The sequence below is a fragment of the Pan troglodytes genome, chromosome 6 (genome assembly GCF_028858775.2).
Source record: "Pan troglodytes isolate AG18354 chromosome 6, NHGRI_mPanTro3-v2.0_pri, whole genome shotgun sequence".
Classification (NCBI taxonomy): Eukaryota; Metazoa; Chordata; class Mammalia; order Primates; family Hominidae; genus Pan; species Pan troglodytes.
The window spans coordinates 133,900,696-134,044,874 of NC_072404.2; the positions used below are offsets into that span (position 1 = coordinate 133,900,696).

At 35.2% G+C, this 144,179-nt stretch overlaps 1 long non-coding RNA gene across 1 annotated transcript; it reads left to right on the plus strand.

Moving 5' to 3' along the window:
• The first annotated feature begins 20,659 nt into the window (after nucleotides 1–20,659).
• Nucleotides 20,660–105,392, plus strand: LOC134810562 (uncharacterized). The gene is made up of 9 exons (XR_010158955.1): nucleotides 20,660–21,908; nucleotides 23,412–23,461; nucleotides 42,239–42,338; nucleotides 43,389–44,387; nucleotides 56,810–56,893; nucleotides 66,391–66,482; nucleotides 68,128–68,248; nucleotides 68,974–69,094; nucleotides 104,734–105,392. It is a non-coding gene; the product is annotated as an uncharacterized LOC134810562 (long non-coding RNA).
• Nucleotides 105,393–144,179: the final 38,787 nt, after the last annotated feature.

Below are 144,179 nucleotides of genomic sequence, written 5' to 3' on the forward strand. Positions count from 1 at the left end.
AGAAGAAAATAAGAAGGCAAAGGAAAAGGAGCAGGAGGGGGAAAAAAAACAGTGACAAAATAACTATGGAATTTACCATTGACTGCCTGAATACAAATTATATACTGATAACAATTAAATCTGTATTCATCACTCTGCAAAACATGCTCAGCTATTCCGGTCAGCAATGATAACTTTCCTCTTCTGAATTCTTCTAGGGTAGTGGTTCTCAAAGTGTAGTCCTTAGATTAGCACATTAACATCATCTGGGAAATTATTAAAAATGGAAAGTGTTGGGCTCTGCCTTAGACTTACTTCCAGATACTCTGGGGTGGGCGTCATAATCTGTGTTCTGTCAAGCATGCTCAAGTTTAAAGATCACTGCTGTAGGACAATGTACCTACAGATAAATGAAGCACATAATTATATGCTTGTTACTGTTTTAAATTTAAATTTTTTTAATACCTGAATTTTTATACATTAGTCTTATACCAATATCCAGATAAAAACATCCTGAAGGTAGGGATATTATATATATATATATTTATATATATTTTGTTGTTGTTGTTGTTGTTGTTGTTAAAAGACTTATTAAGATTTTTTTTTTTGCAGGAAACTTTGTTTCCTAAACAAATCAAATCCAAATATTTAATAATTGACTAAAAATAGAAGCACATTTACCCTAATGTACTAAATAAGTCATCTCTATTTTTTTACTAACAATAATGAGACAACCATATCCTCCTCATAATCTACACTTTTTCTTCAAAATAACTAATGTGGCTGTCCTGGATATTAACAATTTCCACAAGACAGCTACAATGTTCTAATAGTTTTCAGCCCCAAAGATGCTTTTTTTCCCTTGGCCTTTTTCAGGCAGGTAAAAAGTAATTTATCCTTTCAGTGCCTGAGCCCCTTTCACAATCTGACCAGATCTATCAAGGTAACTGACCTATGACCAGCCTTTTTGTCTGTTTCTCTTTATGATTTTGATAAATAGAATTTTTGCCATGTCTACAAGTTCTATAAAGCTTCATTTTCACAGTGGAAAGACATTCTAACATTCTATTTATATTCCTGGTCACAATTTTTCAATGTTCTTAACTCTGTTCATAAATTTGACTTGCCCACCAGATCTTCTTAAGCCTACAGTTTCTTTAGAATAGTAAAGATAAAAAAGGTATTAAAGTATGAATTTTATTTTCTAATTTATGTTCAAACACAAATTTTCAATGTCTCAATTTAAATATTTTATTGATATGATTCAGAAATCCCTTTCACTTGCAGGATATTGAGAAAGGTAACTTTATAACATCCCATTTTCCCTTTTTTACAGATTCCATTTAAACTGAACAGAACAAAGAGCTCTCTTCAAAAAATGCACTTGTGATTATATTCACTAACGTACAAATTCCTCTTACTTCGCCCACACTCACTAAGGCTAAGGCAGTCCAATCCAATAAAGTTATTACACTTCCTTTCCTGCTTCAGCCTAGCATCTTTTGGTTTTGTCTTAATGTCATCAGGGCCATGTAGAATGAAGGTTTATGTAATAACAAACTATGCTGTCAAGTATTTTTCCCCTGACAGTTTTGTCTGTTTGTTTGTTTTGTTTTTGTTTTTGTGAGATGAAGTTTCACTTTTGTTGCCCAGGCTGGAGTGCAATGGTACAATCTCAGCTCACTGTGACCTCCACCTCTCAGGTTCAAGAGATTCTCCTGCCTCAGCCTCCCAAGGAGCTGGGATTACCGGCGTCCACCATCAAGCCCAACTAATTTTTTGTATTTTTAGTAGAAACTAAAAATTTCACCACGTTGGCTAGGCTGGTCTCAAACTACTGACGTCAGCTGATCCACAAGCCTCGGCCTCCCAAAGTGCTGGGATTACAGGCTTGAGCCACCACGCCTGGCCCCTGAAAGTTTTTAATTTTAATTTAGAGTTTCCTTTTGGTTGTTTCTCCATCCATAATTTTCACTCTTGCTCTGATGTGATGTCACCTTTTACTTTGTTTTTGAAAAATTTCAGGTAGTTTTTATCTTCATTCCTTGACCTCAAGTATCAAGACTTTTAAAATATGATCTGTCAATTATATCTCTTTAGGAATCACCATGTTCTTTAATGCTGTCCTGTCCTTAGTTTAACATGCATTGCTTGAGATACCATTCAGGTACTTCCTGTTTCAACCTTGACAATAATGATACAAAAAGATAACAACTATTTTCACTGCGAACAACAATATACTTTGTTTTTATATCATTGCATGTTTTAGGTTCCCAAGAGGTTGCTTTGTCAGAATGTATCCCTTCATTGGAAATTAAAATTTACATTTTTTTTTAATGTTTTAAGAGACAGGGTCTTGCTCTGCCATCCAGGCTGAAGTGCAGTGGCACAATCATGGCTCATTGCAGCCTTGAACTCCTTGGCTCCAGTAATCCTTGGGAGCCTTGACCTCTCAAAGTGCCAGAATTCCAGGTGTGAGTCACCACGCCCAGCCTACCTTTAATAAATAAACTTTAATTTCTTATTTTACAATAATGTTAGGTTTTATATTTTCAGCCCATTGGAAACTACCCAGTGCTTTGAAAAATACTTATCATTTACTCAGAATATGTCTCTTAATAGAATATTAAAAAATACATTTCCTAAAAATCTCACATTTATTTTTTAGAAAATGTTCACCCTGTATCAAAACGGTTACAAAATACAAAGTACAGGGTTACCAGTGCTTAGTGGGACATTGTAACATCACATCTGTGTGTTGTACTTGTGTATGTGCCTGTGTGTTACTTTTTCTAAGCATGCATAGATTTTTTATAGGACTGTTAATATTTAGCATTTCTCACACTTATGAAGTTCTGTACAAGGATTATATCAGGATTGATCTTTTACTAGATTAGAGGAACTGTGTGTGTTTATTAAAAGTACTTTCTTCTCTCAGCAGTGGTGGGCCTTATACTATCAGCTTGTGTAACTCTGAATTCATGAAAATATTTCAAAGCATATTGCAGGACAAAGGTGATAATTCCAGGAATGGCTTTTGATTTAAAGTTTCAGAAAAACATCCCTTTTCTAACAGAAATATAGAGTGCTACTGCTAAGCAAAACAAAGCAGTATTCTTTACTGAGTTGCATCGACTTTAAATACTTCACAATTTACTTTAAAGAAACATTTATAAGATAATTGTAGATTCACATGCAACCTAAGAAATAATATAGATTCCATATACCCTTAAATTAGTTCTACAGTGGTATCATCAGTATTACATAATTATAATATAAAATAACAACCAGAAAATTAATATTGATACATATCTTCAACCTTATTTAGGTTTTTCAAGTTTTACATGCACTCAAGTGCGTGTGTGTGTATGTACATATTTAGTTATATACAAATTTATCATGTGTGGGTTTGTGACAACCAATACAGTCAAGATACAAATGATCCCATCACCAGAATCCCTCTTACTACCCTTTTATCACCACACCCACCTCCCTCCTGTCCACACCTCCATAAACACTGAAAATGACTAATTTGTCCTCTTTTCTAGAATTTTGTCATTTCAAAATTATTATATAATTGGAATCCTACATTATGTAATGTTTGGGACTGGCTTTTAATTTTACTCAGCATAACTCCCTTGAGATCCACCCATGTTGTATGTATTAATAGTGTTCCTTTTTTATTACTGAGTTGTATTCCATGGCATGGATGTACCACATTTTGTTTAACAAGTCACCTTTTGAAGGGCATTGGGTTGTTTCCAGTTTGGAGTTTATTACAAATAAAGCTGTGACAAACATTCGTGCACAGGATTTTGTGTAAAAAGTTTTCATTTTGCTGAAATAAATGGAGCTTTTTTTTCATTCCAGTAGTACAATTTCTGGGATATGTGGTAAGAGCATGTTTAGTACCATAAGAAGCTTTTAGAGTAGCTGTGCTATTTTATGTTCCCACCTGCAATGTATGAGTGATCCTCTGCATCCTCGCCAGGATTTGGTGTTTCTATTTTCTATTTCAGCTATTCTCATAAGTGTGTATATCTGATTTGCATTCTGTATGGCTAACGATGTTGAATACCTTTTTATGTACTTATTTCCCATCTTATATCCTCTGTGATGAAGCATATGATGCATCTTTTGCCCATTTTCTAATTGGATTGTTTGTTGTTGCATTTATTGTTGACTTTTGAGAGTTAAGCCTCCCACCAACTTATTCTACTTCTTTGATTGCTGGATGGAGGTAAAAGCTCAGCTCCCTTTTGGGTCTGAGTGACTCTTGGGGGTAGGCACAGAATACCATCCTGTTCCATCTGAAACTGCCTCATTACATCTATTTGTTTCCAGTTGGTGGAAAAGGCTCACCTTCTCATTGGGCCCCATTTTCAAGGGTGGGTTGTAGGAACTAGAGTACTGACTAGCCTTGCTTTGCATTACTCCATTCAATGGGTTTGCTGCTGGGTGTGTGGAAGATCAGCTTCCCACTGGGTCCTGCTTACACCAGGATGTGAAATGCTGACTAGCCCAAGGTAACTGTCACTACTTGATTCATTATCCTTGATGCTGGGTGAGGGTGGAGACTAATCTTCCCACTGGATCCTGCTGACACTGTCCTGATTGAGTAGTAATACCACTGTATGATTCCAGCAGTTGTGGGGAGATTAGCTCCCTGCTCAGCCTCTCTGATACAACTGGGCAGCTAGTTTTTGCTTCTGCAACAAGACATAGGTTTATGATGAGCTTCCTGTTCATCTCTGCTGAAACTAGGGAAAGGTGAGGGTGAGAAGGTGAAGGAAGACAGGAACTGGGAGTATCAATTTATTTTGGTGATGGCTAGAGTTGGGGGAGTTGAATACCTTTATATTTATTTATTTTCCATCTTGGGAATGGGCAAGAAGATTTTCCCTTGTTAGGTCACCCTTTTTCCTTAGCTAGAGGAAGCAGACTTTCTTAGGTGCTTCTTTTTTTAAATTATTTTTAAATCTGTGTCTGTTAGTGGTTCTAGGTTGGAGGCGTAGCAGCATTTTGACTGGGGTATATGGGAGGCAATATGGAAACCATCAAACTTGTTCTCACGTCATTCTGCAAGTCCTGGTGTCCTGAGGTAGGCTGACTTCTTCTTTCCACCATCCAGAGTCTTTCTGTCTTTGCTTGTTGTGTTTTGTCCAGGATTTTTTAATTGTAAGAAGGAGTAGCTGGGAGGAATGAGCCTATGCCATGTTGGCTGGAACTAAAAGTTCGTAGTAATTTACTTTTCACACATGGCAATTTTCAAGAAAATAATAAGTGGAAAGATTCCCATCTTATGCACAGGTGATATTTCATAAGGAAGTTAAAATTTTTCCTGTGATATTCTTGACAAAATATTCCTCTTGAAAAAATGTTGACTTTATTTCAACTTCTTTGTGTCTTAATTGAGCGTGTATGTCTCTTGCTCAAGATAATGTAATACGGTTCAATGTTCCATTCTGACAATTCTAATGTATATTGATGCTATAGATCTGGTTTAAGTTGGCTGTTTTTACCATTTATTAAGGAAGTTTCCACTCGTGGACACTAGTTTAGCTCCTCTTCCATTATACTTATAAATATGCATTGCATGAATATTTAAATGAGCGATGATATTATAAGCACTTTTTATTCAAAACTTACACAAAATAGTTTATCTTGTATGGAGCATCACTAAAGGTGTAAAAGTAAAGTACTGAGTGGAAATGTGACTGACATGGGTGAGGATGCTCATGGCTGGCAGAGTCCAATGAAAAAGAGCAAGATCTGGTAGAAAGAAAGTGTTTTTATTAACCAAAACTAGAAATGGGGAAGTGGCCGATTTCCTACCCAAAGCAACCACTTCGATTTCTGGTGGGAAGGCAAGAGTTTAAGAAGAGAAAATTTGATGAGGAAGGCACCAATAAATGTGCTGAGTACAATGTCTGTGTGTCTTTTTCCCGTGGCTATCTTGGGTCCCAGCCCACCTGGACTGCAGGCTGGCATTGTCTCAGATATGGCTGGGTTGTGACTTTGAAGTAGTCTCCAGAATTTTGCAGCTGGGTCCCCAGGATTGATCTGTCTGTCTCAAGATTAGCCCCTGGAATTTCTAAGAAGGCATGTAAATAGATACTAGAATACAATTAAATAAATGTGAAGGGAGTATACATGGTGAGAAAGGCAGGGATGTGCAGTCTCTTTTAAGGATAAGGGAAAAGACTTCTGCAGTTTCAAGGTTTTACTTGAAAATCAATAGAAAGGGAAAAAAAGGTTTAATAATGTATTTTGAAGTTAAGCTGCCTGATAACAGAACTGTAAGCTCTGAGGAATGTTTTAATTAATCCATTTAAATATTTTAGAGTATAAACTATCTGGAGTCCAATGTAGGTTATAAAGAATTTTAAATGTTCTTTTTCTTTCCTCATAAGTTCAAGCATTTCATTTTAAATAAATATATTGGCACCATGTGCTCTCTGTAATACTAAATGATGTACTAGGCACTGATGGATTCCAGATGGAGTAAGGACATGAAATTAAGTAAGTCACAGTTTTTAATCTCAGGGAATGAAGATTTCATTGTTAAATACAGCTATGTAAACAAAAATAAAATATAATCACAGTAGAATTTCATAGTAACTAAAACAAAAAACAACAACAACAAAAAACCCACTACTTAAAAATCTGATGGGAGTAAAATTAAAGGTGTCTCTGTGCTTAGCGAATTTATAAAGCTTGAGAGAGAAAATGGAGTTCACAAGGTAGAAAATAGGGAATGAGCATTCTTACCTGGGTGATATAAGAAAAATGGGCTAGGGAGGAGCCAAGATGGCCGAATAGGAACAGCTCCGGTCTACAGCTCCCAGCGTGAGCGACGCAGAAGACGGGTGATTTCTGCATTTCCATCTGAGGTACCGGGTTCATCTCACTAGGGAGTGCCAGACAGTGGGCGCAGGCCAGTGGGTGCGCGCACCGTGCGCGAGCTGAAGCAGGGCGAGGCATTGCCTCACCTGGGAAGCACAAGGGGTCAGGGAGTTCCCTTTCCGAGTCAAAGAAAGGGGTGACGGACGCACCTGGAAAATCGGGTCACTCCCACCCGAATATTGCGCTTTTCAGACCGGCTTAAAAAACGGCGCACCACGAGACTATACCCCGCACCTGGCTCGGAGGGTCCTACGCCCACGAAGTCTCGCTGATTGCTAGCACAGCAGTCTGAGATCAAACTGCAAGGCGGCAGCGAGCCTGGAGGAGGGGCGCCCGCCATTGCCCAGGCTTGCTTAGGTAAACAAAGCAGCCTGGAAGCTCGAACTGGGTGGAGCCCACCACAGCTCAAGGAGGCCTGCCTGCCTCTGTAGGCTCCACCTCTGGGGGCAGGGCACAGACAAACAAAAAGAGAGCAGTAACCTCTGCAGACTTAAATGTCCCTGTCTGACAGCTTTGAAGAGAGCAGTGGTTCTCCCAGCACGCAGCTGGAGATCTGAGAACGGGCAGACTGCCTCCTCAAGTGGGTCCCTGACCCCTGACCCCCGAGCAGCCTAACTGGGAGGCACCCCCCAGCAGGGGCACACTGACAGCTCACACGGCAGGGTATTCCAACAGACCTGCAGCTGAGGGTCCTGTCTGTTAGAAGGAAAACTAACAAACAGAAAGGACATCCACACCGAAAACCCATCTGTACATCACCATCATCAAAGACCAAAAGTAGATAAAACCACAAAGATGGGGAAAAAACAGAACAGAAAAACTGGAAACTCTAAAACGCAGAGCACCTCTCCTCCTCCAAAGGAACGCAGTTCCTCACCAGCAACGGAACAAAGCTGGATGGAGAATGATTTTGACGAGCTGAGAGAAGAAGGCTTCAGACGATCAAATTACTCTGAGCTACGGGAGGCTATTCAAACCAAAGGCAAAGAAGTTGAAAACGTTGAAAAAAATTTAGACGAATGTATAACTAGAATAACCAATACAGAGAAGTGCTTAAAGGAGCTGATGGAGCTGAAAACCAAGGCTCGAGAACTACGTGAAGAATGCAGAAGCCTCAGGAGCCGATGCAATCAACTGGAAGAAAGGGTATCAGCAATGGAAGATGAAATGAATGAAATGAAGCGAGAAGGGAAGTTTAGAGAAAAAAGAATAAAAAGAAATGAGCAAAGCCTCCAAGAAATATGGGACTATGTGAAAAGACCAAATCTACGTCTGATTGGTGTACCTGAAAGTGATGTGGAGAATGGAACCAAGTTGGAAAACACTTTGCAGGATATTATCCAGGAGAACTTCCCCAATCTAGCAAGGCAGGCCAACGTTCAGATTCAGGAAATACAGAGAACGCCACAAAGATACTCCTCGAGAAGAGCAACTCCAAGACACGTAATTGTCAGATTCACCAAAGTTGAAATGAAGGAAAAAATGTTAAGGGCAGCCAGAGAGAAAGGTCGGGTTACCCTCAAAGGGAAGCCCATCAGACTAACAGCGGATCTCTCGGCAGAAACCCTACAAGCCAGAAGAGAGTGGGGGCCAATATTCAACATTCTTAAAGAAAAGAATTTTCAACCCAGAATTTCATATCCAGCCAAACTAAGCTTCAAAAGTGAAGGAGAAATAAAATACTTTACAGACAAGCAAATGCTGACCGATTTTGTCACCACCAGGCCTGCCCTAAAAGAGCTCCTGAAGGAAGCGCTAAACATGGAAAGGAACAACCGGTACCAGCCGCTGCAAAATCATGCCAAAATGTAAAGACCATCGAGACTAGGAAGAAACTGCATCAACTAACGAGCAAAATCACCAGCTAACATCATAATGACAGGATCAAATTCACACATAACAATATTAACTTTAAATGTAAATGGACTAAATTCTCCAATTAAAAGACACAGACTGGCAAGTTGGATAAAGAGTCAAGACCCATCAGTGTGCTGTATTCAGGAAACCCATCTCACGTGCAGAGACACACATAGGCTCAAAATAAAAGGATGGAGGAAGATCTACCAAGCAAATGGAAAACAAAAAAAGGCAGGGGTTGCAATCCTAGTCTCTGATAAAACAGACTTTAAACCAACAAAGATCAAAAGAGACAAAGAAGGCCATTACATAATGGTAAAGGGATCAATTGAACAAGAGGAGCTAACTATCCTAAATATATATGCACCCAATACAGGAGCACCCAGATTCATAAAGCAAGTCCTGAGTGACCTACAAAGAGACTTAGACTCCCACACATTAATAATGGGAGACTTTAACACCCCACTGTCAACATTAGACAGATCAACGAGACAGAAAGTCAACAAGGATACCCAGGAATTGAACTCAGCTCTGCACCAAGCAGACCTAATAGACATCTACAGAACTCTCCACCCCAAATCAACAGAATATACATTTTTTTCAGCACCACACCACACCTATTCCAAAATTGACCACATACTTGGAAGTAAAGCTCTCCTCAGCAAATGTAAAAAAACAGAAATTATAACAAACTATCTCTCAGACCACAGTGCAATCAAACTAGAACTCAGGATTAAGAATCTCACTCAAAGCCGCTCAACTACATGGAAACTGAACAACCTGCTCCTGAATGACTACTGGGTACATAACGAAATGAAGGCAGAAATAAAGATGTTCTTTGAAACCAACGAGAACAAAGACACAACATACCAGAATCTCTGGGATGCATTCAAAGCAGTGTGTAGAGGGAAATTTATAGCACTAAATGCCCACAAGAGAAAGCAGGAAAGATCCAAAATTGACACCCTAACATCACAATTAAAAGAACTAGAAAAGCAAGAGCAAACACATTCAAAAGCTAGCAGAAGGCAAGAAATAACTAAAATCCAAGCAGAACTGAAGGAAATAGAGACACAAAAAACCCTTCAAAAAATCAATGAATCCAGGAGCTGGTTTTTTGAAAGGATCAACAAAATTGATAGACCGCTAGCAAGACTAATAAAGAAAAAAAGAGAGAAGAATCAAATAGACACAATAAAAAATGATAAAGGGGATATCACCACCGATCCCACAGAAATACAAACTACCATCAGAGAATACTACAAACACCTCTACGCAAATAAACTAGAAAATCTAGAAGAAATGGATACATTCCTCGACACATACACTCTCCCAAGACTAAACCAGGAAGAAGTTGAATCTCTGAATAGACCAATAACAGGAGCTGAAATTGTGGCAATAATCAATAGTTTACCAACCAAAAAGAGTCCAGGACCAGATGGATTCACAGCCGAATTCTACCAGAGGTACAAGGAGGAACTGGTGCCATTCCTTCTGAAACTATTCCAATCAATAGAAAAAGAGGGAATCCTCCCTAACTCATTTTATGAGGCCAGCATCATTCTGATACCAAAGCCGGGCAGAGACACAACCAAAAAAAGAGAATTTTAGACCAATATCCTTGATGAACATTGATGCAAAAATCCTCAATAAAATACTGGCAAACCGAATCCAGCAGCACATCAAAAAGCTTATCCACCATGATCAAGTGGGCTTCATCCCTGGGATGCAAGGCTGGTTCAAGATACGCAAATCAATAAATGTAATCCAGCATATAAACAGAGCCAAAGACAAAAACCACATGATTATCTCAATAGATGCAGAAAAAGCCTTTGACAAAGTTCAACAACCCTTCATGCTAAAAACTCTCAATAAATTAGGTATTGATGGGACGTATTTCAAAATAATAAGAGCTATCTATGACAAACCCACAGCCAATATCATACTGAATGGGCAAAAACTGGAAGCATTCCCTTTGAAAACTGGCACAAGACAGGGATGCCCTCTCTCACCGCTCCTATTCAACATAGTGTTGGAAGTTCTGGCCAGGGCAATCAGGCAGGAGAAGGAAATAAAGGGTATTCAATTAGGAAAAGAGGAAGTCAAATTGTCCCTGTTTGCAGATGACATGATTGTTTATCTAGAAAACCCCATCGTCCCAGCCCAAAATCTCCTTAAGCTGATAAGCAACTTCAGCAAAGTCTCAGGATACAAAATCAATGTACAAAAATCACAAGGATTCCTATACACCAACAACAGACAAGCAGAGAGCCAAATCATGAGTGAACTCCCATTCACAATTGCTTCAAAGAGAATAAAATACCTAGGAATCCAACTTACAAGGGATGTGAAGGACCTCTTCAAGGAGAACTACAAACCACTGCTCAAGGAAATAAAAGAGGATACAAACAAATGGAACAACATTCCATGCTCATGGGTAGGAAGAATCAATATCGTGAAAATGGCCATACTGCCCAAGGTAATTTACAGATTCAATGCCATCCCCATCAAGCTACCAATGACTTTCTTCACAGAATTGGAAAAAACTACCTTAAAGTTCATATGGACCCAAAAAAGAGCCCGCATCACCAAGTCAATCCTAAGCCAAAAGAACAAAGCTGGAGGCATCACGCTACCTGACTTCAAACTATACTACAAGGCTACAGTAACCAAAACAGCATGGTACTGGTACCAAAACAGAGATATAGATCAATGGAACAGAACAGAGCCCTCAGAAATAACGCCACTTACCTACAACTATATGATCTTTGACAAACCTGAGAAAAATAAGCAATGGGGAAAGGATTCCCTATTTAATAAATGGTGCTGGGAAAACTGGCTAGCCATATGTAGAAAGCTGAAACTGGATCCCTTCCTTACACCTTATACAAAAATCAATTCAAGATGGATTAAAGATTTAAATGTTAGACCTAAAACCATAAAAACCCTAGAAGAAAACCTAGGCACTACCATTCAGGACATAGGCGTGGGCAAGGACTTCATGTCCAAAACACCAAAAGCAATGGCAACAAAAGCCAAAATTGACAAATGGGATCTAATTAAACTAAGGAGCTTCTGCACAGCAAAAGAAACTAACATCAGAGTGAACAGGCAACCTACAACGTGGGAGAAAATTTTCACAACCTACTCATCTGACAAAGGGCTAATATCCAGAATCTACAATGAACTCAAACAAATTTACAAGAAAAAAACAAACAACCCCATCAAAAAGTGGGCAAAGGACATGAACAGACACTTCTCAAAAGAAGACATTTATGCAGCCAAAAAACACATGAAAAAATGCTCACCATCACTGGCCATCAGAGAAATGCAAATCAAAACCACTATGAGATATCATCTCACACCAGTTAGAATGGCAATCATTAAAAAGTCAGGAAACAACAGGTGCTGGAGAGGATGTGGAGAAATATGAACACTTTTACACTGTTGGTGGGACTGTAAACTAGTTCAACCATTGTGGAAGTCAGTGTGGCGATTCCTCAGGGATCTAGAACTAGAAATACCATTTGACCCAGCCATCCCATTACTGGGTATATACCCAAATGACTATAAATCATGCTGCTATAAAGACACATGCACACGTATGTTTATTGCGGCATTATTCACAATAGCAAAGACTTGGAACCAACCCAAATGTCCAACAATGATAGACTGGATTAAGAAAATGTGGCACATATACACCATGGAATATTATGCAGCCATAAAAAATGATGAGTTCATGTCCTTTGTAGGGACATGGATGCAACTGGAAACCATCATTCTCAGTAAACTATCGCAAGAACAAAAAACCAAACACCGCATATTCTCACTCATAGGTGGGAATTGAACAATGAGATCACATGGACACAGGAAGGGGAATATCACACTCTGGGGACTGTGGTGGGGAGGGGGGAGGGGGGAGGGATAGCATTGGGAGATATACCTAATGCTAGATGACGAGTTAGTGGGTGCAGCGCACCAGCATGGCACATGTATACATATGTAACTAACCTGCACAGTGTGCACATGTACCCTAAAACTTAAAGTATAATAAAAAATTAAGAAAAAAATAAATAAATAAATAAATAAAAAAGAAATAAATACACAAATTGAGATGGGTTGTAATTGTAAAATATACACTAGAATTCAAAGACAATGTAAGTAAAATATCTCAGTAATGTTTATATTGGGTACATCTTGAAATGATAATATTTTGGATATATTGAGTTAAATACAAAATGTAATTAAGATTTAGTCTGTTTCTTATTTTTAAAATGTGACAAGAGTACTTAAAATGATATGTGGCTCGAAAAAAAAAAAAAAAAGAAAGAAAAATGGGCTAAAGCATATGTGGCTGGACCAAACTTTTCCAGGGAAGTTGATGAAATTGGGCTGGAAATGTGGCTTGAACTAGGTCATTATGGCCTTATACACAGTTCTGAGTAAAGGAGAAATAAAGTCCTGTAAACCATCATTAAACAGTAAATGTTCACTGCCAAGTGATATCAGCACTAGAGATACCGGAAATTCATAGCCCTAATGAATAGCAGAATATATTTTCAAAATGATAGTTATTTCAAGACTTTTGAATCTTATCGAATATGTTATTCCTCAGACATTTTGGAGAAGGAGAGATACATACTTTGAATAAAAATCTCAGTGGCTAAGACAGTATAAAACCACTAATCTAATTAAGTAACAGTTCACAGAAGAAGACATCAAGCTTATACTCATACCACTAATTAGGAGGAAGCCCTGTTCTCCTGTTTCCTCATGGTAACTCATTAATAAAGAGCTAATCAAAGAAATGTCTCAGTGCAATTTTGAAATGATACAGACTAGTTGAGAGGGGTATTTTAGGGAAGTGAGAATAGAGAGAAGAATCAAGGGGTAATAGTAAATAAAACCATCCTTTAAAAACAAATTAAAAAATCAAAACCTGCTATAATGAATGTAGTTCCTAAAACTTTTTTTGGCATTATGAAACATGATTATATGCAGAAATATAAAATAAGACATTGCCTTAGATGAAGGTGAAAATCCTCCAAAACAATAAAATGTGGTTTTGTTTTTTAATAAATAAAAAATGAAAATATGGCTCTGTCTGGAAAGAGGTTTGTTTAAATTTTAGAATAACTTTAAATTATGGAAAAAATTTAAAGATAGTACAGGAAGTCCCCTAGCTCTTTCACATAGATTCTTTTAAGATTGACATCTCACATATCCATGGTACCTTTATCAAAATGAAAAATTAACTTTACCACAATGCTTTATACTACAAACTATTTTGATTTCCTGTTTTTCCACTAATGAGCTTTGTCCTGGATGTAATCTAGGAGACTATGTGGCTTCTGGTTATGGTGTCTCCTTAGTCTGCTCTGATCTGTAACAGTTTCTTGGTCCCTTGTTTTTTATAACCTTTCACTTTTTAAAAGTATTGGCCATGCATTTTGTAGGATGTCCCTCAATTTTTGGTTTGCTGATGTTTTCTGATTTTTAGACTGGGACAATGAGTTTGGATGAAGAACAGAACAGAGGTAAAGGGCCCTGTCATCACATCACATGAGAAAGTCCATGTTATCAACATGACATCACTGGTGGTGCTAGCCATGATCACTGGGTAAGGTGGTGTCCGCCAGGTTTCACCAGAATAAAGTTACCACTTTTCCCTTTCCTTACTTGGCTTGCTAGAAGAGAGTCACTAAGTCCAGTCTAAACCCAAAGGGGAGGGGATTACTCTTCACTTGCTCGAGAGAGGAGTATCAAAGGGTATGTGGTCACAAGTTGACACCACTAGAGTAATTAACAAATATATTGGAGAAAATAATTTATTTAGATCTACCTAACCATTATGTTTCTTTTTATAGTTTCATGGTTCAATGGAACTTTACTGAAGCAATTATTGCTGTGGTGTTCTAAGGATGAATTTTTATTTCACTCATTCCCTTTTACATTTATTTGAAATCCTTTCATAAGGAAGATTTGTTCCTTCTTTCACATTTACTTATTCTATCATTTATATCACCATAGACTCAATGTATTTATTTTATTCTTTGGGCTATAAACCAATACTATCATTATTTATTTTTTGCACATTGTTTTATCTTTGGTCAATGGAACCTACTTTAGGGTGGCTCCTGGTTCCTTTTGCAGCATTATGTATATATATACACACAGAATATACTACATGGATATCATATATATACTATATACTACGTGTGTGTGTGTGTGTGTGTGTGTGTGTGTGTGTGTGTGTGTGTGTCCTTGCTTTCTGACAATACAAGTTACTCCAGGCTTATCTTGGTATTTTTCCTGCACTGGCTCTAAAATTTATCCAGAGAGTTCTGGTTTCATTTATTAGAGAATGATACTTGGTAAGTATGGTTATAGTCCTAGTTGTGCTCATTGCTACCTGGGTGTTACTGCTTTTAGAACCTTTCAGCAGACAAAGCTAGGAAATATACATATGTATACTGACCCATGTATACACTATAACAATTTGTATTTACCTGTATATATTTTTGTATCTCTCTCTATATATATAGAAGATATATATGTAGAGGAAATACATCACACAGATATTTGGAGAAGACTATTTCAGGTAATGGAAGAACAGGTCCTGTGCTCTCAGATGAGAGCCTGTTTCACGTTTTCAAAGAACAGCAAGAAGATTGAGGTACATGGAGTTCAGTTAAAAAATAAATAAATAAACAGGAAGAGTGATAGGAGATAAATATTGAGAGATATAAAAAAGAGAAATCTCAGATCAGATCATTTATGTCCTAATAGCTTTTTAAAGTAATTTGGCTTTTACTGTGAGAGACACTCAAATACATTGGAGGCATTTCAACAGATGGGTGACATGATGTGAGTTATTTCTTTTAAATGAACCTCACCATCTGCCATGTTGAGAAGAGAGAGTAGGGGTACAGGAGGCTGTTACTAAGATTACTGCCTAGTAATCCACATAAGAAATGGTGGATCCTTGACTGGAAAGGCCAAGAATAACCAATGACTGAGGCAAAACTAGATAGAATGGATAGAGAACTAAAAAGTTTTGGAGTTGTCAATACAGAATAAGAACATGATGTGGAAGGATTTGAAGGGGAGAAATAAGAACAAAATAACATAAGGAATATAAACCCAGAAGTCAGCATGAAAACTCAATGCTTGCACATAGATAAGTTGTGAAAAGGAAGAACTGAGAGGCAAAAACTAGGGCAAATTTTGCTATATAGAAGACTAAAATTAGGTAGGAAAAACTTCAGCATGACTACCATTTCAGAAAACCTGCAAACTTTAATTAAAATTGATGGACATTCTTGCCCACTAACATGGCTGCAGTCAGACCCATCTGTCAGGGTGGTGTGACTGCCATCAGGAAGAATTATGCCAGATTCACGGGCCATGGGTGCCAATCCAAAATAGTTTTGAAGATTGGTTTGATGAGGTAGAAATATACCAGAAATAGTACAGCTGAACCTGAAACATTCCACAGTGAGTTTTGTCAAACTTTACAATTCTAAGAAAAATTTTAAACCATTTAGATTCTGAACTGTTAAAAATCTTCCAGGACCTGTAGGCATGGCTAAAAAATCTTAGCTGTTTCCACTAAAAAAAAAATTCATTTCAAGAAATACTAATTTTTCACATCATTATATAATGTGGAATACACAAATATTTCTATTTTATATTTCTTTTCTAATTTTTCTCTGTATAGTTTCTACATTATCCAAGCCTTCTGGCTTTCACCAGGTGGAAATAAGGAAGTCAAGAATCTCTGTCTCTTTCCTACCACGAAGTGTATTGTTTCCTATTAATTCAGAATCAATTAATATTTTGTTTATAGAATTCTCTAATGACAATTAAAAGCTAGTTGTAGGCATTATACAGTGTTTTTGGCCAATTTGATGGTTTAAGATAAGTGGGCTGGTTCTGGTTATATAATATATTATCATGTTATGTAAACCATATTTCTATCCCTATTACTTTTCTAGCATATTTGGAAAAAATGGAATGCCTCCTGTTCCTTCCTGAATTACCTACTTGGTAGCTGCATCCCCTGGCCTTATCTTCTGTTATTACACTTTTCTTGAGCCATTTTTCAAACCACTGCTGTTACCGCCAATGTTTTCCTGTTATGATGTTGCTGAAAATACTCAGAACTCAAAGCCAGAATTAATTCCCTTTTCTTAAATTCATGTTTTAATTCCCCTATGCATTGTGAACAGGAAGATATATATACACAGTAGTTTTTTACTGAAGATCTGAGATTAAATGGATGGCTAAAAGTGTAGGAGATAACACTTAAAACTGAATGTTAAGAGCTCACAGGGAGGGGAGGGAGAGCATTAGGACAAATACCTAATGCATGCGGTGCTTAAAACCTAGATGATGGGCTGATAGGTGCAGCAAACCACCATGGTACATGTATACTTATGTAACAAACCTGCACATTCTGCATGCACATGTATCCCGGAAACTTAAAGTAATTTTTTTTTTTTTTAAAAAAAAGGAGAAATGGGGGAAGAAAAATAGAGGAGAGAGAGAGAAGTTATCCATCTCTCCCCCAATGTGGTTATCATTTTGCACAGATTCCTGTGGGTATAACCCAGTTTCTAGTCTTGTCTTGCTTCTCTTTCTCCAAGTTGGCCTGCCTGTTTTCATCCAGCACTACTTGGGTGACCACTTAGGTCTTCCATCAGGGAAATCTACGAGATATGAGAGGCCCTCAGCAGAGAACTTACTATATTTGACCTTTCCAATTAGAAATTAATATCATGACAATGTCCAAGTTGGGCTTTTACTAGTCATGTCCAGCGGAACAGGCCAAGTTGTAATCTGACATCTCAGGTCTGTTATCCTTAATGATTTTTCCCATTGGAAATAAAAAGATGACTTCTTCATTGCTTCTGTAATACTATTTACTTTGGTGAGTTATTTTTGGAACATACACACACCCACACAACACAAAGGACTCAAGGAGAAATAAAAATTTCTTAGAGGCAATACAGTCTAAATTCATATTGAAGAGGCAAAGTTGCATGTTTTTTTTCTACATGCAAATACACTCCCCCCAAAATTTTATTTTACATTATTTTTTAGAGAAGTTTCCAGATAAATTTATTGCAAAGATATGCTGAATTATAGTACCATTGACTACTAGTGGCAACCTTTATTCACATAAAGATACAGCCCAAATTTGAAATTTAAGGTTTGTTTAACTTGGGCCAGGTCAAATTTGGGGTTAGAGTGTTTGGTCTCTCAATTATTTGTAAAAAGGTGAAATGGCAGAAATAGTTATAACCTCAAGTAATATGAAATTTGCAGTGTTTGTGTAGGGTGGGATGGAGATGCCTCTTGCATTATCAACTTTGTTTCAGAGTACTTAATATAGAAATATCTGGCTGACTATTCAAGGTAGTTCTACAAGGTGCATTTAGAGATACTTATCAGCTGTTACTTATATTCTTAGACAATGAACTTCATGTTCTGTCACATTTTTATCATCTAACTCGGTAAATTTCATCAGTGGAATATGAAATATATGCCCTTTTTTCATGAATACTTTCATGAGATAATTTATCAAAAAACAAGACATCACAGATTAATAGAAAAATTTTATCTAACAACATTTGACTATTTTACTGAATATTTTCCCACTCTTCTATTTATTTTAAGAAAAAAAGAAATTTTGAAGTCTTTTAGTGCAGTATTTCAGAAACAGTTAATATGTGTCTTTATGATGGCATTGCAATTATTTGGATAATACAGATGATTTTGTATTAATCTCATTAAAAACACATCAATTTGGGATTTTTCAAAGAATTGTGCTTAAGTATAGTACTATCCATATGTATGGTCATAGAAAATATATGTATTATTGTGTTGTGAATATATATTCACAGCATATGTATGCACATATCCAAATACGTGTATCTACACACACAAACACATAGGTGTATGGAAGCTTATCACACCCTATGTTTTTATGTTTTTCTCTCTGACTGCTTTCCCTTTCAATAATATTTCTTGACAGTATAGACACATTAGTTCATATTGATCTCATACTTTTAATTGCCACATAATATTTAATTGTATGAATATATGTTTGGTTAGCCTTTCCCTTATCAAAAACATTAGGTACTTGCACATTTCTCACTGTTCTATTTTCTTATGTCTCATTTTGTGCTGTTTCCCTAGAAATGAAATTGATGAATTAAATGAGCATATAATATTTAAAAAATATATTCCAGATTACCCTGAATGCTTGTTCTAAATTTAAAGCTCTATCAGTTGTTTCTCAGTATCTTCACTGATCTTTAGTATTATCAGACTTTTAGAGTTTTTTCAATCTATACGAAAATGATACCTGATGCATTGATTTTATTCCACCGAAGTAGTTATCTTTGGCTTCTTTTTGTTTATTAGACATTTATGTTTAATATTTTGTGAATTTGTTGGTCTTTGCTATATTTTCTGTTGGATCTTTTTGTCTTTTTTATTAATATGTATGAATTATGGATAGTTTGATATTTGTTTTATGATACAAATGTATTCTCTGATTTTGCTGGCTGTCTTAAATTTGGGTTATTTTATACAAGTGTTGACTATGGATGTATTCAAATGTATAAAATCATTCTTGACTTTGTTTTTTAGATCTTGTTTAAGAAAACCTCTACTATTCTGATGGTGTAATTTTTTTAATGAAAAGTCCCTCTTTATCTCACTGATTGTAAATAATTTTGCAAGCTAATAAGTGGTTGTTACAGAATTCTTACACAATCTAATGTGTTGTAAAAGACCATTATTAACACTTTCAAGAACATATACTCTGGTGGATAAGTGAAGACCTGTAAGACCAATTTAGAGGATACTGAAATGTGCAAATGAGAGATGATGATGGTTTTAATAAGCTGGTGATGGTATAAACATTGAAAATGATCTAGTCTTTGAAATATTTTAAAAGCAGATATGAAAATATTTACTGATAGATTTAATGTGAACTGTGGGAGAAATATTAAGTGTTAAGAATATAACCCAAAAACTTATTTTTTATGTTTACCTTTCCTATAATCCTGAAAGTCAGTTTCAGAAAAGGAAAATTGTCAGAGGAGCCAGGTGTGAGAAGGATAGAGTGTGGTAAAGGGAATATAGTCTAGACAAACTTAATTTTGAAAGTGTTTATTAGGCCTTTGAATGAAGATGTTGAATATACTGCTGGAAAACTGAGTATGTGGGCAAATTAGGGATGTGTGGTTCAAACACCTTAGAGATTCTATGGACGCAGATCTCAAGATTGTAGCATTCACTTATACTGGTGGTTCTATAAATTGGTATTTTTTAAAATATGTAATACTCAAGTGACAATGCTAATGATTTCGATGAAGCAATTCAAAAATTTATCATAACAAATTATTTAAAACAATTTAAAAAATAAGGTGCAGGCACACACCTTTCGCTTGTATTATTACCTATCTTATTAAGTCATGCACCAATAACATTAAGAGAAAGTAAATAAAGCTGGCCAAATGAAGAGTGTTATACAAGTTAATTGCCAGTGAGTGTTATACAAGTTATTGCCAATGAGTAATCAGCATATAGATAACCACCTGCTCAAATATAATCTATTGGCCAATCTCTCTTTATAGCACCAGCATCATCCCCTTTTTATTTTGATCATCTTATCAGCATACATGTGTGCTGTACTATCTCTCATACATACATATGTGTATATATGTGTATATATATATATACACACGTATGTGTATATATACGTATATACACATACATGTGTGTGTATATATATACATATATATATTTGGTTTTCTTTTTTTGAGATGGAGTCTCACTGTATCTCTCAGGCTGGAGTGCACTGGCACAATCTCAGCTCACTGTAGCCTCCGCCTCCTGGGTTCAAGTGATTATCTTGCCTCAGCCTCCCGAGTAGCTGGGATTACAGACACGCGCCACCCTGCCTGGCTAATTTTTCTATATTTAGTAGACACTGGGTTTTACCATGTTGGCCAGGATGGTGTTGATCTCCTGACCTAGTAATCCACCCACTTCAGCCTCCCAATGTGCTGAGATTACAGGCATGAGCCACCATGCCTGACCCTATCTTTCATATTTTAAAAATCTTTTTACCCCATATCATCCTTCAGCTACCATCCTATTTCTATGCTCTCCTTTATGGCAAACCTCTTTGAAAGAGCTCTTTGTTCCCGTTGTCTTTTCCCTTTCTCCCCGAGACAGCCCTTGGATGTAATCATGAGTCATGTGAAGTGACACTGCAGCAATACTGACAGTCCTTTAAATTGTGCATATAGATATTTACTTTTTCCATAAGATTCTTTATTCTTATCATCTTGATTAATGTTTTTATCTGCAGTGAATTTGTTAGCAAGTTAATGTACTCTTGTCAATAAAATGGAAGATCACATGAACTTTTCCCTCCCCATTAATTGTTTCCCATCATTACAGACGTTGGGTAAAATTAGAAGTATTTATACTATTTAAATAATGCCTAAACTATTATTTTTAAGTGTTACAGATAAACTGCTTATAGTCCACAACTGTTATGATTATCTTAATGAATGAATCATGGGCTCTGAAACATGGGAATAACTTATAATTGAGAAATAATATTGATCATACCACTGCACTCCAGCCTGGGTGACAGAGCAAGATTCCATCTCAAAAAAAATTATAATATTAATGTTCAAGGAGCTCAAATTCTATTGGCAGAATTCAGGATAGAAATCCTCACTAGAGATAAAAGTTTTTGAGTAATCATCATATGAATAGTCCATTGTTCAAAGATTGTTTGTTGACTTGTCTCTCCTTGTATATTGGTTGGAAATCAATCCCTTGCATACATCAGTCTCTCTCTGAGACTTTTCTAGTCCGTTGGGAAAAAATGTGAATTCCTCTATTAATAACACATTGTTTAAATGCAAACAGTTTTGATATTTCCTGATAAATGGAGGAACAAATAAAGAAACGGTAGGTTATAAAATTACTATTGTTATATTATCATCTATATATTAATAGTTTTTCTTTGTTTATATATGTGGACCTTTGAAATCATGTAACTCTTGTTTTCATATAGGTGTGCTGAAGCCCTATCCCCAAGATGACTATATTTGGAGACAGGATTTTTGGAGGTAATTAAGGTCCTAATAGTAGGGTCCTGGTTCTATAGAATTGGTAGCCTTATAAGAAGAAGAGAAAGAGCAATATTTCTCTCTCCATGTGCATGAACTGAGGAAAGGCCATGTGAGCCACACAGTGAGGAGAATGGCACTCTGCAAGCCAGAAAGTGAGCCCTCACCAGAATCCAGGCATCCTGGAACCCTGATCTTTAACTTCTAGCCATTGGAACCAACAGAAAATAAATTTCTGTTGTTTAAACCACATACTCGGCTGGGAGCAGTGGCTCACACTTGTAATCCCAGCACTTTGGGAGGATGAGGTGGGCAGATCACTTGAGGACAGGAGTTCGAGACCAGCCTGGTCAACAGGCGAATCCCATCTCTACTAAAAACACAAAAATTAGCCGAGTGTGGAGGTGCATACCTGTAGTCCTAGCTACTCGGGGGGCTGAGGCTGGAGAATCACTTGAGCCCGGGAGGCTGCAGTTGCAGTGAGCCAAGATCATGCCACGATACTCCAGCCTGGGTGACAGAGCGAGACTCTGTCTAGAAAACAAAACCAAACCAAACACCTACTCTATGGTATTTTCTATGTCAACATAAGACAAGGTTTGAAAATGGGACCTAACTTTATTTTTTTCCAAATTGATGAACCATCATATCAGTATTAATTATTGATTTGTTTGGCTCTTTTTTTTTCTTTTACAAAATTGCATCACATACTAAACAATATTTATTATACTGTTTTAACTTTAAAATGAGCTTGCTATTTAGGCAAGTTCTTTTTGGGGTTTTGATTGAATTTATTTATAATGATGTGAGAATAATTGAAATTTTTATAATATATAGATTCTTCCCATGTGTGGATCTTCTATATCTCTCTATCAGTTTACTAAACATCTTTCAAATATTTTGTTATATTTATTCCACAAAATAGATAACTTAGGGAGCTATTATGAATAGAATCTGTCTTTTTTTCTAGAATCTCACTCTGTCACTTGGGCGAGTCTTGCTCTGTCATCCAGGCTGGAGTGTAGTGGTGCAATCTTGGCTCACTGCAAGCTACACCTCCCAGGTTCAAGCAATTCTCCTGCCTCAGCCTCCCATGTAGCTGGGACTACAGGTGCATGCCACTATGCCCTGCTAATTTTTGTATTTTTAGTAGAGACGGGGTTTCACCATGTTAGCTAGGCTGGTCTCAAACTCCTGGCCTTAATTTATCTGCCTGCCTTGGCTGGCTCGGATTACAGGCCTGAGCCACAGTGCCCAGCCTTATAGTGATTTTAATTTAGTATATACTATGTATCCATATTTATCCTTGTTTCCTCTCCATCATTATGTTTCTATATAGAAAGAACCTGTTTTAACTTTGAATGTTCAGTATCAGGTATTAATATAATTATTTTAACTTTGATTTTATTGCATTTATCCTGGTATATTTTTATGTATTTTTAATATTTAATACTTTGTTCTTGTAAATAGCAAATACATGGGTTGTCTTCATTTTTTCATTAGGAATATTTCATCTTTTGGTTTAGAAATTCAAAGCATTCAAGTTTATTAAGGTAAATAATACATTTTTAACGTTACCTTCATTGTATTTTTTCTCAAGTGATGTGTTAAATTTAAATGATAAATTTGTCTTTCTAGAAATATGTTTTGTTCTGGGTTATTATGGAATTTCCCATTATAGTATCGTTCTTCAAATAAATTTATAACTATTACTCTTACTCAAATTTTAGTTATAATTATCCACCATAAACATTTCAAACTAATAACCCACCATGTATTTCTATGAAGTCTCCTTTCTTCTGTCTTTAATGTCTGGTCTCATTTTTCATTGAAATGTAGCATGTACCCAAATATTTTCATCTGCTAGGACATAAAGATTAAATACCCTCTGACTCCTTGAATGAAAATAATATATAGCGCAACTCACACGTTACCATTTTGGACCAAGGTAATGACTAGCCACATACAAAAAGTAAACAATACGAAATAAAACAAGCAGGAAATTACTAATCAATAGGCATAAAGTTTCTGTCAAGCAAGATAAATAAGCTCTAGATATCTGCTGTACAACATGGTATCTGTAGTCAACAATAATGTGATGTATACTTAAAAATTTGTTAAGAGGGTAGATCAGTATTTTTACTACAATTAAATTTAAAATATGAAATGAAATAAAACAATAAAAATTAACAGGAATATGCAAAGATAAAACAGCAATATCGATTTCCTTAAAAATTATGATTTTTGTATTGCGTTGTAACCTTGCTTGACTAATTTTTTTTGCCAGTTTTGATGGATCCATTGCATTCTCTTAAAATGTAGTAGAAGCTTATATTTTCCTAAGTTTTAAAATACATAAGGTTAGAAATGTTTTCTTTAAAAATTTTTAGAAACAAAGGAATGAAACTCTAAATTCAACTCTACTAACCAATTCATACCATCTTATTACACCCAAATTCTTTCTTTTCTATTTCACCTAAGCCTGAGAATTATTGACAGAGACTTCTTAGTAGTTCAAGTAACTTAACTAACCAAATCATTTAGAACACAAATTAATTATTTAAATGTACTGGAAATAACTTGGCTGTTTTCTTAGCATGATACACTGTTGTAACATGCCATATGGATCAGACTTCTTAACATTAGCTTGACATATAAACAGGGAAGATACTGTCTATATAAAGTAGACACAGTTTTTGATTTCGATATACAAAATGTCATCATATTTTAAATGTGTCCTTGTATTTACCATGACATGTTCATTTAATACTGTAAGATGCAACAGTATTTTGTATACTGTATCAGATTTTAAAAATGCTAGGAATTAAAGTATAGCAATGCTTTCTGTTTTTACAATTTTTATTTTATCAATTTTGAAAGATAACTTTTAGACTATGCATAATTTTAATGTCTATTATTATTGTTAATACATACAATGGAAGATAATAGCAATTGGTTATCCTTTGAATGCTGTTTAAATTTCGAGCTGGTAACATCTGTTATTCCCCCAAAATACTTTTCATGCCATTATGAGGGTTAGTTTTTAATACAAATTTTCTAAAGTAATCTATAAAAAAATGACAAAACCATTGTTGCTGGTTTTTAAACTGGCTTTGCAAGTCAGTGGAAGTATTCTACTTTGTACTGTTGCTTTGGGAATGTTAAATGGTCTGATGATTCCATCTCCCTATCAATATTGATAAAAATTTGGTTCCTAAAAGTTATTCTTCTCCAGAATTTCCTCCAGAGCACGGATATTTATTCTGAAAAAAAAAATGACAGTAAAGCTTTTATTATTTGTATATGAACAAGCAATGACAACTCATTCAAGATTGCCACTAGGCCAACTTATATTTTAAGTTGCAATCAATTTTGAGTCAGATTCAGATTTTAGATATGTGTGATGGTTGTGTGTCAATTTGGCTAGGATGTGGTGCCCAGTTGTTTGGTCAAACGCTAGTCTAGATTTTGCTGTAATGGTATTTTGTAGATATGACTAACATTTATAATCAGTTGACTTTAAGTTAAAAAGATTACCTCCATAATGGGAGTAGGCCTCCTCTAATTATTTGAAGAGTTTCAAAGCAAAAACTGAGGTTTCCCAGAGAAGACAGAATGCTGCTGCAAAACGGCAATGTAGAAATACTGCCCACATTTCCAGTCTGCTCACCAGCCCTATAGGTTTATGACTCAGGACTACAACATCAACTTTTTACCTGAATTTTCAGCCTGCCATATAGATTTCAAACTTGCCAGTTCCCATAATTGCATGATCTCATTCCCTAAAATAAATCTGGATGTGTGTGTGTGTGTATGTGTGTGTGTGTACGTGTGTGTGAGTGTTTATGTATGTGTGTGTGTAATTTCCATCCTGGTTGTTATTAAGTACAATATTGATTGCAAATTTATGACAGGATTTAGGTCCATGGAAAAAGCCTTATAAATTGCATTTTCATGTAATCACGATGATAGAATAACACTGCAAAAATTTATAAGATGGTAATTTCTGCAGCAAAACAACTTAAAGAACTTCACGTATCTTGCTAGTAGTTATACGTTCTAACCATGTGATAATTTTATTTTATAATTGGTATTTTGTTGGCTCTGGACACAATGAATTGCTGTAAGATTTTACCTGCAAAGTTTCAGTTTCTGGGAACGTCTCACATAGGTTCAATGTTAAATGTTAGATATTCTCTAACCTGAGCAGGCATTTGAGGTTGGAGTCTCTATTCTGTCACTACTGCTACTATCCACTGGGCCCAACAATGCATCTGCTAAGGCTGCTGTAGATGCTTCCAAGCTTGCAGACTTACAAGATGCTAATTTGCCATTCTGGTCTCTTGTTTCCTTAATGTGCTGAAGCCTTGAAGCCATTTTTGGTTTGTCAAGAAGTATACAAAATATTTCTTTTCCTCACTTGAGTTAACACTTTGATACCTGGAAAAACATGTAGTACTCCTTGTACCCTCTTTTCTCACAGTTTCTAGTAGAAATGTCCCATTTAGCTTAGCCAGCAGCTCACTCTTACCATAAGGCTCAGAGAAGAAAGGATACATCTGAGACAAGTGTCATCATGCTGTTTTCTGTTCTGCATTCTCCCCCCATTCCTTCTTTTTAAATGAAATTCTGGGTTTTAATATAAACACATTCAGGTTATCCTACTATCTGTATATAATATAGTTTTAGGGTATGTTAATTTCTGAAGTACATGTATTTTAAGAAAATATATTTAATAATTTCCAAATAAGTGCTTTTACTTTGAAGTATGTATGAAATACAGAAATTCATCATATATTATATAATGCTATTTGAAAGATATAAGATAACAACTTTATATAAATTAAAATCTGCTGATCATTGGAATTATCAAGAGGTAAAGAAGAAATTGGCAAGACTTTAAAAAATTTTTTGTTTGTCCAATGTAATCTAAAATGGCATAGATATTACAGAACTATCCACACTATAGTAGTCATGCAAAACTAGAATGTTATAAATGGACCACAAATATTGACATATTCCTGGAAAAAAATTCAAAAAACATCAGCTATAAGTGGAAGAGAACTAAAGCTAGAAAAATCACAGCTCAAGGCATTTACAGTAAGAGACTACTGGAACATTAGGACCATTCCAGAAATTCCTAAACATTGAAGCAGCAGATAAATGAAGCAGGAAATGCTTAGGATCACAAATAGAAGGTGGCATGGATATGGGAGTTCCTCTGCTGCCATGGCTCCTCCCACCTACCTTCTTGTTGAGCTGTGGGCAGTAATATTTTTACCAAACCAAATCATTGAGTGTGGGAACTGGGGCTTAAACACAGGCAATGTCTAGTGTAGAAACATATATTCACAAGTAATGGAAAGCCTCTATAAGCAGAAGACAAAATGCCTGCCGAGGACCCCAGGAATCTCTCATACGACCCCTTAACATGACCACTGTAGCCTAAAGTGCCAAATCTGGGAAATAAGATATTTCAAATCTTAATGATACACAGACAATCAAGAATCACAAAACTTTTGAGAAAGACAAGCAGCATGAAGAGAAGCAACTGACTCAACTAAGAAAACTAACATATAAGCAACAAAAAAAATTAAGCTGAGCGCTCTCTGAAAAGTTGAAGAAAATATGGCATCTATGAAAATAAATATCTAAAGAATTTTTAAAGTAACAATTTTATGATCATGGAAAATATCCCAATAAAATAACTGTGTAACTTGATTGCCCAATCTTCAGTGACTTGGAAAATTGGAACAGAAGATTCTCCCTGAAATTACTGCAAAATTATAAGACTAGTAAATACAAAAGAAATAGTTTAAAAATTGAGTATTTACCCTAAAATTCCAGTATTTATTTGACAGAATAACAGAAGGAAAAATAAGAATGAGTAAAGGGGAAGAAAAGCAAATAGAAAAAGAACTGCTAATATTTAAGAAATATAAACTTTCAGATGAAAATGCCCACTAAATAACAGGAAGAATGAACAACTATTTATATCTAGATGGATTTTAGTGAATTTTCAACACCAATAATAAAATTAAAATTATTAAAGATGACAACAAATTCCAAAGAGACCTACAAACCAAAATCAGAAATGCTTCTACCTTTTTTTATTTGTAAGATCCAATGCTTCTAGACAATAGAACAATGTTTAGAAAGGTTTAAAGGAAAAAAACAATTTGAATTTAGAATCTGTTGATAAAAAAACAAACTCTGTAAAATATTTAAAGAGGCTTATTTTAAGCCAAATATGAGTAACCATGACCTGGGGTATAATCTCAAGCAGTCCTGAGAACATGTGGCTGTGATGGTTGGGGTATGGTGTGGTTACGTATCTTAGAGAGAAAGAAGCTATAGGCAAAGACATAAATCAATACATGTAAAGTATAGATAGCCCAGAAAGGTGAGATACCTGGAAGCTGGAGGTGGGAGTGAGTTACAGGTCATAGGTGGATCCAAAGATTTTCTGATTGGCTATTTGGTTGAAAAGAGTTAAGCTTTGCCTAGAGTTGAAGTCAGCAGAAAGAAATGCTTGAGGAAGGAATAGTATTGAATCTGCATATTGCTTTGGACAGTGTGGCCATTTTAATGTTATTGATTCTTCTAGTCCATGAGCGTGGAATGTTTTTCTATTTATTTTTGTTATTTGTGATTTCTTTAAAGGACACATGCACCTGTCTGTTCATCACAGTGCTATTCACAATAGCCAAAACATGGAAACAACCTAAGTGCCCATCAACAGTGGATTGGATAAAGAACATGTGATACATATACACAAAATCATGTCTTTTACAGCAACATGGATACAGCTGGAGGCCTTAACTAATTGAATTAATGCAGAAACAGAAAACCCAGATACTTTTGGTGTCACTTATAGGTTAGAGCTAACATGCAGTACACATAAACATAAAGATGAGACAATAGGCATGAGGAGTACTACAGCAGAGAGAGAGGTATGGGACCAAGGGCTGAAGAACTACCTATTGGGTACTATGCTGAATACCAGGGAAACTGATTCAGTCATATCCAAAACCTCAGCACCATGCAATATACCTCTGTAAGAATCCTTCACATGTAACCCCTGATTCTAAAATAAAAGTTGAAAAAACAAATAAAAAGAAACACTTGAGTTAAGATAAGGGGAGTTGTAGAAGCCAAGGTTCTTGTTAAGAGGATGAAGCCTCCAAGTAGCAGGCTGCAGAGAGAGTAGTTGGTAAATCTCTCTCTTCCGACCTTAAAAAGATCCAGAAAAGACCTACAAAGGGAAGGAGATTCTCTAGAGAATGCAAAATTCCTCCACACAAGACAATCTTGCAAAGTCATATCAAAATATGTCAAATGAATATATTTTGGAGTAAAATACTTTGATTTCTCTCAGGAACCACTGTCTGTCTTGTGGTTCTATACCAGAATCAGGTTGGAATTAGTTATCTTATTGCTACAAAGAATCTGTTTTGTCCATCTTATGCACTCTATTTTAATGTTATTGCTGGTCAGTTGTGCCTAAACTCCAAAGGGAGGGGGTGTAAGGGCATGTCCAACCTCCCTTCCCATCATCACCTGAACTAGTTTTTCAGGTTTCTTTGGGATCCCCTTGGCCAAGGAAGTGGTCAGTTCAGATGGTTGGGAGGCTTAGAATTTTGTTTTTGGTTTATAAATCCTATTCAGAGCCACTCAGTGTGATAAAAAACAAAACTATTTTCAGATATGCATAGAATCAGAAAGGTTATTACATCTGATATTCTCCTAAGAATAACTTAGAAGATGCTTTAAATGAAATAAAAAATGAATTAAAGAAAAATAAAGATTGAGAATCAAGGGAGCAGAGCAAAGAAAGAATCACATAAATTAATTCCAAATGAATGTTAATAATTCTTATTAAAAATAATAAGGGAGGTAATTGTATAATTATGTCTTCTGATTTATTAACATGGTAAAAAACATTGACAATAGCTTTAATTATTAGTCTTTTTTCTTTTGAGTTTCTGTAATGTCAGTACTTAAGCATTGGATCTTCCACTGGTGTAGGGGAATTACAATTAAAAGCAAAATCTCTTCCCAACTCAGAAAAGCTTTCCACAATGGCGTAAGAGAAATAAAATAATGTTATTATTGAATTAGCATTGAATTAGAATGTGAGGTGCAGCACAGGTAATCTAAGAGGATTTCAGATATAATAAAATATCACCCTTTTATACAGATAAGCAGATAGAACCAATAACAGACATGTTTGCAAGAAAACAGCTAGTTTTGAAGTATGAGGACTGGACAGCACTATTGGCCATGCCCAGTTTATCCACTTGTCACCTGGTAATTTGCATGGCTGTCGGTGTTAATTTGCTTTATCCAAAATAAAAATAAAAGGCTCAAATCTTTATGACTAAAAGTAGTTATGCACCAAGGTGTCTGCACAAAATTTGGCTGTTGTTCTCCCCACAAAATGGAGTAGTGTCCTTTTTGATGATTATATGTCAAAGAGATGGCTTTCTGGTTTTTGAGAAATCCATGCATGGGTTGTAAAGGTGGTAATTTTTATTTGTCCAATTATTTATTTAGCAGTTTAAAATATTTACATCATTTCAAGGGGACAAAGAAAGAGCTGACACATTATTTAAAGTGAATGCTCTAAGACAAGGAAAGGGGGAAGGAGGAAGTCTCTTCTCTTATTTTCAATAGGGAAAATTAAGACTCTTATTTCTAATTTGTATTTGCCCTTATAGGGCATATTTTAGCTAGACTTCATAGGTTCTAATACACATTTGTTTTAGTATCATCACTTTCTTATTTTAATTTTTATGGATACATAATACTTATACATATTCATGGGATGCATGTGACGTTTTGAGAAAAGCATGCAATGTGTAATAATCAAGTCTGAATAATTGGGATATCTATTATCTCAAACATTTATTTTTTTATTTGTAAACATTCCAAATCTACCTATCAAGCAATTTTGAGATACAATAAATTATTATTAACTATAGTCATCCTACTGTGCTACCAAACACTACATCTTATTTCTTCTATCTGACTGTATTTTTGTGCCCATTAATTAACAACTCTTACTCTCCTTCTCCCCACTTCCCTTCCCACACTCTAATAACCGTGATTTTATTTACTGCCTTCATGAGATTAATTTTTTGTAGCTCCCATTTATATGTGAGAACGTGTGATATTTTTCTTTCTATGCCTGGCTTATTTCACTTAACCTAATGTCCTCTGGTTCAGTCTGTGTTATTACAAATGACAGGATTTTATTCTTATGGTGGAATAATATTCCATCATGTATCTATAACACGTTTTCCTTATCTATGCATCCCTTGATGGGCATTTCCCACAGCTAGCATCATACTGAATGGAGAAAATCTGAGTCTTTCCTCTAAAATCTGGAACAAGACAAGGATGCCCACTTTTACCACTTTTATTCAATGTCGTACTGGAAATATTATCCAGAGCAATAAGACATGAGAAAGAAATAAAAGACATCTAAATAAGAAAGAAAGAAGTCAAAATGTCCTTGTTTTCAGACAATGTGATCTTATATTTAGAAAAATCTAAAGATTAATGAACGATTGGCACTGATAAATGAATTAAGTAAAGCTACAGGATACAAAATCAACACACAAAACTTGGAAGAATTTCTATATGCAAACAGTGAACAATCTGAAAAAGAAATGAAGAAAGCAAAGCACTTACAAAAAATAAGATAAAATGCCAAGGAATAAATATAACCAAAGAAGCAATAGATCTCTTCAATGAAAACTATAAAACATTGATGAAAGAAATTGAAGAAGACATAAAAAATATGGAAAGAAACCCCATGTTCATAAATAGAAGAGCCAATATTGTTAAAATCTCCACACCACCCAAATTGATTTATAGATTCAATACAATTCCTATTAAAATACCAACAAAATTTCTCACAGAAATAGGAAAAATCTTAAAATTTATAAGAATCACAGAAGACTCAAAATAGCCAAAGTAACACTGAACAAAAAGTATAAAATTGGAAGCATTACATTACCTGATTTCAAATTATACTACAAACCCAAAATAGCATGATTCTGGCATAAAAACAGACATGTAGACGAATGGAATAGAATATAGAACCCAGAAATAAATCTACACATTTATAATCAACACATTTTCAACAAAGGTGCCAAGAACATACACTCAGGAAAGGGTAGTCTTCAACAAATTGTTCTGGAAAAACTGGATATCCGTATGCAGAAGAATGAAACTAGACCCCTATATTTAACCATATATAAATATAAAATAAAATGGATTAAAGACTTAAATATAAGACCTGAAACAATAAAACTACTGGAAGAAAACATTGATAAATGCTTCAGGACGTTGTTCTGGGCAAAGATTTCTTGACTAAGACCTCAAAAGCACAAGCGCCTGAATTAAAAATGGACAATTGGTATCACACCAAGCTAAAAAGCTTTTGCACAGCAAAGAAAACAATCAAGGTGAAGAGGCAATGTACAGGATGGAAGAAAATATCTGCAAAATATCTGGCAAGGGATTAATAACCAGAATACATAAATAACTCAAAAAACTGAATAGTAGAAAAATAAATAATCTGATTTTTAAATGAACAAAATAAACTGAATAGTCATTTCTCAAAAGAAGACATATACATGGGTAATTGGCATATGTAAAAAATGCTCAACATCATTAATCACAAGTGAAATCAAAATCAAAATTACCTTGAGATATTATCCTACCCTGGTTAAAAATGGCTTTTATCCTAAAGATAGGCAATAACAAATGCTGGGGAGAGTGTGGAGAAAAGAAAACCCGGGTACAATTTTGGTAGGGACGTAAATTAATACAGCCACCATGGAAAACAGTTAGGAGGTTTCTCAAAACACTAAAAACAGACCTACCATATGATCCAGGGATCCCACTTCTGGGTGAATATGTAAGCAAGAAATTTAGTATATCAGAGATATCTGCATTCTTGTGTTTATGGTTCATTGTTTTCTATATTCTTTCCATTTTTATTTTCCCTTCGAATTAAGCATTATTTCAGAAATAAGCTTGATTATTAAGTAATATTATAGCATATATAAATGAAGCTTAATCTGTTTACATTAATTTATATGTATATTTGCTCCTAAAATTATCTTTCTATATAGAATGGTTTTTGTTTTTAACATTTGTTTTCTTTTTTATAATTTATATATGTTCCAGACTTTCATTTTACATTTCTCCTTCTGTTAATTTAGGAAATGTATAGTATGTAGTATTTTTTAATGATTTATTGGCATTTACTTTATTTATCTTCAGTTCTAAATTTAAATTTAATGCAGGCCAGGATGGATATGTCATCCACAACTTTATTCACTGAGAAATGCTTTTTTAACAATTTTATTTTATTTTTTTAAATTGCCAAATCAAATTTTATATACTTATATACAACGTGATATTTTGAAAAATAGAACACACACATATATATATGTACACATTGTGGAATGGCTAAATTCAGCTAGTTAATGTATGCATTACTTCATATAGTTATCACTTTTTTGGTAGTAACAATATCTATTCTCTTACGAATTTTCAAGAATACAATATATTGTTATTAACCGTAGTCACAATGTTGTACAATAGATCTCTTGAACTTATTCCTGAAATTTTGTGTCCTTTGCCCAACATTTTCTAATCCTACCCCTCTACCCCACCACTCCAACCTCTGGTATAGTTACTTTTTTAACTCTCTACTTCTATGAATTTCACTTTTTTAGATTCCACATGTAAGTAAGATCATGCAATATTTGTCTTTCTGTGACTGGCTTGTTTTATTTATTTATTTATTTTTCCTTATTATTTATATTTTAGATTCAGGAGGTACACATGCAGGTTTGCTACATGGGCATATTGAGTGATACGAGATTTGGGCTTCTATAACCCCATCAATCAAGTAGTGAACATAGAATGCTATAGGTAGTTTTTCAACCCTTACTCTCTCCTTTCTTCTCCCTCTTCAGAATCTCCAGTGTTTACTGTTTCCATCTTTGTGTTCATGTGTACCCAACATTTATCTCCCACTTACAAGCGAGAACACATGGTATTTAGTTTTCTGTTTCTGTGCTAATTTTCTTAGGATAATGGCCTCCAGCTGAATCCATGTTGCTGCAAAGGACATTATTTCATTCTTTTTTATGGCTGCATAGTATTCCATGGTGTAAATGTAACTTTTTTTTTTTAATCCAAATCTACTGTTGATGGGCACCTAGGTTGATTCCATGTGTTTGCCACTGTGAATAGTGCTGTAATGAACATATGAGTGCAGGTGTCTTTTTGGTAGAACGATTTATTTTATTTTGGGTATATAGCCAGTAATGGAATTTCTGGGTGAAATTGTAATTCTATTTTTAGTTATTTGAGAAATCTCCAAACTACTTCCCACAGAAAAACATTCCCTTTTCTCTGCAACCTCACCAATATCTGTTATTTTTTAAAAGTATTAATAATAGCCATTTTGACGGGTGTGAAATGATATCTCATTATAGTTATGATTTACATTTCTCTGATGATTAGTGATTCTGAGCAGTTTTTCATATATGTTTGTTGGCTGGTTGTATGTTTTGCTTTGAGCAGTGTCTGTTCATGTTCTTTGCCGACTTTTAACTTCTTTGTTTTTCTTTATTTGATTTGTTTAAGTTCCTTATAGATTCTGGATATTAGCCCTTTGTCAGATGCATAGTTTGAAAATGTTTTCTCCCATTCTGTAGGTTCCCTGTTTACTCTGTTGATAGTTTCTTTCACTGTGCAGCTCTTTAGTTTAATTAGGTCCCAATTGTCAATTTTTGTCTTTGTTCCATTAGCTTTTAAGGACTTAAAAATTCTTTGCCAAGATTGATGTCCCAAACAGTATTTCCTAGGTTTTCCTCCAGGACTTTTACAGTTTGGCATCTTACATTTAAAAGTCTTTAATCCATCTTGAGTTAATTTTTATATATGGTGAGAGGTAAGGGCTCAGTTTCATTCTTTTGCATATGGCTAGCCAGTTTTCCCAGCGCTACTTATTAAGTAGGGTATTCTTTTCCCACTGTTTGTTTTTGTCAAATTTGTTGAAGATCTGTTGGTGGCAGATGTGTGGTTTTACTTCAGGGGTCTCTATTTTGTTACTTTGGTCTATGTATCTATTTTTGTATGACTAGCTTATTTTACTTAACATAGTATCCTCTACGTTAATCCATGTTGTCACAAATGACAGGATTTTCTTCTTTCTTGAAGCTCGGTAGTATCCTTTTGTGTATGTGTACCATATTTTCTTTATGCATTCATCCACTGATGGACAAAAGTCACAAGCAATATGACAAAATATTAATATTTTTTAATTATAGTTTTGGCATTGCACGTGTTCATAGTACATGAGTTACTATATTCTTGAAAGTTTAAAACTTCTACCACATTTAAAAAACAGTGGATGATGTAATAATGTAACTGGAGATATTTGGTTGTGATGGGCAGCGGAAAAAAATAAGTAGAGATTGAGGCGGGATGTGGAGTTAGAGGAAAAACACTATAGAATACTATTTCCTAGCGCATGTTTACATGACTATGGGAACACTCAATAAAAAGGAAGACAGTAATGACTGAGAAAGAGAGAAAGAAATGATGCAAATCTTAAAGAACCCAAAGAGCAAAGTCCTTGAGAGGGCAAGAGGGAAGAGATGATGTTAATATAGTAAGAACTCAGTAAATGTAGCTGAACGAATGAGTAAATGAACCAATAAATGACCTTCAGCATCCCTTTGGCTTCTTATATTTAATTACCTTTTCAACTCTCCAAAACAATTAAAAACTTGGATCACTTTCCTCATGTTTATAAGTTCCTTACATTATCTCTCTCTTTTCTTTTTAAGCAGAAAATATCCTCTACTACTTGTAAAAGACAGTAAAGACCATAAAGTTTATTTTCTGCCATTGGTATATATATTTTACTAAGCTCTCAGATTCCAGATGCTGTTTTAGGCAGTGCAGAAACTGCAGTAAGAAATGCAGACAAACAACTATACACTGTATTATTTGGTGATGAAAACTTATATCAAGAAAATCAGACAGGGTTAAGAGATAGGGAGTAATGAAACATTATTAAGAGTGTTTAAAAAAACATTCTTTAAAGGGTGACATTTGAACAATCTTGAATGAAATGACAGAGGGCATGCCATTTTTCTGGGACATTAAGTAATTTCTTCTTAAAAGCATGAAAGTCCATTTCAGTCTTTGTATGTCTGTGAAAGAATAAGGTTATTAGATCTCAGGGCTTTTACAAAATTTTTATTTTATTTTAGATCTGGTATATATGTGCAGGACATGCAGATTTAATTACATAAGTAAACATGTGCCATGGGGTGGTTTGCTGCACCTATCAACTCACCACCTATGTATTAAGCCCAGCATGCATTAGCTCTTTTCCCTAATGCTCTCCCCACCTTGTTTGCTGCACCTATCAACCTGTCACCTAGGTATTAAACCCAGCATGCATTAGCTATTTTCCCTAATGCTGTCACCACATTGTCCTCCCCCAACAGCCCCCAGTGAGTGTTGTTACCCTCCCTGTGTCCATGTGTTCTCATTGTTCAGCTCCCACTTATGAGTGAGAACATGTCATGTTTGATTTTCTGTTCCTGTGTTACTTTACTGAGGATAATGACTTCCAGCTTCATCCATGTCCCTGCAAAGGATATGGTCTCGTTCCTTTCTATAACTGCATAGTATTCCATGGTATTTATGTACCACATTTTCTTTATCTGTTTTATCATTGATGGGCATTTGGGTTGATTCCATGTTGTTGCTATTGTGAATAGTGCTGCAATAAAATAAAAACACATGCATGTATCTTTATAATAGAATGATTTATATTCCTTTGGGTATATACCCAATAATGGGATTTCTGGGTCAAATGGTATTTCTTGTTCCAGGTCCTTGAGGAATCGACACACTGTCTTCCACAACGATTGAACTAATTTGCATCCCCCCCAACAGTGTAAAAGTGTTCCTATTTCTTCACAGTCTCACCAGCATCTGTTGTTTCTTGACTTTTTAATAATTGCCATTCTGACTGGCATGAGATGGTATCTCATTGTGGTTTTAATTTGCATTTCTCTAATGATCAGTGATGTTGAACTTTTTTTCATATATTAGTTGGCCTCATAAATGTCTTCTTTTGAGAAGTGTCTGTTCATGTCCTTTGCTCACTTTTTGATAGGGTTTTTTTTTTTGTAAATGTGTTTTATGTTTCTTGTAGATTCTGGATGTTAGATCTTTGTCAGCTGGTTAGATTGCAACTGTTTTCTCTCATTCCGTTGATTGCCTCTTCACTCTGATGATAGTTTCTTTTGCTGTGCCAAAGATCTTTAGTTCAATTAGGTTAATTAGGTTCCATTTGTCAACTTTTGCTTTTGTTTCAATTGCTTTTGATGTTTTGGTCATGAAATCTTTTCCCTTGCCTATATTCTGAATGGTATTGCCTAGGTTTTCTTCTAGAGTTGTTATATTTTGAGGCTTTACATTTAAGTCTTTAATCCGTCTTGAGTTAATTTTTGTGTAAGATGTAAGGAAGGGGTCCAGTTTCACTTTTCTGCATATGGCTAACCAGTTTTCACAGAGCCATTTATTGAGTAGAGAATCCTTTTCCTATTATTTGTTTTTGTCAGGTTTGTCAAAGATCGGATGGTTGTAGATGTGTGGTATTATTTCTGAGGTCTCTTTTCTGTTTCATTGGTCTGTGTCTGTTTTGGTACCATTACCATGTTGTTTTGGTTACTGTAGCCTTGTAGTATAGTTTGAAGTTGGGTAGCATGATGCCTCAAGCTTTGTTATTTTTTGCTTAGGATTGTCTTGGCAATGCAGGCTCTTTTTTGGTTCCATATAAAATTTAAAGTAGGTCTTTTCTAATTCTGCAAAAAAAGTCACTGGTAGCTTGATAGGAATAGCTTTGAATGTATTAATTACTTTAGGCAGAATGGCCATTTTCACAATATTGATTCTTCATATCCATGAGCATGGAATGTTTTTCCATTTGTTTGTGTCCTCTCTTATTACTGTGAGCAGCAGTTTGTAGTTCTCCTTGAAGAGGTTCTTCACATCCCTTGTTAGCTGTATTCCTAGGTATTTTATTTTTTGTAGCAATTGTGAATGGGAGTTCTTAGAAACCTACAAAGTGGCTTAGATCCCCACACACTAATAGTGAGAGAATTTAACACCCCATTGTCAATATTAGACAGATCATCAAGACAGAAAATTAATACAGTTAATCAGGACTTGAGCTCAGCTCTGGATCAGGTGGACCTGATAGATATCTACAGAATTCTCCACCCCTAAACAACAGAATATACAGTCTTTACAGTGCCACATGACACTTACTCTAAAATTGATCACATAATTGGAAGTAAAACACTCCTCAGAAAATGCAAAAGAACTGAAATAATAACAAACAGTCTCTCAGACCACAGTGCAATCAAATTGGAACTCAAGATTAAGAAACTCACTCAAAGCCACATAAATACATGGAAATTGAAAAACCTGCACCTGATTGACACCTGGGTAAATAACGGAATTAAGACAGAAATCAAGAAGTTATATGAAACCAATGAGAACCAAGAGACAATGTACCAGAATCTCTGGAACAAAGCTAAAACAGTGTTAAGAGGGAAATTTATAGCACTAAATGCCCACATATGAAAGCTAGAAAGAGCTCAAACTGACACCCTAACATCACAACTGAAAGAACTAGAGAAGCAAGAACCAACAAATCCAGAGCTAGCAGAAGACAGAAATAACCAAGATCAGAGTGGAACTGAAAGAGATAGAGACACAAAAAAACCTTCAAAAAATAAATGAATCCAGGACCTGTTTTTTTCCCCCAAAAATTAATTAAATAGATAGACTGCTATCTAGACTAATAAAGAAGAAAAAAGAATCAAATAGGCACAATAAAAATGATAAAGGGGATATCACCACAGACACTGCAGAAACACAAACAACAATCAGAGAATACTATAAATATCTCTATGCAGCTCTTAGTAATAGCATGATAGTCTTAGCTTCTTCGATTGCAAAATTCTTTAAATTGAGAAATATGTGTTTTCAAATACATAATATGTTTACTAAGAGCTACAAGTACAATTATCTGCAGTTTGGCTCCGTAGACAAAGTGAAAAATTTTGAACGAAATACTACATATTTCTTTAGCGTTTTAACAATACAAATAAATTCAAATGACTCTTGGAAAAAAAATCTTTATGCAAATAATCTAGAAAACCTAGAAGAAATGGATAAATTCCTGGACACATACACCCTCCCAAGACTAAACCAGGAAGAAATTGAATCCCTGAATAGACCAATATCAAGTTCTGTAATTGAGGCAGTAATAAATAGCCTACCAACGAAAAAAAGCCCAGGACCAGATGAATTTACAGCCGAATTCTATCAGAGATACAAAGAGGAGCCAGTACCATTTCTTCTGAAACTATTCCAAACAATTGAAAAGTAGGGACTTTTCCCTACCTCATTTTATGAGGTCAACATTATCCTGATACTAAAACCTGGCAGAGATACAACAAAAAAAGAAAACTTATGGGTCAGTAGGTGCAGCAAACCACCATGGCACACATAGACCTATGTAACAAATTTGCACGTTCTGCGCATGTGTCCTTTTCTTTTTAATTAAGAAGAAATAAAGAAAAGAAAAGAATACTTCATGCCAATATCCCTGATGAACATTGATGTGAAAATCCTAAATAAAATACTGCAAACCAAATCCAGCAGCACATCAAAAAGCATATCCACCACAATCAAGTTAGCTTCATCCCTGGGATACAAGGCTGGTTCAACATATGCAAATCAATAAACATAATTCATCACATTACCTGTACTAATGACAAAAACCACATGATTATCTCAGTAGACACAGAGAAGGCCTTTGATAAAATTCAACATCCCTTCATGTTAAAAACTCTTGGTAAACCGGGTATTGATGGAACATATATCAAAACAATAAGAGCCATTTATGACAAACCCACAGCCAATATCATACTGAATGGGCAAAAGCTAGAAGCATTCCCTTTGAAAACCAGAACAGGACAAGGCTGCCGTCTCTCACCACTCCTGTTCAACATAGTAGTGGAAGTTCTGGCCAGGGCAATCAGGCAAGAGAAAGAAATAAAGGGCATTCAAATAGGAAGAGAGGAAGTAAAATTGTCTCTCTTCGCAGATGACATGATTGTATATCAAGGAAACCCCATCATCTGAGCCCAAAATCTGCTTAGGCTGATAAGCAACTTCAGCAAAGTCTCAGGATACTAGATCAATATACAAAAATCACAAGCATTCTTATACACCAACAATAGACAAGCAGAGAGCCAAATCATGAATGAGATCACAGTTATTTTTATCTTACAAACTGTACATGTTTTTTAGCCTTTCTTGTTCTCTGTATTGCAGATACAGTAGAAGGAAATAGTATACCTCTTTTATCTTTTTCAAGGCCTAAAATTGTATTCATTTTTCAATTTAAACACATTGCTGAAGTTGTTTCAAATAGATATTTATCTCTCATATTAAAGGTGCCCAACAAGCTAAGTCATTTTAGTCTGAAGTATTTATTTGGCTCAGGGAAGTGTTCTATTAAAATTTATTTGATTATCTCTTCTCTATTGGTCTTTATATATTAAAGACGTCTTGTCTCCTGATCAACAATAAAATTGGCACTTGGGGCGAGGACTCAATTTCATTTAAGATCCTCAGGGGACTTTTCTACCATGAATTCTCTCTTTTTCTCCTTTCTCCAGCCTCTCTACTTGCACTTTGTAATCATTATATACATGTGCTTACAATTTATACAATCATAAATAACCTTTTAATGGTATTTTTATCATTTGCATATAAAAGTCAATAGGGTCAACTCTTCTGTATTTCTTTATCCAATCAATACACCTCATTCTGACTTCTAAAATAGCTTTCTTAAGTTTATCAATAAGTTGCTAGTTACAAACCCCAAATATTTTTAATCATTTTATCATTTGATACCCAGAATATTTGCGAGTTTTGGGCTCTCCTTTTTTCTTGAAACTTTTTTTCTTTTACCTCCTGGGAAACCACTAACTTTTGCTTTGTTTCTCCTCCTTTTTTTGTGTTAGATTTGTTTAATTTCCTTTGCAGGGTTATCTTCCTTCACTTTACTCAAAGGTTGGTTTGCCCAGAGTTTCATTTTTGTTTCTTCTCTTTACTTTAAACTTTCCCTATGTAAATATATTTAATTCCATATTTTCAAGTGGAAAATGATTTCTAAATTTATAGCTAATGTAGGGTGACTCTGCTGAGTTTTACCAGCCTCTTAAAATAATTTTGTGTCTAGTTGAAAATAACAGGTAAAAATGGAAATGATTCTCTGCAGTCATTCCCTGCAACTAAACCTGCTTATCCCTTTTTTTCTAAATGTTGGTGACTGGTACTTTTTGGCACCTAGTTTTCTAGTAATCATCTAGGTTCATTCTAGATATTCCTATTTCAACAACCCCAAATCCAAATGATACTAAATTATCCTGAGTTTTACTCAATTAATAGTATTTAAACCCTTCCATTCTTAATCACATTTCTAATGCCCTGTAGCGTTCATGCGGTCAAATCACTGATGATCTGAACACTTCCTCAAAGGCCCCTTCTCGCAATGCTGGTACAAGGGGATTTTTAGGGAACAAATTCAGACTATAGATCCTTGATATATCTTACTCATTTTTTACAATAAAGTGTGGAAACATCTTTTCCAAGAAGGCGTGCCTGATATTCTAGCTGCTTCCATTTCACATAGTATGATTTGGGTTATCAATAATTACCTTGGGTTTCCGTGGTACCTTGGGGAAACCATTATCAGAGCTTTTGTGGCATGATATTCATTACTATTGATATTTTTTTCTTTGCATTTCTATCCATGTGTTTCCCTACTAGGTGCTGAACTGTTTAATGAGATGAAAGTGTCTTTTTAAAACAACTTATCTTGAAATAATTTTAGGCTTATAAAAGAATTACAAAAATAGTTCACCCAACTTATTCTCTTCACGTTAACCTGTCTCATAACACAACGTATTTATCAAAACAAATAAGATTTTATGAAGATTTCCCCAGTTGTTTCCCTAATGGCTTTCCACTTTGGCTCTCTTAATGGCAAATTAGCCCCTTATTTACTTATCAGATTGTAGCTTTTTCTGTCTGCTAAGACACATTTAAACTAACACACAGTCTTTCAAATATGCTTTCATATTTCCCCTTCAATGTTAATCTTCCTGTTCTGCGTTTCTTTCCTGATTTAGACAATTGTATTTCTGTAAAATATCTAATTTGGATTCCTTGATGGAGGACAAAATTGCCACATGTGACCAATCTACCATGGACAGCTAATACCCCAATTATGTAAGATATTACAAAATAAATATGAGGTTGGTTTGGTGGTAAAACAGATAAAAATGGGCTAAGAGCTAACTTGTTACATTTGAGTGAGTTATTAAGAAACGGGAATCTGACAGGATCTGGGAAGTGAGATTTTGTTTGTAAAGTTGACTGAAAAAAATTATAAATCACATTGGGAATCCATATGGATAAATCATCTATATATATAGCTCATATATATATCTATATCTATAATCTGCCCATCTGTCATGAATCTATTACTAATGCCCCCTTGAAGTTGAGGACATAGAGGAAAGATAACTGAATCTGTTATTCATTTTCATATATAACAGTGAGTAGCAATATAGAAAGCCTTTCTTATTCTATCCCTCATTTGGTAATTATTTTTCTACAAGCAGTATTTAAATCATAAAAGAACAGAGAATAGAAACAGAGCAAGAGAAGCTGCTTTACAAGTGAACCAAAGTACAACAATTTACTGCAAGGGTTGGCAAACTTTTCCTATAGAAGCATAGAAAGTAAATATTTTAGGCTTTGCGGGTTACGTGTGTTATCTGTTGCAATTTTTCAGCCTTGCCATTGTAACAGGAAAGCAGCCAGAAGTACCTAAACAGATGGGCATTACTGTGTTCAAATAAAACTTTATTTATAACAACAGGCAGAAGGTTAGATTTGGCCCAAGGTTGGTAGTTTTCTGACTCTTAATTTAGAAAGAACAGATTATATACAAGAAGAAATCATTTCCAAAGTGCACAATAATTTCAGGACAGCAGTCTGGATGCTAGAAGCACTTAAAGTCCAAGTGCTCTGTCACTTAATTCACTATTTGCCATACTTTCTTATAGAAATAAAAACAAACCAGTTATCAATAAGCCACAGACTTCCTGCAACAATTTAAGTGACACTGAGGGATCTTAAAAGCTATAAGGAATGTATTTGATATAATGATCTTACTCTTTCAAGGAATGACTTCATCTTGTCCATTTGTCAATGAGAATATAAAAATGACTAAAATTTGTCCCTATTTTTTCACGATTTATGTTTGTTATCCAGCACTTGACCAGGAAGAAAGGACCAAAGAGAGACAATGTTTTCTCTTATACACATTGTTTGCACATTGCTCGTTAACACCTCCAGGACAGAGCATCACCATGAAATTCTCTATTGAGCAGTAAAGACAGACAGAGAGAGAGAGAGAAGAAAAAAGAAACAACAGCCTGGAAGTAGCTTTTGTCTTTCACCACTATTCACTATTGAGATGGTAACTATAGTAAGTGGTAGGTGGTGGCACTAGAGCACTCTAATTTGTGTATGGGATTTGGGACGGAGGGGGAGAAAATATTATATAATAGGGATAAAATTGGCCCTAAAGTCTTTCTTCATCCTGTAATGCATTGAAGATAATAGTACTGTCATAACAAGTTGGTCTTAGATGCTTTGAACAAAATACATAACATGGAAGAAGTAAGTGAACTAGCACTACCTTTAGGGGAAATTCTGCAATTGCCTAAGTATAAAACCATTTCTAAACACTTCTCTGACATTTCTTCTAGTACCAAGACTTCAGCTTATAAAAATAACTAAAAACGTTTGAAATCACACAATCATGTAATTGATGGAATTAATTGTTGATAAACATGAATTATTTCTCAAAATGATGAATCTGGTCATTAACCAATCTTGTATGTTATATTCTGAAGTTCACTCTTCAGTTTTCTATATATAGAATAGTTGTGAAAATTGAGTGGGAGCCTTGGCCACAGAAATGAAAACTCTGAATTGGGTCAAACACTTCAGTGAATGTAACAATATAGACACAATTAGTAACAAAATTTATTTGAAGTGAATATGGGGAAGCCTCTGAAAGAAAAAAATGGTGATAGTTTTTAATAAATTAGTCAAATACTTTGAAATAGCCATAGTTGAATTGAACAACAAGTTTTTGTTTTGTTTTTTTTGTTTTGAGTTTTAATAGCTATAAAATGAGAGAGGGATTGTCATGCTGCCGTGAAATGGATATAAACAATTTTCAGCTGAGACTCTGACCAAAAAGTAAGTTTTCCGTCAACAAGAATTTAAAACAGTCTTTGATTTATGGCATCCAGCAGAGAATGCAATCACAGATAGCACAGCCAGGAAAAGAACATTCATTATTTTAGAGAGACAAAGAATTGTGGAATTATGCATCCATTTTCTCTAATAAACATTTTTATCACTTATAGGAGGAAGCTGCTCTCCCTAGTAATAGCAATGATGAGTACTTAAATTAAGGAGAGCTTTAAATTGGTTAAAACAAACACCTACCCTAAGAATAAAGAGTAAATAATAAAAGACTGAAAATAAAGACCACAGTCCATGGTAATCAGAAATGATCAATGAGCCACTTGGGACCTCCCAAAAGAGATCAGCAAATCTGAAATCCAAGTGGTGTTAGAATAAAGACCTTTCGATTGATCATATTTGATTAAAGCTTCCACCAGTTTCTTACAGAAACATAGAAAATATAAATCAGGAAAACAGAAAAGCTATCAAATAATTATCTTACAAAAAATGAGAAAACAAGAAATATCAACAATAACAAGAAACCTCGGCACACCGAAATAGTTTCACAGAAAAATCCTACCAAAGCTTCAAAGATTAAGTAGATCCAATGCTACATTCTAAATTACAGAAAATGAAGAAAAGCTTTTAAGTAAATTCTATGAAAACAGTATAAAGTTTATCATTAAATAAGATAAGGAAGGCACCAAAAAATCCACCCAATGCATAGATTAATCTGACTGTAAATTTAAAAAATTTCAGAAAAATTCAAAAGAAAATAACAGCAATCAGAATTCACTGTCCACATTAAGGAAAAAATGCATCTTGCTTAAATGGAAAGGATGAGAACAAAATCCCCTGCCAATTGTTCATAAAAATGATTGCTGAAATAGGAATTATTAGATACTTTCATATGTGCACATACACATATATAATTATTTAATGGCTAGAAAATGGTTTCACTTTATAATAAAGAGACATGACAACTAAATAACAAGATAGGATACTGAAGTTTTCAGTAAAACTTCAACGACTGTAACTGAGACAATTGGAAAAACTTTGAATAAGGCCTTTATAATAGATGGTAATTTTCTATCAATATTATGTTTGTTGGGTGTGAAAGTTATGTTGGTCTCAGGCTTATGTAGAAAAATAGCATTGTTCTAAGAAGTATATACTGAAATATTTAGGAATAAGTTGTCATAATGATCCAGAAAAAGAAAAAGTCTCTCTCTTTATCTACCAATCATTGATTGACCTAGGTGATGATATATGGGCATTAATTGTACTATTCTTCCAGTTTTTTCTGTATGAGTTACATGTTTCCAAAAAAGAGTCTTGGAAAATTGATATATTAATATTTATTTGAATTTTTGCGCATTTCTCTTTGAGATGGGGGTCTCTCTATGTTGTGTAGGCTGGTCTCGAACTCATGGCCTCAAGTGATTCTCCTGCCTTAGCATCCTGAATAAGCTGGGACTGCAGGCATGCATCACTACAATTGGATTTGTACATTTTAAAGCCATAAAAGCCAATATTCTAAGAAAATTTTAGAAATAACTCTGATAGATAAGCAGCCATAATAACTTTTCCGGGTTGCAGCATGTCTACTCATGCAAACGCTCATCTGTTTCTTAACTCACAGTCTCTAAGACAGCTCTAAGAAATGCTGCATCTTTGGACACTACTTAAAAATAACATTTCCATTCTGTTACACTGTTAAATATGGTAGTGAAACATGAGGTCTTTGTAGATATATTCTCTATAAAATATTTTTCAAGTGTTAACATTTGACACTTAAGGGAATGTACTACAAGTTTGGGAAAATAGTCACTTATAAATACCGCTATTTATTTGACATCTAATGTGTGACTAGTACCATCCTCATTAATGTGTGACTAGCACCATCCTCATTATTTTGCATGAATAGCCCATAAATCCAACAATAACCATATATATTTTCATTAAATTTTAAAATAAATTTGGTAGTAAATAACAGAGCCGGGATTCAACCAATATCTGTTTCTTTCAAAATGTTGTTCTTATCAATGCATACATACATATGAAGAAATTTGAAATTTTCCAACATATCACGACGTAGGGTTATAGAATATAACTTATAATCTAACAAATATACTATACTAATAGGGGATATAATTAAGTTAGGTTATTTCTACTCTATCTAACAAATTTTAATATTCCTTAGGAAAGAACCTGTCTTCTGAGGTTATGCCTGTTGGTAAAAAATCAGGACAGAAATGTTTGAATGAGAGGTTCAAGTAGTTTTATAAATGGTCTTCAGCACAGTTAATTTCCCCAAACTAAGATATCAAAATTGAATAGATTCCATTTTTTAATTTTTCAATTTTCTCTCTCTCTCTCTCTCTGGGTTTTTTTTTTCTTTTTTCCTTGAGACAGAGTCGCACTGTATCACCCAGGCTGGAGTGCAGTGATGTGATCTCACTGACTGCAACCTCTGCCTCCAGGGTTCAAAAGATTCTCTTGCCTCAGCCTCCGTAGTAGCTGGGATTATAGGCACCTGCCACCTGGCCTGGCTAATTTGTATTTTTAGTAGAGATGGGGTTTCACCATGTTGGCCAGGCTGGTCTCAAACTTTTGACCTCAAGTGATCCTCCTGCCTCAGCCTCCCAAAGTGCTTGGATTACAGGCATGAGCCACTGCGCCTGGCTTTTTCTTTTCAATTCTCATACTTTACTATCATCTTCCAGATTATCACCACCCTCTAAATATTCCAAATTAAGGTAGACAGGACAGAAAGTTTTACTGATTTTTGTTCATAAATAAAATTCACTAGACACCACAGTGAATTACATTGACAACACAAAAATATTCACAACTTCTACCCTTATTCTAATTAATATTTATTTAATCTACCACTTCAATAAGTAGGAATTTCAAAGAGTGAAATAACTCTTGTATCCTTTGCTGCCTCTCCCTCTCACACACACAACCTGGATTTCTAGGAAATATAAGCTTCAGTAAATAAATTTGGTAGTACACGACAGAGCCAGTATTAGTATTTAGATTGCATTTAGTATTTCAGATTGTTGTTAATTGTATCTTTACTGCTGTTTAAATATTTAGTATTAGTATTTTAGTATTGCCCCTTAGTATTTTAGATTGTTGTTAATTGTATCTTTACTGCTGTTTAATTTGCTGGGAAGAATGAGCTTTTAAAATATATAAATTAGGCTGGTCAGGTTTGTTTTACACTTATTTTATCCAGAGCTAAAGATCTTTTTGTTTTCCACCCTTGCCAACTAAAAGTAGAAAAGTGGTTTCTAAACAACAAAGAAATGGGGGTAATATAACATTCCAAAGAAAGTATCCTTAAAGAGCCTGTGGAGCATCTGAAAAATATCGATCCTAGAAAGCAAATGAAACAGCACATTGATCTTGGAAGAAAAAAAAGGTGGTGAGAACCATGAAAACAGCCGGAGAAAAGTCTTAGCAATAAAGAAGAGCACACCTTACTGACAGACTTGAAGGAAGACTGAAAATGTGAAGGTACAGGAAAATTTTAAGGTGAAATAGAAAGATCATCTTAAAAGTATAAGTCAAGGTCATTAGTGAATAATAATGCATGTGGGTTTTAAGAAAAACACTTCAGTGGGGGAAAGTGATAAACAACAGATTTTAGTTCCACCTAAGCCTCCTAATAGAGTGAATTTCAGAAATCACTAAATCCCAGGCACTCATCTTTTATATGTGTAAAAAAGAGCAGTGATAGCAACGTTCTGTTCCAGTCACAGGATTGCTAAAATGACCCATTGGGGAATTTGTGAAGCATGTCTTTGAATTCTTCTCCCAAAGGGATTCTGTCTTAGGCAATATTAGGTTTGGCATCCATTAAACCAAACAATTGCTAAGGTACAAATAGCCAGCATACTTCCTACAATATGCTGTATAAGAAAATTAGAGAATCATGGAAAATCCCAAAACTGCACTGAGAACAACAGAATATGGTAAACTTCTCTTAATAGAAAATAAAGAAAACTGAATTGAAATTCTCCTCCATATTTTGCATTTTATTCTGTATTTTATGGACTACTCCCTGACCACACACACACGCTTGTTATTTAATTCATTAGTCCATAACATAGTCCCAAATCTTTCATGTCATCCCACCTTCACCCTTACCACCAAACAATAACCTAGATTCAGTGAGAAAGTTCTCCTAATTTTACCCATTTATCTCTGAGATTTTCCATGTCCCAATCCACAAAGCTAATGTCTAGATCAAGCACTCACAATTTCTTGTCTGGACTAGTGTAATTATTCCCTACTTTTTTCCTCCAGCTAAATTCTATATCTCTAATCCATTTTCTGTATTACCAGAACAGTGTTCTTTGCAAACATCACAAACACTTGCTTAAAACCTTTCAGTAGCTCTCAGCTTTCTACAGGGTTGTCTCCAGAGAAAAGTTTTTATACTGTAGGAGTGACTGAATGATGTGTCAAAAATCAATTTACTTAAAAACAACATTTTTTGTGAAATAAAAGAAAATGGAATAGACCAAATGGAATAGAATACAAAAGACCTGGGTACTCATTACCCAGTAAGATGTAATATTTTTGTGAGATTTTAATTTTTATGTGTTTAAATTTGAGTAATATAAAATATTTTACTATGACTTGTGTTTAAGAAAAAGCTTCAAGAACACTTCTGTAGATCATATAGATCCCCTCATAATCTTGCTTTTCCTGTATCTATAGCTTAACACCTCAAAGTTTCAGCCATACTTTAGTTGAATAAATAATCCGCACTCTTTCACATCTTGGGACAATCTATATAATTGTCCCCTGCTGAAATGTTTCCCCTTTCACCTCCCTGTCAACTTGGGAAATGCCTACTCAGTTTTCAATATGCAACTCAAATATCATCTGCTTTGTGAACCTTTCAGGAACCCTCCTCCTCATGGTCCCCAGTGCCCCATCTCCAGCTGGCTGTTTTGAATTGGTCTAAAATATTAAGAGTTTGGTGATGCAAAACTATTAGGTTCTTTTCGTTTGATCTCTAACAGCATGAGATAAGAAACAGATAGATGCCTATTTTTTAATAACCTGAAACTAGACCACAAGCAATCTCTCCAAAAACCCTCGCTTTCTGTTTTTGGGGGAGTACTCTGAAAAAAAATTTTAGAAGATTACTTAAGACAAATGTTGCAATATTCATGTTGCATATATGGGGCATCCGGACTCCTCTGAACTGGTTTGTTTGGAATCAAGCCTGGAGAGCAATGCTTCGGTGTATAGAACATGTACAAGACTGGCTAGAGTCTTAAGTCTATTAATACATGTGAGAATGGTGTCTCTAAAAATCTTTTTTTCCAGACAATATATTTCCAGTATTATTAATTTCACTAGTGAACACCCCTTTCTAACAATCATTCACAAATAAGCCATTGTTTTACAAATGAAAACCAATTATAGTCACGCAAAATAGCAAAACCTCTGTTGTTAATCATGTTAAGGATAGCTGAGGCTTGTATTTCAGATGAAAATGTAGCTGCCTGCCCTGGACTATGAATTCTGGATTAGGACAATTCCTTAAATGGTAATTTAAACAATTTTTATCTGATATCACACTGTCAATAGCAGACATATTTTGAAGTAAATCACAAACATTGTTACACTAAAAATTATAATTAACACATCTTGGCTGTTGGAAGTCAAATTTAGTATGTTTTTATAATGAATTTACTTCACAGATACACAGGTAATGATGAGTATTAAAAATCCACAGTCCAACATTTTTGTATATTTAGGGGGAAGTCTGTTAATGAGAATATGGTTACAAGTGAAAAGAACATGGCTTAAAATTCATACACACAAAAAAGTTTATCCTTAATTTCCAAAGAATAATGTATATTTTACTGTTCCACTTATTGTAATTGGAGCAGAATGTGTAAATAGAATGCTTCTTTCTCCACTTCTGAAAATGTTTTCCACCCTATAAGTTTAAGAACACCAAAATGTCTATGAACTTCTCACTTCCATGTGCAGAATTAGAAAGGTTACAAGAAATTTATTCCTATTTCTTGGTAGATCCATAAGTCAGATGACAGTTGTAAAAAGAGGTCAAAGACAGTAAAATTAAGTGACTGATGAATACATTTCTTTACAGAAAGTTGTTACCCTAAACACAGTTCTCACTCCTTTTAGGAAAGGAAAGGGGGTGGTAGTCCACGGAAAATTCTGTTTAGGTGCCTAACTCATAATTGAGGTCAATAGACAGTGAACTACTGAATACTTCTAGAGGTAAAGGAAAAGTGAGTTGTTTCGGTGGTAGAGCCAGAGAGTGAAGGCTGCTGCACTGTGTTGAAGTGTGATTAAAAACAAAATCTCAGCCAGGTGTGGTGGCTCACACCTGTAATTCCAGCACCTTGGGAGGCTGAGGCAGGAGGATCATTAGAGGTCAGAAGTTAAAGACCAGCCTGGCCAACATGGTGAAACCTTGTCTCTACTAAAAACACAAAAATTAGCTGGGACTGGTGACAGGCACCTGTAATCCCAGCTACTCAGGAGGCTGAGGCAGGAGAAACGCTCAAACCCTGGAAGCAGAGGTTGCAGTGAGCCAAGATCTCGCCACTGCACTCCAGCCTGGGTGACAGAGGCAGACTCCATCTCAATAAATAAATAAATAAATAAATAATAAAAATCTCAACCCAGAAACCCTCTCTAAAACAACAAAAGAGAAATAAAATAGTTTTATTGTAAAATATACATTAAACCAGAATACAAAGCATATCACAGGTAATCCACTAAAAACAGTAAATCTCGAAGGAGCTTGCAGAGACAGAAAGAAATCTTACCTTTTTACATAGGCAAGCAGAAAGAATTCATTACATGTGTGTTTGAAAGACAAACAATAACCAGTCTTCAAGTAAGAGGACTTGACTGCATAGCAAACTCACTTGGTAATTAGGCTGACCATCTGTGGTAGCTAATACGCCTTATAAAAAAAACAAAAACAAAAACAAAAAAAAACAAAAACTTCTCATATATGTGACAGAAGACAGTTTTGCAATGTTGTGCTACATGGTCTACCAAGTTAGTAGGCTCCTATCCCACCACTGGGAGATAGGGCTCTATTTTCCTTGATTCCATTTTAAACAGGTGCCTCCCAGGTCCTAAAGAATGATATTCCTGGGTTATAAAGCTGGAATTAGGTTAATTTAACTTTTAAAAAGATTTATATATATATCTCAAGGGGACAGGGAAAGAATATGCAAGTACATATTTTTAAAAGAAAGTGCTCTGAAACAAAAAAAGTAGAGGAGTATGTCTTTCTATGCAAGGGGGAGTTATTATTTTTTTCTTCTTAGTTTACACCTTCTCCTTGCCATTCAAATTATCCTGCTTGCCTAAAGTCTGTCAGAACAAGGAATGGGTGAATATTTCCTGTTGACCAGATGTGACTGAGAGAGAAATCCATGTGGGGTATGTTCTATCCTATAGGGTCATGTTGGAGAGGATGAGGGAAGACCTCAGAAGAAAGGCTTGAAAGTATCTTGATGCCCAATGGCTACAGAAGGAGCTCTGAGAGGCACCCAAATCAGAGGTGCTTTCTTCCCACCTGAAGAAAGTTCGTCAGAGAAGGCCCACAGGAACATTTTACTGATAGAGAAAGTTAGCTTCTCCCACCTAGTGTGGCCATCCGGGAAAGCTACTTTAAATATATTCAAGCACCAAAAGTGTGAAACCAGCCAGCCGCATAAGACCTGACTTATCCTCTTATTTTTCCTTCCTCTCGAGGTTTTAACATGGCTAGGAACACATCAACTGCTGATCAATTGAGATGAGGCCTAAGGAAAAGAGTAGAGAACATGCCCTTCCTGACGGCCAACCCCAGGCTGAGCAAGGCCCAAAAAGATGGGGGTAGTTATTGCTGCTCATATTGATGGGAAATTCCTGCTAGCACAGATACTCTTCACTTTTATGTTTATTTTGATTTTCTTATTATAAATTTAACCCATATTCATTAAATAAAATATAAAAAGAAGAGAGAGAAAAAATGACAATAGAAATTACTGTGTATTCTCATAATAAATTATTTATCCTTTAAAATTAAATGTTGATTCCAGTATCCCTACAATTATATATTATCCTATTCTTTATTAAAAATACAGAATAATAGTTACGAGTATATACTTAGGGTCTTCCAAACTGAGCTCAGCTATTTAATAGGTGTATGACATTAAGTAACATACTGATTTTCTCTTTTTCTCAATTTTCTAACATATAAAACGAAGCTAGTACAACCTACATAATAAGGTTGTTGTGAAGATTAGTATGAGATTAAAAGTGAATAATTTATCACAGAACCTGATATATAATATTTGGTCTGAATTGAAAGCTGTTGTTATTCCCAGATTGCAAGAATTTTTCCACATACTTGAATACTTGAATATACACTATTCCACATAGTTGAATATGGACTATTAAAAAATGTGCTAACCACTCCACCACATCCTCAATTATAGATTTAGTATAAATTAGAAATTTTCTTTTTGTAAAAATTCTACTGTAATTTGTGTGCTTCTTAACATTATATATACATTTTCTGCTCATCTCTTATTCTCTTGGATTATTTACTGTAACTATGCCAAAGGATAATAAAAATTCTAAATTTTTTTTTAAAAAATAGTATTTTTATCTCTTTTTTCCCACATAGAATTTAATATAGGGCCTGCCCCATATTAGCTACTGATCAAAGATTTAAGAATATAATAAACTAACATATGCTCCTCAGCACATGCATCACTCTTAAAGATAGACCATATCTTAGATTACAAAACAAGTCCTAAAATTAAAAAAAATTGAAATCATGTGAAGTACCTTGTCAGATAACAATGGAATAAAACTAGAAATCAATAATAAGAAGAACTTTGGAAACTATACAAACACGTGGAAATTAAAGAATATACTACTGAATGACCAGTGGGTCAATGAAGAAATTAAGAAGGAAGTTTAAAAATTTATTGAAACAAATGAAAATGGAAATAAAAGATACAAAAACCTATAAGGTACAACAAAAACAGTAGTAAGAGGAGAGTTTATTGCAATAAGTGACTACATCCAAAAAGTAGAAAACTTCAAATTAACAACCTAACAATGTATCTTAAAGAACTAGAAAAGCAAGAGCAAACCAAACCCAAATTAATAGAAGAAAAAATAATAAAGATCATAGCAGAAATAAACTACTAAAAATACAAAAAGTCAAATGATAGTGTTTTGAAAAGATAAAGTCAACAAACCTTTAGCAAAACGAAGAAAAAAGGAAGTAGATTCAAATAAATAAAGGCAGAGATGAAAAAGTAGACATTATAACTGGCACTGCAGAAACTCAAAGGATCATTGGAGACTACTATGAGCAATTCTATGCCAATAAATTGGAAAACCTAGAAGAAATTGATAAATTCCTAGACACCTGCAACCTATCAAGATTGAACCATGAAGAAATAATAATAATAACAAGTAACAAGATGAAACCATAATAAAAAGTCTCCCAGCGAAGAAAAGCCCAGGACTTGATGGTTTCACTGATGAATTCTGACACACATTTAAAGAGCGCTAATACCAATCCTATCCAAAATGTTCCCCCAAAAAAGGAGAGAATTCTTCCAAAATCACCATATAAGGTCAGGACTGCCCTGATGCCAAAACCAGATAAACACACAACAGAAAAAGAAAACTACAGGCCTGTATCTCTGATGAACATTGACCCAAAAATCCTCAACAAAATAATAACAAACTGAATTCAGTAATATAAAGATTGTTTATCATGACCAAGAGGGATTCATCTCAAGGATGCAAAGATGGTTCAGCATTTGCAAATCAATCAACATGATATATCACATCAACAGAATAAAGGGTAACAATGATGTGATCATTTCAATTGATATTGAAAAAGCATTTGATAAAATTCAACATTCCTTCATGATGAAAACCCTCAAAAACCTGGGTATAAAAGGAACATACATCAACACAGTTAAGAGCCATATGTGACAGACCCACAGCCAGTATGACACTGAATGGGAAAAATCTCTAAGATCTGGAAAAAGACAAGGATGCCCACTTTTACCACTTTTATTCAACATAGTACTGGAAGTTCTAACTAAAGCAATTAAACAAGATAAAGAAATAAAATGCATTCAGATTGTAAAGGAAGAAGTCAAATTATCCTTGCTTGCAGATGGTATAATCTTATAGTTGGAAAAACCTAAAGACTCAACCAAGAAAACCTTTAGAACTGACTAACAAATTCAGTACAATTGCAGGATACAAAATCAACATTCAAAAGTTAGTAGCATTTGTATATGCCAACAGCAAACAATCTACAAAAGAAATCAAGAAAGTAACCCCATTTACAATAGCTACCAGTAAAATAAAATACCTGGGAATAAACATAACTAAATAAGTGAAAGATCTCTACGATGAAAACTATAACACATTGATGCAACAAAATAAATAAAGAAAAAATAATAAAAGATATTTCTTGTTCATAGATTGTAAGAATGAATATTGAAGTGTCCATAGGACCCAAAGCAATCTATAGATTCAATGCAATTCCTATCAAAATACCAATGACATTCTTCACAGAAATAGAAATAACACTCCTAAAATTTATATGGAACCACAAAAGACCTTGAAGGGCCAAAGCCTTCCTGAGCAAAAATAACAAAACAAGAGGGATCACATTACTTGACTTCAAATTATACTACAGAGTTATAATAAACCAAAACAACATAATACCAGTATAAAAAACAGACACATAGACTAGTTTAACAGAATAGGAAACCCAGAAGAAAACCTACACATCTACAGTGAACTCATTTTTGACAAAGGTGCCAAGAACATACATTGGAGAATAGACAATCTCTCAATTAATGGTGCGGGGAAAACTGAATATCCATCTGCAGAAGAATGAAACTAAGTCCATGTGTCTCACCGTATTCAAAAAGCAAATCAAAATGGATTAAAGACTTATATCTAAGACATGAAAATGTGAAACTACTAAGGGAACACGTAGGGGAAACTCTCCAGGACATTGGTCAGCGTAAAGATTTCTTGGGCAATATCCCAAAAGCAGAGGCAACCAAAGCTAAAATGAATGAATGAGATCACATTTAGCTAAAAAACTTCTGCACAGCAAAGGAAACAATCTACCAAGTGAAGAGCCAACTCACAAAATGGTGGAAAATATTTGCAAATTACCCATCTAATAAGGAATTAATAACCAGGTTATATAAGGAACTCATACAACTCTATAGGAAATAAATTGAATAATCCAATTAAAAATTGGGCAAAAGATCTAAATAGACATTTCTCAAAAGAAGACACACAAATGGCAAACAGGAATATGAAACGGTGCTCTACATTAGTGATCATCAGAGAAATGCAAATCAAAGCTATAATGCGATATCATCTCACCCCAATTAACATGGCTTTTATCCGAAAGACTATAATGAATACTGACAAGGATGTGGAGGAAAGGCAATCCTACTCTGTTGATGGGAACGTAAATTAGAGAAACATACAGAGATTCCTAAAAAACCAAAAACTATAAATACCACATGATCTGACAATTCTACTGCTAGATATATACCCAAAAGAAAGAAAAACACTATATTGAAGAGATACCTGCCCTCTCATATTTACCACACCACTGTTCACAATAGCCAAGATTTGAGGGCAACCTAAGTGTCCTTCAGCAAAAAAAAAATGAATAAAGAATACGTGGTCAGGGGTGGTGGCTCATGCCTGTAATCCCAGCACTTTGGGAGGCTGAGTTGGGCGGAGCATTTGAGGACAGGAGTTCAAGACCAGCCTGGCCAACATGGTGAAACCCTGTGTCTACTAAAATTACAAAAATTAGCCAGGTGTGGTGGTGCTCACCTGTAATCCCAGCTACTCGGGAGGCTGAGGCAGGAGAATCTTTTGAACCCAGAGGAATAATTTGCATTGAGTTGAAATTGTGCCACTGCACTCCAGCTGGCTCCAGCCTGGGCGACAGAGTGAGACTCTGTCTCAAATAAAAAAAAAAAATGTGGTATCTATACACAATGGTATACTTTTCAGCAATAAAGAAGAATGAATGAGAGTCTGTCATACGCAACAATATGAATATAACTGGAGGAGATTATGTTAAGTGAAATAAGCCAGACACAGAAAGATAAACTTTTCATGTTGTTACTCATTTGTGGGAGCTAAAAATTAAAACAATTGATCTCATGGAGACTCATGGAGATAGAGAGTAGAATGGTAGTTACCGGAGGCTGGGAAGTGTAGTGAGGTGGGGGGAATAGGAATGGTTAATGGGTACAGAAATACAGTTATATACAATGAATAAGATTTACTATTTGATAGCACAACAGGGTGATTACAACAATAATTTTGTTACATTTTAGAATTACTCAGGGAGTACAATTAGAACATTCGCAACACAAAGGGATCATGAATGCTTGAGGTGACGTATCCCCTGCTACCCTCGGGTGAGTATTACACATTACATGCCTATATAAAATATTTTATGTTCCCCATAATTATATACACCCACTACGTGCCCATAAGAATTACAAAGAAAAAAAATTAAACAAAAAAATTCTACAATATAAAACTAATACATGAATAAATGAATGGGTAAATGAATAAATAAATGAAATATGTATGTAATTAAAGATTGCCTTTCTGAAGATACTTCTGTATATAGTTTTCCATTCTTAGATAGCCAGATCAAAAATAAATAGTTCTACAGAATTTGGATAGGATTTCATTTTCTACAAAATTTGCTAAAATTATTTATTGGACATAATACTAAATCAATGTTTGTATGATCACAAATATAAAGTTCCCTTTAAGGAATCTTTAATTTAGCACATTTACACATTAACCTTACTGTAAAGCTTTCTGGAATTGGCTTGGTAATTCTATTTACAGACAGGAATAGAGATTTGGTTTTGTTTCATTACAGAATTAGCAGTTTTACTAATGACTGGGAAATTGTTCTTGCTGAAGACGAGGGCAAACATTTTAAAACAAGAATAATTGCTTAGTGCAGAAGTTCTCAAACTGCTTTGCACATTAACATCTCTTTGAGAATTTTAAAAAATTTCAAAACTCAGCTCCACTCCCTACCCCCATAGACCAATGAAATAATAATCTCCACCCCAAATCAATTAGGTCATAATCTCTGGGGATGAGACAGAGACATTCACATGTTTCACATTTATTTTTATTGAAGCATTCCAGCTAATGGTAGGCAAGTTTGGGAACTACCAATGGCTTGGTATATGACTACGTTTCTGGCTTATATTAGCAGTAAGAGCAGGCACTCTGCATTAATTTTAACATTCCACGAAGCACTGTTAAAACTTTATTTGAATGCGTACTAAATCTGCTGTGGAGAAAAATATATCTTTGGAAATCCCAATGTGCATATTTATTGTACTTTTACCATTGCCCTATCAAGTAGCAGAAGCATGTTTATCTGTCATAGGAATAACCACATCTGAATAGAAATTCATATAGCACATTTACAACCATTTAGCTCCATGTTATAATACTGTATAAATAAACCTCATGAATATAGTAAGTAGCCCAGCTTACAAGATTTCTTAATATATCAGAATACTTTTTTAAATTTGAAACTTTTAAATCTCTTAAGACTTCAAATTTTGTTTTTAATAAAGAAGAAATTAAGCTGAATTTTATCATCATTCTAGTAATCCTAGTGCATATCGGTTTCTCATCAAATCTTCAATTAAAAATATCCATCATCATTGTCAAAGGCTACAAAGTCTCAGGAGAAATAAGCATAATTTTTTTGGAGATAAATTGTACAGCATGCTGAATATAGCTAATAACTTAATACCCTACATTTCAGTATCACAAAGAAAGTATATTTCTAATGTTCTCATCACAAAAATGTTAAATATTTGGGGTGATGGATATGTTAATTAGCTTAACTTAATAGTTCTACACTGTATTCAAAATTCATAACTTTTTATGTTTGTTGGTCGCTTGTCTGTCTTTTGAGAAATCTCTGTTCATGTCCTTTGTCCACTTTTTAATGGGATTATTTGTTTTTTTCTTGTTGAATTGTTAAAGCTCATTGGAGATTGTGAATATTATGACTTTGTCGAATGCATGGTTTGGAAATATTTTCTTCCATTCTGTAGGGTGATGTTTACTCTGTTGATAGTTTCTTTTGCTATACAGAAGCTCTTTAGTTTCATTGGATCCCACTTGTTAATTTTTGTTTTTGTAGCAATTACTTTTGAGGACTTAGTTATAAATTCCTTTCCAAAGCCAGTCAGTGTCTAGAAGGATATTTACTAGGTTTTCTTCAAGGATTTTTTATAGTTTTAGGTCTTACATTTAAGACTTTAATCCATCTTGTGTTAATTTTTGTTTATGGTGATTGGTAGGGGTCCAGTTTAATTCTTCTGCATATAGATAGCCAGTTATCTCAAAGTTGTTTAATGAGTAGAGAGTCCTTCCTCCATTGCTTATTTTTGTTGACTTTGTTAAGTATCAGATCATTGTAGATGTAGATGTGTGGCTTGATTTCTGGGTTCTCTATTCTGTTCTCTTGTTCTGTGTGTCTGTTTTTGTACCAGTACCGTGCTGATTTGCTTACTGTAGCCTTGAAATAATAGAAGAAGAAATAATAAATGTTTGAGGTGATGTAGATCCCAATTACCCTGAGTTGACCATTACACACTGTATGCATGTATCAAAATATCACATGTAGCCAATATGCATAGCCATTACGTATCAATAAAAAATAAAAACCACATATTTAAAATACATACAAATAATCAATAGCTGGAGCTACAAGCCCATTAAGACTTGACTGACGTCTGCTCTTGAGGTTAGGAAGAGAGATATATAATAAAAAGCTATGTGTATTGAAAAAGCAAAGAAGGGAGAATGTACAATATGTTAAGATAGTGGAGATGAAAGAATAGAAAATTCTTAAGAGAAGTTAAAAAGATAGAGAAAACATCAGGATGAAGATAATATTTGAATTGAAACTTAAAGAATCTATGTAATTTCATTGGTATAGTTCATCTCCCAATTGTTGGAAACACATTCTCACCTCCTGCTGTTCAATCATACAGTTTTTCATGGAGCCTATGTACTGTAATAGCTCCTAAAAAGTCTGAACAAATTTAATTAAAATGCCATTTCAAGATAGAATATCTCCTGGAATTACTTATCTTTAACCATTCTATTTAGAATATTTTATAATGGAGGTATAATTAGCATACATGGAAAGCAAAGAAATAAATCCTCATTGTTAGTAACTTATGTTGAAATCAATAACTACAACATCATGTCATTAAAAAAAAATTAGGTCTAATTTAACTGGCTACTTGCCATTTTGTGACACATATCTATTTGGTACTCCTCCATGAAAGTTATATTTTCTGATTCTTTTAACATGCCACAATTGCATGTTTGTGTATTAATAATTAATTAAACTAAAAAATAATTTTGAGGTTTCCAAGCCAATAAATTTTTACATGTGTGAGCCTGTAATAACAACAATAGCTAATATTTACTGAGGGTTTACTCTCTAGGCCAGGCAGGATACTAAGGGATTTACATGCATGATCTCCTCGAACTTTTACATAAACCTAGGGAGCTAGTTATTATAATAATCTCCATTATATGTATTAACAAATGGAGGCCCAGAAGTATTGTCATTTCCAAGGTCACAGCCAATAAATAGAGACCTTAGTTTCAGCCCAGGCAGAAGTTCATTACCATGTCCTTAAGCATGACAACTTTCTTCTACCTCTTATTTTTAGCTATAGCACTGACACCCCCATTCAAACTGGAATTTTTATCTAATTTAAATTGGACATCTGTATTCTATACATTCATTTGCATACCACTGTTGCTTATTATGGAATTAGATTTGGAAGAATTTTATAGACTGTTTGTGAGAGACTATTTATTTATAATATCCTTCCATAGAATATGTATTATTTGGTTAAAGAAAAAGTGTATTCATCTATACATGGTATATATAGGATATTTATTTATATATGGCCTCCTCACATGAACCAAAAAGTGGAAACTTCATTTATTATAAGATCATTATTCAACTCAGTTAAGTACCCAAAATAATCATTTGCATGCACTAGAAATGTATAATGAATGTTGAAGTGATGAGTGCATGAATGAATGAATGAATGCTCTATCCTCTGTAAGTGTCAGTTAACAAAGCTAGTACATGCGTTATGAGACTGTGTGTGTGTGTTGATATTTTGACAATTACAGCAAGGGGTCAATTTGTTTATAACCCCTTCTGCAATGTAAAGAAGTAATTCCACTTTAAAGGAAATGGATGTGGGCATAGTTCATCTTTCTTTTTTTGGCATTCAGAGAATAAATTCCCCCCTGGCTAGGATGCTAGGATAAGAGCTGCCTCTAAAACAAGAAAATAACCATAATGTATACTAACATTAACATGAGTGAAAAAGTAAAAACAAAACAAACAAACAAACACAAGTCAGTTGAAGTAAGGTGCGGAGATGAGAAATTTCAGTGTCAAGTAGTGCTTCTCTCTACGGTGGTTAAAATGTTCCCAGTTTATGTGAAATGTATGATTGATTCTCTTTCACTTGGAAGAATTTTACTATACCCAAAGGGAGAACTGTAAGATTACTGCTATTACTAAAATCAAACATCAGGAATGAAAATCCTACCCTCTGGCAAAATACATGTTTTAATAATCAGCTAAATATCCGTATCAGTGTTGCTGCTGTAAGTTGTCATTGATAACAGAGCTATTTCGAATTTTAATGTCAACACCGCTCATGGCTTAGCATTACAAATTAGACAACCAAGGATCCCTGTATCCTGCATCATTAAAGACAAATTCAATTCCAGAAAGCAGATTGCCATTATTTTACTATTCTGAACATATTTTCATCAAGGCATGACATTATTGGGCATGGATTTTATACTTTTTTATCCTTCTTATATTCCCTTTAGAATAGAACATTTTGACAATGGCTACAAAGACTTATTGTGGTATATGTTTATAAATCATTAACAAAATTATTGTCACATTGGTGTGATGCTTCTACTAAGACATAAACTAGATTATTTATTTTTCTAGGTGCAAGAAAAATAAATAACTACAAAAATGAGATGAAGGAAGGAAGAATAAGAGTCTGTTGTTAGATCTAGAGAACTTGAAATGAGAGTGATCTATTAAAATATTTATTAGCAATCTCTCGAAGGCCACAATAAACATCTGCAAACCAATGTGCTTCACTGTTCTAGAGAAGCACAAGTTTAAGAAATGCCATATATATCATTCATCACCTGCTTGAATAAATACTTTTTTATTGTCTTCAGAAAAGCATCTGTCAGCTGCTATGTTACCAGAACAAGTCAAAGTCTATTAACATTTATTGATGCTAGTATTATGAAATGATGAAACTTTAAATTTTTGTGTGAAAACAGATGACTGGGGCAAAGACAAGGGATTCTCACCAAGAAATTATCCTAAACTGACTACATTATTTCAAATATGCTTTTCTGTTTGCTGAAGGTGTGAAATGAGCCATTGTGTGAAATGTGCAACCTTTACTCAAGACATTTCAGTAGCAAAGACACTAAAAATAAAAGCAGAAATGTGTATCCCTCTACTGGCATTGATAATGTTGAATATTTTCTGTACTTGAATGATGCAGTAAGAAGCTGGTCACCTAAATCTATTTGGGCTCTTTCTCCAATATGCTGATACTTAATTGAACCTGGCAAAATAAGTCATCCCAAATTCAAATGACCCTCTCCACATTGGAGGCACTCATAGATGGAATAGCAGCTTATGTTCATTTCTAGGATATAACTGGGCAAAACCATTCCAGTTAGACTTTGCTGTAAGAAAATAAAATGAACTGTATATAAAGAGAAAGCAGGATTTAACATAAAGTGAGTGTCCATAGTGCTATAGGATCTTCTTACAAGTATGTAAGTGAAAGAATCTGGGCCTTTAAGGTAGCACCAGAAAAGATTTTAATGTCCAGATTTTATGTCGCAGACTGAAATATGTCAGATGGTAGCAATGGGGCTTCTACTCATTGAATCAGCTAAAATGTCATCAGCATTTTAAATGACCAAAAGCAAGATACAAAATAAATAAAATTGTGTAAGTATAAAGATTTTATTGAGGAGAGACAAACACTACTCAAGTAATGCTCTAAAATTATTTTTTTTGAAAAAATAAGATTTTATTTAACATAATTTTTTTCTTTATTATTATTATACTTTAAGTTTTAGGGTACATGTGCACAATGTGCAGCTTAGTTACATATGTATACACGTGCCATTCTGGTGCGCTGCACCCATTAACTCGTCATTTAACATTAGGTATATCTCCTAATGCTATCCCTCCCCCCTCCCCCCACCCCACAACAGTCCCCAGAGTGTGATGTTCCCCTTCCTGTGTCCATGTGTTCTCATTGTTCAATTCCCACCTATGAGCGAGAACATGCCTCATCAAGAGGATGAGGCTAAAGCATTCAGGAGGGACCCACTCTGATGATTCAATCACCTCCCACCAGGCCTCATGTCCAACAATGAGAATCACATTTCAAGATGAGATTTGGAGGGGACAAACATCCAAACCATATCAGATATTGAGAAATATCCTTTGTGGAGAAAAGTAACTCCCAATGGAGAACCACTGATATAGGTCAATGAAAGAATTAAGCATCCTGAAAGAAACTCTTATATTTATGATGCATTCATTTTCAATCAATGATAGGCTTTTCAACAAATGGTGATGAAGTAATTGGATATCCATTGGCACAAAGCTGGATATAGCCTCTTACATGCTGTCATACATGAAATTAACCCAGAAAGAATCATAGTCTAAATGTAGGAGCTAAAACTAAAAAATATTTAGAAGAAACAATAGCAGAAAATTATTGTAACCTTGGATTAGGCAAAGATATTTTAGCATCATCTATAACAAAAAATATCAATAAATTGGACTTCATAAAATTTATAAACATTTGTACTTCAATAGTATACTTAAAAAATGAAAAGACCAGTTCCAGGGTGAGAGAAAATATTTTTAAATTATGCATCTTATAAGGGGATTTTATCCAGGATATTATATAAGGAATCTTTGCACCTCAATAATAAGATAAACAACCCAAATTAAAAATGGGCAAAGTATTTTTATAGAATTTTCACCAAAGAGATATAAGAATGACTAATGAGCACATGAAAAATGCTGAACATTAGTAAAAAGGGAAATATAAATTAAGACTCCTGTAAGATTCTATTTCACCCACTAAAATTGATATAATCAGTAAGACAAGTGTTGTTGAAGATATGGGGAAACAGGAAGTCTCATATTTTGCTGATAAAAATTTAAAATGTCCAGCTAGTTTGGAAAAAAATTTATTTATTTCATGAAAGTTAAATATAAGCTTATCATACAACAAGCAATTCTACTCTTAGGAATCTACCCGTAATTTCATGTATGAAATATTCTAAATATTCTAATAATTATACTATTATTATACATAATTTTATACATAATAATGTATATTAGAATATTTTCATACAAAGACATATACATGAATGTTGAAAAATAGCATTATTTATAATAGCCCCAAACTGGAAACAATTGAAACACCTAAAGAGATAAATAATATGTGATCTATCATACAATGGAGTACTACATAGCAATGACAAAAAGAATAAACTTCTGATACATGCTACAATATGAATGTAAAAACATTATGCTAGTGAAAGAAAGCAGAAACAGGAAACTACATATTTTTATAATTTCATTTATATGAAATGCCCAGAAAAGGCAAATCTATACAAAAAGAACAGATCAGAGGTTGCTTGGCACTTAGGATTGGAGCAGGAGTTGGCCACAGTTGGATACAATTCTGAAACTGGATTCTGGGAATGGTTGTATGACTGTTACTAAAATCATTAAACTGTACACTTAAAATGGTGATTCTTTCTGTTTGTTTGTTTGAGACAGGGTCTCACTCTCTCCCAGACTGGAGTGCAGTGTCACCATCATGGCTCACTGCAGCCTCTACCTCATGGGCTCAAGTTATCCTCCCACCTCATCCTCCTAAGTAGCTGGGACCATAGGTGTGAGCCACCATGCTTGGGTATTTTTAAAAATTTTTATAGAGTTAGGGTCTTACTGTGTTGCCCAGTCTGATCTTGAACTCCTAGGCTCAAGTGATCCTCTTGCCTCAGCCTCCCAAAGTTCTGGCATTATAGGCAGAACCTACTGAACATGGACAAAGTGGGTATATATTTTATTGTATGTAGTTAATGCCCAAAAAAGCTGTTTAAAAAGGTATATACTTCTAATCTTACATAATTTTTTACTCTAAGCTTGAAAGTCCCATATTAATCCAATTACCGTTAGGGTTTGTTCTCTTCCACCCCTAACTATTTCAGGAGCTTTGTTGCTTTTCTTCTCAGCTCCTGTCCATTATCTGCATGGAAGTAACCACTACACAAGATCTCAGGCAGAGGCAATCTGCTAGACATCTTTGATTTGTAAAATGATTATCGAGAGAATGAGAGTTGTAGTTCTCTCTCCCAAGTTTACTTAGAGGTTTCCTTCTTAGTTTAGTTGTACACTATTTCTTCAATTGATGAATACCATGAATTATTCCACTTACAGGGAAGACCCAAAACTCAATATATAAGACTTGATTTTTTCCCTCAGTTCAACCTCAAATCACTAACAAAACCATGAATTATAACAGGTATAACTCAGTTATAAATGAGAAGAGTCATTTCATCCCACAAGGATATAGATAGGTAAATAAACAATTATCATCAAGTAAGCAGGAGGAAATGTTCTGAAATTTCCGAGGAGGGAGCTGAACAAGATTTTTCTAATACTGGAGTTTGGGACTGGGTAATGAAAATCAAAAGGGAGTTCCCAGCCATTGGCTGGTGGAAAAGATTATTCTAAACAAAAGAGAGAATATGTATAAATGATTAGTGGAATTGCTTTTTTTTAAAAAAAAAAGATGTCCAATAAATATTTGTTATAATGAAATGCACTTGGTGAACTGAAGCATTTAATGAAGCTGGGATGTGAGGTATAATTGCAAGATTAATGGAAAATTCAAAATGATGTGTTGGAGTTAAGATACAAGAATTTTGAGAATCTTGTATATCTTATTAAGGAATGCAGACTTTAGTCAATGTTCAATTGACAATGTTTAATTTTTGTTTTATTTTAAACATAAGTGGCAATCAGTTTTGTATTATAAAAAGATCACTTTAGGGGTTCTAAGGAAATTTTGGCATGGGAGAAAAACATGGCAAACTAAAGAGTTAGAAGGCTGTTGTATAGAGTTCTGTAAAGACGCTCCATATTTTTATGACACAAATTAAACAACTAGAATTAATAAGGAGGAGTACAGACAATGGACATTATTTTTTAAAAGTATATTGCATTCAGAATGCATTATTTAAGAAATCAAAATTACCTATAATGTGTTTAAGATGTTTCCATAATATTCTAGCATGAATTTTTATAAAAGGAATGGCTATATTATAGTCGTAAAATTTTATACCCATTGCCAAATAGTTGATAATTCTTATTATTTATTTGACATTCAAAATATAAAATTAAACATGGATTTACATGCACACATATATGTATACAAACATGGAATAATAGATAAATCTGAAAAAAATAAGAGTAAAGAAATGCACAATTGTTGTATAACTACAGTTAATAATAATAATGTATATTAGAAAATTGCTTAAAAAGTACACATAAATATTCTCACCACAAAATGTAAGTATGTGAGGTGATGTACATGTTAGTATACATTAAATATTCTCACACAGGTTGACTTTACAAGATATAGAATTTGTGTATTACTGAAGATTACACTTATCATTTAGCAATTATTATTTCTTGACATGTTTTGACTATTGCCTATCTGTCTTCCAGGAGCTTACAAAATATTGCTTGAGGTTAGGAAGAAAGACATCCTTTGAAGATAAAAGGGCATCTCCATTTCCGAACTCACTCTCTAATTTCATGTAAGCCATGTTAACATTCAGTAATTGCTCAGGATGGACATTTCCTCTGGGTACATACATAGAAATAGAATTGATGAATCATATGGTAGTTCTATTTTTCATATTTTGAGAAATCTCTGTACTATTTTTCATGATGACTGCACCAATTTACATTCTCACCAATAGTGTACAAGGATTCCTTTTTTCTACACCTTTGCCAACACTTGTTGTTTCTTGTCTTTTTAAAATATTTATTCTAACATGTATAAGGTGATATCTCATTGTGGTTTTAATTTGCAATTCACTGATGATTAGTGATGTTGACCACATTTTTAAGTGTCTACTGGGCATTTTTTTGATGGCTTTGGGAAAAATATCTATTCAAATCCCATCTCTAAAATTGAGTAATTTATTTTTTTGCTGTTGAGTTGTATGAGTTTTTATATATTTTGAATATTAACACCTTATGAAGATGTGTGGTTTGCAAATGTCTTCTCCCATTCCATAAATTGCTTTTTCATTTTGTTGATTTTTTTTTGTACAGAAGCTTTTTAGTTTGTTGTAGTCTCTTGTGTTTATTTTTGCTTTTCTTGTGTGTGTTTTTGGTGTCTTATGCAAAGAAACATTGCCAAGAACAAGGTCAAACAGCTTTCCTTCTATGTTTTCTTCTAGAAGTTTTAGAGTTTCAGGCCTTATGATTAGGTCTTTAATTCACTTTGAGTCAAGTTTTGTGTATGGCGTAAATTAAGCATACAGTTTCATTCTTGTGTATGTGGATATTTACTTTTCTTAACACCATTCATTGAAAAGATTCTTATTTTCCCACTGTATATTCTTTGTGCCATTTTCAAAGATTAAGTGACTATATATGTGTGGGCTTGTTTCTGGGCTCTTTATCCTCTTGTATTGGCCTAGGTATCTGCTTCTATGTCAGTATCATACTGTTTTGGTTATTATAGATATGTAATATAATTTGAAATCAGGTAGCATTATGTCTCTAGCTTTGTTTTTTTAATTCAGAATTGCTTTGGCTATTTGGGGCATTTTGTGAGTCCATACAAATTTTTGTAATTTTTGTCTATTTTGGTGAAAAATACCATGGAATTTTGATAGGGATTGCATTGAATATGTAGAATGCTTTAGGCAGTATGGGCATTTTAACAGTATTAATTCTTATAATACATGAACATAGAATATCTTTTCATTTATTTGTGTGTCCAAGTTTTTAAATAGCAGCTTTATTTTCAATAGCTAAGCTAGGGAAACAACCTAAGTGGTCCATCAAAGTGTGCATAAGTAGATGAATGGATAAAGACAATGTAGTATATAATAAAATATTATTTAGGTATAAATAAGAAAGAAATCCTGCCATTTGTGACAACATGAGCAAAGCTGGAAGACATTATGCTAAATGAAATAAGCCAGATACAGAAAGACAATTACTGTATAATCTCACTTATATGTAGAATCCGAACTAGTCAACATCATAGAAGCAGAGAATAGAATGGTGGCTGCTAGGGGCTGAAGGAAGAAGGGAAAGTGGGGAAGTGTGAGTCAAAGGTTATAAACTTTCATATATTAGTCCATTCTCATACTGCTATAAAGAAATACCTGAAACTGGGCAATTTATAAAGAAAAGAGGTTTAATTATCTCACTGTTCTGCAGGCTGTACAGGAAGCATAATGCTGGCATCTGCTCGGCTTCTGGGGAGGCCTCAGGAAACTTTTAATCACTGCAGAAGGCGAAGGGGAAACAGGCAAGACTTACTTGGCAGGAGGAGAAAGGGGTGAGGTGGTGGCACACACTTTTTTTGTTGTTTAATTTTTTAAATTTTATTTTCCATAAGTTATTGGGGTACAGGTGGTATTTGGTTACATGAGTAAGTTCTTTAGTAGTGACTTCTGAGATTTTGGTGCTTAAAAAGAAAAAAAAACTGGTGTATATATATATATATATATATATATATATATGATAGAATAATACTCAGTCATAAAAAGGAATGAATTAATAGCATTTGCAGTGAACTGGATGAGATTGGAGACTATTATTCTAAGTGAAGTAACTCAGGCACACATTTTCAAACACCCAGATCTCCTGAGAACTCTATCATGAGAACAGCACTAGGAGGATTGTGCTAAGCCATTAGAAACCATCCACATGATCCAATCACCTCCCACCAAGTCCCATTCCAACACTGGGGACTACAATTCGACGTGAGATTTGGGTGGGGACACAGATCCAAACCATATCATTTCAGTTATAAAATGAATACATTCTGTGCATCTATGTACAGCATGATGACTACAGCTAATAATGTTGGATTGTATACTTGAAATTTGCTAAGAGTAAATCTTGAGCATTCTCACTACACACACACACAAAAGTAAACTATGTGAGGTGATAAATATGTTAATTAACTTCATTGTGGTAATCATTTCACAATGTGTATATGAAATCACCATGTTGTACCCCTTACATATATACAATTTTAATTTGTCAATTATTCCTCAGTAAAGCTGGAAAATGAAAGTAATTTTCCAAGGTGGCCAAAGACTGTTGCCTACCTCTGAATTTTTAGCATCTGACACTGCTTCTAAATTACATGATGGTTTGGACTACTGCTTCCTGCAAGGTAAGCTAACTTTAGACCTCCATCTGTAAGAGACCTTTCCTTCTTTTCATGTGACTTTGTTTAGAAAGTACCAGAACATTAATATGGTTGAAGGTGAGGGTAGGGATATCATATATGCCTAAACATCATTTCTTCTATTGATCACAGAATATTCAACTTCTCTTGCCTTATCTCATCTTTTAACCATTGTTACAGTTCTGCCTGTCATCTCCCTAACAAAGCCACAACACTCGTAAAAATATGATAAGACCAGAGAAGATTGGTGATTGAATACATCTATCTAGTCCATGTTTTTGGAAAATATCAGATTACATATCTCCTGACAACATGTTCCTTGAGGCAAGAGTGGATGTCATTTCCCCACCTTAGCAGGCCCAGGATCTGGCACATGCATGGCATATAGAAAGCCTTCCCTGAAAGAATAAATGGTGATCCATCATATCATTTATATATGAAAGTATGCCATTTATTTTATGCAAACTAAATCAGTTCTTTATACACAATTGCAATGTATTATTTTGGTGCTATCCCCACAAACATTTAAATGTAGCTTTGTAGTGCAATATATAGATAGAAAATAGGGACTAAAGGTCATCATTTCCTTTTGTTACCTGCCAATATTTTAGCTGAAGGCAAAGTTCTACAAATAAAAATGATTAATTTATAAGGTGAGTTAGTTTCTTAAAATCGGAAACAAAGTAGGCTTTTTTTCTGTAGAAGTGAAGTGCCCCAAAACATAAAATATTCCTTTTGATGTGGTGAGACTTTAATGATTTCCTTTGAATGAGATTTCTAAGTTTATGGCGGAATAGGTCATCAATAAGTTCTCTTACACACCTGAACTGTAGTGTAGTGTCATGAGTAGTTACTTTAGTAAAAGTTAACAACAAAGTATACTTTCTTTGTTTCTCACATCTCATTATGTGCTCTAAATTTCTCATTTTCATTTCAGCTTTCTTTCAGTTTCTTTTCTACTTTTTCCCCATATTTAAGTCTTAGTTTGTGTAAGAAATATGTATTAGACATGTTCTTGTCTGAGATGACATATGTCTTCATTCTGTTTGAAGTTCAAAGCAATGCTGGCTTCTGGATTTGGATTATGAGCAAATGAATTGTTCTTAGCTTCCAACAAAGATGTTCTGCAGCAGGGCTGCTCAGAACAAAACTGTGCTGACTGCATTGTGCCTTTGCTTTTTATTGACTATTTCATTATGTATGAGGACATGTTCCACCTTTGTTAACCAGTCTGCTTACTCTTGCTAAATATCACATTCTTAAAAGGCTGTTGGAATGGAAAACAACATAACACTCTGTTGAGATTTGTGACTGTCATCCTTCTAGTTAGAATTGCTCACAAATCGTGCAGCAGTAGCAGTGACGCATCCGTAATAGCTGTCAGCCAGGATGGTCATTAAGCACTGTCTGCAGTCGAGTCCTGTGCCAGATGGCACCTCAGGAACACGAGACAGAGCATTTGAGGCTGCCAAGATTCATTCTGTGCCCTTTTAACTTAGGGCTGGTGGAAAAATAAAATAAAGCAAAAATATTTCTGAGAGTAAAATTCCTACCAGTAGCTTTCTGGCCTTAGGCTTTTTTGTTTATATACAGAGACAAATCAGTCTTCATATTTAGAAATGAATATTTCCTATTAAGGTTATATCATATACAACATCGCTTAGTTTTCTAAAATATATTGCTCATTATGATACTGTACTTAAAATGGTGATTTTTTTCCTGTGTTTTGTGGCATGTTTAGCAGATCCTTCAGCCAACATTTCTGATAATTTTTCAAAATATTTTTTCTCTTTTCTTTTATATCTGAAAATTGTTTCATGCATGAATTTGCAAACTATTTTTTACTAGTATGCAATTAATGATTTCAGGCCATTTATTGTATATCCAATTCTCATGTTTTTGAAATTCCATATGGATTACACTAAATTGTCTGATATATGACAATTTTTTTGGTCTATTAATTGTGAGTCAAAGTATATGTTCTATTAATTCTGAGTCAAAGTATATGTTCTTTTTCACACTAGTGCCACACTGTTTTTATTCTTATTTTATTGAAATACATTTTAAATTAGGTAGTAACAACAATTCTTTCTTTTTCATAATAATAATTTTAGCTTTATCTACATATGAATTCCTACAAATAGAGTTTTGCATTATTTTGTCAAGTTCTTTAAGAACATATCCTGGTGTAATAGTGATAGACATTACAACAAATGTGCATGCTGATTTTGTGATAGTTGAAGAAAACAAAGAAATTTTTTAATTGGTAAATAATTATTTCACAATTTAGATTTTTGTCTCCCTGAAAACAAATTCTCTTTGTAAAGATGTAAATATATTTAATTTAATACGTGCAACAGGGCCAGGCGCGGTGGCTCATGCCTGTAATCCCAGCAATTTGGGAAGCTGAGGCGGGTGGATCACCTGATGTCAGGAGTTTGAGACCAGCCTGGCTAACATGGTGAAACCCAATCTTTACTAAAAATACAAAAAATTATCCGGGCATGGTGGTGTGTGCCTGTAATCCCAGCTACTCGGGAGGCTGAGGCAGGAGAATTACTTGAATCCAGGAGGCGGAGCTTGCAGTGAGCTGAGATCCTGCCATTGCACTCCAGCCTGGGCAACAAGAATGAAACTCCATCTCAAAAAAAAAATATATATATATATATATATATATGTATATATATGTGTATATATATGTATATATGTGTGTGTATATATGTATATATACGTGCAACAGTAGAATATATCTGTTGCCTAACAATTACACTAGCAAAAATATAGTAAAGGAAATCTAACCAAGAAGAGTTCACCTACTCCATGCTACTCTCAACCTTCCTTTTCTAATAAAAAGACATATACTATAAGATTAGGGCTGCAATGACTTTACAAAATAGCTCACTGAGTCTTTGAGAGGATGCTACTTCGGGCTTAAAGATATTTTAGGATTTTCTATAAGGAATTTCAGAAGGTGGTGGTGGTAGGGGGTTGGAATCATTGAGTAATAATTTGGTTGGGGAGCTGTGATGATTTGAAGGGATGCTTAACAAAAATGGTTTTGGAGGGAGTGAACACCTGAGGGCAAAGAAAATGGATTGCATGTGGATCTCAAAGGTGACTGTTTCCTGGTAAAGAGTCTAAATGCCTGGTAGCAATTCCTTTGAGACTCAAAAGGAATTTCAAGATAATAAATAGTTTTTGGACAAATTAATAAATTAATTAATTTCACTTATCCTCCAATTTCTTTCTAAAATTACTGCAGATCCTCTTCACCTAGATTTTCCATGGTGGTAATCATGGAGAGAGTGAAGGGATAGCATAGTAAGGTGAAGGGACAATGGTCTCATCTTACTTATTACTTTCAGGGTTATGGAGTCTTACTCAAAGTTTCAGGTAGTGATTAAATGTAGGGAAAAGGAACCCAGAAGGGAACTAGCAGAGTTCCCAGGCTTTTCATAGGGGTATTTTATGTTTTTTTGTTTTGTTTTATTTTGTTTTGTTTTAATCACACAGCAAATACTTTTAGACTTGTTATGTGCCAAGTACTCTGAGTGCTAGGGATAGAGCCAAAAGGAAAATTTACAACAGTAGATGACCTCATGGAATTAATATACTAGAAGAGAGAGAACTAAAAATAGTCAAAATCAAGAGAAAAATACATAATGCATCACCTGAAAATTGATATGGGAAGAAATAAAACAGCAGCAAGGAATAAGAAATGCTGATAAAGTAAGAGAACATGAGGTCAGAGAGGGAGCAGGGTGCCAGATCACGTAGCAAATAACTATGGGTTTTATTCTGAGTGAGTCGTAAATTCACTGGGAAGTTTCAGGAAGGAAGGTGTCATGATCTGAATTTTGTTTCTAAAATGATTCCTCTAACCGCTTGGTTAAAAATATGCAGTAGAGGGCAAGGGAGGAATCAGGAAATTGATTAGGAAGCAATTGCAGTAATCCAAGCAAGAGATGTTGAGGATGTCAGATCAGGCTGTATGCAGTGGAGGTGGTGAATAATCTCAGAATTTGAATGTTCTCAAAGCAGAGCAAACAGGCTTTAGTTAAATATCACATATGAAGGGTATACATGAAGCTATTTTTCTACAGCAATAGGATTTGAATTAACTGAGATAGCAGAAACCTAAAAAGCAACAGATTTGTTTGGACATAGTAGAATTCAGAACATTAGTTTTGCACAAATTATAGTTGAGCTGCCCATTAGGTAATTAAGTAGAGATTTTGTGCAGACAGTTTGGATATCTGAATCTGATTTAGTAGGAGAGATCTTGGATGGAAACATAAATCTGGGAGTTATTATATAGAAAGTATTTAAAGCCATGAAATGGGATGAAATCACCAAAGGAGTGACTGTAGATACAGGTAAGGGCTGAGGAATGAGCCAGTGATACTACAAATATGAGCTTTGAGGATGAAGTAGAATCCACAAAAAAAGCTGAGGAGGAACATCATTGGCTTAGGAGAAAGACCTACAGAGTGAGGCATCAAGGAAGCTAAGGGAAGGATCAGAATGGACAGTCTGTACCAAGTGGTGCTGATAGGCAAGTGAGATGAGGGCTGAGAATTTGCATCAGTAGTAGCAGCATGGAGTGCACTAACACCCTGGCTGAGAACATTGTTAGTAGCATGGTGAGTATCAGAGATAATGGGAGGAGAACATTGAAAATCATTGTTATATACAATGGTTTTAAAGGGTTTTGCTATGGGGTAGTACCTGGAGAGGAAAGTGGGGCTAAAAAGAATGTTATGGCTTTATTTGTTCTTTTTTGTTTGCTTTTTATGGTAGGAGAAATAACATATTTTTATGCCGATCTGATGGTCCCATGTAGAAGAAAAAGTTGAAGATGTGCAGAGTAGGGTGGAGGGGAATTGCCTGAGTCCTATGTAGGTTAGAAGAGATGAAACCTACTGCCAAAGTAGAATTTAGTAAACAATAGGAATTACAAGCTCATATATTTAAGCCACTATTTGAGCCCTGAAAAGGGAGAGAAGAAATTTAAATATATTAAATAGACTAGGATTTTATTTTGTAGCTTGGTTTTTAGTCATTGGAGACATTTTACTGCATTTCCTTTAATTCAGTGCAATTTTCATCAGATTTTATATCAGCACAATGCTCAATTCATAAGCTCAATTTACAATCTATCCAAATTTTTTGTTTGTTGTGGAGTTGTTCCATATCATGGCAATAGGTGGAAAATAGATTCTATGTGGAAGAGGAGAAACCTTCATTTATCAGTAAAGTAGAAAGTAGAATTATCCCCTGAGAAATAGTGAGACCATGTGAAAAATTGAGATCCAAATCTAAATAACTACTCTGTGCTCTAAGTACCTAGATGCTATAAAGATGTCGGCCCAGCTCTACCATATGGAGATTTCCTTCTCACTCTTTATATGTTCATATAGTTCTGGACAATTAGAGGTGCAAAATGAGAGTCTACCTGGCCACAGTCATAGTGATTAGACCAGAGGAAAACCTTCACCCAAGTTGAATCAATGTTGCTTTCTTGAGAATTAGAAAATTACACCCATTCCAGTATTGACTGATCTCTTAAATGACAAAAAACATGGAATAGCTGTGTTTTATGTTTACTGGACTGGCGAAAAATAAAAATGGCCCCCCAAAACATGGAATATTACAGAACTGTTTAGAAAAGCAAAAATGAAAATGTAGGGAGCACTGAGATTCCCATGGCTGCTCATTAGCATATTTAAGCACATTTCTCAATCCTGACCTAGTGTTCCACAAAATATTCCACATCCTCATGGGACTAAGAAGGGTGAAGATTACTGGAGCTAATGGGTCAACACGCTTATGTAGGGGGACACTGTACAATAACACTGACATGGGAGATGTCATGGGGTGTGTGGATAGGAAGTCAAGTTTCAATTATGCTCAAGTTTACAAAAGAACTTTCAGTCAAGAGGTTGAGAACATAAAGGGTTTTCAGAGAGCACAGCAAGGAGAGTCAAAAAACAGCTAACAGAGATTAATCAGAAAGGGGTAACAGCATAGGATTGGAGTTAGTTGCTGGATTAGACAGAGGGAATACAGGTTGGCATTTTGGGAACTGAATGATGTTAAGACTAGATGGACATGGAGTTACTAACTATACAGTGGAACTGTGATAATTTTGCACTACTCTAAGTATCTGACAAGACATTGTTATGATGTATAATATTGTCAAAACTTGTCTCCTTTGGTTGCCTAAAAAAAAGACCAGCCCTTTTAGCCTCATTCACACTCACTTTCTAATTTCTGAAGAAACTAGCCTTGAATGCAGGGACCAATCGATGTTTGTCTTGGTTTCAAAGGATGGAAGGGCTGAGCTCCAGGAATGAGTTGCTCTCCTGTAATGTCTGTGACTCTTCTCTAAGGATTTTATTAAGAAGTCAGACTAAATGCCTGAAAATGAGTGCAGCTTTATTTAATCCACATTCTGAAAATCTTTCACCTATAAACAGGTAGAAGGTAGAAGAAACTGCAACTGGTATCATTGCTTTTGCAAGTAAATTTACTATAAGGAATAATTCTTTTTTCCAATTTTAGAGCTCGGTATTAAATATTAGGATGAACCATGGGAATGAACAAAGGAGAAACAAAGTAGACTTTCTGTAAATTAAGTTTGCCCCGTAAATCATCCTCAGTAATTACACTAGGACAATCAATTTAGCATTTAATTAATTATTCAATATTTTAATTTAAGCTCAGGTTTTGGACAATATGGTTTTGGAACAAAGAGAACTTGGTTTAACTTTGAACTCTGCCCCCTAGGCTATGGTAAATTACAGGAGCCATAGAGACTCTCAATGTCATCATTTGTTAAAGAAGGTCATTTTCTATTTCACAGATTTTTTTTCCTGCAATTAATTATTCAGTACATATAATATACCTCACAAAAAAAGTCAGCCCAGAATAACCCTTGATTAAATACTTGGTCCCTGCCCTCATTTCTTAAGCAGCAGCCAGTGGCCATGGGCACCACGTAGCTACTTCATCGTGGGTGGGGCTGACTGCTGCCATGTTCATACTACTTAATAGTGGCCAATTAGTTTTAGAAACAACAAGTTCTTAAAGACCTGTTTATTTAAATTCTCTGTATTTATAAGGTTTGAGAAACAGATAATAATACTAAAAAAATTATTTTTTATCACAGTCAAAACTGTTTCCCAAAATTCAGTCATTGTTCTTCTGCATGAACATAATAGCAGGAGCATGCTATTATGTCTAGTCTTCTTAAAATATTCTGAAGCCTAGCATTTCTCTTTTGGTGGGCACAATTCAACCTGTTAATTATATACTTCTTGTTTTTGCCATTATTTAAAATACTTTTCTAACATGCTAGCATTCAAATATATCTCAGTTTTTTGAATTTGTTATGAAAAGAAAATAATTTGAGATTAGGGTCACAGATATTTATGAACAGGGAATTAAAAGGCATGACTAATATAATTGGCAAGAGATTTGCCTTACTTTTTCACAAGTGGAAAAAGCCATGGTTGCTTCTCTTAAATTAACTTAGTTCAATATTAAAATCAGGTAAAGTAACCAAGTCATGTTTCCCTCTCATTTTGCAATGCTCAGTGATGTTTTACAAAATTGAAAACTTTACCTTTTCATTCATTTGCTGTATGAATTAAACATTAACAAGATTCAAAGGAGCTTAAAGCCTAGGAAAAAGGTCAATATACTCTAGGGAAAACTGAAGGTTATTATTTTATGCTATTTTACTGCAGCACTGTAATTTACCACTCAAGCAATCCAGATGGAATATTGATACAGCTGGGTGAGACAAAGTCAACAGCAGGCCTACTTAATCTCTTAATAGGAACTTTCTCAATCCTAACCTTATTATTAGGATTTAGGCTTTTCCATAAAATTTTTGACAAAATATTCTTTAAGTTTTATATATTTTCTGAGCTTATTCCATTATTGAAAAAATCTGATCTATGCCTTATTCATTGATGAGATTTTTAACTAACCACAATTACCAATAACTAAGATTGTAACTTTATTTTTGCATTCATACATTACACTTAATTAACTGTTACATTTCTACAGCTAAGGTTTGAGAGATAAATATAAAATTACTAATCTTAGTAATGATGACTGAAATTGAGCTACCAAAACAGTAAAATAATTTGATTTCTATCTCAAAGAAAAATGTCTAGAGAAATCAATTAAGAAAAATTAACATTTAAAAAGTTCGTTATAAGGCTATTGACTTGTTTTATATTTGAATTTTAAAGCCAGTAGTATAAAGGATGACTCACAGGTTGGAAAATGGTTTGTGCCATTTTCAACTCGAATTGGCACCAAAACAAAGCTGCTAAAATTGTTAAAATTTGGGGTTATTACCTCTTAAAAATCTTTGTAAAATTGATTCATAGAAGAGATACCTTCCTTGTTAGAACTACTTGGAAGCGTTTTTGCTATTAGATATTATAATATGTATGGATAATTATAACCAGGTTATTATTACATTTTGGGCTGATTACAAAATATTAGTAGCTGGTACTTTTTCTCTAATATTATCATGATTCATTGAAGTGTCATTCATAATGTAAAAATACGTTAAATAACCTACTGGCAAACTAAATAATATGATGAAAACTTTATAGTAACGTAGTAGATATGTTTACCACATAGGCATTGACAAGAAAATAAGCCTAGTAGTAATAGGATGATATGTATAATGACTCCAACAGAGCGGCTTTTTGAGAAGACAGTTGTCAAGCGCATCCGTTGAAGAGAGTCCACCAACAGGCTTTGTGTGAGCAACAAGGCTGTTAATTTCACTTGGGTGCAAGTGGGCTGAGTCTGAAAAGAGAGTCAGCAAAGGGAGATAGGGGTGGGGGAGTTTTATAGGACTGGGGGAAGCAGTGGAAAGTTACAGTTAAAGGTGGTTATCTGTGGTTAGCAGAGGAGGGGGTCACAAGGTGCATGGTGGGGAGATCATAAGACTCATTGTTCAGAAGAAGAATGTCAGAAGGTCGATCTATCAGTTGGGGCAGGACAGGAACCAGTCATAATGGAATGTCGTAAGGTTGGTCAATCAGTTAAGACAGGAGCTGGCTGCTTCACTTCTTTTGTAGTTTTAGGTTGCCCCAGACTTCTTGGCTCCTGCAGGCCATCTGATCGTATAAGTTCAGGTCACAGGGGTTACAATGGCTGAGCTTCAGCTAAGAGGCCTGACAACAATCACATTGGGAAAATATCTTAAAATGTACCAAGGAGACATTTGGTTGAGAGACAATAGGATTTATTCCATAGGATGGTAGGACATTGTGATTAAAAGGAGAAAAAAGTCTATAATATGAAATAATACCAGGATTCCCAAAAGGGCACATATTATAGTTAATAGATTACAGTTTTCTGTGTTTCCAATGATATTACATTCAATGATGAAAAAAAAAAATGGACCTGAAATCCTTTTTGTACTTACCAAATTGTTGATTTTAAGAGTAATTAGTATCGAGGAACTCTGCTCAATCTCTTGAAACTGAAGCTAAAAAGTAATAATTTAATCAGATTGTATTTTAAACTTTCAACTAGTAATAAAGGCATTTCTGAGGAAGGCAATTATACAAACTAAAATTAAATACAATTATATAAGTCAAAACATGAGATATGTATCACAAACGCTACAGATTTTATTTCCAGTTAAATCAGATATGCTATACAAGCAATGTATGCTTGTGTACTAAATATTGCACTTTGAAATCAACTGACTTATATAGAAAACAACCTTATGATGTTTAGTAGTCATGATATTCAATAAAAAAAATTAAAGTTAGAAATGTAAATAAACCTGTATGCAGCATGGTCCTGTGTATGAGAAAGAAATCATCCAGGGTAGGTCAAATTCTGGAATGTCTTTCCGACCTCTAATGCCTGCCTGCACTGTTAGGCATTTTCCTGCATCAGTTTTTCCTTTAAATAAAAGCCCCATGTGAGTATACCCTTGTAAGTCTAGTGAATACTTTCAAACATTTGAAGTAAGGAAAACAATCTAGCTGCACACTGGAAGAACTGGGAAACTTAAATTTTAACTCATGCTAGATATCACAACCAAGATTCTGATTTAATTGTTTTGGGGTATGGCCTGGATTACAGGATGTTTAGAAGCTTCAGAGGTAATTCTAATATGGTGCTTATAGTTGGGAACCACTGAACTGAACAAAGATTAGTTATGTCCACAGGCGAATATTCAGGGTAATTAGTAAAGCATGGTATTTAGTATAGCTGGGACATCGACTCTTTCCTATTTCAGCCTCTTTGAAAAGCAGAAAACCCGGAATCTCTGGGTCAGATCAGGAGACATCTCTAAGCTGTGTTTTCTTTTGTTTGTTTTGTGTGATTGTTACAGAATACACCATCTGAGACAAATCTGGCTCTTGGATATTACCAGTGGATAAATAACTGTCAGTGCTATAGAACATAGTATTTGTAGAATTTGTTTCAGAGTTTTTGATCATGAACAATGTGTTTTTACATGGAAGAGGGAATCCACACTCTGGGAAGCTTCATCAATGAAGTGCACAGCATCTCAAGACTGTAGAAGTGGATGTTATTAAAGAGATGGCTTATACCATTTTCTCATTCTAATCAATACCCCCAGTAAAGGGTTTCTTGCATAAAAAGCCTAAGAATCAATTTTGCCAAATTAGGTTGGTCTCACAAGGAAATGGAAGGGACCGAAAATTAGACTCAGTCCTAAGTAAGAGTACAGCAGTCCATAGGGGTATTTCTTTTTATGTCTCCTCTAAAGTTTTTTTTCCTTTTTCACATAAATTTAAATACAAATGTGCAATTAGATTGTGAAACATTTCTAATTTTTATCTGTTGTACAGATATTTAGACCACAAATTATTTGGAACATATTTGCTAGTTTTTAAAATTTATAACTAACTGAAAACATAACTGTTTTCAATTATTTTTCATGTCATAAAATAATGGAAGATAGAGTTATCTGCTTTATATTCAGAGAAATTTCCACTTAATTATTTCTTTAAAAAATTATTTCACAGAGCATTGCTATTTTTCCCTTTGGTACGCTGCATTCTTTTATATTAAAACCATTGTTTTGTCTCCCTTTACTGTATTTAACAAGGATATAGTTAAGTAAGCCCAGTTTGGAAAAGTAGTTTTTAGAGAGAAATAAAGGCAATAAAACTGTACAGGCAATCATGTCTATTTCTTCTAGACTTTAATTATTTTTACCTTAAAACCTTATATTTTAATGGAGTAAGAAAGCAAAACCAAAAATGGTTTTAAATATAAAATTTTATCTTTGATTTCTGAGGTAGCAATATTCAATAAACAAATAGGTTTCATTGGGAGAAAAAATATACTTTTCAAGAATAGAAAATCTTATTTAATTTAATTTATTATTATTATTTACCATGCAGTGCTATCTAGGTTGAGACAAAACTTCACTATGAACAGCTCTAGCCTAATTTTCAAGGGTAAACATACGGGAGGAACATTTAGTAATATACTTACTTGTAAAAGAAAAGCCATATGCATTACATGGGTACATTTTGGTGTCTATAGCCTACAGCAAGCTCTTGGTCTAGATCCATAATGAACAATGAAGTCAGGAATTGATTTCTGCCACTGCCTCTTGGATGACATTTATAATTTGCTACTGCTTGTTGTTACATTACATCTCAGTTTTCTAATTAGACTTTACAATCCTTAAGAACATGAAATGTTGTTCACTTTTCACTTTCCATAAATACCTAGAGCACTGTCTAAGTCTGCCAATCTAATTATTCCTGTAGTCTGAAGCTGCCCTAAAGTAGTTGAAATCTAGCCAAAAGGTCACAGATGTTTAGTCTTGGAAAAGACCTTGAGAGACACTCCTGTTCATATGCCTGATTTGGCACACTGAATAATTTTTTTGTTTTCAGGCAGATGGCATCTGGACTTACATGTATTTCTACTCTAAAAAGCAACGAATGAATATTCCCTGTTTTCATCTGAAGACTCATAGGATTTCCTGTCTTACCAGGCAATATAACTCTAGTTAGACCATATCCTCTGCCTTCCACACTTTGTTACATTCCATCTCCCATAAACTTCTATTCTAAATTTACTTCTGTTCTCAAGATATACACCATCCATGACCATTTTCTTGGTGGTCAGGATGAATCAGTAAAATAAATATAGAAGGGTATCACTTAAAATATTTAATAACAATTATGGCACAGGCCCAATCTTATCAGAGTGGGGCAATAAAAAAATCAATGCCAGCTACATTTAACTCTATGGCCATATTGGTGCACACCAACTCAATATCAGCCTTAAAAATATACAATCTCATAGAAAACATGAGAATTAAAGAGAATCAATTCTGAAGACTGTATTTGTTTCCTAGGGCTGCTGTAACAAATTATCACATACTTGACCACAAAAACAAACAGAAATGTATTTCTCCAGTTTTGGAGGCCAGAAGTCCTTAATCAAGGTGTTGGCAGGGATTAATTCCCTCTGGAGACTCTACAGGAGAATCTATTCCACACTTTTATTTTAACTTCTGCCAGCAACTCTTAATGATCCTTGGTTAAAGGATTCATACTTTCAATGTCGGCCACAAAATTTACATAGACTTTTCTGTGTGTGTCCAATTTCCCTCTTTTTTTTCCCTTAAAAGGTCACCAGTAAAAGCCTATCCTAAATTGAAGATAATCTCAAATTGAGATTCTTAAATTAATTACATCTGTAAACTCTCTAATTTAAAATGAGGTCACATTAATGGATATTGGGGTTTAGAACTTGGACATTTTATTTTGTGGGACACTATTCAACCCACTACAAAGAACATATATCCTGGATGTTTTACGTACAGCCAAATCTTAAATCTTAATTTTATCTGATAAGGCAAATATTATTTACTCTGTTTTTCATTTGAGAACACTAAAGCTTAAAGAAATGGAGTGCCCATTGTGTTAGACTGCATTGCCATAAAAGAATACCTGAGCCTGGGTAATTTATAAAGAGAGAAGATTTATTTTGACTCACAGTTCTGCAGGCTGCACAGGAAGTATGGCACCAGCATCTGTTCCTTGTGAGGGTACAGGAAGCTTACAATTTTGGCAGAAGATGAAGGGGAGCAGGCACATCACGTAGTGAGAGCAGGAGTGAGAGAAGTGGGAGAGGAAGTGACACACTCCTTTACATAACCAGATCTCATGTTAATTCAGTGCAAGAATGTACTCACTTTAACAAGGAGGGCACCAAGCCATTCATGAGGGATCTGCCCCAGTGATCCAAACACTTCCTACCAGGCCCAACATACAAAACTGGAGATTACATTTCAACATGAGATTTATAGGGGACAAACATCCAAACTACATCATTCCATCCTTGGCCCTCGAAATCTCACATCTTTCTTACAAAGCAAAATGCAATCATGCCTTCCCAACAGTCTCTAAATGTCTTAAATCATTCCAGCATTAACTTAAAGTCCAAAGTCTTATTTGAGGTGCAAAGTAAGTTTCTTCCATTTATGAGCCTGTAAAATAATAAATAAGATATTTACTTCCAAGATACAATAATGATATAAGAATTGGGTAAACATTCTGATATGGTTTGGCTGTTTCTCCATCCAAATCTCATCTTAAATTGTAGCTCCCATAATTCCCACATGTTATGGGAGGGACCTGGTAGGAGATAATTAAATCATGGGGGAAGTTTCCCCCATACTGTTCTTATGGTGGTGAATAAGTCTCACAAGATCTGATGGTTTTATAAGGAGAAATTCATTTCATTTGATTTTCATTCTCTCTCTTGCCACTACCATGTAAGAAGTGCCTTTCACTTTCACCTTCTCATATGATTGTGAGGCCTCCCTAACCACATGGAACTTAAAGTTCATTAAACTACTTTCTTTTGTAAATGGACCAGTCTCTGGGTTTTTTTTTTTTATTAGCAGCATGAAAACAGACTAATACAGTAAACTGGTACCAATAGAGTGAACTACTGAACACTACTAAAAGGATAACCAAAAATGTGGAACAACTTTGGAACTGAGTAACAGGCAGAGGTTGAAACAGTTTGGAGAGCTTAGAAGATGACAGGAAAATGAGGGAAAGTTTGCAGCACCCTAGAGACTTGTTGAATGGCTTTGACCAAAATACTGATAATGATATGAACAATGAAATCCAGGCTGAGGTGGTCTCAAATAGAGATGAGGAACTTTTTGGGAACTAGAGCAAAGGTGACTCTTGTTATGTTTTAGCAAAGAGACTGGTGGCATTTGCCTCTACCCTAGAGATCTGTGGAACTTTGCACTTGAGGGAGATGATTTAGGGTATATGGCAGAAGAAATGTCTAAGCAGCAAAGCATTCAAGAAGTAACTTCCATGCTGTTAAAAGCATTCTGTTTTAAAGGGAAGCAGAGGATAAAAGTTTGGAAAATTTGCAGCCTGATGATGCAATAGAAAAGAAAAACCCATTTTCTGAGAAATTCAATCTGGCTTCAGAAATTTGCATAAGTAATGGGGAGTCAAATGTTAATTGCACAATGGGAAAAATGTTTCCAAGGTGTGTCAGAGACCTTTGTGGCAGCCCTTCCCATCACAAGCCCAGCGACCTAGCAGGAAAAAATGGTCTCATGGACAGGCCTAGGGTCCTCCTGCTGAGTACAGCCTAGGGACTTGGTATCCTGTGTCCCAGCTACTCTAGCCACAGCCAAAAGGGGCCATGCTGCAGCTCAGGTCATGGCTTCAGAGGGTGCAAAGCCCAAGCCTTGGCAGCTTCCACATAATGTTGAGTCTGCAAGTGCACAGAAGTCAAGAATTGGGGTTTGGGAACCTCTAGATTTCAGAGGATGTATAGAAATGCCTAGATGTCCAGGCAGAAGTTTGCTGCAGGGGTGGAGCTCTCATGGATAACCTCTGCTAGAGCAGTGAGAAAGGGAAATGTGGGGTTGAAGACCCCACACAGAGTCCCCACAGGAACACTGCCTAGTGGAGCTGTGAGAAGAGGACTACCATCATCCAGACCCCAGAATGGTAGATCCACTGACAGCTTGCACAGTGCACTTGGAAAAGCTGCAGACACTCAATGCCAGCCTTTTAAAGCAACCAGGATGAATGCTGTACTTTGCAAAACCATGGGGGCAGAACTGCTCAAGACTATAGGAACACACCCCTTGCATCAGTGTTCCCTGGATGTGAGATGTGGAGTCAAAAGAGATCATTTTGGAGCTTTAAAATTTGACTGCCCTGCTGAATTTCAGACTTGCATGGAACCTGTAGCCCCTTTGTTTTGGCCAATTTTTCCTTCTGGGAAAGGGTATATTTGCCCAATGCCTGTTTCCCCATTGTATCTTGATTTTACAGGCTCATAGGCAGAAAGGACTTGCCTTGTCTCAGATGAGACATTGGACTGTGGACTTTTGAGTTAATGCTGAAATGAGTTAAGACTTTGAGGGATAGATGGGAAGGCATGATTGCTTTTGAAATGTGAGGACATGAGATTTGGGAGGAACTATGGTGAAATGACATGGTTTGGCTGTTTCCCCACCCAAATCTCATCATACATTATAGCTCCCATAATTTCCACATGTTATGGGAGGGACCTGGTGGAGATATTTGAATCATGGGAGGTAGTTCTCTCATTCTTTTCTTGTGGTAGTGAATAAGTCTCAAGAGATCTGGTGGCTTTATAAGGGGAACCCCTTTCACTTGGTTCTTATTCTGTCTCTTGCCGCCATGTAAGAAGTGACTTTCACCTTCTATCATGATTGCGAGGGAGGCCTTCCTCGCCCCATGGAACTGTAAGTCCACTAAACCTCTGTCTTTCTTAAATTGCTCAGTCTCAGGTATGTCTTTATTAGCAGTGTGAAAACAGACTAATACACGTTCTCATCTCAAAAGGGAGAAATTGGCCAAAAGAAAGGGGCATCAAGCCACATACAATTCTCTGAAACCCAGAAGGGCAGGCATTAAATTTTAAAGAAAGCACCAAAATAATCCTTGCCTCTGTGTCCTGCATCCACAGCACACTGGGATAAGGGGTGAGCTCCTGAGGCCTTGGGCCGCTCTGCCCCTGTGTCTTTGTAGGGGGAACCCCTGTGGCTGTTTTCATGGTTTGGAGGTGAATGCTTGCAGCTTTTCTAGGCTGAGGTTGCAGGCTGCTTTGGCTTTACCATGGAGTCTGGAGGGTGGCAGACCCATTTAGACAGCTCCTTTAGGCAGTGCCATGCTGAAAACTCTGTGTGGGGCTCCACCTCCACATTTCCCCTCAGCACTGCCCTAGCAGAGACTCTCTGTGAGAGCTCTTCCCCTGAAGCATGCTTTTGCCTGGGCACCCAGGCTTTCGGATACAACCTCTGAAATCTAGGTGGAAGCGCCAAACTTCCTTCAGTCTTGCATTCTGCATGCCAGCAGGCTTAACATCATGTGGAATCACCAAGGCCTATGGCTTGTGCTTTCTGGAGTGGCGACCCAAGCTTCACCTGAAATCCTTTGAGCCACAGCTGAAGCTGGAGCAGCCAGGATGCCGGCAGCAGTGTCTCAAGGATAAGCAGGACAATGGAGCCCTTGACTTGGCCCATGAAACCTTTCTTTCCTCTTAGGCCTCGGTTTGGAAGGGCGACTGTGATGGCAGAGCCTGTCTCCAAGATCTCTGAGATGCCCTGAAGTCTTTTTCCCATTGTCTTCTATATTAGAACTTGGCTCCCTTTTAGTCATGCTAATCTCTCCAGCAAGTAGTTGCTCCACAGTCCACTTGAATTTCCCTCTTGAAAATGATCTTTTCTTCTCTATCACATGGCCAGATTTTGAGTTTTCCATTTTTTTCACTCCACCTTCCTTTTAAATATAATTTACAACTTCAAGTCATTTATTTGGTCCTACATTTGATTTAGGATGTTAGAAAAAGGAAGGCCACACCTCGAATGATCAGAAATTTCTTTTGCCAGACAACCAATTCATTACTCTTAATTTCAAAGTTCACAGATATTAAGATGTGGACACAATGCAGCCAAGTGCTTTGCTAGAGTGTAACATGGGTGACTTTTGCTCCAGTTCCTAATAAAATCCTTACTTTCATCTGAGATCTCATCAGCCTGACCATCACTGTCTACATTTCTATCACCATTTTAGTCACAACCATTTAATAAGTTCCTAAGAAGTTACAAAGTTTCTCCTGTCTTTCTGTCTTCTTTTGAGCCCTTCAAACTCTTCCAACCTCTGTCTGTTACCCATTTCTAAAGCTGCCTCCACATTTTTAGGTAACTTTATAGCAAAACTTCTTTCCTGGGTACCAATTTTCTGCATTAGTCCGTTTGCATTGCTATAAAATAATACCTGAGATGGAACAATTTATAAAGATAAGAGGTTTATTTTGACTTATGATTATGCAGGCTATACAGTGAGCATTGTGCTGGCATGTGTTCCTGATGAGGACCTCAGGAAACTGGCAATCATAGCAGAAGATGAAGGGGGAGTGGGTTCATCATATGGTGAAAGTGGGAGCAAAGATGGGGGGAAGTGTCACATGTTTTTAAACAACCAGATCTTGTGTGAACTTATTACCAGGAGCAGGGCACCAAGTCATTCATGGAAGATCCGCTCCATGATCCAAACACCTCCTACCAGGCCTCGCCTCCAACATTGGGGATTATATTTTAACATGAGATTTGGAGGGGACACACATCCAAAATATATCACCCATCAAAAGACTAACTTAAAAATCTAGAATGAGAATTTAAGCTTTCTCTTTTATAGCAAGCACAGCAACTGAGCAAGAAATAAAATCAGACTCATCTCATGATAAGCAGATAAAAGACAAATATTTTATTTTTTCTCTATTATGGTTTGATTTCAAAGATATATTAAATCTGATTATAAATTTTTAAAATGTGTTACAAGCAGGGGTATTCATTACTTATTATTATTCATGCAGTGGAGAGTGTTAAAAGAAAAGATGGATGTTATTGAACATAATCATAGACAACTAGACAACTGAGTGGAGAGGATGATCAACATGAATCCTGGCTGAGGAGAGTGAAGAGAAGTGTGATGACAGAGAATAGGCCAGGCTTAGTATGACATTTCTAGGTCAGCAGAACTAATATGACCTGGCTCTGTGTCCCCAACTAAATCTCATCTTGAATTGTAATTCCCAAGTGTTGGGGGAGGGACCTTGTGGGAGGAGATTAGATCATGAGGGTGGTCCCCCCATGCTATTTTCCTGATAGTGAGTAAGTTCTCATGAGAGCTGATGGTTTTATAAGGGGCTTCCCCCTTCAATCCCTCTCATTCTTCTCTCTCCTGCCACCTTGTGGAGAAGGACATGTTTGCTTCCCCTTCCACCATGTTTGAGTTTCCTGAGGCTTCCACAGCCCTGGGGAACTGTGAGTCAATTAAACCTCTTTTCTTTATAAATTACCTAGTCTCAGGTATGTCTTTATTAACAGCATGAGAACAGACTAATATAGTAAATTGGTACTAGAAGTTGGGTGCTGCTCTAAAGATACCCCAAAATGTGCAAGTGACTTTGGAACTGGGTAAGAAGAAGAGGTTGGAACAAGAGGTTGGAAGAAGAGGTTCCAGTCAGAAGACGACTGGAAAATGTGGGAAAGTTTGGAATTCCTAGAGACTTAGAGGGCTCAGAAGAGAGGAAGACATGGGAAAGTTTGGAACTTCATAGAGATTTGTTGAATGGCTTTGACCAAAATGCCGAGAGTGATATGGACAATGAAGTTCTGGCTGAGGTGGTCTCAGATGGAGATGACGAACTTTTTGGGAACTGGAGTAAAGGTCACTCTTGTTATGCAAAGAGACTGGTGGCATTTTGCCCCTACCCTAGAGGTCTGTGGAACTTTGAACTTGAGAGAGATGATTTAGGGTATCTGGTGAAAGAAATTTCTAAGCGGCAAAGCATTCAAGAGGAAGCAGAGCATGAAAGTTTGGAAAATTTGCAGCCTGATGATATGTTAGAAAAAAACCATTTTTTCTGAGGAGAAATTCAAGCTCCCTGAAGAAATTTGCATAAGTAATGAGGAGCCAAATGATAATCACCAAGAAAATGGGGGAAATGTCTCCAGGGCATGTTACAGACCTTCATAGTAGCCCCTCCTATCACAGGCCAGGAGGTGTAAAAGGGAAAACTGGTTTCCCCCTGCTCTATGCAGCCTTGGGACATGGTGCCTTGCATCCCAGCTACTTCAGCTTCAGCCATGACTAAAAGCAGCCAATGTACAGCTCAGGCCATTGCTTCAGAGGGTGCAAGCCTCAAGCCTTAGCAGCTTACAAGTGGCGTTGATCCTGTGGATGAACAGAAGTCAAAAATTGAGGTTTGGGAACTTTCGCCTACATTTCAGAGGATGTATGGAAATGATATCTAAACAGAAGTTTGCAAGGGTAGAGTCCTCATGGAAAATCTCTGCTAGGTAGTGCAAGAGGGGAATGCAAGGTTGGAGCTCCCACACAATGTCCCACAACTGGCCACCATCCTCCAGTTCCCAGAATGGTAGATCCACCCACAGCTTGCACAGTGCACCTGGAAAAGCCACAGACACTAAATGTCAACTGTGAAAGCAGCTAGGGTCGGGGGCTTTACCCTGCAAAACCACAGGGGCGGAGCTGCCCAAGGCTATGGGAGCCCAACACTTGGATCAGTGTGACCTGGATGTGAGACATGGAGTCAAAGGAGATCATTTTGGAACTTTAAGGTGTAATAACTGCTGTAGTGCATTTCAGAATTTTATGAGGCTATAGCCCCTTTGTTTTGGCCATTTTCTACCTTTTGGAATGGGTGTATTTACCCAATGCCTATATCCCTATTGTGTCTTGGATGTACCTAACTTGCTTTTGATTTTACAGGCTCATAGGTGAATAGGACTTGCCTTGTCTCAGATGAGACTATGAACTTTGACTTTTGCGTTAATGCTGAAATGAATAAAGACTCTGGGGAACTATTGAGAAGGCATAATTTTGTTTTGAAATGTGAGAAAGATGAGATTCAGGAGGGGCTATGGGCAGAATGTTATGGTCTGGCTTTGTGTCCCCTCCCACATCTCATCTTGCATTGTAATCTGAATTGTAATCCACATGTGTTGGGGGAGGGACCTCATGGGAGGTAATTAGATGATGGAGTCGGTCCCTACATGCTATTCTCATGATAGTGAGTAAGTTCTCATGAGGTGTGATGGTTTTACAAGGGGCTTCCTTCTTCACTCTCTCATTCTTCTCTCTCGATGCCTTGTGAAGGATATATTTGCTTCCCCTTCCATCATGATTGTAAGTTTCCTGAGGCTTCCCCAGCCCTGCAGAACTGTGCATCACTTAAAACTCTTTCCTTTATAAATTACCTAGTCTTGAGTATGTCTTTATTAGCAGCATGAGAACAGACTAATATAAGAACTGTCTTCCCCAACATTTGCATTGGCTCCATCTCCATTTTCAGATATTGTCTCATTATCCTCTAGAAATTTTGACCATATATTTCATTAAAGTGTCTCATTAATGTTTCTAAGTATTTTTTCCTATTGTCCATTTTCCTCCCATCTTTTAGTTTTTTGGTAGCATAAGCAAGATATGTGGGCTTTAAAAATCGTATGTAAGTGCATTATAAACATTATTTTTTCAATGGACATATCAAATGTCAATACAGTACTCTTAGTCTGTAGGATATACATATTAATTTTAAAACATAAGACTTATGAACATTTTCTAAATAGTAGAAATACTTGAAATAAACTTTTGAAAACAAGGTTGAAACTATTAAAACAAAAATTCCTATGATAAAGAAGAATAATTTTCAAAGGCCTCCAGGTTAGCAATTCATTTTCTGCACAGAAACCATGTTTAATTTATAAATTAAAACAAGTAAAAGTGGCTGCAGAAACAAATAATATTTTAATTTATTTGGAGCTCTCTAAATCCTCTTACGGAACTGGTTGATTGTAATATATGAGCACAGGAGGAGGTCAATATAAATTATCTTATGATAAGTTTCGAATTTTTAAGGATAAATTATTTTCTGAGTTGAGTATTTTCTTTTCAAACATAATATTTTAGTAGTAGAATTTTTACAGTAGAAAAACATATCAAAAATATGTATGTATTATTTTCAAGATACTCTCTATTTATATCCTAGAAAATATTCAGCTATAAAACTTCAACAGTCTTGATTGAATTCAAGGTAGCAAAGCACTGAATAGAATAATAAATTAGTGTCTAAGTGTTTAGACCTCATAAAACGTATTTTGAGGCATTTAAATATTATTCACATTGTTATTATATCTAATACATCTGACTAAAAATAAAGTAGGTAACTGATCATAGGAACACCAGACATATTATTTTTTATTCTGCCTGAAAAAGGTCTTAAGTTCCAAATATGCTCCCCTTTTCCAACTATAGGAGACAGTCCTACAATTGTGTTTTTCAAATGTTTGTAGGAATCATGCACTTAATTCAGAGAGAAATAGTATGCTGACAAGTGTGGTACCTGATATCAATGCTAGGGTATTTTCCCATACTTTTAATCTCTATACTATCCTCTACTTCACACCTTGTACACACAAACTTACAGATGAGTATGTGTGCATGCCCAACATGCATGCACATACACACACACATTCTGCATAACTGATGAATGGTTAGATTTTTTGTCATTGTGGTCATCTGACCTCTGAGTGTGTCTTATGTCCTCCTCCTCCTCCTCTTCCTCCTTTTGCTTATAATGCTAAAACTAAAAGAAAACAATAAGGGTGTATTCAGGACATAGTTCTGCCATGCTTATGTTGAATGGCACATATTAAAGAATTGAAGCATGAACCTCTTAAGCTAAAAAAAATTCTTATGCCTGATATTGCTGCATCTAGTTTTCTTTTAAAAGATGTATTGGAATAAGTAAGAATTAAAGGTCCTTAGAACAAAAGACATTAATAAGAGTTCATGTTTGATAAATAGTGTCTTTTGTCCTACCTCAGGACAAGTTTATTTTTTTACCCAATTTATCCTTACGAAATATCATAATAGTTATTACAAGACAAAATAGAATTCAGCTAGTATATATTTTATGAAACCAAGACTTGAAGAATATTATAAATAATTTCAAAATTTATACATTGGTTTTAAATGGAAGTTACTAACAAGATAGCTTCCACAAATAGATTAGAAATCTAGAAGACAGGGAAGAAATAGGATAAAATAGTTCATGAATGCTCACATAGAAGTCAGATCTTTAAATAAAAGTACAAAGTAGACTTTATAGCTTAGCAGTGCAATTCGCTTTGCCCTAAGGTACCTTTCACTGAAATACTTAAACTACTACTGCTGTTTTGGGACAAGATTAAGATTGCTATTTGGGGCTAATTGCCAGGATGTAAGATCAAATTAATATGGTACAAAACTCATAGCCTCATCCAGTGTTACAAACTGGAACAAGTCATTTTAGAACTAATACAACCTAGCAATGTTTAACTGAATCAGAGTTTAGTAACATGAGCCAGCTCGACAACTTCCAGGGCAGAAGAGCCAATCATGAAATAACATTTACTAACTGAACCAGACAAAGGGAGAACAACCTATCAGGTGGGATACATCACCACACGATTATTGCAAAACCACCACCTGGACTTACAGATCTAGGCCAACTGGGTAACCATTTTAAACACAATCTAAAATGTTAATACTGTGTCTCATTGTTCATTGATTCACTTGCAGCTGAAGGGCCAAACCAAATGAGAGGGAAATCGGAGACTATGTTTTAAAAGATCAATGTCGCCACTTTCTTGAACTGAATATCAAAAAATAAGACTCTTGTATCGAATATAAATTAGGTAAATACTGTGACAGTTAAAGCCTCTTTCCCCCTGCAGCTCACAATTCCTGCTTTTCTTTTAAGGTTGGCAAAGTATTTCCTTTGTTTCTGTCTAATCTGCAGTCCTTACTTCTATTTATGCTAAGCTCATATTCTTCGCTCACATCATGATACTAAACAGGAGATGATTTCTTAACAGAGATAAATATTATTTTTACTAAGGGAATTAAAACTGCAAAGCACAATCATACAAACAATCAATATTAACAAAATAAAAAAGATAAAGTAAACAAGCAAGAAATAATTCAATTTTTATACTTTTACAAAGCTCTTCAGAATTATTATTTTCAAGCTGCTAGATAAAGCCATGATAAATTAGAACCACTCTTCCTAATATTCACTTTATCTCCTAAATTGCATTTTGCCTAGAAAAAAGCTTAAATGTATCTTAAAATATTGTATTAAAGAATGATAAAAGAAATATCTGTTCCTGGGCCCTCTATAACTTACATCTAAAAAACAAATATTAGGTATAGGTCTGTTCTCTTTGGTTAATATTTCTAGAAAAACTAACCCATAAATCATGTCCATAATTTGTAGTTAAGAAATGTAGCTGGATAGGAGATTTTCAGGGACTAATAGAGGAATTTGCTTAATTTTTACACATTTACAAACAATCTTTGGTCAATTAGCTTATGTGAAGTATTTTTTTGAAGGATGAAAGTATGAGAATTGTAAGAAGCTGATATCAATCCTGTTATGTCATACTTTACCAACATGACTTCAACAATTAATTGCCAAGCATTTTATTTAAATAGTGTTTCTATGTGAGTTGAACATTCAAGTGGCAGTTTAAAAATTCTATCTTTCGAATGCTTACTAGGTTGTCTGAGGGTCCTGTCAAGGAATAAAAGATGCTTTGATCTTTTATTCAGCAAGCATCAAGTACCTGCTTGGCTGTGAGGTAACTAGAAAAGAGAATGTGCATAACAAGTGGCGCATGACTTCAAGGAGTGTAGTTTGACAGAAGACAAAAATATGAACCAAAGATCATCATGACAAAAGCATGGTAGCCTGGAAAATAAAAAGATATAAAAAAATTAAGATACAGATTTCTGAACCATTGAGTGTTATCCTTAATAGGTCGCTTACTACTTATCTAAGATCTCAAAGAAAATATATGGACAAAAGATATGGTCAACAAACAAGTAAAAAGCCAAACTGCTTCCACTTGAAGCTTTGATATAAAATACCTTTTTAGATTTTGGCATGACTGGCCCACACAGAAACTTCTCTTTCTGAGGATAGTGACTAGCTTAAGGCTGACAATCAAAGTGGACAAGATATTTCCTTTGGCCTATTTGTTTTAAAATATACACCTGGACTTTAGCCCTTTCTAGCCCTCCATGCTGGTGAATAAAAGACCAGTCCAAGAAGACCAGCAATCCATAAAGAAAATGCAAATGGAAAAGTAGGATGAGGAAGTGTTTTGCCCCATGCCTTGCAAAGATCTGGCCTTTGGCTTTTGCCCTAGATACTAGCACTCTGAGGAAACAGGATCAATATCAGTTTGCTTACATCTTAGCATGGAAAGGAGGGTCTCAGTAGGCAGGTGATATTAATGCTGGATCTTCCCATGTCTTCTAGGAAAAAATGCAAGTCTATTAAGAGACCAAATCCACATGAAAATACCATAGTACTTGTATAATTTGGAGAAGCACTCCTATTTTGGGGGTAGAACAACACAAACTGAGAAAAAGGGAGAACTGTGTACTTCCCTATGGGCTAATAGATCATAACAGAGAAATATACAAAATGCTATGATGGTTTGGTTGGGAATGCAGGGTTAAAGTTATCTTCCTGGAGAAGTCATTAAAGGCTTCAACTAAGAGGAAAAGCTCCAAAATAGTAATCCCAAATATTCCTCATGACCAGATGTGTGTATCTGAGCAAATAGACCTGCTAATTAGAAACATCCCTGTGTATCTATTTAGTGTTGTACTTTTATCTGCGTGTACAATAATTGTATTACTTTAAGATACATCCTTTTGGGAACTAACATTGCCCACAACAACTTTATCTGGATTATATTGATTTGTTGTGCTGCCTTTTCCTTGGATGAACTTTGAGTGATTTGCATTTTTATTATAATATCCCCTGAGAATAGTAGTGAGTGTTGATTTGTGGAGACCCAAAATTACTCAAAACTGTTTTGGCATGATTGTGAGTGAGACTGTAAAAACATTAGATGCACTTGCCTCGCCCTCTGATCCTGCCACTGGACATGTCTACATGTTAAAATGAAATGAGGATACATTGAAGGCCCTAGACTTAGAATCAGGAAATCTCAGTCACAACTTCTACACCTATAGATTTAGAAATAGAAAAATTACACCATTCTTCTATTAAGCTCTGTTTTCGGATTTGATTTTCTCTCACAGAATTATGATCATCAAACAAAAGAAATGCAAATGAAATTTTATGTTTGTATAAGCTAGTTTATTATTAATAGAATAGCATCCATTACATTATCACTTTCTTCCTGAGTTCAGTTTTTGGAATTATATGTATAAAGTTAATGGAAATTTTACAAGTTAGATGAAAGATGGCACTAAGGCAGAGAATTAGGATATAGATGGGTAAGATAATAAATATATTCAGCCTAAGACTTCTTCACTAAAATATTAAGTGCAGTCCTGTACTTTACCTCTAAAAAATGAAAGTAAGAAGGAAAACAAAGTAGTAAAATTTATAATGACAACATATTCACAGTCTTTAATAAAACAAAAACATTTCCATACAGTGAACTTTGGCTTTGAAACTGATTGTATTTTATTCACAGATTTCTCAAAAATTAATAGACATTAAAGGAGAGAATTGTGTTTTAATATACTAGGAATATCTACTGCAAATGGAAAAAAGATCTATAGGCATGCAGTAGTTATACAATAATACACATATGTCAAAACTATTAAATGAATCTGTTTCTGTTCCTACATATAATAAAAACTGACAGTGGTTCTTTTCAGCCTGATTTTTGCTTTAAAGAGGATATTCTTTATCAGTTAAATAAAAATTAAAATTAAATAAAAAATTTTAATAGAATTATCCACTTGTTATAATCTACGTTTTAAATCTTGTTAATATACACAAAACATACCCAAGTTTTAATTATGGCATATAAGTTTGAGAGCTATTTGCTGCATAATTATGAGTAATTCTATTTTTTTCACCAAATATAAGTCATTAACAATTATCCCCCCTTCCTCTCTTTCAGTTAAATTCAATATAAAACACTAAAATATCTTAGATGTATAAATGTACCCCAATATCAACTCCTTCTTATTACAGGTAACATCAAAGTGAAGTATTAGTAGTTAACATGACAAATATCTAAATAAACCATGCATGATATACAACATATCTAAGTTGCTCATTTTTAGCATTCTCAGGTCCCCTCTCTCTCTCTCTCTACTTCTCGGTCCCTCTGTGTGCATGTATAAATAACATATGTATTATACTTAATACATATATGTTATATTTACATAGTAAACATATTGGAAATGTAAATATGATATAAATAGAAAACAAAGTATATTTTATATATTTAAATCTCAAAGATTTAAATACAAATAAAATAAGAACATACATTTTAAAATTATAACTTGGATTTTCAATTAATAGGAACAGAATGACTAACCAGTATTCAGTTCATATTTCATCTGTTTACTCAATTTACTGCCAATATAAGTATTGAATAAAAAATTATTTCAGGATAGGATTAAACAATGATTAGAAAGAGATGATTGATGTGTGCATATTTAGAAACATTATGTCCTCCTAGTGAACTGATCAGTGTAATGTTCCTCTGTCTCTGGTAATTTTCTTTGCTCTGAAATCTATTTTATCTGATATTATTATAGCCACTCATGCTTTATTAATGTTTGCATGCATATCTTTTTTCAATTGTTTTCACTTTTAATATACTTACGCCATTGAATTTGAAGTGAATTTCTTATAAACAGCATATATTTGGGTCATTTGTCACAAATAACATAATTTATTCATTTTTTAAGGTTGAATAGTATTGTTTATATGCCTCCCATTATATTTCTATTGAATGAGGCAGTTCTAGGTAGTGCTACCTTGGCTTTGTCAATAGGAATGCTAGCAGCATGAAACTGACTTAACCTGGGTATGACTTTTGATCATTAAACACTGTTGATCGTGGTTAAAGCAAATCATCTTTTTTGTTCTCTAAATCTCTACTGCGGCTCAAGTTATTATTGGCTCTCTCTTAGTAGAATAGTAAGTGATATGGTTTGGCCATTTGTCCCCACCCAAATCTCATCTTGAATTGTAATCCCTACTTGTCAGGGAGAGACCTGGTGGGAGGTGATTGGATCAGGGGGGCAGTTTTCCCCATGCTGTCCTCATGATAGCAAGTGAGTTCTCATGAGATTTGATGGTTTATAAGCAGCAGTTTCCCCTGCACTTGTCTCTCTCTCCTGCCACCTTGTGAAGAGGTACCTGCCTCCCCTTCCCCTTCTGCCATGATTGTAAGTTTCCTGAGGCCTCCCCAGCACATGCAAAATTGTGAACCAATTAAACCTCTTTTATTTATAATTACCCATTCTTGGTTAGTATCTTTACAGCAGTGTGAAAACTGGCTAATATAGTAAAAAGAACAATTACAGAAGGGAAATAGTGTGTAAAACTTTGGTAATGGCAAGCAAACCTGAGAATAATTTATCTTTTTATGTAGTTTGTCCTGATCTAGGTTTTAAAGATAGGATACATTCAAAGATGGGACAAGACCGTGACATCATGCTGAGTTTAGTCCTGAAAGTGGTTAGTATTTATTCAATATTTTTGTATTAGAGGTTACTGTATGCCAGGCATTGTAAAGGTGCTAAATGTTCCCAAAGAAATAAGAAAAAGGAATGGTATCAAACTTCACAAACTTTAAAGACAAATAGAGGGAACATATAAACATATATTTGCAAATATAGGGTGAATGGATTTGTAATAAGCAAATGTGCAAATCATACTGGGTAATAAAATCCAGAAACGGACATCTCTGCTTGAGGTTGGGACACATGGTTGCAAGGGATCACACAATCTATTACCTTTAGAGATTTTTCAATAGGCCAATGGAAACAAGAAAATGAATTTTTCTAGGCAATGCCAAATCACTGGCATCATGTTCATTATACTTATAGTGATGTTTTTTAGAGGAGCTGGCATTCACAGCAATACTTTCCAAAGGGAAAAAAAGTTTACATTCAGTCTAGGTCACTGGTTTCCAATTATGATGAAAATATTTAATTTCAAGTGTTAAAAGAGATAATTCAAACCATTTTTAAACATTATTTTCTCTTCCAAAGTTATTGTACATTTTAGATGCCAAGGAACTATGACTCAGAAGATGATACGTTTCAGAAAAATCACAGTTATTAATGATACAAAGAAGATCAAATCTTAGGGAGGTTGACATGTTTAGATCCCAAATGGAAATAGCATTTAGCATTATGGTAGAACTAAGGTTCAGGAGGAGTTATAAGTCAAGAGAATGCTATCACTGAGAAAAATAAGGTGACATACAACATGTGAACATGACTCAATGAATTGTGAAAAATCAATAAACAAAAATTGCCTGTCTTACAGAAAAATGTAAGAGGTGCAAATGAAATAACAACTTCTGGCTGGGCATGGTGGCTCATGACTGTAATCCCAGCACTTTGGGAGGCTGAGTCGGGTGGATCACCTGAGGTCAGTTCTAGACAAGCCTGGCCAACATGGTGAAATCCTGTCTCTACTAAAAATACAAAAATTAGCTGGGCATGGTGGCAGGTGCCTGTAATCCCAGCTGCTCGGGAGGCTGAGGCAGAAGAATCACTTGAACCCGGGAGGCCAGAGGTTGCAATGAGCAGAGATGGTGCCACTGCACTCTAGCTTGAGCGACAAGAGCAAGACTACGTCTCAAAAAAAAAAAAATATCTATTGTAGCCATATTTGTACAGGTGAATAATACTCACAGATTTTGCTGACTTTTCCTCAAAGGCTATTCTTGTGGAGCTGGACCCACATGCATGTATATACACACACACACTAACACCCAGCAACACACATTTTCCTTTGTTTGCAAAATTGTTCTTTCTGCCTCCAAGTCAAAATTATCTTCCACCATATTATTGTATTAAATTTATGACCACAAACCTCTGGTGGATTTTTCTCATCTAAGCATTAATTAAACATTTTTTGATTTTTACAGATTATGTCACATGCATTAATAAGCTGTCCTGTACCTATCCCTATGCTTTGCTCTGTAGGGACTGTAAAAACTATGTACTTTCCTTCTCTCCCTTTTTTCATTTCTTCCCCTCTTTTTCTCTGTTTTGCTTTCCTTACTTTTATGAGTATGGAATAATATAATCTATGGGGAGATCTTTTTCTCCAAGATTATTTTTAAAGATACCATTATGTTTGGCTAGGTATTCACAGTTGATTTGACAATTTAACTCATTCTTAGACAAATAATTTGTACTTGGCCATTGTCATGGGATGCATGTTTGTGCCTTCCCTTCCAAATTCATATATTGAAACCCAAACCCCAATATGATGGTAATTGGAGATGGGGCCTTTGGGAGGTGATTAGGCCATGAGGGTGGAACTTCCATAAATGGGATTAGTGCCTTATAAAAGATATATGAGAGAATTTTCTTGTTCTTTCACAACATGAGAAGATACAAGAAGTCAGCAATCTGTATCCCTCCTGTACAACCCCCCACCCCTATCCTGGCACCCTATTCTTGGACTTCCAGCCTCTCAAACTGTGAGAAATAAATTTCTGCTTTACTGTAAGCAACTGATTCTATGGTGCTTTGTAGTAACAGCATGAATTCATAGACAGACATTAAACTAATATTTGAAAATGGCAAATGCAAGTTTAAAATTATGCATATTGACAATTTATTAATGGAAAAATTTATATAAAATACATACTTTTAGGAAGTCTGTGTTATAGAACATTTTTATGCACAAGAGATGGTTTAAGAAATAGTCAAGTAGTTATTACAATATTAAAGCTATGACTAAATTTTAGAGTTAGCTATTTTTAAGAATATGCTAAATAGTTAATGGAAAAATTAAGAACCCAGTGAGAAAGTTACTAATGATCTCCAAAGGCATTTACTAGAAAATTTGTTGCCAATTTACTTTATTCAGAGAGGTTTCCTTTGAGGGATTGTTTTTGTTTTTTACTGCTACATAATAAATTATTACAAATTTAGAGAATGAAAACAACACCCATTTATGATCTTACAGTTTCTCTTGGTTAAAAGTCCAGGCATGAATAAACTGTGTCTTCTGCTCAGGATGTCACTAGGCTGAAATGACAATGTCTGCCAAGGTTGTGATTTCATCCACAGATTAACATCATTTTCCAAGCTTACTTGTCAGCAGCATTCAGTTCCTTATGATTGCAGATTGAGGCCCTCAGCTTCTAGAGGCTGTCAATCATTTTACATCACATGGCCCTCTCCACAACATGGTGGCTTGCTTCCTAAGGGCCAATAGGAAATCTCCATCTTTGAATCTCTTCAGTAAGCTAAGACAGTCTTATATAAAGTAATGAATTCAAAGGAGTAACTGTCCCATCAACTTTACCATATTGCATTGTCTAGAAGCAAGTCACAATTCTCTACACTCAAGGTCAGGAGGCACTAGAGGAAAGGCATGGGCACTAGAGGAAAAAACATTGGGGCCACCTTAGAATTCTACCTGTCATGAGTACTTTGCTATGGTATTCACAGTCTGTTTATCCTCATCTCCAGTTTCCACTAGGACACCTCTAATTGCAAGGGAAAATATAAGTATCTAGAAGTGACTTTAAAGAAAGGGCTTATTTTTTCTTTTTTGTTCCAAAGTTCTTTCTATTTTGAGGTGAAATTTACTTAACATAAAATTAACTATTTTAAGGGGTACAATTCAGTGGCATTTAGTGCATTCACAATGGTGTGCAACCACCACCTCTCTCTAGTTTCAAAACTATTTCAATACCTCAGAAAAGCATAGTGTATCCATTAACTAATCACTCTACATTCTCCCCACTCCCATCCTCTGGGAATCATTAGTCTGTTTTCTGTTTATGAATTTTCTTATCCTGAATATTTCAAATAAAAGGAATTACACAATATGTGTTTGTTTGTGTCTGGATTTTTTCACCTAACTTAACGTTTTTGAGGTTCATCCATGTAGTGGCACATATCTGTACATTGTTCCTTTTAATGGCTTATTTTCATATCACACTGGAAGCTGGCTATTGCAAGATTGGTTATTACAGAAATCTAGTGTTGTCATCAAGGGCCCAGGTTCTTTCCAGTTTTCTGACATTTTGATATGGTGACTTTCAACTCCAGGCTTGACTGTCCTTGTAAAAAGATAGTTGCTACAGCTCTTGATATTATGTTCCCATACAAATGCTTCTGAAAGCAAAGCAAAAGGAGAATTTCTCCTCCTACTTCTTTGTAATTGGGGAAGCAAACGATTTCCCAGAAGCCTCAGAGAGCAAAGTTTTTCTTCCTCCACCTCCTGAGAAAGTCCTTCCTCCTAAATCACTCAGTGACAAAGAGAAATTGGACTTATCCTATTGTTTGCAAATAATATAATTCATTTCCTTGTGGTGGGGAGAGATCATCTTCCAAATATACTGCTGCCCCACATGATAGAAACTAACCATCTGTTAAAATATAAGAAAGGAATGGTTGTTGCGTAGGCAAATAGCTGTGCCTGCCTAGCATTCTTTATTTAAAAAATACTTTAAAAACATTTTAGTAGTAATAAAAACAGCACATACTTTATATACATAAAAAAGACAATTACTCTTCTGGCATATTTTGAGAGGCAATCTAAACTAGCAGGAACGTGGAGTGAGAGCTGTCTGGGTTATAATTCAGGTCCTTCACTCCAAACTGAGACAGATTTCTCATTGATATATTGGGAGAGGAAGAGACTTGCATAAGGAATAGGAGACTGTTTTAACCTCAAGCTAAGGAGAATCTGCTCCAGTGGTCAGACACTTCATTCCCAGAGTACAGAAGAAGAGGGAAAAAGTGCTATGTTAAGAATATGTGTCTTTTTACATTACAAATCCTTACTTTTCTAGTGCAAACCTGGGCATTTCTTCTAAGTTCATTAAAAATATGTTCTTTAAGGAACTGTCATTGAACTAGAGCTTCACAAGCAAGTGTTCTTTCAGCACTGAAAAGTTGAGAATGTTGCCCTGGGCCTTCCAGGTGTGACGAATCTCAGAGACTTTTCTGGAAGGAATAAGAATCTTTAGGTTTAGTTCTAGGCATTTATAATGCTGTGAACAATAATGTCTTCCAAGAGAAACCACTGTCAGCATGAAGAGTGGATTCAAGCTATCTCAGGCACCAATGGCCTCCACGGGGCAGTGGGAGGAGAAAAAAGAGCCACTAATATTGCTGCCAAAGCACTTCATGGGAGCCACTGTTGATGGAGGTGGTAGTGAGAGCCCTGTTTGCGAGGTGAAGATGGGCCTCATTTCCTCCTTAGTCTATCCAGGGCCAGTCACCATGAGGGAGAATACATCATGTCTAAATGCTTGATCAAGAATAGATGTGGGGTGAAAAGAGTCTGGGGATTTGGTTAATTATACACTTTAATAAAAATAGAAATTTAAAACAGTGTGGTATAAATCCCAGTGCGACTGGAAACTCAGAAATTCCAACTGGGGACTTAAAACATCCACATGAACCATAAAAACTTTTAATATATTTTTGGATAGGACAATGTATCTTCAGAACACTGGATGAAACACGTATAAATAACCAGTTTATATGTATCATATGAACACGTTTTCATAAGTCTTGTGGTAATATTAAAATGTCATTGGTAATTTGTCTACATTTATATCTCACCTGAAATTCTTATTCATATTTATATCATTTGTGTTAAAACTATTTTTAGAGAAAATGTCTAGCCAAGCACTTTGTCCATTTTTAAATTGGGTTATTTGTTTTTAAGCAATTGAGTTATAGGAGTTTGTCATATATTTTTATACCAACTATCAGATAAATGGTTTACAAATATTTTCCCTTCCTCTAGGTTGCCTTTTCACTCATTTGATTGTTTCTATTGCTGTGCCAAGCTTTGTACTTTATCTAATATGTCTTGTCTATATTTGCTTTTGCTGCACGTGCTCTTGATGTCTTATCCAAGAAATCATTGCCAAGATCGATGTTATGAAACTTTTCTTCTATGTTTTCTTCTAAAAGTTTTATGATTTCAGGTCTTACATTCAAACCTTTAATCTATTTTGAGTTAATTTTTATGTGCAGGATAAGATAGAGGTCCAATTTTATTCTTCCGCATATAGCCATTGTGTATGAGAATAGGTGCTCAACATCATTGATCATCAGGGAAATGTAACTTCTAACTAGAATGAGATACCACTGCATACTTGTTAATATGGCTATTATTGAAAAAACAAAAGATAATAAATTTTGGCAAGGATGTGGAGAAATTGGAACAATTGCACACCATTGGTAGAATATAAAATAGTATGGAACCAGTATGAAGGTTTCACAAAGTTAAAAATAGAACTACCAGTCTATCATTGTTGGACATTTGGGTTGGTTCCAAGTCTTTGCTATTGTGAATAATGCCGCAGTAAACATACGTGTGCATGTGTCTTTATAGCAGCATGATTTATAGTCATTTGGGTATACACCCAGTAATGGGATGGCTGGGTGACGAGTTAGTGGGTGCAGCGCACCAGCATGGCACATGTATACATATGTAACTAACCTGCACAATGTGCACATGTACCCTAAAACTTAAAGTATAATTAAAAAAAAAAAAGAAAAAAAAAATAGAACTACCATATGATGTAGCAATCTGACTACTGGGTATATATCCAAAGAAAATGAAAACAGGAACATAAAGAAATATCTGCGCTCCTATGTTCATTGAGGTGCTATTTATAATAGCCAAATATATAATAAAAACAACCCAAATGTCCAACAACAGATGAATGGATAAATAAAATGTAATATATACATACAAAGAAATTTTATTCAATCTTAAAGAGCAAGGAAATCTTATCATTTATGATACCATGGATGAACCTAGAAGACATTATGCTGAGTGAAATATGCCAGCCTCAGAAAGAAAAATACTGTGATTCTGCTTATATAAGTTATCTAAAATAGTCAAATGCTTAGAAGCAGAGATTAGAATGGTAGTTGCCAGTGGCTGGGGGGAAGGAAAATGGGGCATGGTTTCATAGACATAAGTTTCAGTTAAGCAAGACAAATTCTAGAGATCTACTGTGCAATATATTACCTATAGTTAACATCACTACTTATTGTTTACTTGAAAATTTATTAAAAGAGTAGATCTCATGTTAAGCATTCTTAACACACACACACACACACATATGACAGAAAGAAAGTTTTAGATGTGATGCATATGTTTATTAGTTTGATTGTGGTGATACTATCACGATTGTATGCATGTATCCAAACTCATCAAGTTAGATACATTAAACATTTACAGTTTTTTGAGGTATAATATTAAGTTATATCTCAATAAAGCTGTTGAAAATAATTTTTAACTGTAATGGTAGTATCCTTTCCAAAAGAAAGCACAGAAATATAAAAATTAAATAAATTAACTCCAAAAAGCTACTTTGGAAACATAGTATAAAATGATTCAAGGAAATACACATTTTCCTCTTTGTACATGACTCTAGAATAAGCTGCAGGTTTACTAATGTCTGTATATTTTTGTTTAAATAAATAAATATTTTTTGTTTACTTCGACTTGTAGAAATTTAAGATTATAGTATAATAGTAAATTCTGGAAATGTTTCAGCTCTGTTTCAAGCTAGGTGTTTTTAATATTGTCCTGAAAATTGTTCTTTGCCATCATGTGCATTTTTCCTTCATGTTTACAGTAAGTAGACATAGCTTCTGACTTCCCAAACTTCTTATCTCTTGCTCTTCTAAATAATTCTGGATAATGAGATATAGTATTGCTAGGAAGCAATGTATTCTCATGCTGTGGAATTGTCATGAGAATACCCTGTCTGAAATACTTTTCTGCCTTTCCAATGCTCAGAATAATGCCTAAGGAAATTTACTTTTATGAAGTGAACTTTAGATGCAATTCTCCTACTCTTGAATAATATGCAGCATGTATGCATAATTCAGTTTTGGTAGTTTGTATAAAGATGCCTATGAGGAAGAAAAAATAACAAAATTTGGATGACTCACATTGTCACTCTTGGTAATCAGGAAAAATCAGATGCACTGAGCTTGGCCTGAAAGAGATGATAATTTTTGGGTGTGCAAAGATATTCTTTTATGTTGCATAGTCATTATTGTCATCATCATCATACTGCCCACCATTGGAATTTGAGCACTTTGTGGGAAGGGGCACTTGGATAAAAAATATCAAGTCTGATGACTCCAACTCCCATATTGATTCTAATCTTATTGCCTATAATAATTAGATAATTTTATCAAATAGCCAACAGAATTATCTTTCAAATTACTCATAAAATGTTTTAAGATTTCCTTTTGAATATAAATTTGTTTCTTTGTATTCTCTTTCTTATTTCCTGCTTTCTCTTTCATGTTTCAAAGATTTTAAATAACCCATTAACTTTCTTCTATTCACATCTTAGCTGCACTTCTTTGTACTATTATTAGTGCTCTAAGAATTATAGAATGCATCCACAACTTATGACATTCTATTTATAGTCACCTTGTTTTGTTTTCTTTTGTTTTCAGACAGGGTTTCACTCTGTCACCTAGGCTGGAGTACCATGTTATGATCACAGCTCACTGCAGCCTCAACCTCCCAGGCTCAAGTCATCCTCCCACCCCCTGAGTAGCCGAGACCACAGTGTGTGCCACCATGCCCAGATAATATTTATTTTTATTTTTTTGTAGAAATAGGGTCTCATTATGTTGCCTAGGCTGGTCTCAAACACCTGGGCTCAAACTGTCCTCTTAATTTTTTAAAAACTAAAAAATAAATATAACTTCTGAAGCTCTTCAATCTATTTTGAGTTTTCATATAATATTTTCTTCAACTTTGACTTGTGTGTGTTGTTTAGCTCTGCTGGTGGCTAATTGTATTAGTCTGTTCTCATGCTGCTAATAAAGACAATAAAGACATACCTGAGGCTGGGTAATTTATAAAGGAAAGAGATTTAATTGACTCACAGTTCCACATGGCTGGGGCGGCCTCACAATCATGGAAAAAGATGAAGGAAGAGCAAAGGGACATCTTACATGGTGGCAGGCAAGAGAGCATGTGCAGGTGAACTCTCCTTTATAAAACCATCAGATCTTGTGGGACTTACTCACTATCACAAGAACAACATGGGAAAGACCCACCCCCATGATTCAATTACTGACCACCAGGTCCCTCCCATGACACACTGGAATTATGGGAGCTAAAATTCAAGATGAGATTTGGGTGGGGACACAGCCAAATCATATCACTAATTATCTCAGCTTTTATCAGATAATTTATTTAAATAAACTTATTTTTGAAGAACTTATTTATTGGATGTAAAATCTGCATTGACATTTTAAAAACCATTTTAAATAGAGCATTATATTGTCCTCGGACCCCCATTGTTTCTATTGTAGACAGATCATAATTCTTTCATTGTTCCTCAATATATAGTTTTATTTCTTAGGTTGCTTTAAAATTTTTCCTTTTTTTGTGTTTAATACTTTAACTATTATATGGTTAGGTGTGGTTTTTCTTTTATATATTATACTAAGGTTTTATTAAGATTTATTTTTATCTCTAGACTGATGTTCTTCATCAAATTAGAAGAAAATTTGATCATTTTTAAAAATATACTTTTATATTCTATTCTCAATCTAGTCTCCTTCTAGTCTCTAATTATCTATATGTTAGTTTGTATGATATTATTCCACAGAGCACTAAAGTTCAATTTATTTTCTTTAATCTTTTTATTTATTTATTTAGTTTGTTTTTCAATTTGAATTCTTTCCATTGATATTTTCTGAAGAAGTACATGGAATCTTTCTTCTGTAGTACCCATTCTGTTGCCTGGGCATCCAGTATTTTTTCTAAATTTTATATGTTATACTTTGAATTTGCATAATTTTGAGTCAATCATTTTTTCACATTTTCATTGCTTCACCAAGACTCCTATATGCTTTAGTTCAGGTCCTTGAGAAGCAGAGACCAAGATGAGATTAGATATGCAAAGGTTGACTAGGGAATGCCACTAAAGAAACTGGGAAGCCAACCAAAGAGGCATCAAACCACAGTGGAGATCTGACTCCTGCAAAAGATAGAAAGAAGGAACCTAGGTAGATGTTGATGGCATGCTCTTATAAACACATTTTGATATATTCTTAAGACAAAATCTCCCATAAAACAGGTACAGTGTCTCCTAGAAATATACCTGCAGTAATATCTCTGACATGCTCAGATCCTGGGTCCAGGTGGGTTCATTCTTGGGTCTCCAGGTGATTTGCTCAGGGGCTTTGAGTGGGCAGGTCTTCCAGTTACTGGGCAGCGGGTGGAGTGAGGAATGGCAGTAGCAGTGGTGGGACAACCATCTGACTCCCAAGTGGTCTGTGCTGGTGTTGGTGACAGCTGTGATGGGCTGGATGGGCCAGTCCCCAGGCACACAGGTGGCATGTGCAGGTGGGTTCCAGCTGTGATGGGAGTAGCAGGTTGGATAGGCCTGCCCTTAGGCCCCTTGCGAGGGCTGCTTGGGTGCCAATGGTAGTGTATGTGGCTGGGTGATCTCCTGGCCCCCAGACAGCATACTAAGGTACCAGTGGGCATGGAGCTGAACCAGGCAGACCTGACCTCAGGCTCCTGGGTGGTGCGTGCAGGTGCTGGCTGTTGTAGGTGGAGACTGTTCTTCTGCTGGAGGCAGTGAGGTCACTGCCTGTGCGTCAGCCCTGACAGCAGCAGCCAACTGTGGTGGTGGCTGCAGGTAGGGGCTGTCAGTGTGGCTCCAGGAAGGTGAAGATACAGAGGCTGTTAGGCCCCAGCACAAAATGCAGTCTGGTGTGGTCTGGGCTCTCAAAATGGCACCTTGCTGTAGCTGCTTAAGACTTGGGGTGTGTGGGACTCAGCGTGATCTCCCTCTCTGGAGCAATGCCATCATACAGTCTCTAGGAAGCTTCCTATGTTAGTCTCAGGGCCCACCAGGGTTGAGGGGCTCTCCTGTCATTTCCAAAGTCCATGGTGGGAATGTGGACCACTGGGGGACTCTCACTTACCCTTTTCCTGCATTGGAGACCCTCTCCAGGCTCCCAGCCCATCCTGGTGGAGCAGGACAGAAACTTCTCTCCTCCATCCTTCATTTAGTTGTTTTCTGTCACTTCTCTATTGAATTCCAGTGTTCTCTCATAAATGATCTATTTGAAGTGTAATTACCTATTTGCTACTTTGGTTCTTCTGTAACAGATGCCTGTAGTCAGTCATCTTGATGCCCTTTTCTTGAGTCACTGCACTCTTGGTAGTTTAAAACTTCTTTAAAAAATTATTTAAACAATTTATTTATTTAAAAAATAGTGGATGATTGCTATACTATAAACTGGAGATATTTGCCTGTAATGGGCAGCAGAGAAAATGAGGTAAGATTGTAGTGGGAGGTGGAGTCAGGGGAAAAATCCTTTATAGAATGGGATTTCCTAGGGCATGTTAACATGACTATGGAAACACCCAGTAGAAAGGAAGACAACAATGACTGGGAAAGAGAGAAAGCAATGGCGCAAATCTCAAAGGACACAAAGAGCAAAGTCTATCAGAGAACAAGAGAGAAGAGATGATATTAACACAATAAGAACTCAGTAAATGTAGCCAAATGGATAAGTAAATGAACCAATAAATGCCCTGTAGCAATCCCACCAGATGTCCTGTATTTAATCACCTTTTCCACTCTCCAAAACAATTAAATCTTGGACCACTTTTTCTCATGTTTATAAATTCATTATGTTCTCTTTCTTTTAAAGCAGAGAATATTGCCTTGCTGTTGTTGCTTAGGACTCCGGGGTGTGTGGGACCCAGCGTGGGCTCCCTTTCTGGAGCAATGCCATTGCAAGGTCTTTAGGCAGCTCCTTATGTTATTCTCAGGGCCTGTGAAGGCTGAGAGACTCTCCAGTGGCTAAACTTGTCAGAGTCCACAATGGAATACGAACCACTGTAGGTCTGTCACTTACCCTTTCTTTGCAGTGAGAAGCCATCTCCAGGCTTCTTACTTTCCCCTCCTCCCTTACTCTAGGTATTTCCTGACACTTACCTGTTCAATTCCAGTGTTCTCTCTTAGATGATCTATTTGAGGTGCCATTACCTATTTGCTATTTGGCTTCCTTTTTGTGTGTACCAAAATGGGTACCAGCTGCCTCTCGTCAGCCATCTTGAAGCCCCTCCTTGTCTTTTTATTTTTGGGTTATCACAGTTCCGTATGTATTTTAGATAAAAGTCCCTCATCAGGTATGTAATTTACAAATATTTTCTCCTTTCCTGAGGGTTATGTTTTCACTTTCTTCATGGTGTTCCTTCAAGCACCAGAAGGTTTTAAATTTTGATAAAGTAAAAATCTGTTTTCCTTTTGTTGCTCCTGCTTGTATTGTCATAGCTAAGCATCTTTTGCCAAATTTCAGGTTATGGAGATTTACCCTTATATTTTATTTTAGGGATTTTATAGTTTTAGTTATTACATGTAGGCCTTTGGTGCATTTGAGTTAATTTTTATATATAGTGTGAGATGAATCCCACTTTATTCTTTTGAATGTGTCTATTCAGTTGTTCCAGTATATTTGGTTTATCCTTCCCTGTGCTGTGGTCTGGAAAGTTCCACCAGGAAAAAGCTAGTGTGACTGTGGTGCTACCTTTATGTTTACCTTTACTTTTACTGTCTCTTTTGCTGTCCTTAGTCCAGTGCATGAGTAGAGATGCCCATTATATTTTGTCCAACTTTAAAATTATTCATTGTAAAGAAGAAGTCCAAAACAAGATACTTGGTCATGGTCTCCCATACAATTTTTAAATGTCTATGTCTATAATATTCTAAAGAGAATGAAAGTTTGTTTTTTCAGATTTTGGTTAGGCAGATTAGGCAGTTTACATAAATAATATTAAGGCAGTTTTCTGAAAAACAAACAACAGGGCCGGGCGCGGTGGCTCACGCCTGTAATCCCAGCACTTTGGGAGGCCGAGGCGGGTGGATCACGAGGTCAGGAGATCGAGACCATCCTGGCTAACACGGTGAAACCCCGTCTCTACTAAAAATACAAAAAATTAGCCGGGCGTGGTAGCGGGCGCCTGTAGTCCCAGCTACTCGGGAGGCTGAGGCAGGAGAATGCCGTGAACCCGGGAGGCGGAGCTTGCAGTGAGCCGAGATCGCGCCACTGCACTCCAGCCTGGGCGACAGAGCGAGACTCCGTCTCAAAAAAAAAAAAAAAAAAAACAACAAACAAACAACAACAACCACCACCACAAAAACTGACACTGGAATTTGTGAGAATGGAAATAGATAGGGTTAGATGTCAAACAAAATATAGTCAAATGGGCATGTCTCCACTATCAGGAGAAGGGGACTCACAAAATCGAAGTGATGTGATCATCTGAGGGATCATTGACTAGAGGATCCCTGATGAGAATGGTCACCAAAGTTAAATCTTGGTATGTACCCTAAAACTTAAAGTATAATAATAATAAAATTAAAAAAGGAAAAAAAAAATACAGGAATGTATAAGAAGCAGCTGCTATAGGGGCCACTTAGGTGAACAAGAAAATGCATTTAAAAAATAAGAAATGATGCAGATTGATGAAAACTGGGAAAACATATTCTTAGACAAACTTAAAAAAGAAATGAATAAGTTGGGCGTGGTGGCTCACACCTGTAATCCCAGCACTTTGGGAGGCCAAGGCGGGCAGATCACAAGGTCAGGAGATCAAGACCATCCTGGCTAATGCGATGAAACCCCGTGTCTACTAAAAAAAATACAAAAAATTATCCAGACCTGGTGGTGGGCACCTGTAGTCCTAGCTACTCGGTAGGCTGAGGCAGGAGAATGGCATGAACCCAGGAGGTGGAGGTTGCAGTGAGCCGAGATTGTGCCACTGCTCTCCAGCCTGGGTGACAGAGTGAGACTCCATCTCAAAAAAAAAAAAAAAAAAAGAGTAGATAATTAGCTTCAAAATTGTGTTTTAATTTTATTTATTTACTTTAGGTTCTGGCTCTATGTCTCAAGAACAAACTAGTCTAAGAACTGTAATGGTGCTGATTGCAAGAAGATTTTAATACTATCAGGGTAAATTTTGCAGAAGCAAAGAAAGAAAAACACTAACTGAATGAAACTATGAGCTAAAAAGGGGTCATTTTGTATGTGCATCTTAAAACAGCAGAGATAGATATTTGCCCTGAGGATGAGTTAGGCAGACTTTCAGGGATGCCAAGCCAATGTTGCTCCCTTCCTCCTCCCTTAGGATAGATCTACATAATTGGGCTACTTGAATAAATTAGATCCTGGAATGATCATTGATATGTATTTTAAACTCTGCACCTTAGTTTTCATGTGTGATTACTGTGTGCAGCTGTAGCACCTACGTATAGGGTGTTCGTTAGAATTACATGAAATGTATATAAAGTTCTTGACCTACAGTAAGAACTCAATAAATATTAAGTATATCTAACAGAATATACATGTGTGCCATGTGACAAAACAAAAATATTTTATTATGAAAATGTGATAAGTCGTTAGGTTGAAAATTCAGAATTTTGACTTCATTCATTCCCATGCAACTCTTCCATTGTTTTAGAATTGGAAGTATTATTTTAGTAAAAAATATGATTGTGAGGTCCCATCCCTTGAAGAACTTCATTCCAAAAGATTTTTTTTTTGGCCAGTTGAGGTTCTCTATTTCAAAATATATGTATTTCAAGTAATCTTTTACCTTTTGTAAAATATTACATAGAATAAAATAGTTTTTTAAATTAAGCATAAAATACTAGAGGATAAATACTTACAAGCTGGAAGAAAAATGGGGTAATTACTTTCGGTGATGAATAGTTTAATACAAGAAGATCTGTAGTACATAAATCTTTCTAAAAAAGTTTTGAATTTGGGAACTCAGAACTCTCTTGAAATTTCTGTGAATTTGCTATTGCAATAACAATAAGGACAATTTTCCATCAGCGTAAACAAATTTTAATGGTCTAGCAGGTACTATGTAATTATATGTGCAATGACATGATGAATGTGTTTATATTTTATACATTATAAAAATATTATTGAATTATTAAAGTATAATTTTGGATTAGAAATCATGCTTCTTTAAGAAAAAAACACATTTAAAATTAAAAGGTTATTACCTAAAGTAATTAAGAGGTGATAAAATGCTAAAATAAGTAAATAAACTAATTTTTGTCACTGACCAAGGCAGCTAAGGAAAAATCTAAAAGAAACACATAGTAGCAAATGTAAAAGAAAAAAAATAGTATTTAGATTAATACTGAAACACTTTATTGAAGGCAAGCAATTATATTATTCCAGGGCACTGAACGTTTACTTACAAAGCTTATATCATAAGAGCATGCTTGCTTTTAAGATTTGTTTCAGCTGCAAATCTGAGGCCACACAAATAACTGTTAGTTACAAGTGGCAGGGTAAGCTGGCCATTTCCTCTTTGAGGAGAGACATGTTGATAGAAAATTCTACTGAGTTTTTGTTTTTTTCTGATTGTTTGTTATACTTGAATACTGTTAATACCATAAGAAAAGGAATAATGAAAATGCAGGGTGCATTGTTTTCATATTCATAGCCATACAGATGTAACAAAATGAACTAGTAATGACTGTTTTAAATATATATGTATACATATGCATGTATATTTATATATGTATTTATATTTGTATTTATATATACATTTTTAACACACTTATGCTGTGTATGCATATTAATACTTGCTTAAATAATTGCAGAATCATAGAAATTCCTGTTTACCAAGATATTCCATATTATCTTCATTTAATTGGAAAGAAGACTTGAGAAAAATATTGAAAAAAATGTGAAATTCTGAGGCACAAAATACTTTTTGACATCTGATATTATAAACTTACCCTTGTAGTAAAGCTGCGATACATCACAAATGAAACATTCAATATTCTTTCCAGTAAATAAACATCAGTGGTATTTTGGAAATATACTGACTATTGTACAATAAATGGATTTTCTATGTACAAATGGATTTTCTACTTTCTATTTTTTCCTCAATTGAAATATATTTTTCCTTCTCTTTATGGCTGCCACATTCTTGGAATGCAATTAGGACTCACACACAATTTACAAATATTTTTTGAGCACCTAGTATTTATTTATTTCTTCATCCACAAGGTTAGATTGCTGCCGAGTTCCAAAGAACTGTATTAAGGAACATGATGAAGAGGGCAGGGAAGTGGCCTGCTCTTATTTGGTTTTGTGCTAATTGTGGCCATAGGAATGAATCAGGTAAAATACTCATACATTAAAATTGTTGTTTCTAAGAAAAGAGGAAGCTGAAGTAGAAGAGGGAAATGAACTAACATTAAGTAGAACAGTCAGGCAAAGAGTGACTGAGACCTCAATGAAGAGGAATTTCGCCTTTGACATAGAGAGGACAATAGCCTTCAAGTTGAAGGAGTAGCATATACAGACAGCTCAAAATGGGAAAGAACATAGCTTTTTAATTAATTGAAAGAACCACAGTGTGATGAGAATGTAATGAGAAAACACAGAATATAATTAGAATGCTAGAAAGGAGACTAATTATTCAGAGCCTTGGAGGCCACTGAAAGAGTTTAGAGGTTTTTTGTTTGTTTTGTTTTGTTTTGTTTTCCTCTGGGTGCTTTTAGAAGGCATTAGAGGGTATTTGATAGGTAGAGATGTGATCTATTTTATGTTAAGAGAAATATGTTTTTCTGTTATGTGAAGAATTGATTGAATTTAGGCAAGAATGGAAAAACAGAGATCTGTTAAGAGTCACTTATAATAATTGAAGCCCAAAATAATAAAGACAGAATTAAAATGATGGCAGTGGAAGTAAAGAGAACAGGGTAGTATCAAGGAGTGGTTGAAAGAAAAAGAAAATTGAAGGAAGCAAGGGAATTTTTAAGTATCAGGCAGAAAAATCTTCGTGGATGTACTCAAAGATGACTTGTGAGGGTAAGAGAGGAGGTTTGTTTTGCCCAGAAAATTCTGCGTTTTTTTCCATTCTTTGGCATATTAAAGTGGAGCATCAAAAGGCAATTGCATATTTGAATATGGATATTAGAAAGAGAGAATTGCGAGTCAGTGGACAAAAGGTAATATATAAACCTATGGGAATGCATTAAATAATCTAGGTAGAAAATGATTGGAGAGTAGAAAAGAAAGGTCACAATGGAGAGCAGGAAAGAGTTCAAAATATTAAAAGGTTTGGCAGAAAATAAGAAACCAGCTAAGGGGACAGTGATAAATTAGTGAGGAAAAAGGAAAACCCAAAAAAAGCATGCCATGAAATACAAGAAATAACAGCCCTTCAGGGTGCACGAAGTAGTTCACAGTATGAGGGCTTTCGAGGGATAAAATGAGATGGAGACAGAGACGTGTTACTGGCAACCTTGAAAAAAAGCTGTTCCAATGGCATGATGACAGCAGTCATTCCATTAAGAGTTTACAGTCGAGAGAGGGAAAAAGATTCATTGTTATAACATAGTAAATTGCTGTGGTATGGGGGAAAGAGACATTTATTCTAACTTAAACTATCAGTGTAGGCTCCTTTTAGAAGAATATACGTTTAGGTTGCAACAAATATTCTTTCCTGTGGGATATATAAGATATGTATTTGAAATAACAAAATGATTTAAAAGAAATTCTTTCAATTGCAGATTCTTCAGGTCTGATCTATATTATCTTGTCCCCACCAATGAACTTGCCAAATATATTACCTGTAACAGTACTGGGTTTGATTGAAGACCAGAAAAAAAAAAATCTTGCATCAAGGTGCTTTTTATTTCAGGAAAGTATCTATATAAAAGTCAAAGGATTCCTGAAGTAAAAAATTCTGAGTACTAATTAGAAAGCCCTCCTGATTTTATTTTTTACCTTCAATTAAAGCAATCATAATTTATAATATAATATTAACTCTTCTTTCTCAGTTGATTATTTGCATATATATTTTCTAAGTACAATATAAAGTTTTGGAGAGCAGGGACATAACTTTTTCAAATTTGATGGTGCTCAAGTTCCATGTGACTGTTAGCAAACACTCAGGTAGATATTTGGTGGATGAAGAAAGTATGGATGGGGAGAGGTGATATACTGGTTGTGAATTGAAAAATTACTATGAGAAAAATGCAAGGGAATGAAGAAAATAAGCAGAAGAGAATTCCACTTTGAGGAAATAGATTAAAGAAAAGTGACATGGCGGCTGGGCGTGGTGGTTCACGCCTGTAATCCCAGCACTTTGGGAGGCCGAGGTGGGTGAATCACCTGAGGTTGGGAGTTCAAGACCAGCGTGACCAACATGGTGAAACCCCATCTCTACTAAAAATACAAAAATAGCTGGGTGTGGTGGCGGGTGCCTGTAATCCCAGCTACTCGAGAAGCTGAGGCAGGAGAATCGCTTGAACCTGGGAGGCGGAGGTTGCGGTGGGCCGAGATCGCGCCATTGCACTCCAGCCTGGGCAACAAGGGCGAAACTCTGTCCCCCACCCACCCCCCGCCAAAAAAAAAGAAAAAAAAAAAAACACAAAACTCACATGGCGTGTTAAGCAAAATAGTGTTGGCTGGACCAAAAAGTACATGAGAGAAGGAAAGTGTGGTTCAAGACAATCTGGGAAAAACTTTAGAAGCCAAATTCAAGAGGGATTTAAGCACTGTTCTGCAATCATAGGTGTGCCATCAAAATCTGTAAGCCATATAATAAATTAAAAAAGATTTTTGTTTTAGAATGATAACTTCAGCAGTAGTTGAACTGCTCAAGATCACCCATGAGAGCAGTAAAAAGTGAGTTCAGTTATTTAAGCTTGAACACTAAAAGAATGACAGCAAATTTGAAGAAGAAAATAATAAGATTTGATTAGGACACTGTTTAAGTCTGAGGTTCATTCAAAGCATTAATGCAGTATCTATCAGCAGTTCTGAAATATGAACCTTGATTTTGGAAAAGTTGTGAATAATGAATTTGATTAACATGCTTATATGTGATTTCCTCTGGCTGTGCTGAGTGTTCCAGAAATAGGTACAATTTTAAAAACTAAAAAGATGGCTGAGAGAATATAGGTTGACAAAAGATGATACCAAAAGGAGTAGTTTTTAAAAATTAAATCTAAAATGCAAACAAAGCTGAAATGATTGACTATGGGATACAGACAATGTAAGGTGATCAGGGAGACAAGAACAATAAGAAATAATTAATTGTAATAATCGAGGTTAACAGACAGTTCTGAAAGATACACAAAAGCATTTGTTGAGTGTTGTCTATTTGGAGGGCCATTTTACACATGCTCTTTTCTAACTTTTACAAAATTAGGAATAAATTATCCTCATTGTAATAGAGCCTCAGAGAAATTCAATAACTTGTCTAAACTTATGATGTACATGATAGTCAGGATTTTAAACCTCGTCTGCCCTATGTCCAAAGCCTATAAGAATAAGAAATTGGAGTCAGAAAGAGAAATTTTATTATTTGTGGTACTGGAAGTAGAGCCTCACTCAGTGCTGCTGAGTGTTCAGTTGTGACTACATCATTAATATCCAACATGAAATTAAGCATAAAAAACACTGAAATCTCCTGAAGAAAACATGTTATTCATTACTAAGAACATAACATTAGTCCTTTTTCTAATTTGAGTTAGAACACAGATTTTACATATGTCCCCCAAATTAAGCTAGAAAATAGCTTATGAAACATGACAGGTGTTTTAATAAAAATAATTTTAGATTTATTTTATATAATGAAGGGTTAAATTACTTGAGCTAATACCTAAAATTGTGTTCAAAGACAGTTTAAAAAATCTATAGATGCTATATCAAGGGAGTATTTTCCTACAGGGAGTTCTTATTTGATGTTCCTTCTTTGTACTTTGACATTGGCATCATACATATCAGGACCAGTTACATGGTGTCTGTGAATAAAACTTCAGAGATGAGAAGTACGATGTGGCTCATATGCCTAACACTTCTGTGTGTATTATTGGTGGTGTTTCACAACATGGATTAAGAAAAAAATTGGCCAGCCATATAATGTTGGTTAATAGTATTAAAGATGGACACAATCCTGGTGAGTTAATGAAAACACAAAGAGAAAGCTTCCACATATGACCTAGCTAGGGATGACTACAGAAATGCCAACTATTTCTGTTGACCTTAAGTTTCAATAACTTAAAGTCTTAATTTATTTCTTTAAAATTATTTGAGCCACCTGCTATATTCTGGCGCTTATACCAGATGGTGGAGATATAAATGTATTTAAGGCAAGGACCCTGCTCATAATGAGCCTAAGAATGACAGGTGCATGTGTGTGCAGCCACTTGCACACACAGAAACCCCAAATATTATACACCCTTCAAATCTTAACCCCAAATATAAGTTTTACAGTTAGCTAATTTTTAAAATCTGAAATAAATTATTAAAATGACATATGAAAGGAAAAATAAGAAGAGAAAAACTTTTATTTTATATTATGTTCCCTTGGAGAAACAACTTTAAAATAGTAAAAAATAAGTGGCAGTTGAGATACCTGATTGTAGAGTTGAAATCTATGACCTTGTATTGAGTCCCAAAACTATTTTCATTTGTTTGGGAACCAGAGCCAGGCAACAATATTACTAGTTCTTTAGTGCCATTTTGAAATTATACTATTCTGGGAAAGTGTTTTTGAGAAACCATCAGGGTTCTGTACTCTTCGTTGGCTTTTGCAGAGGACACTGACCCTGGAAGAGCATCATCTCTGTATTAGGTGATGCTTCAATTCTTAAAGCACAGTTGAAAGCCATTTGCAATACCATGAACATAATACATTCCTTTAAGGGGTCAAAACATTTTTTTTTATATATTAATGGTTTCATGGTTTATCTTCAGTAGTGCTAGAACTGTTGTGATTATAATTAATGTCATCACTAATTACGCTATGGGAAAACATCATTTTCTTCTAAATTTTGCTAAACTGAAGAAAATATATATAATTCATGATGAGACAGTTCAATTAACCTTTAGCACTTACTGTATGTTGGTACAAGCAGTTTATTCATGCCATCTGCTTCACTTGCAGGATTTAAGTTGCTGATGATACTACTGTCAAATAGAAGGGATTTGGATAAGCTAGGAAATGCTTGATGTATTTAGAATTCTGTAATCATTAAGTGATTATGCGTGTGTGGTTGTATATGTATATAATTTATCATATGCAATCATTGTATGAGGGCACAAGTTTCACATAAGAGGACATAACACATTTGAAATACTGCATGGTCAATTCCCTCTTAAAATCTGTTAATTAAATCTTTTTGTACTTTTGATTCCCTTGATAATTATTCTCAACTATTTTATAAAGTAGTCAACTAGCTGGAGGCTAAGGGCCTGTATTGATGTGACATTAGGGAGAGGCATGGGACAAAGAAGCCCATTAAAAGCTAGAATTTCTTTTGATATCTCCTGTCTATATGAAAAAAATAAGGAAATTTTGTATTCTAGTTTATACGTAGATTCTTCTGGGAAGCTGCTAGCTACCATGGTTTGAGAAGACCACTATATCAAAATCTTCAAAAGTGCTTTTTTATTAAAGACATCCTAAGACTAATGCTTAGCGCAATGTCTGGAATATAATAAATTCTTCTTGGTGGATAACATAGTATTATTTTTGTGATAATAAAGATTACATTATTAAAATTAATCTGTGGGTCTAAAAGAAGCCAAAATAAATCAAAAAGCACTATAAAAAGACATATGAGGAAAATATGTATCTTGTTGGCCCTTCTTCCCATCTTAGAATAGCCCAGCCTCCTCCAGCATCTCCTCATTCCATCCTCTGCCTTCTGTGCCCCAGCCCAGGCCAGCACCAGCTCCATGGCCCAGGGCTCATGCACTGACAATCAGTTTCAGGTATCACAAGAACTGCTTCCTAGAGTTAAGTTCACAACATTATCTACTAACCTCTTAATAGTGAGCATTTCATGCTTTGGAATAGAATATATTTGGGGATACATAGATTTCCAAGAATTCCTGAGATTGACCATTTCTCTGTGGGTATTGCCAATTTGATTAACCAGAGCTCTGAATATTTTTATCTGATGTTGCAACTGTTTTAAGAGCTCTTTCTATATATGTAAAACATGATAATTATAAGCCAAAGCCCTTTGTATTAATGAGATAAATATATTCAAGATTGAATTAGGAAATATTGTATCTGATTAAACTCTATAGCTGAAAAACAAATGAAAGATTATTATCTTCAGTGTTTTGAAAATTCACATTTTTTTTCATGTTTGATGTCTTTTTTTAATTATACTTTAAGTGCTGGGATACATGTGCAGAACATGCAGGTTTGTTACATAGGTATACATGTGCCATGATGGTTTGCTGCACCCATCAACCCATCATCTACATTAGGTATTTCTCCTAATGCTATCCCTCCCCTAGCCCTCCACTCCCCAACAGGCCCTGGTGTGTGATGTTCCTCTCCCTGTGTCCATGTGTTCTCATTGTTCACTCCCACTTATGAGTGAGAACATGCGGTGATTGGTTTTCTGTTCTCGTGTTAGTTTGCTGAGAATGATGGTTTCCAGCTTCATCCATGTCCCTGCAAAGGACATGAACTCAGATATTTAAAGTTTCATTTAATCACTCCGTATTGGAAGTGTTGATCTGAACATAGCCCCCAAAATGCTTTGTTTGTTCTTTTTCCCCTAACCCAATATCAATTTTCTTTCACACTGCATCTTTTCTAGGTTGTCTTTTTCAGAGGCTGTTGTAGATCAACCTGTCTGGCAGAATGCATAAGGAGGATTTTTTTAGACATGTTGATACTGAGCACACTGTTACATTTTCTTATCCGGCAATCCTGACATCTTTGGAGAAATTTTCTTCCTAGCCAATTTCATACGGTTAATTTTTTTATGTAAAGCAATATATATTACCCACTTTCAGTAATACATTTATACACTTAAATAGAAGATACAAGATTTTCCAAACTTTAGAGTAATGTTCAAATCAGACTCTCAGATGATATAAAGAGTTATCACTGTAAAAATGTAAAAAGATTAAATTGTGACTAAATCTTTAAACAATTAAAAAGTATGCCCGTGGAGAGTTAATATATTTGTATTATCTATTTCAATAACTTAAAACCTAGGAGATAATTAGACAACAGAATGTATTAAGTCACAATAATTATTTTTTGCCTGGAGATACAGATTACATTAATAGATTTCATCATCTGTAAATGTCATAATGCCTGGAGGTAGTTCCTGCTTATTATAAAAGGAGTTAAACATAACATTCATATAAACTCATATTAATCCTCTAGTTTTATTGTGTCCTTTAGAATAATTTAACTAAGTGACTGGAAGATTTTTATTTTGCATTAGAGAGCACAGGATTTCTTGTTGATTTTAAGCATTTATTTAATAATAATATTAAATTTGTATTAAATATAAATTAATACTAAAGGTGCATTGTCTGAACCTCAGAGGATTTTATGAGTCTAAAATAAATATATGTAGCTCATGGGTTTGTCATGACCCAGAGGATACGTTTCCTGCAACCTATAGCATGAATTTTGCAAATGTTCCAAAGCTCATGGTGCCTGCGGCAGTAAATGTACTAAGCCATCAGCTGGTAAATGACTTTGGAAATTAGTTGGAGGTTAATTCTCTGCCTCATTGGCCCCCTGAAGTGGACAAACTGTAATTGATTTTGATAGCATTCACAAAGAACTTTTTTCTATTGAAAATGGAGGCATACTCGCAGAGACATCCTCTGGATACAGGAACAATTAAATAGGTATCAATGAGATGTCATTAAGAGTTTATGTTTCTGTAATTAATAAACACTCCTTACTTTTGGCAATTTTGTTGCTTTTAAAAACTACAAATTTTAAATTGTCAAAATGGTTTATTTTTCCTGCGGAGTGTTTTCATTTAACTTGAGTATCTTGCACAAGCACTAATATTCTATTTTCATATATGCTGCTATAGAAAGAAGCAGCTATGGGCATGCATATTCATTTGTGTCTATAACCTCACAAAGGAAAGAGCAAAGAGTTACTCTCTGGGACAGTGGTGTCCTCAAGTGAGCATCTTGAGCAAAAGGAGTAAAACTCATCAGGAACATGTTCACTGTCATGGATTTTGTTCAATAGTTACATAGAAAAATTAAGTCCATATCTTTTTCATTTAAATGAATTCCTCTAACCACTCAATAACAAATCAATTATAGCTGTATCTTTTAACTGTGTATTTTGCAAAATCTAGACCTTTTTAAATCTAAGCTGGATAAACAGACTTGGTAGCTCTTTAAGATACACCAAAATAGGTGTCCTAATTAGTTTGATGAGATGATTGTAGAATCTCTAATTGCATCAGTTGTAGCCTTACTATATTGAGTTTCTTGAAAGAATTAAGCCTAGTATATTCTTCCAACACAGTATAGGCACTGTGATTTCAGAAAGTCTAAGACATAGTTACAAACTAAACATTATACTAAGGTATTTTTATATGTCATTTAAAAATTATATTATTCTTTATAAGTAAATTTTCCCAGGCCTCTACATAGTAAGTGCTGGAGTTAAGATTTTAAGACAGTGTGTATGTCAACTTTAGATAATTCATAAATTAATAATAGATTTTTAGAGGCAGGTAGGACATCCTTCAAATAGTAATAGTAAACACCAGCTAAGATGTCCATTATCTATTTTGATGTCTTCTAGAGGCAGTCAGCAAAAATAAACCCAATTATTTTCTTTATTATGCTGAAAACATTAGAAAAAGAGAAGTCAAAACACTAAAATGGAGATTACGGATTCTACAAATAAAAATGAAATACTATCTTTGCCCACGCTTAAGTTTACAGTTCATTTAAAAATACTACAATTTGGGGTATTCAGATTAACTTTTGTATCTTGATGATTGAATTATTATATATATATATCTATATATATACATAGAGAGAGAGAGGCTTTAATATTTCTTAAATTTTATTTTTAAATTTTAATCTATTTCTGTATTATTTTTCATTTGTTGTGAGACTGGGTTATGAGATCTGGCTAATTTTTGTATTTTTGGTAGAGATATGGTTTCACCATGTTGCCAAGAGTCTCCAACTCTTGGCCTCAAGTGATCACCCACCTTGGCCTCCCAAAGTGCTGGGATTACAAGTGTCAGCCACCGTGACTGGCCCATATAGGCTTTTATATTTGTATTAAAATAGCAGTTTGTCAGGAATGAAGATCATGTTATGCAAAGCATCTAAACAATAAGGAAAAATACTTATTTGAATATGGGGCCCACTCTAAGCCCTCAAGTTTCCCAGCCAGGGAGCCATATATCCTCTTTTCCTTTCAATGTCTTTCATTTGATAGAGGATTGTTCATGTGATGTTGAAGGATCCCTGGAGCCAAACAAACATGTGAGTAATTCAAGACTTGTTATTTCTCAGACCATCAATTTCTTTATTGTTAACAATGGAGGAAAAATACTTACTTTTTACCATTAGTGTGGAGTAAAGTGAGATAATGGCCATAATGCACTTAGAGAAATGCCAAAAACTCAATAAATAGAGCCCGAATTAGTCAGCCCCAGCTGCCATAACATAATAGCACAGATTGTGTGGCATGAACAAAAGAAATTTTTATTCTTGCAGTCTGGATGCTGGAAGTCTGAGGTCAAGGTATTAACTGATTCTGTTCCTGGAAAGGGCTCTCTCTTCCTGGTTTGCAGATGGCTGCCTTCTTGCTATGTTCCCAAGTGGTGGAGAGAGAAGGAGAAATCTCTTTCTCTGCATCTTCCACCAATCCAATTGGATTAGGACGTAACCTTATGACTCTAATTACCTCCTAAAAGCCCTATCTCCTTATACAGTCAAATTATGGGTTAGAGCTTCAACATATGAATTGGGATGTGGAGGCATACAATTTGGTTCATGGAGTAGTTACTTAAAAACTAGTGTTTTAAAAATATTTTAAAAATATTCTTCATTAGTGGAACCTCAATTTTTCTCTCAGTTAATGGAGATTGTGTGATATATTTTAGGTCATCTTCCTGAAAGTTTCACCAGCGAAATTCGCCTGATTAAATTCCATGTTCTCTGCTTCTGTGAGTTTATTTGTGAAGAAGTAAAGAGAACATTTTCTTCTTTTATGTTCTCAACTCTCTGAACTGTGCCTGACATAGGCAAACCCAGGGTCCTTAGAGGCTGGATAGAACCACTAATAGGACTATTTGGCATTATGGCTGGGGTGTAATTGCTTTTCAGTTTTACAGCTTTACTAAGAGACTGTTATTGCTCTTTCAGAGTTACTTCAGAGCCAGCTGTTTAAACAATAAAATTTGTTCAAAATAGGGCTTTACTGACAATATTCCTCTTTATAATTGGTGCTACTGCCTCCATAAACTCAGTTTCTTTTTTAGATGTCTGATGGCTGTCAGAGTTCTTTGTAGTTCTTTTAGAGATGCTACAGCAAAGTATTTAGTATAGTTCTTCCTTCCCGGACTATTTCATAATAACTCAAAAAATGAGGAATGGGTTTTCACAGATGAAATATAGCAAACTCTTCTAAAGTGATAAACTAAATGTAAATTTTACATATAACACACTAATTAAAATAGTGAAATGTCTTTGTGGATTTAATAGCTATTTAGCTTCAGCAGGAAACACGATAAATGAAATGGAAGATAAGTTCAAAGAGAAAGAAAAATTAAGAAAATGTGTGTGTGAGAGAGAAAGAGAGAGAGACACAGAGAGAGAGAGATAAAATGGGGTAATAAAGAGAGAAAAGAAGTGAAAGATAATGTAAAAAAATTCATGTAGACAATAACTCAGAATTATCCAAATGGAAGAAAGATATTAATGCTCAGATTTCAGAAGCTCTACAAATCCATGCACAAAAATATAATGAGAACTACACATAGACACTACCTTATTACCTGTGTTTTCTTACTGATTTATAAACATTCATTATACATTCTCATCCTGTGTATTTAGATCACAGTATTGTTTACATGAAAGTGTTTGCTTTGTGCATATTTATTTAGCTGCACAGTATGTACACCTTCCCACAAACAACAGAAAAGTACCAAGAAACTACATAAATAATAAGCCAGAGAAAAATGCTATTTAATAAAAGAAAAAAAGAAAAAACAAGGTCTAGAACAGAATGTTTATCTCCTTCAAAATATTTGTAAATAAATAGAATAACTGAAAGGTTATATCAGTGATCTTCACTTCCCAATTAAACACCTCTTAAATGGAGATGCTGCTACTGCCTTCATTACATATTGACATATTTTTATTTCACTAATGGTTTTGCAGGTAACTATCTCTTTTCTATAATTTCTAGAGTCAATAAAATGGGCAGCCTGTGTTAGTTTACTGTTACATCAGGAGTTAAACTAGTTTTAATTTTGATTTGAATATTTTATTCACATCAAATAATTCAGTACATGTATTTTCTATTTACTAATTTTCTCTTTGTACTTAGATATATGCTTTAAATTAATTTTGCCTTTACTTCATATTTTTTGACCCACACTAATGTATTCAATGCATTTAGCAAATCAAAATATATTGAATATTTAATAGCTGCTAATTGTCAATACTTTGAATGTGTTACCTACCTACATAAGTAAATACGTAAATTATTTAAAATCTCACTTGGAAATCCTACATAAAATCAATTTTTAATTAAATATTAATTTTAAAGATATCTGTTTAATGTATTGTTCATTATAAAAATGTCAAGTAACATCAATTTGAAAGCAGTATTAAATTTTATAGAAAATTAACTTGTTAGCTTTTGGTAGCTTATTTTGGATTCTAACATATTAAATATTTAACAAAAGAAAAATGAAAGCACTGTTTAAGGACTTGGGTCATGTTAGTAAACAGATGTTAATAAACAGGTTGTATTAATCTAAGAGGATTTTCAAGTTTTCAAAGAATATGTTGTAAGGAGGCTGCAGTCTTATTTTGAACTTACTTTTTATTTCCTACTAAAAAGACAATATCAAATGAAGAGATAATTAGTATAAAAAATCTGATTTTGATTAAGTGTAGTGCTTAACAATTAGGCAGCCAAAATTACGAATAAATGAATGAATGAATGAGAGAAAATGCTGAATATGTGCATTGATATGAATTAAATACTATAACAATATATAAATATAATTACCAGATTCATGAAACAACTTTCATCCAAGTAACATAAAAGCCTAATATCGATAGTGGCAAGAGTCAGACAAATTCCTAAGGCAGACAGGGGTGGGTCCTTCAAGCCAAAGACATCCTGAAGACTGAAAACCAGGCTGCCAGTTCCTGGTAAAGTCCATGACCAAAGTGAGAACTTCCTCTATGCCTTTTTCAGCAATGAAACAGCGCTTTGTCCAGGCCTGCCAATGACTAATCAGCACACACTCCCCCATTCCGAGCCTATAAAAAACCTGAAGTCAGCCATATGTTGGACTACCACTCCAAGGCCCCATCTCACACAGAGGCCCACCTGCTCTCAGGTCCCCTCTCCGTAGACAGCTTTCCTTCACTCACTCAATAAAATCCTTCCCTGCCTTGCTCACTCTCTGGTGTCCGCTTAACCTCATTCTTCTTGGTTGTGGGACAAGAACCTGGAGCCCAATGAACAGCGGGGGTAAAAAGATCTGTAACGTGTTCTTGGCTGGCTCGCCAGGCTGCAGGTGGTGTCATGTTCCCATTCACTGGACTATGGGAGTGAAGAGTGGTGACCCTTCTGGGGGCCCAGATCTTGGGATTCCTGAGCCAGAACTGTAACACTGTAACCCTCCTGCCCTTTGCTGGTGCCAGGCAGCTGCCCTATGTAATGGGAAGTGGCAGCAGCAGGGCCAAGCCAGCCCAGGAGCTGCAGGCTGGAGCTGGACGGCAGAACTAAATGAGCTGTAACATGAAGAAACTGAAACATGGCCCCCCATTTGCCATGCTGTGGGCGGCAATAAGGAGAGAGAGCTGTAACAGTCCTTGGAGGCTCAGACTTTGGGGCTCCCTGGGTGAGAGCCTAACACCCCTTGGAGCTCTGTGGTTGCTGGCATTTCTGAGTTTTTGGGCGCCATCCCGTTCCCCTCATCTAGATGTTGATGCCTAAGGTGGAGGATGGTCGTGGCGTGCCTGGACCAGCTGCAGGCTGAGTGCAGACCCACAGTGGGCGGGAATCCAGGCTGGTAGTGCGAGCTGAGTGCAGCCAGCTGGGCAGAGTGGGTGGAGGAAAACTGTCAGTGAGCCCGAAGCTGAGGAAGACACCAACAGCCATGGAAATTTCTGGCACCAATAGAATCCTGTGTCAATAACAATATTCTTATATAGTATTTGCTGGTTATGTAAATGAAATAAATTGAGGTCAATCTCATTATATTTATTTTACAGACATGAAAACAAAGCAGACACACAATGGGTAACTCATTCTCAGGATGGTAGGTGGATAAAATCCTGTGGTGTGGGACACTATTTCCCACTGGATATGTTTGCTTATGGTCTTTTAAACAAATCACATTCGATTTGTGAAGATACTTTAGTGAAACATTTCCTAATGAAAATTAGTTTGTGTTAGAGATGTGACCTGTGGGTCACTGTGCCTAGGTATAATTAGATTGTATCAAAAGAATCAAATCAGCTGGGCACAGTGGCTCACACTTGTAAACCCAGTACTTTGGGAGGGTGAGGCAGGAGGATTATTTGAGCCCAAGAGCTCCAGACCAGCCTGGGCAACACAGTGAGGCTCTGTATCTACAAAAAATTAAAACGTTAACTGGGTGTGGTGGCATAGTCCCAGCTACTCAGGAGACTGAGGTGGGAGAATCTATTGAGCCCAGGAGGTCGAGGCTGAAGAGATCTGTAATTGTGACAATCTAGGTGATAGAGTATGACCCTGTCTCAAAAGAAAAACAAAGAAAGAAGCAAATCAAATGTCACTAGATCTTCTCCCTATCAGCCTAAGATTAAAGAGCATCAGAATCTTGAAAAATCCTCACTTACTCCTAAATGTTTCTTAGAGTTTAATCAGATACAATATTTCCTAATTCAATCTTGAATATATTTATCTCATTAATACAAAGGGCTTTGGCTTATAATTATCATGTTTTACATATATAGAAAGAGCTCTTAAAACAGTTGCAACATCAGATAAAAATATTTAGAGCTCTGGTTAATCAAATTGGCAATACCCATAGAGAAATGGTCAATCTCATGAATTCTTAGAAATCTATGTATGCCCAAATATGTTCTATTCCAAAGCATGAAATGCTCACTATTAAGAGGTTAGTAGATAATGTTGTGAACTTAACTCTAGGAAGCAGTTCTTGTGATACCTGAAACTGATTGTCAGTGCATGAGCTCTGGGCCATGGAGCTGGTGCTGGCCTGGGCTGGGGCACAGAAGGCAGAGGTTGGAATGAGGAGATGCTGGAGGAGGCTGGGCTATTCTAAGATGGGAAGAAGGGCCAACAAGATACATATTTTCCTCATATGTCTTTTTATAGTGCTTTTTGATTTATTTTGGCTTCTTTTAGACCCACAGATTAATTTTAATAATGTAATCTTTATTATCCTCAATTATTTGATGGACTTCAGTTAGAAAGTAGCTTTTATTATTCATTAATCAATAATATTAATAAAAACTACTGTGAATCGCTAACGTTTTAAAGTGATTTTCAGTTTATCACTAAACAAATATTTAAAGATTAAAAACTCCTCTGTGTGTGTGTGTGTGTGTGTGTGTGTGTGTGTGTCTACATAGGCAGGATGTCTTGTTTATCCAATTTTCATATAATACTTAATTCATATATCACTCCATAAAATCCCCAAAAGTTGATGGTAAACAGGTTGAAAAATACAAACCTCTCTCTTTGAAATTCAAATCCTCCTAATATTGATCTATTTTTAGACCCTCATTATGTCTTGTCAGAATTGTTAAAATAACCTGCTAAATGTTCTTTCTCCCCCATGCTGTGACTGATTCTAATATAGTTTAATCTGACAGTTGTTACTAAAATGCAAATATTTATTTGAAATCCTCTCTTCAATTCCAACAAAGAAGTGCCATCAAGCATCTTAGAAAAGTATGTAAAGTGATTTTTATTCTGGTGCTATTTTACCTTACTTTTCCCATATGAACACTATACTGTACTCATATAATTTGACAGTTTTTCTATGTTTTTACTACTTCCCTGTGTTCTTTTGCTCAAGTTTTCCTTGTGAACCTCCCTGGCCTAAGAAGCTACTTTTGATGGTGCATTGTCATAGTCATATCCACTGCCTCTGACCACTGCTTCCACCTTATGCTCAATGTTCCTATTAAAATAGGGCATGTGACCCCTGAGAATCTCAATCTCAAAGCAGTACTGTGCTCCATGCGATAAGAATACTCTTTGTTTTTTTCTATTCATCTCAAACTTTGTAACATTGGCCCAAAGAAGCAGTGCTTGCATTTTATAAGATCCTCAACGAAAACTGCTGCTCTATGTTCTGTTTGCAGTTTCTGTGTCCATAGGTTCTCTCCTGAGGACACAAGGTCATAGAGCCCAGCAAGAGCTCAGCACTTGGGACAAACCCTCACATACTTCTCCAGCTCTTCATGGCCCTGAATCCCTTCCCTAAAATCTCTTCCAGAAGAAAGCTCTCAGTCAAATGTCTCCAAGATAGTTCTTTTCCTTATGCCATCCATCACACCAGCCTGACATATCAGTCAGAGAATAAGCTCAAATGGACTGTCATTGACACTGCAACCTCTACTGAAAGGCAAATCTGTGCAAAGGCATTATGAAAGAGCTTAAGAAAAGAAGCATTCCTGTGAGTCCTTTTATGTATTGTGATTAGACCCTAGAATGTTTTCCTGAAATTAAGCATTTAACTGAAAGTGAAGAAGCCTCTGGGCCTCATCTGTATTTCCATAATAGTCTGACTTACTTAATCTACTCTTTTATTGAGTTTAAATAAGAAGCTGTTTTTATTTCCCCTGGATACAATAAACTCTAAAAATAAGCACAGAATCAAACTTATTTTAGACTTTTTTTAAGCTTTCCTTTATTTTGGATATGTTATTTGAATAAATAGTTTGTATTTAAGAGAGAAAGAACAGAATACTCCTTAATGATTCTTTCATTACATTTTTCTTCAATAATTCAAGGTGTATCCACAAATTCAGTGGTTGTGCAAAAACTTTTTTATACATGAATTTGTACCTTATTTAGAATTAAAATATTTGTGTGTCCTAATTAATCAAGCTAAAGTATTAATTGAGTAAATATATACTTGACTATTAACAGGGTAAGTAATACTTTACAGATTTAGCCACAGGAAACAAGAGTGGCCATTTTTTTTTTCAATTTGATGAAAGAATATTTTTATCCAGAATACATGTGGAATTCTGGTAGAAAATTTCAGACAGCTGATGAATTCTTACCATGTATCTTTATACAGTGTGATTAGAATGTATAATCATTCCCTGAAATTATGCTTTTTTTTAGCTGAAAGAGAAGCCTTTGGGTCTCCTCTGTGTTTCCATAATAGGCTAATTTAATCTACTCTTTTTACTCTGTTCCTGCCTTGAAAAGACAATTTTGTTTAGCCAAGCAGTAATAAACCCTCTAAAAATGGTTCAGAAACAAGAGGTTTTTTTTTCTTTCCTAATTTTTCTTTATTTTTGATATGCTATTTTGAACCAGTAGTCTATATTTCAAAGAGAAAACTGTTATTCTCACTTGTGTTTTCATGAAATTTTCCCTAATAATTCAAGTCACGCCCAGCATGAGTTAGTTGAATTTGAAAAATATTAATCTCACAGTTTTGTATCATATTCAGCACTCAATCTTTTTATTTTAGTAAAGTTCTTGAACAAAGGTATAAGTTAATATACAGATAAAAAATAATAGGATGATGTCTTTATAGCTTTGTGTACAGCAGGAAATATTACTTAAAAAGCATTTTTAGTGACCTACTTTATGTATGGAATGCTGCTAGAAACTACAGAAATGGAAAATTATTAGGACTTGTCCTGTGGATATTTAGAACCCAGTAAAAAGAAAGGGTGAATTTAACAAGTTCTCTGTCATGAAGAAAAGTACTAAGCAGCAAAAGTGAAAAAAATTGTTTAAAAAGTGATTTAAAAGCTCTGAGGAAATACAGAGCTCATCTACATAGCGGATTCAGGGACTGTCTCTGACAAAAGGTGGGGCAGAGGAATTGGAGATAGAAAGATTGTTGAGAAAAACAGAAATGTTAGTGTGGGGCATTTTAGGTCAAAATAACATAACATGATAACATAAAAGAAAAAAGAAAAAGGAAAAGCAAATAAACAGAAACTTCAAGTTTAATTTTGAGTGTCAGAAATCTGCCAGACATCTAGGTAAAAATGATCAGTAAACAGATGGCTCTATGAGTCTGACATGAGAATAAAAAGTTTTGGTTTGGAATTATCTCTCTCTTCCTCTCTCTCTCTCTCTCCCCTCCACCCTTCCCTATATTTCTAGCATTGCTAGCTTCTAGGGGTGTAAAGGTAAATAATGCAGAAACAGTTTTCAGGGAGTTCACACACTAGTTGGAAGTCATATAATCAAACAATTTTCACAGAATAGAATGTCACAGCAAGATATTAGCAAGGTGCTATCAAGGGAGGATCTGATATCTGCATAGGAAAGTCAGAGAAAATTTGACAGATGGTGATGTGTCACTGGTGTATAGAGGGTAAAACATGGGACAGTTTCCAAGGGAAGTAGTAAAAACATAGAAAAACTGTCAAATTATATGAGTACAGTATAGTGTTCATATGGGAAAAGTAAGGTAAAATAGCACCAGAATAAAAATCACTTTACATACTTTTCTAAGATACTTGATGGCACTTCTTTGTTGGAATTGAAGAGAGGATTTCAAATAAATATTTGCATTTTAGTAACAACTGTCAGATTAAACTATATTAGAATCAGTCACAGCATGGGGGAGAAAGAACATTTAGCAGGTTATTTTAACAATTCTGACAAGACATAATGAGGGTCTAAAAATAGATCAATATTAGGAGGATTTGAATTTCAAAGAGAGAGGTATTTTTCAACCTGTTTACCATCAACTTTTGGGGATTTTATGGAGTGATATATGAATTAAGCATTATATGAAAATTGGATAAACAAGACATCCTGCCTATGTAGACACACACACAGACACATACACACACACACACAGAGGAGTTTTTTATCTTTAAATATTTGTTTAGTGATAAACTGAAAATTACTTTAAAACGTTAGCGATTCACAGTAGTTTTTATTAATATTATTGATTAATGAATAATAAAAGCTACTTTCTAACTGAAGTCCATCAAATAATTGAGGATTATATTCATGCTTAAAAATATCACGAATTTCAGCCTGGCCGACATAGTGAAACCCTGTCTCTGCTGAAAACACAAAAAATTAGCCGGGCGTGGTGGTGGGCACCTGCAATCCCAGCTACTTGGGAGGCTGAGGCAGGAGAATCACCTGAACATGGGAGGTGGAGGTTGCCGTCAGCCGAGATTGTGCCATTGCACTCCAGCCTGGGAGACAGTGCAAGACTCCGTCAAAAAAAAAAAAAATTATGAATTTATATTGATGTCAAGTTTTTTGTTTTTGTTTTTATTTGTTTGTTTGTTTGGAGACAGTCTCAATCTGTTGCCCAGGCTGGAAAACAGTGGCACGATCTCGGCTCACTGCAACCTCTACTTCCCAGGTTCAAGCTATTTTCTTGTCTCAGACTCCCCAGTAGCTGGAATTATACGTGCTTGCGACCGCACACAGCTAATTTTTATATTTTTAGTAGAGATGGGGTTTCACCATCTTGGCTAGGCTAGTCTTAAATTCCTGACCTGAAGTGATCCACCCTCCTCAGATTCTCAAAGTGCTAGGATTACAAGTGTGAGCCACCGTGCCAGGCCCAGTTTATTTTGATGTATGTAAATAGTTAGATAATGGTGTCATTCATGGATGTAAGAAATACAGAAAAAGGAGAAGTCTAATGTGTTCAGTTATGAATGTGTTGATCCTGAAGAACTTACAGAATTGTCCTAAAAGGCAGTTGTACCTACAAGGAGATAACTGCCTCCTAGAAATGTCTGGCTTTAATGTATAAACTTGGAATCTATCATTCTATCTAACTACCTAGCTAATGATTGCTGAGATGATAGGGGGATGTGTGGAAAGAGAGGAAGCTGAGCACAGAATTCCTTAAAACAGAAGTCATGAAGAGAAAGCCATCACTATTACTAACTAAAAGTTGTAGACAGGAAGGAGTAGTAGAAGACCAAGAAAGACATCCTAACATCTAAGGGAAAAAGGAACATCCTAGTTCCTCAAAATATTTTTCTGAATTCTTGGATGACCATAATATATTTTCTTTTGTTCTTACATATTTTGAATCTTTACTACAATTGCTAAATATTACCTACATATAATTATATAAATATCTTCCTTTAAATGAAGAATAATTATTTAAGCAATCATTTGTCTTCCATTTTAGTAACATTAAAATAATACAACAGAAGGTAATGTGACATTTTATGAATACTATATCTGGTGTGTGAATATCTGATCCACTTTGATAATAAACTGAAAGGTAGCATAATTTGTTGTAATCCCACCCTATTATTTTCAGAATGCCAGGCAAAAATTCTCAGTGTGAGTAATGCCTCAGAAAAATATAAAGTTTTAATATCTTTTAATATCTAATAGTTTTCAGAAATTGCTCATGGAAAGGAATATTGCTTAATAAGGCTAACTTATCCTCCGTTTATGAAAAATCCAGTTTTCCATGAATTCACCCACATTTGTGCTGTGCAATTAAAGATTGAGAGGGAATTGATGAGCCATAGCTAAGCATCTGTAGCACACATTCAACATTTTGACATGTGTAATTTTAAGACTAGTCAAATTGATATAATTCTAAAATATTACATGTTGTGAGGCTTTGTATTTTTCACTTTGCTTGGGTGTAAGGTAAAAATTCCAGGAAATAAAATATTATTACTATTGAATTTATATATAGGAATCTCCTGTTCTTAAATCTATAACCAACTATAATTTGCTTTGGCTTAAGAAACAGCAAATAATGCTGCAATATACCTGGGCATACAGACATCTCTGCAAGGTGCTGATTTCATTTCCCTGGGTATATAGTCAAAACTGGGATTGCTGGAATATGTAACAGTTTGTTCTACTTTGATGATGTAATGTAAAATGAAATAATTTGCTGTAATTCCATCCCCATTCTATTTTAATTTTTTTGAGTAACCCCCATGCTGTTTTCCATAATGACTGTACTAATTTACATTCCCACCAACAGAGGACAAGGGTTTCCTTTTCTCCACACCATCGCCAACACTTGTTATTGCTTCTTTTCTTGATAACAGCCATTTTAACAAGTGTGAGCCAAGATATGAAAAGAAACCAAAATGTCAACAGACCAATGGTGAACACATCCATTGTGTGTGCGTTTGTGTATGTATACATCAGTAAATATACATATATATATGCACACATATATGCACACTGGAACATTATTCAGTTTAAAGAACTGATCCTGTCATTTGCATTGACATGAATGAGTCAGAAAGACATTATGCTAAATGAAATAAGCCGGACTCAGAAAGAAAAATACTGCATGATCTCAGGTATATGTGGAATTTTAAAATTAAAAAGTTGCATACATAAAAATAGAGATTAGAGTGGTGATTACTGGGGCAGGGTATTGGGGGGCGCATGGGGACATATGGGTCAGAATGAATAAACTAGAGATCTAATATACAGCATGAGGACTATATTTAATAATTGTGTATTATATACTGAAAATGTATTAAGAGAGTAGACTTTAGATGCTCTTACCACACTCGCACATACATATATGCATACAAATCAAACGTGTGAGATGATAGATATGTTCATTTGACTGTAGTAATCAGTCCACTATGCATATGTATGTCAAAACACTATGTAGGGAACCTTATATGTATGCAATAAAGAAAAGGCAGCAAATAAAACTGCACAGATATTTATAGATACATTAGTTTAACAGTTTTTGCAGAACTTCTCAAATCTTCCCTAGGAGAAAGATTGTCTTTGCTGTTGCCTTTTTGTCACTTAAACATCAGTGACTAAGCAAAAGCCTTTCATTTTCTTGGTGTCAGTTCTAAAAATTCCCTGGGCTGTAAACGACCAATTAGTGCCAAAACTGTGAAGACACTTCAGTTATCTTGGTTTAGACCCTGAGCTGAGCTTTCATTTGTTTGTTAGCAGCCTGATAATTAGATTTCTTTCTGAACATAAGCTAAATTTTAAGAAGGATCCTGGAGTTTTACAAACACATCATTCAGTGTAGTGTAGTCTAAATCCAACTTGACTATTTTCCCTTTACTCTCTTTTCCTTCATATATTATCCTTTGTAGTGTAAATTACTACTGCAAAAAAGCACATGTTAAAATTTACTGAAAATATGCCTTTTCTTTAAAAATAGTCTGTGTATTTTATAAATTAATTCTAATTATATTTTTAATATACTTAAAGTAAAATTTTGATGTTTAGGTTATAATCTAATGTAATTGTTGTCTTTCTAATCTGAAACAGTATTTTATTTGAAATTCTATACGTGTTATCTTCACATTGCTTTTTTACTTTATATGTTCAATAGTAGAATACCATAGCAAGATTGGTACTTATCTGTGTCTTAAATATTGCAAACCATAAAGAACAATGTTATATAAATTGATGAATTTGATAATTGTGAAGTATTTAAAATAGAGAAGTATGATTAGCATTAAGATTTTGTATTATTCTTTAATCACTTTTATATGCCTGCAATTATCCTATTAACAGATTTGTTCAGTATCTCCAACTTATTCCAATATAATTGAGATATTTTTTGTTGCATTCTCATTTTTCATTATAAGGTGATAACCTAATTTACTCCAGGTGTTCTTATGGCTCTTTCAAATATAAACTTTGCTGAACATAATGGACCACTTTATGACAAATTTAGAATATGACTACATTTTAAGTTTTTGAATATTTACTATTATATTTAAACTTAGTTTATTTGAGGTTACAGAAAAAATCTAAGCAATTTATACCTTTTATACTTAATGCTACTGTTTTGATTCAAACTGACTTTAAAAATAATTTAAATAACATGATTTTTGATAACTTCAATGTACAGAATTAAATATTTCAAGAGATTTTTGTGGAAGCCCTGATTAGCCAATTTATTGCTCTTCAGTTTCTCCTGTCTATATTACCATTGGAGAAACATCCAGCCAACTTGAAAGTTTATTCTCACCAGAATTCTAGGACCAATTTTAATCTCGGTCAAGAGTAATGTGAACAGCAAATCCCTCACTTTGAGATTTAGTATTTTTACCATTAGTGTTTCTCTGAATGTGATTTTGTGAGTGTCAGCTCTAGTAATCTCCCTTCTAGCTTGTTCTCAAACTTATTCCCAAAAAGACATTCAGCTTTGGTCACCCAGTCCTTGCTTTTTTGTGTGTATCTCAGTTTTTGTCATTGAATTCCCTGTGTCCCAGTATCTACCTTATAAACTGCCTTATCCCCTGCACCACTGTCTAAGAACATGGGACCTTTCTTTTTCCAAATTCTAAAATCAAAAGCTGTCCTGGCTGTCCATATTGTCTCTAAATTATTCACTGGGACCCTGCTGTAAATTGACAAACAGCTTTCACATTGCCTACTTGTCTGCTTGGATTTCTTAATATGATTAGTGCCATCAAATATAATCAAATCAATTCACTAAGACATGAAATGTCAAGAGGCCTTGTTAATTGCTTTCCTTCTCCCCAAAAATAATAGTTTGCTTAAGATGCCTTTTTTGCTCTACTTCCAGAACAGGATGCACATGTTCAGAACTTGAGAGTCGTTCTGTGTCTTGGTTACTTTTCTGCACAGAAGACAGGTCTGGTTACAAGCCTGTTGCCCCCAAGTTAGCCTAATTTCGTTTCTTTTTCTTTTTTTTGAGACGGAGTCTCGCTCTGTCGCCCAGGCTGGAGTCCAGTGGCACAATCACGGCTCACTGCAAGCTCCGCCTCCTGGGTTCACGCCATTCTCCTGCCTCAGCCTCCCAAGTAGCTGGGACTACAGGCGCCCGTCACCACGCCCAGCTAATATTTTTTGTATTTTTAGTAGAGACGGGGTTTCACCATGTTAGCCAGGATGGTCTCGATCTCCTGACCTCCTGATCTGCCCGCCTTGGACTCCCAAAGTGTTGGGATTACAGGCGTGAGCCACGGCGCCCGGCGCCTAATTTCACGATAGTTAAACTTATCATGTCCACCATCCTGACAGCATGCTGATCTGCCTAAGCTTGTGTGTCAGCTCTCCAAAATATAATTCATAAATTCAACTTGAAAAAAAAACACCTCGGGGTAAACATATTTTAAAAATTCCACCTCACGACTTCCCCTTAAAGGATTAGAGAACTGTTTTCTGTTAGTGTTGAGTCAAAGAATGAACTGAGGATGAGGGAAAGGCAGAACTAAGGGTTGCAGAATTCAGATTGAAAAATGTTGACTTTTTAAGTCATCATCCTGAGGGGTATGCTGACCACAGCCTCTCATTATAGAGTATATTAATCCTTTATTGCTGATTACTTACCACAAACTTGAGTAAAGACCAACAGTATTGATTCAGAGTGGAGATATGGAGCTGGTTTGTAGCCCTGTCAGAGAGCTCCACGGATGTTAGCATATGAAGTCTAACTTTTTAAGGTGATTTATTTATTCTTATGTGGAATCTTTCATAATACAGAAGTGTAAAAGCAGGGTGATCTCTTCATAGAAATTTAGGGAACATGAAAAATAATTTTAAATGCTCAGTACTAGGACTCAAAAATACAGGAGTCTAAAACTTTGCATGTGTCCATTAAATATTTTTTTCTGTTTTAAAATGTGTATTTACATCAATAAAAGCATGCAAGCACACATCCATGTACACATACACTTACATTTCCATTAAACAAGCATCACATAAGAACAAAATATCTTGAAGCAACTTTATTTTCTCTCCCAATCATGCTTTAAGTTTATCCCATAGAAGTTAGTCTTTCCCTTTACCAGGATCAAATTTTTGGTCAGAAATGTAAATTTCTCAACAGTAAACATATTGCTTTGGGAGGCCAAGGTGGGCAGATCACTTGAGGTCAGGAGTTCAAGACCAGCCCTGGTCAACATGACAAAACCCTGTCTCTACTAAAAATACAAAAGTTAGCCTGGTGTGGTGGTGCGCACCTGTAATTCCAGCTACTCTGGAGGCTGAGGCATGAGAATCGTTTGAACCCAGGAGGTGGAGGTTGCAGTGAGCTGAGATTGCACCAGTGCCCAGTGCACTCCAGCCTGGGTGACAGAATGAGACTCTGTCCTAAAAAAAAAAAAAAAAGAAAGAAAAAAAGAAAAAAAAATGAAGTAACTTGAAGTCACTACGTGCAAAATTAGTAATTAGTAATTAAATTATCTAGTTCAGGACAGAATGAGGTGGGTGAAAGTTAACATTCCCGGAGGCATCAATTAGATTAAAGGGGACAAATTACTAAAACATGTAATTGAATGCATCAGAGAACTGTAGAAGCAATAAAGAAAAGGTTTTCAAAATTTTCACAAAAGACACCTTGCTGGAAAGACAAAACCAGCAGGAGAAGTGTTTTATGCTCACTGTCAGTGTCCCCTTCAAAACAGGTGTCACAATCTGAAGCCATGTGGTCAGGAGACTGGGCCTGGGCTGAGAAAATCTGATGATCAAAACAGATCTCCTTCAGGTTTTAGGCTTAGTGTACAGGTAACTTCCAGGGGAGCAAGAAGGGAGTATTTTATGTTTCTATTACGAAGTAACAAATTACCACAAATTTAGCAGCTTAAAATATATACATCCATAATGTTACAGTTTTTTTTTGTTTGTTTTGTTTTTGTTTTTTTTGATATGGAGTCTCACTGTCTCCCAGGCTGGAGTTGAGTGGCGCAATCTCAGCTCACTGCCAGCTCCGCCTCCCGGGTTCTCGCCATTCTCCTGCCTCAGCCTCCCCAGTAGCTGGGACTACAGGCGCCTGCCACCACGCCCGGCTAATTTTTTGTATTTTTAGTGGCGACGGGGTTTGACCATGTTAGCCAGGATGGTCTTGATCTCCTGACCTTGTGATCCTCCCACCTTGGCCTCCCAAAGTGCTGGGATTACAGGCATGAGCCACTGTGCCTGGCCAATGTTACAGTTTTGTGGAACATTTGGCAAGCTGGGAAATAAATTTTTGTTGTTTAAGCCAATAAATTTTTGTTGTTTGTTTCTTTTGTCGAAAGAAACAAAACAAAACCCTGCCAATTTAAAATTCTAATCCAGCAGAAATATTTATTACCATTAAAGGCTTGCATTCAGGAAAACAAAAGTTTAGGCCATTAACTTTTTTTGTTTTTTTTGTTTTTTTTGCCAGTTGGTTTTTCTGCAAGAAATAGTTTATCTTCAGGATGAAGGAAAATAATTCTAGATTAAAAAATGAAACTAAGGGAAGGAATGGAATACATTAGGAAGGGTAAATATATAAGCCCATAATAAACAATATTGGTTGTAAAAAAAAAAAGTTTTGTGCAACTCAAAATATATGTAAAAATAAAATGCAAAGCAATTCTGTATAAAATACATAGCAGGATAAGCAAAGTGAAAAGGTACATGAATTCTAGCAGGACCAGAGACATTTGTATTAGTCTATGACAAGTCAAGGGCTACCACTAAATCATTGTAATTTTGTAAATATATATGTAGAAAGTTAATTGAAGGGAAAACGCAATAATAACAATATGGAATTAATGCAAAAGATGTAAAGAAATGAATGAAAGGGGAACATAAGGCAGAAGTGCTAAGGAGGACATAATCATTACGACAGAAGACATAAATCAGTGTCTCAGTAATGACATTATGTATGTGAAAGGAAAATAGACCCCAGTCCCCCAAATCACTAAGCCAAGGGAACAATCAAGCTGGGAACTATGTCAGGCGAGCCTGCCTCCCATTTTAGCTACAAAGAAGATACACACCTTCCTCACAATTTACCGACAGGAAATTCCTTGTGGACAAAGGACAGACAGAACTCAAAGTCATCATCTAAGCTGACCTGAGACAAATGCATATCTGATTGCTTCCTCTGCCCTATTGCTTATGCAAAAATGCAGATTCACTGAGCCAGACTAAATTGTATATTCAGTGGGAGGCTGATTAAGGACTCAAAAGAATGCAACCTTTTGTCTATTATCTACTTCTAACCTGGAAGCCCCCACTTCAAGTTATCCTGCCTTACCAGACAGAACCAGTGCATATCCTTCACATATTGATTGATGTCTCGTGTCTCCCTAAAATGTATAAAAGCAAACTATACCCCCGACCACCTTGGACACATGTTATCAAGACTTCCTGAGGCTATGTCACTGGTGTGTCCTTAACCTTGGCAAAATAAACTTTCTAAAGTGACTGAGACCTGTCTCAGACATTTTGGGTTAACATGTATAAGTGCTTTGAATGCTAATGTCATTGGATTCCAGTGAAGAAAACAAACCAAAATATAATTCTTGCTTGAAGCAAGCATGAATTATGAGAGAACAAATAGTTTTAAAGAAATGGAGGAAGGTACAAGAAGTGAATATTAAGTAAAAGTAAGGTGAAGAAGCTGGATCAATACAAGACAAAATAAGCATTTAAGTCAAGAAGCACAAGTTGCAAAATCTGAATTCAGAGAAGGGAATGTCTATGGTTGTATCCCTCTTTCCTTTCATATAGGTCTTTTTCTCAAATTCTTCCTCCCCTCCCTAACCACAGTTTTGGAGCCTCCACATTCTTCTGTGTTTAGAGTTGTGGAGAGGGAGGAGTGACAGCTCTTCAGGAGAGTTCCCACCTGACTAGGACCATCACGATGATGTATCATTCATTATGCTTTGTAGGTTTACTCTGTCAGCACCTTGATGGGTTATTAAGAAAGTTTCCCATCTCTGCCAATGTCTATTAGTTCCCTTGACAACATTACATATTTCCTGTGCAATCAAGTGATTGCTTGTGATTTCTCCCACATTCTTAGGTAATCAGTATTCTACTACAAAAGTTCCCTAATTCTTTCAGGTGTCTATCACGTATAGGGTTTAAGAAAACCCTATGCAGACTTTCTTGAAAGTATGGCCTATATCAGGTACAAAGAAAAATATCTTGTATTTTTTACTTCAACAAATAGAGTCCAAAAGATACCTTTATTTTACTATCTTACACCACTTTAGCCTGGCTCTGCCAGCTGTCTATCATGAATTAGAAACCAGTTCACCGTGTACCCAAAGATTTCTAGAAGTTTCCTTATAGCATCATCTTGATTTTAAATAAAGAAGGGGCAGTCTCCACCCTTTGTTTAGAAGAAAAGCAGAATAGCTCACTCTGAAGAAATTATTCTCATTCTTCTTATCCCCACCACTTGCCTTCCCAAGCCTTCAAAATGGTTGAGAGTTTTGGAAGTCATCTAATTGGTTCTTAGAACACAGAAAAGAACTGCACATTAATTTAGTATTTCACACTGGAAGGAGCTTCAGATTAAACTCCCATTTCAATATATAATTAAACATTGATAATTTTTACAAGAATGACTAAAAGTGATTATATAAATTTTTTTATTTTTTATTTTTTAATCCTTTACAATTGTGTTAGGGATTCCCAAGATCACCCTCAGACTTGATGATTCACTAGAAGGACTCACAAGACTCAGAAAAGCTATCATACTAACGGTTACAGTTTATTACACTAAAAGGAAACAATAAAATTGGTAAAGAAAATGTGCAATGGGCAAATCCAGGAGAAGCCAGGCATGAGCTTCTAGCTGTCCTTTCTCAGTGAAGTTGCATGGGAAGTGCTTAATTCTCCCAGCAACAACATATATGAAGCGTTTCAACTAGGGAAACTCAGCTAGGCCTTGGTGTATGGGGTTTTTACTGGAAGTCAGTCACACAGACATGCAACACCCTCCTGACTGACCTCAGCTAATAGATTTCATCCATCAGAGCCAGAGCAAAAATAGTTATGCACCATAAATTATACTGTTACCACAGACTATCTGCTCAAACTGTTACTATGTGGTCCAAAGCTTCAAGGCATACAAACATACATTTAGGCAGAATATTACAAGGTCTCATAGCTCATCTTCCAGGAACCATTGAAGGAGACAGGCTTTTTTTTTTTTTTTTTTTTTCCTGGAATGGGCAGGGTTTAAGCAACCCAGAGTTGCTGATTTAACTTCCTGCATAATAAACTTTTCTTGTTCTTTTACTAAGAATTTTTGAATGTACATTAGTGTAGGAAAATAAACTTACCTGAATTTCTTCATGCTGTTGTAAAAAGCCCCATCCGTCTAAGACAGAGAGATGCATAAAATATAAAAATAAAGAATGTTTGTTTTTACTTCTCCTGGAAGCACTTTATTCTCCATGTGACCTGAAAATTCAATTTGTAGACATCATTTGGTTAATTACTCTGGTCCAAAAGGGCCAAATGATTACCGAACTGGGCCCCTATGTGCCGTGAAGACTATTAAGCTATTTACCCAGATATTTGTTTCAAAAGAGATGAAGCCCTAGAAATTGGAAACATCTCTAGATCATAAAAGCTAAGACACAAGACTATCTAGATCCTAGAAATCTTTTTTATATGTAATAAAAGGATAAAGTAGGGAGGAGATTCTTTCAGGATGAGATGGAGGCAGAAGTCTCCCATTTGTAAGCAGAGAAAAATAATTTTTCCTTGTCCCATGACCATGGAGGGCCCAGCCACTTGCACAGGAAAGATTCCCTTGGCTCTCATCTGTCCCTTCTAAGGTAAGATCTGGGACAAGGTGGGAGAGGCGGTCAACATATTTATTATTTTCTGTAAAGTAATTAAGAAGTCTACTTCCTATGCAGAAATCTTTATGTGTGCATCCAGAATAAAGTTAATAGTGATAAATATTAAAAAGCCAAAAATTAGGTGACATTTCCATGAATTCTGATATGTAAGTGGAAATAAACCACAAGCAGCCATGAAAGTCACATTTGTAACTATACAGGAAGGAGCTTATGAAAGGCAAAGGAAATTATTATGTCATTGAAAGCCAGAGAATACTAAAAATTGACGAGACAATATTTCCTGGAAAATTCTGCAGACAAGTGTTGCAAACTAGCTTTGGATGGGGGTACACCTCACAAGCTCTATTACTAACTGAAAGCAAGGGGTAAGTGGTTAGGTCAGAACAAAGAATAAACACTGTGTATAATGCTACAAGAAAACTAGAAGATGGAAAATAGGTACATTTCCAAAACGAAATAAATAAGAATATAAAAATTATCAAATGTGATGTGATAGATATCAAATAATAATGCAGCACACCAACATGTCACATGTATACATATGTAACAAACCTGCATATTGTGCACATGTACCCTAAAACTTAAAGTATAATTTAAAAAATAAATAAAAAATCTAATATACATATCATGGGTAGGGAAAATGGAATAGACAGGGGAAAAATAATATGAAAAGATTAAAATGATGCAAGTTCTTGAGTTTGTCTATGATGTTTTCTATGGGAAGATTAGGAGGGTTGATGGAAAGGGCAAGCAAAAAAGTGTCCTCTTACTCTAAGAAGAAAAACAATCTTCTAAGGTAGGTTTCTCATGTCACAGTAGGGGCTGTGGACTTCTTATCTCTGAATCATCTTAAAAGCTTATTAAAAGTGCAGAGTGGCAGGTCCTGCCCAAGGCCTATTGATTTGGAAGATTTGGGATTGTGGCCTAAGAACCTGCATTTAACAACATGCTTTGGTGTTTTTTTTTTTTACAGACACTAAATTTAGGAAGTAGCTAGCACTTTAAATGAAAAGTGTCAGAGGAACCATTTCACAAGGGAAGATTGTGCTGCCTTTCAAAAGATTATGTGGTAGGAATCCAGCTATTAATTCAATTGAGGATAACCCTAGGGACTTATTTGAAGTTATTTAAATCCTGCAAAGTAAGGAGTTTGATGTGAGCTGCAGATGAGCCAAGGATTTAATTTATTTTGGACACTATCAGGAGAAAATGGAGTAGCACTAATGGGAAAACCTGTAGTATTTCCTTCAAACAAGCTGAAGTGACAACATGTTCTTTTTCAATAGGAATAAGATAATGGCTAAAAGAATTGTGATCTGCTTAAAAACCAATGGTAATAAACTGATAATATCCATAAAATGGTATATCACATGGGGCTTTGATTAATAAATACAAATGATGAGTTGTATTGAGGCAGGAAGGGCAGGAACACCTGGAGGGAAGCAGAGACATTCAATCAATACCCCAGAGTCTATCAGTCTAGATTAGGCCTCTGCATATTTTCTTTTCTTGCAACAGCCTCAGGTAATTGACTCCCTATCACTTTATTTCTGTTGCGTTTCCCTGCTACAATCTTAACTTCAGTCCCATAGCTTGCTGTGAAAAGATTCACTGGACTCTAACCCCATCCTGCTCTTCTTAATCTCAACAAACTCAGAGTCTCTGAATTTAGAACACTAGTAACTGTGCAGTGTCCTACCAAATTCCAACAAAAATGACAAATGACTGGAAACTTAGAAAATTATGAAACTACAAAACTACTGACAATTGTTCTTTTTAAATAAAACCAAAATAAAAATGGAATTAAGAGATAAGCCTTTTATAAAATATGTGATTTCTAAATAAAGAAAACTTACAATTCAATAATAAAACTACCCAATTTAAAAATGTGAAAAGTATTTGAATAATCATTATTTCAAGGAATATACACAAGTGGCCAATAAGCCCAAGAAATGACATGACACATACATCATCAGTCATCAGGGAAATGCAAATCAAAACCACAATGAGATAATGTTTCACACCTACTAGAATGGCTAGAATCAAAAATTCATATAACAAAGCAATGTTTGTGAAGATGTACAGAAACGAAAACTCTCATATCCTGATGATGAAAAAGTAAAATGGCACAGCTGTTTTGGAAAACTGGCATCAGATGATTAAACACGGAGTTACCATATGACCCAATAATTCTACTCTTAGGTTTGCACTCAAGGGAGAGAAAACATGTTCACATCAAAACATATACCCAAATGTTTATGGCAGGACTATTCATAACAGTTAAAAAATGGAAAAAAAATTCATTGCCCATAAAGCAATGAATAGATTTTTAAAAGTGATATGTCTATATAGTAAAATATTATTCAATCTTAAGAAGGAACAAAATACTAATACATGCCAAAACATGGATGAACCTTGAAAACATTTAGCTAAATAAATAAAGCAGGGAAATCTGTAAAGATAAAACCTAGATTAGTGTTTGCATAGGGACAGAGGCAGGAAATAGGGAGTGATAATTAAAGGTTATGAGGTTTATTTTGGAAGTGATGAAAATGTTCTAAAATTGACCATAGTGATGGTTGCATATATCTACTCTTAAAATAAAACTTCAGACAAATTAAATTTAACTGAGTTTAATTAAGCAAGAAAAAAAATTCACTAATTGCGAAGCCCCCAGAATCACAGCAGACTCAGAGACACCAGGGATGCCTTGAAGTCAGAACAAATTTATAGACAAAAAAGAAAAGTGATGTACAGAACTTGGAAGTGAGGTACAGAAACAGCTGGATTGGTTACAGCTCAGCATTTGCCTTATTTGAACACAGTTTGAACACTCAGCAGTGTATGAGTGGTTGATGTATGGCTGCTGGAATTGGCCAAGACTCAGCTATTGTTACAGGTGCATACTCCTAAGTTAGGTTTTCAGTCTCGTCTATGTATTAAGTTAGGTTACGGCTTGTCCACAAGGACTCAAATATAGAAGTATGGAGTCCTTCTCAGGCCATATTTAGTTTGCTTTAACACTATGAATGTCCTAAAAACCATTAAGTTGTATACTTTGAGTGAATTATATGGTATGTGAACTATATTTCAACTAAGGTATT